Source organism: Notechis scutatus, chromosome 1 (genome assembly GCF_049901735.1).
Source record: "Notechis scutatus isolate UNSWTSFEM ecotype Mainland chromosome 1, rNotScu1.2, whole genome shotgun sequence".
Lineage (NCBI taxonomy): Eukaryota > Metazoa > Chordata > Lepidosauria > Squamata > Elapidae > Notechis > Notechis scutatus.
The window spans coordinates 292,300,703-292,444,881 of record NC_142009.1 but is presented as its reverse complement, the minus strand read 5'-3'; the positions used below and the strand labels follow the sequence as shown (position 1 = coordinate 292,444,881).

The 144,179-nt window shown below is 39.4% G+C and overlaps 3 protein-coding genes across 12 annotated transcripts; 1 reads left to right on the top strand and 2 right to left on the bottom strand.

Moving 5' to 3' along the window:
• Positions 1 to 30,148: 30,148 nt before the first annotated feature.
• On the bottom strand, positions 30,149 to 55,905 carry LRRC74A (leucine rich repeat containing 74A). Its single transcript, XM_087962839.1, has 14 exons — positions 55,866 to 55,905; positions 53,519 to 53,569; positions 52,796 to 52,971; positions 51,995 to 52,102; positions 49,738 to 49,834; positions 48,882 to 48,931; positions 45,555 to 45,636; positions 45,221 to 45,306; positions 43,280 to 43,474; positions 41,378 to 41,473; positions 34,805 to 34,948; positions 32,356 to 32,463; positions 30,546 to 30,631; positions 30,149 to 30,245 (listed from the first exon to the last, which is right to left on the bottom strand). Exons 1-14 carry the CDS (start codon positions 55,903 to 55,905, stop codon positions 30,149 to 30,151), a joined length of 1,416 nt encoding a protein of 471 aa, XP_087818965.1.
• A 1,241-nt stretch (positions 55,906 to 57,146) lies between these two features.
• ANGEL1 (angel homolog 1) lies at positions 57,147 to 72,375 on the top strand. Of its 6 annotated transcripts, none has more exons than XM_087951895.1 (10): positions 57,147 to 57,252; positions 60,871 to 61,488; positions 62,995 to 63,215; positions 64,963 to 65,032; positions 65,393 to 65,826; positions 66,642 to 66,768; positions 67,211 to 67,321; positions 68,587 to 68,656; positions 69,963 to 70,126; positions 71,040 to 72,375. In XM_087951895.1, the coding sequence occupies exons 2-10, from the start codon at positions 61,098 to 61,100 to the stop codon at positions 71,198 to 71,200; spliced, it is 1,749 nt and encodes a 582-aa protein (XP_087808021.1). In that variant the 5' UTR covers positions 57,147 to 57,252; positions 60,871 to 61,097; the 3' UTR covers positions 71,201 to 72,375. The 6 variants fall into 6 exon arrangements, with proteins under 6 accessions (XP_087808021.1, XP_026520159.1, XP_026520161.1 ...); XM_026664374.2 differs by having other exon boundaries at positions 66,642 to 66,780; XM_026664376.2 differs by lacking the exon at positions 57,147 to 57,252 and adding an exon at positions 58,310 to 58,822.
• Positions 72,376 to 83,797: 11,422 nt separating this feature from the next.
• On the bottom strand, positions 83,798 to 98,450 carry VASH1 (vasohibin 1). 5 transcript variants are annotated; one of them, XM_087951899.1, is made up of 9 exons: positions 97,684 to 97,806; positions 97,032 to 97,385; positions 89,443 to 89,531; positions 88,612 to 88,668; positions 87,898 to 87,972; positions 85,907 to 86,288; positions 85,080 to 85,192; positions 84,670 to 84,792; positions 83,798 to 83,887 (listed from the first exon to the last, which is right to left on the bottom strand). In XM_087951899.1, the coding sequence occupies exons 2-9, from the start codon at positions 97,311 to 97,313 to the stop codon at positions 83,815 to 83,817; spliced, it is 1,194 nt and encodes a 397-aa protein (XP_087808025.1). In that variant the 5' UTR covers positions 97,314 to 97,385; positions 97,684 to 97,806; the 3' UTR covers positions 83,798 to 83,814. The 5 variants fall into 5 exon arrangements, with proteins under 5 accessions (XP_087808025.1, XP_087808026.1, XP_087808028.1 ...); XM_087951900.1 differs by lacking the exon at positions 84,670 to 84,792 and having other exon boundaries at positions 97,032 to 97,419; positions 97,684 to 98,450; XM_087951902.1 differs by lacking the exon at positions 84,670 to 84,792 and having other exon boundaries at positions 97,684 to 98,443.
• Between the last annotated feature and the right edge of the window lie 45,729 nt (positions 98,451 to 144,179).

Below are 144,179 nucleotides of genomic sequence, written 5' to 3'. Positions count from 1 at the left end.
CTACTTGCTTAAGCAAGAAGGATGTGGGAAAATACAAATTCCACTCTTCTCCAGCCAACTTACATGCCCTGTAACTAGACTTTAATTCCTAGGGAACTTTTGAATTAAACAAATAAAGGCAGCCAAATTCCGCTGAACATTAAAACAGCTGGTTTTAAATTACAGCTTTCATTTGTATATTTTTATGCTCCTCATCCTGACTTGATTATTCTATTTTTAGATTACAGGACAAATATTTATATATTTATCAAAAGCTTCTAAAATCTGCTCTTCACAGGCATATATATACTTTTGCTCAAAAACTCCCAAAGTCACTTATTAAAATGAACAATGGATTGTTCCTGATTTTAAAAACCTGGGAACAAAAGAGGGGGGGGGGGGAGGTTGGAAGGAAGGAAGCCTTCCTTTTTACAAAGCGGGGTGGTATTTTTTTATTATTTTGGTGTTACTTTTGGCAGCAAAGCAAACTTACGTGAATGGCACTGTGCTTGTTTTCATCTTCTCTAGGCTTCTACTAGTGACAAGGAGGATGCAGAGTCTGCTGAATCTAAATAGTTTCTAGTTCTCCATTTTGGATTTCACCAGCTTCCCAAGATACGTTTGTGCCACTTTATAAACTGGTTTTTAAACAATGTGTGTGTGTGTGTGTGTGTGTGTGTGTATACACACACACACAAATCCTAATCTAAGGATCTAAGGAAGAGAGGTCAACAAGGTAAATATATCTGAAAGTTAACCATTATCCCCTGTAATCTTGCATGGACTGCACTGCACTGAGAATATTGACTTCTTTCTACCACAGCTGATGGGAAGGGTTTTCGGTACCACCAGTTATTCAGTAATACAGAGGACACTGCCTCATAATCAGTCATGCTGTCCATCCATTTAGATCCTAGCTGTCTACTCTGCTTGAAAGCAGTTCTCCAAAATCTTATGCAAAGGTCTTTCCACATAACCCTTTACCTGCTTTTCTACAATTATCAACCAAATCTAGAATCTTCTGCTTGCAAAGTATGTACTCTGTCACAAAGCCATGTTTTTTGTGGTGTTTACTCTTGGTGTCAAAAGATTCAAACAATTAATCCACAGACCTTTGCTAAGATTGTAGAAAAAATATTTTCTCTTGCTCAGATATTTGTATATCACCATTGACATCCAGAATTAAATTGCAGCTTTTAATTTTATTGTATGGAAGTATTTTGAAATTAATTTTTTTTAAGTTGCTCAAAGTGTTTTTCAGAGTTTGGATCAGACTCAGAAAAGGCTATGTAGGAACAAAATAAAGTTTACCACAAATTAAAACCTTCTGTTTTAAAGCTAGAATTAGTCTGTAGTTATGTAGACTTTAGCTTCTAAAATTCTGCAGTCAGATGGCCATGCTGTATATTCTGAGACATCAACTCCATACAATTGAAGAGCAATCAGGCTAAGGAAAGGGGGCTTAACACCCACTGTTTTAAAACTAATTCTACAAATTGTTCTCTGTTAACTTCCAATGCTGATGAACTAGTCTGCTTTTTCAAAGTTCTCAGAGGTCATTTCCCCACAATTCTTTACAACTCATAACTCTGAGGCAAAGTAGTCATACTCACAACACACAATAACCCTGCTTGTTTTGTGTTGGTATCTTAGCAGCATGAGAAAATATCTCTGAGCAGGGACAGTACTGGAAAGGTAAAAGTTAAATTTCCCCCTATTGGCAATAATCCAAGAAATGGGAGCTTCCTTTGAAATTTCAAAGAGCAGCTTCCAGGAAGGGATTATAGAGATAAATCTGCTCTTCTTACTTAGGTGGATCTAAGGCTGTTGTTTTCATAATAAAATATGAAGATTTCCAACTATATTGAGGGCAAAGCCCAATCTGCATACATTCAACCTGATGGTCCAAAGTGGTGATTCTCAACTTCAGCAATTTTAAGATAGGTGGCCTTCAATTCCAAGAAATTTCTTCTGGTCTAAAGGGCAGCTATCCATTTGAATTTGAGTACAACTGCATGTGATCTGGAAACTCTACCCCTGCTCCCACCTCCATTTGTCCTAGATCATGCAATACATGCTAGAGCGGAGGTCTCCAAACTTGGCAACTTTAAGACTTGTGGACTTCAATTCTATGCTGACTGATGAATTCTGGGAGTTGAAGTCCACAAGTCTTAAAGTTGCCAAGTTTGGAGACCTCTGCTCTACAGACAGGCAAATGCAGTAAACTGTCCTTCAGACCTCCTACTTGAACGCTGAGTAAAATTTACAGTGCATCAAATCTACATTTGTACCATAGTATTGATGAGCATAGAAATATACATTTTTGGATCAATCAGAAATATCCATCAACAAAAAGGCACCGGCAGATGGATAATTTTGAACTACTGATGAATGTTCTATAATTTGGGCTTGCAAACTTACTTCAAGAAACAGTATCTACATTGATGCATCAGGCATAAAAGTCCTTTCCTACTATAGCAGACTGATTGAGTTTTGGCAAGATATATTAGTAGCAATATGCTTGCATTAAAACCAATATATAACTAATTGATGTGATTTTGCCTGGTTAATATATATGGACATTGTATTCATTCCTCCAGAAATAATTACCATTCAAATATGACGGATTTTCTTGATGGCCTACAGTTTTCATGATAGGGTGTGCTTGTAGTGCTGTTAGTACTGAAGAAAAATGCTGTTGAAATATTAATTATATATTTAATATCAGTTATATGTGTAATGTATAGAGCAACGAAACATTAATTATGCTGCAATTACCTCAGGGACTATCTTGCCTTAGATTTTCCATTTTTACATCCTGAGACAGGCCTCTGCCTTGCAGAGGAAATTCAATATATCATGAAATCACTTTCCTTGCCAGTTCTTCAGACTGTCTCTTTCTAAATTGAGAAAGGCACACCCAAGCCACATCAATCTGGGAGATTCAACAACCTCATGGTCACTTGACATATTAACCCAACCAGTTATGGTGCCAGAGTTTTCCAAGAAAAGCAATTGTATTGCTTTGTTCATTATCCCCTGAGGCTCCAAGTAATTTTCATGTGCCTAGCAAACAATAATAAGACTAATTAAAGACATTTAAATTCTTGCCCTAGAGCACACCCTCAAAGGATCTTTACTACCAAGGTTGTATGGCAAGTCAATGGCAAGGTTTCCCTGCAGATGCTGACGAAGGAAGGTCTATCCAATAGTAGAAAGCTTAATTTATTCCACTTAAAATGTCTCTCGCTGGATTAAGGTGAGGGTTAAGATACTAACAATTTGTTCTCATGCTCTAAAAAGTTAAGAAATTAAAAGTCAAAACCAAAATACTGAATACTTTGTCCAGTGTTAAATATTACAATTATTCATACACACACTTACATTTATGCACATACACTAGATTCCACATACTCATATATTCCCTTTGTCTTGCTGCTGGTAGGAGTAATGTGTCAATAAAAGTTAATATTTTTAGAAAGTGACTTTTAATTCTTTTGCTATATACATATCCAGTGGCTTTTTATATAAACATGGATATTGCTGTCCCAGAATGCTACTGCCACTGCGTGGTGGCGCAGTGGTTAAAATGTAGTACTTGGGAAGTTCAATTCCCACTGGCTCAAGGTTGACTCAGCCTTCCATCTGTCCGAAGTCGATTGTTGGGGGTGCTATGCTGATTCTGAAAACCGCTCAGAGAGAGCTGTAAAGCACTGTTAAGCAGTATATAAGTCTAAGTGCTACTGCTACTTATTAGACTAATGCAGAAAGTGAAGATACAAAATAAAATATACCATACATTATACTACTGTAGACCTAACTACCGTACAATACCTTCTTGTCCAGAATCTTTTTTTATTTTATTTCCACAAATCTGGCAGGCTCCAAAAGATGAAATTTCAGTTTTGCTTAAACTCCCCCAGAAGATAATTGGGACAAAAATAAATCTTTCAAATATAAAATTTAGTGGTGATGCTAATTTATCCAATGCATAATAGAAAGGCAGTTTTATAGAGGCAAGTCACTATACTTCCAGGCAATGCTTTTGAAACTGAGCTGAGTTCAATATATCTAGACTGTGTTTCACATTTGATCTTGCTCTCATGGAACAGCAACTTCTGTATGTTCAGAGATCAATCTGAAATTGTAGATTAATAAAATTCAAAGGAACTTCAAATATAATCTAGCCTCATATCAGCTGACACAGGAAATTAATTTCCACAGCATCTCTAAGAGGTTATCATTTAGCTCTGCTTACGGTCTTCTGAGGAAGGAGCATGCACCATCTTTAGTACCAGTCTGTCCTATTGCTGAACAGCTTGCACAGGGAGGAAATGCTTCCTAATGTTTATCTGAAAAGTTTATCTGCATTTGGAACAATATCGCTGGCTGACATTGACATTATCATGACATTAATTAGATAATGATGCTGCAGCATGCTGGAATAAAGAGAGGTGCCCTTTGTTGCTTCTACCCATATTATTGATGTGCTAATGCACTACTTCTCTAAATTATCCCTTCACTGATGATGGAATAAAATGCTAGCAGAAGTCATCCTTGAAAAAGATGTACTTTGGTTTAAAAGTGGTCAGCAACACTATGTGTGCACCCATATACAGTATACTCTAAATCACCTTTTAACCTTCTAACCTGTAACAATGCATTCACCTCGGGCCTAATTACGGTAGTTCAGCAAAGAGTAATGGAATAATTAAATCATGGCATTTATTGCCAAAAGATGTAGGTCACAGTCAGGTCCCCTAAAGTATTGTCTGCCATCTCTTGAGCTAGCAAAAAGGTATGCAGGCATAAAATGTAGTCTCCCATTGTTGGTGTCTATCATGCCTAATAATGAAGTAGCAAATGATGGTTTAATGTGGAATTTTAAAAAAAGCTGTGGTTGGAGTTCCCTCGCTTAGTTCCCCTTCCCCAAGGTCTTCCACCTCCTAATGGGAAGCAGCCACTCATTACCCCCTAACAGTACATGAGACTGGGGGATGGCTGCAGTTATGTGGCCATTTGTCAGGTTGCCTGGATAACAGGTTGAACGATAACACCTTATAACCTGTTGAAGAAAGGGGGCAAATCTATCAGCAATTGAATGGGGAGTGGGTGAGTTTGCAGCAGCCTAAACTAGCCAAAAGGAGGTGGAGAGATCATAACCTCTGACTGTACCATCAACCACATTGTTGATAAAGCATGGTAGATTGGCTTCGCAACAAGAATTGTGTTGGGGAAAAAAGGGAGATCACTACTATGAAACTGGAATAGCTAAGCTGTTCCAGCTGTGGATGGGTGATGGCGCAAAGGCAATATCATCAAGACATGTTATAATAAAATGGCAATTTTATTATATGTTCTTGCCCTGCCTAGAAGGCCATGAGAATGAGAATAGCCATCTCTATTAATAATATGGAGAGCTGCCCTATGCTGAGTCAGACCATCTGACTCTAAATTATTCCTGGAGAATGACAGCGAGCTCCCCAGGATTTCAGCCTTTTTGGTCTATATATGAGTACACATTCAGTAGGTAGTGGTGGATCAGACAGTAGCTACTGTCAATAAAGGAGATACAGGATTTTTAGTCTCACCCAGCAGCACTCTCCCTATACTCTAGTCCAGTCTATCCTGAAGGGGCAAAGTAGGAAAAAGATTAGGAAGCACTAATGAGTCCTTGGCCCACAAGCCTGGGACTCCAATTTTCCCTTCTCCCGCAAAAATGGCTCACACCTAAGCTTTCAATCTTAATGGGTATTGATCTGAGCTTTATCAACCCTGTTTAAAAAGACATTTAAAAGTATTTTTTTCAGAGCAGAATAATATTCTTACTTGTCTTTATTGACAGCACAAAGCCTCCCAGTGAGAAAACAGCTTTCCAATGTAATAAAAGAGGGACCAGGGAGGGTGCTCTAGTCTAATCCACGAGAGGCCACAAGCCCATCTAGCCTGGATCCCTTCAGACAGCATTTGCATTCTGAGCTACTGAAAGAAAGGTGGGTGGGAAGGGAAGGACATGTTCTTCAGCATCTGATAACTACTAGACAGTGAGACTAATATTTTCCAAAAGCCTCAAGGAAGGATTTAAAGAGCAAGTTGGAAGTAGTACAAGTATGTTCTACCCAATGGAAAAGAACAGTGAAGGTTCAAGTATCTGAGCTATGATTCTGTTTATGTCTGTCTCCAGCCCTCCCAGCAGGAAATTTGCTTCTCTAGACAGGGAAAACAGTGCAGCAGAAGCATTCGGAAGTGGGACACTGGATCTCTTTATGCTGCATCACCTGTAAAGTCATGGAATCAATTATTAACCAATTCATCATCCTCCACTTAGAAACAAACAACCTACTCACTAATAAACAATTAGGTTTTAGGAAAAAACTATCCTGTAATCTGCAACTCTTACACTGCAAAAACATATGGACTACACAACTCGATCAGGGCAAATCAATAGACGCAATCTACATAGACTTCTGTAAAGCCTTTGATTCAGTGGTACACGACAAACTACTCCTAAAACTAAAATCTTACAGTATCTCTGTATAACTGGATAGAAGCATTCCTGTCAAACAGACAACAAATGGTCAAAATTGGGAGCGTCCTATCAAATTCTGTACCTGTCAACAGTGGTGTCCCCCAAGGCAGTGTTCTATGACCAACTCTTTTCATACTCTACATAAATGACCTCTGTGATCATATCAAGAGCAACTGCGTTCTCTTCACTGATGATGTAAAGCTATTCAACACCACAGACAATACTACTATCCTTGAAAAAAGACCTTGACTATGTATCAGAATGGTCAAACAAATGGCAACTTCAAATCTCAACAAATAAATGCTCTGTCCTACATATTGGCAAAAAAATAATAATCAGAAAATAAAATACAGGCTGAATAGTCAAGACCTTGTTGATGATCCAAACTCTGTCAAGGATCTTGGAGTACTCATCTCAAATGACCTAAGTGCTAGAGCCCACTGTAACTACATAGCCAAAAAGGCGTTAAGAGTTGTTAACCTAATCTTACGTAGCTTTTTCTCTGGTAATATTACACTAATAACTAGAGCATACAAAACATTTACTAGACCAATACTCGAATACAGCTCATCAGTCTGGAACCCACAGTACGTATCTGATATTAACACAGTTGAGAAAGTCCAGAAATATTTCACAAGAAGAGTTCTCCACTCCTCTACTTGTTGCAGAATACCTTATGCCACCAGACTCGAAATTCTAGACCTAGAAAATCTAGAACTACACCACCTTCAGTCCAATCTAAGTATAGTATATAAAATCATACATTGCAATGTCCTACCTGTCAATGAATACTTCAGCTTCAACCGTAACAATACAAGAGCAAACAATAGATACAAACTCAAGGTTAATCGCACCAAACTTGATTGTAGGAAATACGACTTCAGCAACAGAGTGATCAATGTCTGGAATACTCTACCTGACTCTGTGGTTTTTTCCCCAAACCCCAAAAACTTCAACCTTAGACTGTCTACTATTGACCTCACCCCTTTCCTAAGTGGTCTGTAGGGGGCGTGCATAAGCGCACCAATGTGCCTACCGTCTCTGTTCTATTGTTTCTTTTATTTTTCTTATATGTATCCATGTATTCATAACTATGTTTTTACTTATACCTATTATCTTATAAGCAATTGACAAATAAAAATAAAATAAAAAATAAAAAATCTAGTCACTCCTTTGGGGATTAAGCAGAATGGGTATCATTGCTGGGTAAAAGAAAGAGACACTGAGTTCAGAGTTTTTCAGATCCTTGTTGGCTGACGAGGGAGGTGGGTCATGCTTCTTTTTTGGCCTACAAACTGCAAGTCTGGCTAGACTTCCAAAGGCTGAGATAAATGGTTTCTGATAGCAGAGTCATCTGAGCTGTATACCGTGCACATATAAATTCTTTATTTTTGGCAGCTGGGTTCTGCTTCTAGCTTAATGTCACAGCCACATTCCCAAGGATAGAGTGCTCTCTGGTGGCTATAGAAAGACCAATCAAATTTATATTTCACCTCCTGTTGAAAAAAAACTAAAGAAATATTTTTTTAAAATGGTGTCTATGATAAAGACACATGCATATATTGCTTAAAATCTGTGACTTTTTTTTTTTAAATAGATAATATCCTTCCTTATTCTTATAAAAATGTGTGTTCTGATAGTTTTCTGATTTGGTTGATTTAATTGTTTAAATCAACTAAGCCTATACTTCCGTTCAAACTCTTTTGAATGCAATAGAAGTTACTTCTGAGGTACTATAGGATCACACTGTAGTTAGAGTGCTACAACTATTCCAGTGAGAGTGTTCAGAAGCAGAATGGAATGAAGGGGAGCAAAGTCCTTGCATAGATTGGCTATAAAACCAGAAAGTGGTTGATCACCAAGAACAGGAAATGTCTCATTCAAACAATGAGATAACATGGTTGTATGTAAGTGTACAATAATTCACATGGAGAGGAAGACCGGCCTAAAAATAAGCATCTCTTCTTTTCTCTTTTTCAAATTCAGTTAGTGCCTTTAAAATAAATACTACATTCCATAAGACTTAATCACAAATACTTAACACAATCATATAACACATAACTGTGAAAGTTACACTGATGTGCCAATGGCATCCATAGGAGGAACACACTGCTTTTGTGCAAATGCTGAAATGAAATATATTGCAAAATTGTGCTGTAAACTGCCCCTGGGATGACCCAGGACAAGACACTAAGGTCACACAGCCAGCTGAGAATTCAAACTCCCCTTTAATGCTCCAAATTTCTCCTCAAACACTCCCATGTTCTTGGCAAGTCCTAGAGCAAAACCCGTGTGCATGCACACACACACATACACATACACACACACACACACACACACACACACACACACACGGCAGCCTCTGGCTACACACAGTCCAGCAAAACAAAGGAACAGGGAAAGGAGTCCACAAACCAAGGAACAAACAATGAATCCACAAACCAGGGAACAAACAATGAATCCACGATGTTAGGAAGAAAGCACTGAGTCCACAAGTAAGGAAAAAGCAAGTAGTCCTGCAAGTTCCAACTGTATGTACCCAGCACACCAAACTCTACCAATTCAATGTTTGTTCCTCCCCACGGCATCTCCTTAAATCTCAGTCCCCAGGTGTGCCTTGTGAACTTCCACTTCTTTCAGAGGGATGATGCTTTGCAATGGAAGGCCAGTGCACTCAGGCTGTTTGGAGTTGGCACACAGATTCGCCACCAGAACTCATTTCTAGGGCCAGAGCAATCCTTGATAGTCATTATGTTCACATAAACAGTCCCTGATCACTCAGCTAGGACTCAAATGCTTTCGAGACTGTCTCAGTTTTCCTCTTTGTTTCCTCTTCAAAGTAGACCCCGGCACTGAGACCATATGTGTTCTCCAGGCAGCCCAGCCATGCTCGCCCCTCAGTGTGAGCTATGATTCTCTTTCAAGAAGTGATATAGGACTTGGGATTTCTGGAGCTCAGATACAAGCTCAATGCCAGTATGACACCTTTCCAAGATTAAGTCCAGGAAGACAAAATCCTTGGAAAAAGAGGAACATCTGACCAGGAAATAGTGCCTCAATACCACTTGGATTTTTCTGGGTGGTCCCCGGGAGGGGTTTACTGCTGTTGCAAGAGCTGTTTTTCAAGACACAAAGATGTTGAAGGAGACTCCTAGCAACGGCCATGGTTCAGTAGTTTGGTGAAGGCTAACTAGGAGCAAATGCAACACCTATGAAATGCATTCATAGTCACTCAGGGTCATGATCCACTATTTAAGATTCCCTGTCCTAGTGAATATAAATCTATGTTCATAGGAAATGTAGTTATTTGTAGCTACTAAGTTTGCAATTTTTAAAGCTTGGGAAACCACAGTACATTTTTCGGTAAATCAGAAATATTTTACAATATGGGAAACTGATTTGGCTGATAGAAATAAGACACAAAGAGCTACAGTGTGACAAATACTACAACAAAGGATAAATTTAGTCAACTATAATATATAACTACCATGTATGAATAATTTTACCCTCATCTGCATATCTCTTGTTTGGAGCAGAAGTGTTGAATATAGATGTTTAGAATGTTTCTCTTCAAAGTAACGTACACAGAGAAAATCAATCTCTTGGTTTTGTTTTCAATTACCTTTTTCAAATGTGTATTAATGTTATTAATATTCGTGTGGGTTTCCGCAGACACTACCTTCAGAAAGTATTTTCCTTAACATACAAACATATGGGAAAGTCTTAGGACAGTAGCCAGAAGACAAATGAGTCATCCGTAAGAGAAGCTTTCTGATTTATTCACTATCAGAGATATTCATTAGAGCTTTGACCTTTTGTGCTGCCTTGTGAAGCACATTAGCATCAACAATACAGCCCAAATACAGAGCAGTGCTGGAAAATATTCACAGTTGTCCTTGCAAACATTCTTTCTCTTTTAGTCCTTCAGTCTCTAAGAGGTTATGCTGATGAACTCAAGGTGCAATGTTCTATTTCAACAATGCCAGGCATTTCTATCTTATTCGAATGTCATATCACCAATGCTGTGATTGTTACGGCAAAGAAATTGTCAGTTCACCTAGCACTGCAATATATCCCAAAAAGGCTGGTGTCAATATTATCTGACTGTTAATTTTTAAAAGACTATTAGTATAATAGTCTGTGCCTCGGGAGGCTTTAAGTTGTTCATCAGCTTGATTGGCTTTAATTCCCACCCCCGCCCCCATTTTTTTCTAATGGAGTAAGAAATTAAAACATTCTGGAACGCTTTTGTACAGGTCTAAAGAATGTTATAGGATTTGGAACTAGAGATGGGGGAGGACAATGTAATGCATAGATTTAGAATATGATTCCATAAAAGAGGGGACCTTTGTCTATTACAGCTACAATTCAGCAAGTCTGATGCCTTGGGGAGTTGTAAAATGGAGTGAAAATGTCATATCATTTCAGTGGGAAATGCCCTCATTACAGGCCGTGGAGCAGCTGAGCCTCCCACCCGGAGTCTATTGAAAAATAACCGCAATAACAATGAGCAGGGTCTTCAGTAAATCAAACGAATTGCTGGGGCTCCAAATTAGTTATGAAAAGGAGTGAAAATGCAAAAGAATGAATAATAAACTGAAATGAAATTTTAATGAAGACAATGAATGGAATAAATAAATGGGGGCGGGGGAAAAAACCACCCTAAAGTCTGGCTTGTCACCTTTATGGTTGAGGGGAGGGGGGGTTGTTTTTGCAGGAGAGGTTCCCCCTGTGTGACGCATGCAAGATGCCTCTGTGGGAAGACTGAAGGCTGCAAGAGGCCCAAGCTTTCTGAAGATCAATACTTTTAATTTCAAACACATCGCAATATATTTCACACATGTATTTACCCTGTGCATGACTGTAGAACAGTGTTGCTCAACTTTGGCAACTCTAAGATGCCTGGACTTCAACTCCTAGTTGGCTGGAGAATTCTGGGAGTGGATTGGGTAACACTGCTCCAGAGTAAAAACAGAAGTAATCTGCGATTGTATATATTTTCTCCTCTTGCCTTTCCTCTGGGAGGCAAGCAGCTGGGGAAAGAAGGGAGCTGGGAAAGTGCCCAGACAAAATAGGATCTATCTTATCCTTTCTCTGTTTGAAGCTGGTTTATTGTAAGACACAAGCAAAGAGCAATAAGGAAAAAGAATTGATATAGCTTGCATTAAAATAGCTGAAAACTGCCCTTTGCAAGGAATAACTCGAAAATGGAAAGTTATTGCGTCTATCTCAAACTAAGCAGAAAATGTAACAAATTAGAAGCACAATAGCACAGAACTTGAAGGAGTCTCCAGGATTATATAGTTTAAACTCCTACTGATGCAAGAAATCCACCTTTACAAAGATGGAAAAGATAGAAAACCTATTTTTGTTTTGGGAGCGCCTCCCGAAACAAAAATAGTATCCTACCTTGACTGTAGAAGAGGCCCTTTTATTATAAGGTTCTGTCTTGAGTATGTATCAGACTATGTATCAGAATGGTCAAACAAATGGCAACTTCAAATGTCAACAAATAAATGCTCTGTCTTACATATTGGCAAAAAAACCCAGAAAATAAAATACAAGCTGAATAGTCAAGACCTTGTTGGTGATCCAAGCTCTGTAAAGGACCTTGGAGTACTCATCTCTAATGACCTAAGTGCTAGAGCCCACTGTAACTACATAGCCAAAAAGGCATTAAGAGTTGTTAACCTAATCTTACATAGCTTTTTCTCTGGTAATATTATACTAATAACTAGAGCATACAAAACATTTGCTAGACCAATACTCGAATACAGCTCATCAGTCTGGAACCCACATTACGTATCTGATATTAACACAGTTGAGAAAGTCCAGAAATATTTCACAAGAAGAGTTCTCCACTCCTCTACTCATTACAGAATACCTTATGCCACCAGACTCGAAATTCTAGACCTAGAAAATCTAGAACTACACCGCCTTCGGTCCGATCTTAGTATATAAAATCATACATTGCAATGTCCCACCTGTCAATGAATACTTCAGCTTCAACCATAACAACACAAGAGCAAACAATAGATACAAACTCAAGGTTAATCGCACCAAACTTGATTGCAGGAAATACGACTTCAGCAACAGAGTGGTCAATGTCTGGAATACTCTACCTGACTCTGTGATTTCTTCCCCAAACCCCAAAAACTTTAATCTTAGACTGTCTACTATTGACCTCACCCCTTTCCTAAGAGGTCTGTATAAGAGGTCTGCATAAGCGCACCAACGTGCCTACCGTCCCTGTCCTATTGTTTCTTTTATCTTTCTTATATGTATCCATGTATTCATAATTATGTTTTTACTTATACCTATTATCTTGTAAGCAATTGACAAACCAAATAAATAAATCAAATAAATAAATAAATAAGTTTCTGGTCTCCTAATTTGTCCATTAAGAACTGGAATGTTGGAGAAGGTACATTATGCATGCTTCATGTGATTTATTTATTGTTTGTCAGCTTTGCTTTTGTTTGCAAACAACAAACCATCTTGTTTCAAATTGATCTCAAATATTCTGGGCCTATTCTCCAAAGCACCTGAAGGCAGGACAAGAAGCAATGGATAGAAACAAATCAAGGAGAGAGTCAATATTGAACTAAGGAGAAATTTCCTGACAGAACAATTAGTCAGTGGGATATCTTGCCTTCAGAAGTTGTGTGTTCTCCAACAGTGGAGGTTTTTAAGAAGAGATTGGACAACTATTTCTTTGAAATGGTATAGGATTTCCTGCTTGAACAAGGTCTTGGACTAGAAGACCTGCAAGGTCCTTTCCAACTCTGTTATTCTGTTGTGCCTATGGCTTTTTGATAGGTAGAGCAGCAGCTGTGGACCACGTACGTTGGTTGGCAAAAGGAGACTAAAGGAATAAAAGGAGGAGGGTTTAGTAGTATAATTTCCAGGATTAAAGCAATGGGTTAGCCAAGATGCTTTCAAATTAAACAAAATTAAGGGAGTGAGGCATTACTTTCATGTTTATTTTATCTTCTCTGAGCTTAGGCCAATGAAATGTTATGGGAGTCTTCTTAAGAATCTGCCGCATCCCACTGCATTTAAGTTTTAATCTCAGGAGACACAAGTAAGCCCTGCAGAATTCGCCAAGCAATATATTCTATTGAAGAAAGACAGCTGTAGTTTCTTGTTCAAAATTCTGAAAGATCTAAGATAGTATTTCTAGACGAGTAACAAGCTAGAAAAGGTACTCCCTTTCATATACAACTCTGTTGTCACTAGATCCACGTGAAGAGAAAGCACTAAAGACAGGATTTAATTTTGCATGTAAAAAGCTTTATATCCAATTCTTGGCATCTCTAGGGGAAGTTGGGAAAGACTCCTATCTGAAATCTTGGAAAGTTATGGTTAATCAGAACAACGATTAACAAGGAAAAGCCCCTGAATATAATTTCATTGGCATGCTTTTCTAACAGAATTTGTTGCTGTGCAACACGATCAGGGTTTGTTGGGAAAATATACTATCATAGGTTTTGCTCTGCAGCACTGTTCTGGCACCCTGGCAAAGAGAAACCATACGAGGCTTCCAAGTACTGTTATTAATAGAGTTTCAAAATCAATCTTTTTTTCTCTCCTCATCATCCACATGACACCAGCTCCCTTCTTCAGAAGGAATGCTTTGCAAACTATAAGATAAATGTGTACAATCACGTGTGTAGAAAGTTAGCACCCACCCCTCTCTTAGAAGAATGAAATATTCTAGGAAATATTAAAAAGGCAGAATATTATATTTCCCTGGATGAAGAAAAGGAGAAACATGTTTTAAAGACAAAGCAGCTTCCTGCAGCTCCCTGCCCCTCCCTTCAGCTCCAGGGTGATGGGATTAAGACGTGGCCCTCAGGAAATGATACCCATCTCACCACATGGCACCTGGGAAGCACTTAGGTGAAGCCATGTGGTCCAGACAAAGTCCACAAAGTTAGCTAAGACCCCCGCCCCTGGGAGTCTGACAGCCAATGGGATACATTTCTTACACAGGAACAGGAAACACTAAGGTGGGGCCCAACAGAGGGTGTAAAACCAAGAGATTCTCAGCATCCCTTCCCCTTTTCACCCAGGAGCTCCCAGGCATGTGATCCTGTCCACCATTAAGCCATCTTCCCAAACAGCCTCCATGTTTCCAGTGTCTTTTTCCCCACTTGGAACTGAACCCAGAAGGATAACTCCCTCCAACACGTGCATGCGGGCAAATGTATAGATTGTGTGGGAGGGGAGGTGAAGGAAGAGGGAAATGCCAGAGCTTTACTTGCTTCTCTTTTTGTAAATAGGATGGAAGGATTATTTCTTAACTACTCTGGAACTTCCAGGGGCAGAGTTCACAGAAATTGACCAATTTGAAATAGAAAGGATGAGCATTCATTGTTCAGCAATTACCAATTTGGAACACCCAAATAGCTTCTGAGGTAGTTTTGAGAGGTGTTGCACTCACTTCCACTAAATGTTGAAAGCCTTTGCTAAGCCACTGGCACTGGATCAGACTATGCGTAGGATACAAATGTTGGGGTTCTTATAGCACATAGCAACAAATCCTGCAATAGTCCAAAGCACTATTGAGTGGCACTCCTGGCAACCTGATTCAGATCAACACGCTTTGTTTCCAGTCCCCCAAGGGTGATTCTTGAAGTATCCTCAGTGGGGAGATCCCATTGGGATCTAGTACTGAATCTGCATATTTACTCAAGGCACCTTGAGTGCTACACTGCTTTCACCTCATAACAAATCCACAGGCCTTTGGAACAAACGTCACCATTGCATGAATACAGCATAAACATTCAGATTATATTATTCTAACTTACATTTTAAAGCTTCCAATTCTTTCAGCGGAGCTGCACAAATGTACCTTATGCAAAAAGCCCAAATACAATTTTGCTTTATATACTATAAAGGTTGCCAGAACACTGAAGCCACTTTTTCTATAGAAGAATCTATACATTGCTGCCTTTCTCTGGGTATACTCTATAGACCATGCCTTCAAAGATTATGTAATTTAGATAACCACTTTCAATTTTTTTATATAATATTATTATTGGTTCCAGAAAAAAAAATTCATCCATTTGACAGACAAACATAAAGGGGTGTAGGTTGTTGTTGTTGTTTTGCTTTATTTTAAAAATCCAGGAACTTTGCTTTTCATTTTAAAGTTAGAGTTGGTTGTCCCAAAGGTGCTTTTTCAAGAGACAACGGAACCTTCTTGTTTTTCTTTGAAGATGTTTTGCTTCTCATCCAAGAAGCTTCTTCAGGTCTTCACAGTGGAAAAAGCTTCTTGGTTGAGAAGCGAAACGTCTTCAAGGAAAAACAAAGGAAGACTAGTTGCCTTTTGAAAAAGCACTTTTGGGATAGCCATGATGACCTGGATGACTGAGAATCTCCACAGACATTTAGGGTTGGCTGCAAGAAAGGGCAAGCTCCAGCAGCGCTCTCCTTATTCTGACAAAAAATACTGGTAATATACCTATGGTATTCCACCTGCCTGTAGTAAAACTCAGTGAGGTTTTAAGCCAATAAGAGCAATGAGGTTCAGATGAAAGATTCTTTAAAGTCAGTTACTTTCCAGAGAAATTAAATAGGAGGGGGACATACACACACCTCTTTGTATTGGCAGCATCCTGACAAATGTCCCAGTATTATACTCCCTCAGATTGATGGATGACACAATACATCTCACATAGTTACGGAGAAAGCAACTACCTATCAGGTGATGAGAATGAAGATACAGGTTTCTTCCAAATGTCCCTGGGAATGGTAGTGAATTTAGATTGAAGAATTACAAAGATTGTAATAAAGCGTGCCTCTGGTAAACCTGGTATATCTATTAATTTATGTTTCTTGACTCATCTAGAATCCTGTCGGTTGGGCAAGATACAGTATTCTTGCAGAAATCTAGGAATTTTCAGTGAGGGTGTTTCATATAAAGTTTGCTTAGGACATTCAGATTGTCCTCTAATCGACAGTGTCAGTTCCCCCCTCCTTTTGGTAAAAAAAAACCCTATATTGATTGCACACTAGTCTTGAGATATATTTGTGTCAAAAAAAGCTGCAAAGTATAGGTGCCGCCTTTGTATATTAGCTTCCAACAATTCTGAGAGAATATAGGATAGTATCTCCCTGGAGCTTTCCCCTCATCTTAGGAAAAATAAACTTGGAATGGGGGACATTCCTGTAATACAGGTGAAACTTGAAAAATTAGAATATCATGCAAAAGTTCATTTATTTCAGTAATGCAACATAAAAGGTGAAACTAATATATGAGATAGACTCATTACATGTAAAGCAAGATAGCTCAAACTGTGATTTGTCATAATTGAGATGATTATGGCTTACAGCTCATGAAAACCCCAAATCCACAATCTCAGAAAATTAGAATATTACATGCAATCAATAAAACAAGGATTGTACATAGAACAATATCGGACCTCTAAAAAGTATTAGCATGCATATGTACTCAATACTTAGTTTGGGCCCCTTTTGCAGCAATTACTGCCTCAATGTGGCGTGGCATGGAAGCTATCAGCCTGTGGCAATGCTGCGGTGTTATGGAAGACCAGGATGCTTCAATAGCGGCCTTCAGCTCTTCTGCATTGTTCAGTCTCATGTCTCTCATCTTTCTCTTGGCAGTGCCCCATAGATTCTCTATGCGGTTCAGGTCAGGCGAGTTTGCTGGCCAATCAAACGCAGTAATCCCACAGTAATTGAACCAGGTTTTGGTGCTTTTGGCAGTGTGGGCAGCTGCCAAGTCCTGCTGGAAAATGAAGTCAACATCCTCATAAAGCTCGTCTGTGGAAGGAAGCATGAAGTGCTCCAAAATCTCCTGGTAAATGGCTGTGTTGACCCTGGACTTAATGAAGCACAGTGGACCAACCCCAGCAGATGACATGGCCCCCCAAATCAACACAGACTGTGGAAACTTCACACTGGACTTCAAGCATCTTTCAGTGCGTGCCTCTCCATTCTTCCTCCAGACTCTGGGTCCTTGGTTTCCGAATGCAAAAGCTGCTCTCATCAGAAAAGAGGACTTTGGACCACTGAGCAGCAGACCAGTTCTGTTTCTCTTTAGTCCAGGTAAGATGCTTCTGACATTGTTTGAAAAGAGGAATATGACATTTGAAGCCCATGTCCAGGATCCGTCTGTGTGTGGTGGCTCTTGATGCACTGACTCCAGCCTCAGTCCACTCCTTGTGAAAGTCCCCAACACTTTTGAATGGCCCTTTCCTGACAATCCTCTCCAGGCTGCAATCATTCCTGCTGCTTGTGCACCTTTTTCTTCCACACTTTTCCCTTCCACATAACTTTCTATTAATGTGTTTTGATACAGCACTTTGGGAACATCCAACTTCTTTTGCAATTACCTTTTGAGGCTTTCCCTCCTTATGGAGGGTGTCAAGGATGGTTTTCTGCACAACTGTCAGGTCAGCAGTCTTTCCCATGATTGTGATTCCTACTGAACCTGACTGAGAGACCATTTAAAGGCTCAGGAAGCCTTTGCAGGTGTTATGGCTTAATTAGCTGATTAGAGTGGGACACTTTGTGCCTAGAATATTGAACCTGTTCACAATATTCTAATTTTCTGAGATTGTGGATTTGGGGTTTTTATGAGCTGTAAGCCATAATCATCTCAATTATGACACATCACGGCTTGAACTATCTTGCTTTGCATGTAATGAGTGTATTTCATATATTAGTTTCACCTTTTAAGTTGCATTACTGAAATAAATGAACTTTTGCATGATATTCTAATTTTTTGAGTTTCACCTGTAGATCTTAGCCCAAGTTCTTCTAAGCCCAGGATCTTAATTCTAGAAGTTAATTATAAAAAGGGTTGATTCTGATGTGAGCTAAGAATGATTAGCAGGTGAAAAGACTGCTGGTGTAGCAATTTCAATATTGAACTGCACAAACTAATTATTTGGCTCATTAAAATGCAGGTTTTTTTTGTTATTGTAACAGGCCCTGGAACAAATTCCTGGACCTTACCCAAAATCAGATTTCATTTCTTGGCATCAGTGACCACTGAAAGTCATTACAATCATAGCACTAGACTGTGATACTGATGACTTATTTGTAAGTAGCTGGCTTTCCTGTGACACATTTCCTCTGATAGCTTTTCAATCAGATTGCTTCATACTGCAGTATGAGATCCAAGCCCCATCTATTATTTGACATTACTCAGCCTTGTGATAAGATTAGCTCGTCACATTCCAGTGACTGAATTAATGACCATTTTCATATGGTGAACACATTGAAGGAATTCCCCCCCAATATTTCACAAAAAACATCAAACTCCAAGAATTACAGTAATGGATACAATGTTTGATCCTTCTACCTTTTTATCGGATGTTATTTCAAAGGATGGAGCAATAAACATGCAATAAACAGATGATGGATAAACTGAGTCTTGCTTTCCAGATGTAGACACAATTGCAAACACATGGCCGTCGTGCATTTGTACACAAACCAAACTAATTTCTTACACATATTGGATAGCCAAGAGTTCCTTGAAGCATTGGAGCTTTTTATCCTACCTCCCACCTCCCATCCCCCATTTTTTTCCCTCTGCCAAATCCATTTTGTAGGAATATGCCTACAGCTTTAATTTCAATAACTAGCTATAAAATACTTTTTATATAAATTTACATAGAACATTTTAAATTAATGGAAGATACAGCAACAAGCAAGGGAGATATTACGGTAAATAAGGAAATTGAGAGTGTGCTCATGTTCAGCCTATGCTTTGATAAAGTGTAAGTAAGATAAAGTGTAAGAAAGATAGGGATGCGGTGGCTCAGTGGCTAAGACTCTGAGCTTGTCGATCAAAAGGTCAGCAGTTCAGCGGCTCCAATCCCTAGCACTGCATAATGGAGTGAGCTCCCATTACTTGTCCCAGCTTTTTTCAACCTAGCAGTTTGAAAGCACGTAAAAAAATGAAAGTAGAAAAATAGGGACCACTTTGGTGGGAAGGTAACAGAGTTCCGTGCACCTTTGGCGTTTAGTCATGCCAGCCACATGACCATGGAGACGTCTTTGAACAGCGCTGGCTCTTTGGCTTTGAAACGGAGATAAGCAGTGCCCCCCTAGGGTCAGAAACGACTAGCACATATGTGCGATGGAAACCTTTACCTTTACTTTTAAGCTTAATGAAAGCCGAGGTTATAAAGTTAAGGTGGTACTTGCTTGCCTGTTTATAACTGACTAGAAGCAGAAGGGAAAGGCACCAGGACTATGCACAGATTTGATCTGGAGTTTAAAATTGATAGTGATTTGACTGAATCTCTGGAAAAATTAAATTACTGAAGTGGATGCCTGAATCAGTTTGCATAATTCAGTATTTCTGCGTAGGCCCCTAAATGGTCTTTTCCAAATTGATGAGGAAATCTAAGCTGAATCAACCTGAGTTTTCGAACTCATGTTCGAGTCCATCTTCAGGGAACTTCTTTTTAGCAGAGTGTGTGCTGTTTTCTGTGTGGTAGCTGCACACACACTCCGCTAGCCAGACACTTTTTCATAGACTAACAGAGTTGGAAGGGACCTTGGAGGTCATTTAGTCCAACCCCCTGCTCAAGCAGGAGAGTCTATTCCAATTATTAGCCTCTACCTAGGATTGAACACAGCCTCCTGACTGGGAGGCAAGAGCTCCGCCTCTAGGCCACCGGAGATGCTTCACACCCTGCTAGAGACAAATTCCCTGAAGATGGGCTCCAGCATGAGTCTGAAAGATCAGAAAACAAAACTTCTGGTCCCAGATTGGATCCTGCAACATCATGCTGAGACACATATATTCCCCTTCATTTGTAATAGAAAGACTACTATAACTTATCAAAAAAGAAAAAAGGTGCTTTTCATAAGTATTCAGAACAATTTCCAATTTGTTCTATTACTGTAGACCTCAGAATTCACATACATTTCTGAATCCCTACTCTGGCATGAAGATGTCCCGCCAACCTTTCTAGAAGACATAGCTTGCTGATGATGATCCATTGCCCCCAAAAGAGGCAGTTTTAACTTCCTATTTAACTGTTTTCTTTTAAAGTGGTGTTTTCCCCCCCCTACGGAGATTTGTCAATGGCTTCAGAGCAGGATGTGGCTGATGACACATCCAGGGCTGGGATCTGCTCCACCTGGACTCTTCAGATTGCTGCAGGTTACAGGGCATAGCCCGCCCAGGCTATTTGGCTTGGCCACTGTAGGAAACATTTGTGCATGCATCTGCCTGCAACTATTTCAGAAAACGCCAGTCAGGCATGTCATAAGCTTCCTGTATATGCAGATTCTGTATTCTTCTTAAAGGGTGCCAGACTTGTTTTAAACATGGGTTTACCATATGGAAGAGCCACTGAGAAAGTTCCCCCGCCCCCTCGCCGCCCAGCTTTAATCTCCATTTGGACCTAAATTCTGCTGCCTTTCATCTTCTTTCTTCATCTCTCACCCACTTCCTTCTGTTGCTTTGGCAAGGCAACTTGAAAACTGTTTCTTTGCTCTGCTCTATCTGTGAATATGCACACTTCAAATTTCTCTGAAAACACCAACTGTGGGTGAAGGGGCAAGAGACAGATGTTGCCCTCTGAGAAGTTTTTCTTCTTCCATCTGTGCAACTGGAGACTACACAAGTCCCATTCCTGTTTATGAGAATGAACCAGAAAGCCACCTGACTCCTAATGGGGCCAGGAAGGGAGGGAGGACTTCTTCCCCACAGCCCCATGTTGTAGTCATCTATATTGTTTTGTTTACAGTTCATCAACTCTTTTCCACTTCACCAAAGCAGATAACAGATAACAGATAATAAAGAGTTGGAAGGGACCTTGTAAGTCATCTAGTCCAACCCTCCGCCCAAGCGGGAGACCCTACCCCATTTCTGACAAATGGCAGTCCAATCTCTTCCTGAAAGTCTCAAGTGATGGCGCTCCCACAACCTCCAAGGGCAAGCTGTTCCATTGGTTGATTGTTCTCACTGTCAGAAAGTTTCTCCTTATTTCCAGGTTAAATCTCTCCTTGTTCAGTTTCCATCCATTATTCCTTGTCTGGCCTACAGGAGCTATAGAAAATAGCTTGACCCCTTCCTCCCTGTGGCAGCCCCTCAAATATTGAAAGACCGCTATCATGTCTCCCCTGGTCCTTCTCTTTACTAGACTAGCCAAGCCCAGTCCCTGTATCCGTTCTTCATATGTTTTAGTCTCCAATCCCCTAATCATCCTGGTTGCTCTTCTCTGCACTTTTTCTAGAGTCTCAACCTCTTTTTTATAGTGTGGTGACCCAAACTGGATGCAGTACTCTAGGTGTGGTCTTACTAAGGCTTTACAGAGTGGAGCAAGAGAGAACAAGAGATTCAAAACATCCATCATACATCTTGAAGAAAATGGTATATCTTAACTACAATCTCTACCTCATATTCTCCATAACATTTGTGTGTGTGTGTGTGTGTGTGTGTGTTTAGAGTGCCTTCAGGTCACTGTTGACTTCTGGCAACTGGCTGGACAAGTTCTTGACAGTTTTCTTAGCAACATTTTGGAAGTGATTTGCTGTTGCCTTCTTCCAAGGGCCGAGAGAGGGTGACGCCAGGATCTTTTATGCCTATGGCAAAAACTAAAATTGAGTCTCCAGTTTCTAACCTGGTACTTTGATTGCTACCCCAGCTTGGGTGGGTGATTGGCAGCTTCAAATCTGGAATGGAGTAAGTACACCTGCATAGGGCAGGAGGTTGGACTAACAGAGTTCTCCAACCTTGGCAACTTTAAGCCTTGTGGACTTCAACTCCCAGAATTCCTCAACCAGAAAAGCTGCCTGAGGAATTCTAGGAGTTGAAGTCCCGAAGTCTTAAAGTTGCTAAGATTGGAGACCCACTAGATTAGAAGACCTCCAAGGTCACTTCCAGCTCTATGATTCTACCATGATTCTACGTTTTTCAGAAGTTTAACTTTCTCTGTTATGAAAGCAATTGCAATTCAAATGACAAAATGTAGAGAGAGAAAGATGGACCAGCAAACTGAAATCAACTGTCCCTCAGTAAGGAGAAGTTGTTTCAGCAGATGTTTACAGTAAGTTATTTTTGGCCTTACTGATAAATCTCTTTCTAGGAAGGCCAAGTATGTAAGAAGAGAAACCAGGTTCCTCTCAATCCTGGGGCTGCATTGACATCTAGTGGTCATAGCACCAAACAGCTACTATTTTGAAAAATGCCAAATTTGTTTAACAAGACCCAAGGTACAAAGACTCCTCTGGATTTTAACAAAACAACAGCAACAATGTTCAATTATTGTTAAACATTGCAAATGCAGTATTCCCCCTGTTAAAATAGGTTACCTCTCCCATTAATGTGGGCTCCTCCTCCCTCTGGTAATGAGCGTAGTGTGAAAGTAAGATAAATTAACAAACTTGTGCTAAAATGGATTAGAACGTAGCACAAGAGGCCATTTAACTTCATAATTAACTGTTTTCTGTTTTTACCCTATAGAGATTTGTCAATGGCTTCAGAACAGGATGTGGCAGCTCTACATTACTAGTATAGAACCTCTCTGTGTAACATAGTTATTCCCACCATGAGATTATTTGGCTGACTTTTCAGTTCTTGAATATTCTACCAACGTGCCATGCATTTGTACAAAAGCTTAAATATACTGAGAGAGTTTGAATTCTCTTGCACTGGATCCACCTTTCTTACAACTGCTACATACTTTGTCCAGGGATTTGCTAAGTTATTGATACTATCTGTGGAAAGCCCCATTCCCCCAAAGAATGAAATATTTTGGAGGATCTTAAAGAAGCAGAATATTAGAATTCTTTTTTTTTATTGGCCAAGTGTGATTGGACACACAAGGAATTTGTCTTGGTGCAAATGTTCTCTTTATACATAAAAGAAAAGATACATTATAAAGGAGAAATGGAGAAACATGTTCTTAGAGGCAGAAAGCAGCCTTCAGTCTTTCTTAATAGCCCACAGCAGATGCCAGTTGGCTTCCTCTTTCAATTGAAGGAGGAAGCCAACTATCTAGATGACTCCATTCATAAGGAAAGCAAACACTGCCTGCCGAAGTTCATTCAAGACAGGATATTTGGCAACCCCTTACAGCAAAGTTTGACAGCTAACAAAGCCCAGTAACAAGCAACCCCTCACCCAAATCCAGCACAGGACATAAGCCATCAGCCACAGTGGGAATTGCCCAACACCCTCTTTAGAAACACAAAAAAAGCCCATATTGCACAAATCCCAAACTTCAAAAACACAGAACCATATAAGAACTCTTCCTCTCAGCTAGTTGTTCAGCTGGCCCAGAACTGCATGCTATATTTGTGTGTGGTTCTGTCCATCAATAAACTCTCTTTCCAATCAGCCTCCATGTTGTTTCCAGCATCTTTTGCCCAGCTTGGAACTGAACCAGATGGATTTTTCTTCCAACATACCTTTTGTTATCTCTTCCTAATAACAGTATGTTATGAGACCGAGTTCTGGTGATGACTTGCCTATTAGGAAACTGTGCTGTCCAGCCAGTATATGGGAATTGGATAGTTAGATAGCAATTGTGAAATGTCCCCTTAAGGGAATCATGGTAAATGTAGTTAAGGTATCCTGGGAAATGTAGTCCATGTCATGTGACCACATCTGTAATCCTGATTGGTCACTAAATTGACCCTCAGTGGGTTGGAGGAGGTTTCCTTACTCTTGGCTGAACTCACAGACTCGTAGTAACTGTTCTATTTCTACCGCTACGAGATGAGGGAAAAAGGATAGCAGATAACCATCTGTTTACCTACAAGACAGATATGCAAAGGATTGGTCATTAAGGAAGAACTTCATCACAAATGTGAGTTATGAGAATACCTGATGAATCAATAAAAGTACTTTGTTATGGACATTTTGTTGAGTTTATTTATCTGCATCTGTATAGAAGACAAATCTACCACTGTACAGAATACAGAACAGAAACAGATGAGCTTTATTTTTGGCTCCCTTTGAAACAAGAAATAACATGCTTCCATGTAATAGAAGGGAAACAACTTGGAAACACTTAGCAGTTCTGCATGGCCACCCCATGAAACCCAAACTCTATGTCAGAAATTCACCTGGGCTACACAGCAGAAAAGGAGAGATTTCCTGCAATGAAGCAGTGAAATGGAAGATTCTTCATCTGTCATGGAAAAATTAGGCCTGTTCTCCTTTACTAAGAATCTGCCACAAACTTAAAATAATTTTAAAAATGGTTTCATATCAGTTCATTTTCCCCCCATGGACTCTAATCAAAATAAATCATGGCTATGCAAATCATAATTAGTTTAGATTTCCTTGACTGCTTTTATTTCTCATCTGTTCAGCACTCTACTTCATATATTTATTCCAAAGTCTTCTCCATAGTGCAGCACTTTCTGAGCAAAGGCTCAGTGTTTTGTCAAGAATCATTCTGGTTTTGCAGCTTTTTAAAAAGTATTGTTTATAATCTGACTCAATTCAGTCCAGGGGTGGGATTCTACCAGTTTGCACCTATTCACTAGAACCGGTTGTTAACATTCTAAGCAGTTCGGAGAACCGGTTGTTAGAAGAAAATTACTGGTCTAGTCCTGTAAGGAAGGCAGGAAGGAAACATTCTGGTGTTGCTTACAGAAACTGCCTCTCCGTTAACCCTTATTACATTCTTAGCAGGACTAGATTTCCTGTCTCAGGAACTTCTCTGGAGTTTTTTCCCCCTCCTTTGCTGGTACTTTGCTTGTGTGGAATGACCATTCAAAGTTACAATGGCACTGAAAAAAGTGACTTATGACCATTTTTTACACTTACGACTGTTGCAGCATACCCATATGAGAGGCCAGACAAGGAGATATGTGCCTCAATGTGAGTGATATTGAGTTGGCCATGCCCATCCAATAACATGACCACGTCCACCCAGTCACATGACCAAGCCACGCCCATCAACTAAGCCACGCTCATAGAACCAGTTGTTAAAAAATTTGAATCCCACCCCTGATTCAATCCACACACTGACAGAGTCAAAACTTGCAGTGGCCAAATACAAATGTCTTTTGAGCTGTTGGTATATCCCAGTTGGAGTTTTGGCATAAAATAGAATTTAGGATTTGTGTGGTTGGTCATGCAGGGCTGTTATCTGTTTCCAAGATGTCCTTTCTATTATATGCAAAGGTGTCTTCTTGTTTTACAGGGAGCTGGATATAAAACTCATATTGCATGTATTTCATAGCATGCAAGTTATCACAAGGGCTAAATCTCATAACATAATTAGGAATGAATAATACAAGATAGCTCTAATATTTCATGGTATATAGTATTTCAGATCATTCCTACCGTCTCCTTCTGCAATAAAAGCTACATTATTTTGAATGGAATTTATTTCTAAGTATTCGTTCATAGGGATGCAACATTGAAACCTAGGCTCCCCATAATTTTCCTCCTGCAATATTTATTTTTATTTCCAATACCACCTGAATTTATTTCTGTGAAAACCTATTTTTCACCCACAGCCCTCATTCATATTGTTGGAGTTGGTGTGCCACAAAGGAGGTTCTCCTATTAAACTAGTGGCAAATTATAACATCACATTCCCAACAGATGAATCACATCATTTTTCATTGAAGGAAGACCATACGAAGCTGCCTTTATACTGACCGTTCCTCCTAAGATACACTTAGAACACTATACAGGTGTTTTGCTCGCAGAAATTCTTGGATCAACATTTTCCACAGTGCTTCTAATAGAGCCCACATCTGACCAGCGTGCTAAATTTCAAGCTGCTATGTGAAAGCTGGGATAGCCGTTCTGTTTTCCTTGTTATTATTTTGGCGTGTCTTCTGAAGTGAGACTTGATTCCTGGATCACCGCTCGCACAAATGGAGCTTCAGGTGTGCCCTCCCTCACTTGTGAAAGTGGTGCTGTGTGCGCACATCCACTGCTTGCATGGCCCTGTTCTGAATGGGCCACAGCTCGGTACTGGAACACACCCAGAGTTGGGGACTCTTATATTAGACTGCATCTGAAGATTTTAGATTGAGGAAGGCAGGTTGATTCCCAATATCATTGCAAATGCATTTAGTGACAATGATGGCCTCAGTGAATTTATTTTAAGGTTTATCAAAGCCATAAATCAAAAGTTTATTTTTTCTGTTTTACCAGAAAGTCCATAAGAGGTTTCTAGTCAGCAATAAACATATATATTAACCTTTCTCTGATGAAAGAAGTCAATTTATCCATCTCAGCAAAATCCATCTCATTTTCACCATACTGCTAAAAAGCTAGTCTTTAATACACTACCGCTCCCAATGGCCATTATCAAAATATACAGGAATGCTTCTGTAAATGATTTAACTTTTTCTGGTAAATATGCTATGTTTTAGCCATGTTTATAATCTTACTATTCAAAACTATCCCTGATAAAAAGCTCTTCTTTCTGTTTGAGGATCATAGCTTTATTTTCTTGAGATGATCCTTTCCCCCGGTTGGTTCTGAGTTGCTCCACAGTCTTTGCCTAATTATTTTTACATACAATGTAATTATTGACTGTCATATGACTTTCTACCTAGGAATTATTAGATTTACACTATTCTTGCATGCTACCTTGATGGAACAATAAAAATATTTAGATTAGACAAATTGTTAGATAACTGGGACTATGAATTCATCTACTTAGATGATTTCTGTATATTATAACATTTGGCAAGCTTCAGTATATTTTACCACTATATTTCATGGGTATTTTACAATAATAAAACATTCCTTGTCTCTCATTTGATCTTAACAATTTATATGCCTCACAATGTTTTTTTCAAAAGAGAGCCCAGCACTATACAAATGAAACAAACCTTACCTCAGTGTTTCACAGCAGGCTTTAAAAAAAAGTTTGGTGTTCTGATATATTAATTGTTGATTTAATCATATTTTCTTTCTGCCATTTTGCTCTTTGTAATCAGCTGTTCTGCCAATGGAATAACAATTTATTCTGTAACTATGGAAACTTAATATGTGACCATGTCAAAATATTTTCTGTTTCTACCTGTTGGAATTATTGTTGTTGAAATGCTATTTTTGCTGTGTATTTTCCTAAACATATTTTCCTATTATTGAAGATGTTCATTTTGTACTAAGTTGCTTGAAGAATCTTCATTCACCATACACCATGTCTTGATAGCTTACAGTATTAATGAAGAGAAGAAACAATGAAACTGAAAATAATAGCCTGAAGCATAAATTGTAATTAAATGCACATTAGCTTAGCATAACACAGAAATCCAGTAAATGTGTACTAAGAAAATTATGACTACCTAGTTTCATATCTGTACTCCTCCCTCCCTTCCATTATCCCTATTATATTCTTTCGACATTCTTCCAAGATTTAAGTTATTCTAAAGTTGGATCTCTACATGAAGGACATTTGGCTTCACAAAAATAGCTATTCAATCTATTATTAAAATTCCTGATTCACATAATCCAAGATATCTCCTTTCTGTTAGACTCCTGACAACACAGCATAGGGCTTTTTTTTTTTTTTTGCCAAAATTTCCTGCATTTTCCCTCATTTCCTCTTCAAGCATATTAGCCTTTTGCATTAATGAAGCACGAGAACAATGTGAGAATGTTGTGAGATCTTCTCTGAGCTGCTTTGTGAAATCGAACAAACTTCTCTCCCTCATCCCTATATGCCTCAGGAGGGCACTGCTTCAATGACAAGACAGATAATTTGCTGTACAGAATAAGAATTATTGAAGTAGTTGATCCTTATTATCAATGCACCAAAATACAACCTTAAAAATAAAGGAATTCAGTGTTCCCCTTTATCTGTCTCCTGTGCCTCTAGTGTTCTTCACCAATGTAGTGTGAGCCTGCCTGCCTGACTAATAATTTTTATTCCACCTCTCCCCCTTGTTTTTGCTTTGAAGCACGATGGTAACATAAAATATTAGACTGCTGTAGCATTTTTCTGTATGCAAGTATTTAGAAACTTAGGTACATTAGAAACAGTGCTTTTCTTGTTTCTTCCCATAAGTGAGGCATATCTGTCGCTTTGAGCAACAATTCCTCTCCAGGATTCCCAAAGTACTTCTTTCCCATCACTTGGAAATGTCACAGAGTTAACCTCTGGCTTGCAAGCCAAGCATATATCCTGCTCCTGAGACTTACAGACTCACCCTTGCTTTTAATATCCACTTTGGTGTTTCATTATTCAAGGTCAGAAACTCAGGAAGAGAGAGAGAGTTTCTGCCATTATTGCCAAATCCAAACAACCTGTATTTTTCACTAAGAAAAAAAAAATAGTATACAAAAACCTAGGTAAATGAAGGTACCACAATATTCCATCTTCCTGCATCCATTAAAACTACAGTGTGTTCTGACCAAGCTTTCTTGAGACTGTAACAATCACATGCTGTTCCCAAAAACCTTTTCTTTTATTTCAACGGCTGTGAATTATATACATTCACAGCCCGTAATGAGTACCAAATAGTTTAGGAATAGTCCAACAGAAGTCTGCCACAGTCTTTCAGGATAAGGCTGTAAGCACCCACCTTTATCTCCCTTGAAATGCTGCCAATGACTAAACTGCCAATTAGCCACACAAGGCCAAATGCAGCACAAAGTCAACATGGAGCTTCAGATTTTAAACTGACCAGAATGAACGAAGTTGCTTTCTGCAAAGGCTCATGTCCCTTTGCTCCTCCTTTATGTCTTATGGGAGAGGCCAATCATCTCCAAGCCTTACTCCCAAGTCACCCCTTTTGTCTTAACTGTTTTTGCCTTCTGGCAGCTCTGCACAAGCGTGCACTGAGAACAGGCTCCCTTCTGTTCTTCTGCCTCACTGATGTCAGATTCTGGAGGCTCCGGAGTCAGCACATAACTCTCAAATGGCCCTAGCCCCATCTCTGTGTTGGATGCAGATCCCTTGTCTGAGCCCTCCCCGGATTCCAGAACTGGCCCATGTTCCTCTCCACTGTTCAATTTTGCTGCCAGCTTTGTAGGCCGCAACACAGTGGAGTGCGGACCACAACACAGTGGAGTGCTGTGTGAGAAAGTATATGTGTTCACATTTGGAGGAATGTTTGTAATACTGATCCCTGTCTTTAACACCATCAACTTTATGACATAAAACATCCTTCCCCCAGCTTGGTACACAATATGGTCCTGGCAAGACCATGATATCTTGGCATTATGGGAATTGAAATCCAACACATGTTAATTTCACCACTCTGAGAAAGTCTCTTTCCAGTAAAGTTCACTACCCATTGACTTCATAGAGAGACATCCTTGTTATTTTCTTGGCAACAAAAGGGGGTGGTGGTGCCAAGGATGCTTCTACTTCTCAGTCGAGCCACATTGGTCTCCCATCCCATTATTGCAGCTCTGAGCCTGCTTCATATTCTGAAATTAGATGAGATCGACTGGCATCTCTAGATGAGTTGACCATCATTTTCTAAGACTTGACTATGGCCTGCTTACACCTTCTTGCCTTTTTGACTGCCCTTCACAAATACCATTCATGATTCATCATATCTTCCTTTTTGGGATGTAAAGAAATCAGCTTCTATTTCGATACATTTTATTGTCTAGGCTTAAGATCTGTGGATATTCAATTGCCTCTTCACCTCCAGAACTTATTACTCAGCTGAAAGCACATTTCTTAGCTTCCTACCAGCACTCATCTTTCAGGACCATTTATCAGCAGCATCATTGTCCTCCTCATCCTCATCTCCATCCTCATTTTCCTTGTGTTTCTTGACTGGCTCCTCAACTCTATAGTGACTAATTTGAAAATGAGGAAAAAAACAGTAAGGTTAATAATAAAGTAATTTTGCTGAACTTTTATCCCTTTTCTTTTACTTTTCCCAGTTCCTTAGGATGCTGAAAAGAACTCCCAGAAGGCTTGAAACTCCTAACTCACAATTATGGAGATCTATTGCCCTATATTCAGTTTTGGACACAAATGGTCAATAAGAACACTAACAATATTTCTATGTAAGCCTCTCTCTCTCCTTCCCTCCATCCCTCCTCTCTGTGTCTCTTTTTTAAAATAAAAAAAATACGTCTAATGTAAGCAGTCACCTGTAGTCCACGTAGCCTGTTCTGTTGGGGTCCAATTTGTGTACCAGGTCTACAACTTGCAGCCGTTTCAGGGGGATCTTTGATTGCTTGAGACACAAGAATATAATTATTGCATAAATCTTGGTTATCATTACAATGGGCAGCAGCCCTTAGATCAGAGGTCTCCAAACTTGGCAACTTTAAGACTTGTGGACTTCAACAAGTTTTTCGCGATGGTTCCCATCATAGCCAGATCTGATCCTTAAGTCTTAAAGTTGCCAGGTTTGGGGACCCCTGCCTTAGATGACTTTGAGTGGTCCACACACTGAAGCAGGATCAGATCTAGTTATGATGGGAACCATCGTGAAAAACTACAATTGTGGGCTAGGCTGGGAAAATACAAAATACAACCTGGAAAAAAGATAATGATCAACTGATTCAGTTTCACTGCTAAAATTAGCAAGCTGGGCAGCCATAGAAATTGAATGAGTGAATGCTTTTCTGTGTCATCAGCATAACATACTACATATTTTCTGTGTCATCAGCATCACATACTACATATTGTGAAGACAGTTTGTAAAATCTTAAATGTACCATACATGTAGGAAACTTCTTTTTCAGCTCACACCTTACCATGTGAAGTTGAAAATGTTTGTTTATTGCAGGTATTTTGCTTTGAGATTTTTTTGGGCAAATATCAATATTTACTGAGTTTCAGATTTATTTTGGCACACTGTAGTGAGCGAGGAAGGTGCTCTTGACAGAGATATGCAAGTTTTGTTGTCAAGGCAACAAGAAGTAAAATATTTGTTGAGCCCAGGATGTCCTAACAACATCTGGACTTGCAAGAGTTTGTTATAATAGCTAAACTCAATAAAAGTAGTTTTAGCCTTCTGGTGGAGTTGATTTCCTGGTCAAACAGGGGCTACTCAATTAATGAGAATCTTGGCATTCATAACCCCATCAAAGATGGGAAACACAAAGCAACTAAGTCCTATATTTCCTTGAGCACTTTTGGGGTCTCTCAAAATCTTTCAAATTCATGCCATCAACATCTCACCAGTGTTAAATAAAAATGATGTAATTTTCCTCTTTCTCTCTGGGAAAAAAGAACACAGCTATGATAGAACTAAAGCAAGAAGCTTTTCTCAATTATTTCCCTTTTTCTATTTTTTTTTTAAAAAACTTCCTCACTCCTCTAATGAAGAAAATGACCAACTATTCCAGCCCTCCCCATAGTCATGTCATCTGTGGCCTCTAGCTTTTGGCCAACAAAAAAATTGGACATAGGGAAGGGAGTACAGATTCCAATCACAAAACAATAAAATTGCCTTTTCTGATCCTCAGTATAATTTTAAGTCTGTTTGTTTATTTATTTAACTTGTATCTTGCCATCATCATCGCCAACATTATTATTATTATTATTATTATTATTATTATTATTATTATTATTATTATTATTATTAATAATAATAATAATAATAACAACAACCACAGGGTGGCAAACATATCCAATACTTCCCTTCTCTCATTTTCAACAACAACCCTGTGAGGTGGATTGGGCTGAGAGAGAGTGACTGGCCCAAAGTCACTCACCTGGCTTTCATGGATAAGGCAGGACTTGAACTCACAGTTTCCCACTTTCTAGCCTGATACCTTAACCAGTAGACCAAGCTGGCTCTCTGCTTCATGCTTTAAAAAAAAAAAATCTGTCTTGGTTTTCAGATGCAGATGAGTTGGGAGTTGGAGTGGTAAAAACCTGAATGCTCTGATGAATTTAAAATTCCCAAGGATCTTTTGGGGTAACCATAAAAGAATTTTGAAACATTACCAGCATCATGGCTTTCCGAAATTCTGCCACGGGAATTTTCATGTCACCATATTTATCCATGCTCCTAAAAAAGTCCCAAGGCTTTAGCTTGTTGGCATCTAAATAGATCTGGGGATAAAATAAAATAAAAAGAAGTGAATGGGACCGCAAGTTCAGTATTTTAAACCACTTCCCTCAGGGTGGCATCAAATGTCTCTGGGTAAATCTACCACAACATCTCCTTCTGTGGTTCTAACATGAAGGCTAAGTTTTCTGTTGCTGAAACTCAACCTGCATCCCCTGGATAAGGGCTCTTTGAAGCTGTTGTGAATTTTTCTGCTTTCTAACTGTTAATACTTAAGCAGTCTTTAAACCTTGTCCACTTTTCATTTCAGAAAATATAACATTACTTTGCCAAAAGTATAATTTCCTCTTTACAACTGAATCACTTCCCTTAAGCCAAAATCATGGTCTCCAAGCCTTCTCTTAGTTTTAGTGCTTCTTAGCTCTGATCCTGCCATTCTGGAACTGCCAGTTGCAGGCTCAAAAACCTCATTTCCCTGCTTAAGGAATGGTCCTCCTGAGGGACGCCTTCAAATGGCTATATCTCTTTTTGGTAGCACATTCATCAAATTTCTACTCTCATTGCAAATCCCTTTCTTTAGATCACAATGGGCAGTAAGGGACCAAGGATTACTGGACTGTTACTTCCACCGTCCATCAAAAGAAGCCATTTGGCTAGGATTAATGAGAACTGAAGCTCAGCCACAGGTGGAGAGTTGTGCAAGTAATCCTTGCTAAGTGACCACAATTTGTACAGCAGCTCAGTCATTTATCAAAGCTATTGCTAAACGTAATACCACAATTTTACAATCTTACTTTGCTTTACATACTTGTGAAAACTGTAAATTCAAAGACTGGTTCCAGTTTCTTTTTTTATCATCGTTATAACTACAATTGACTGTACGGGGCAGACACTAAATGAGGATTATCTGTATATCTATGTGCTATACAATCTATTATTTACAGTACAAAGTAGGTAACATGATGCTGTGTCATTGTGTCTTGGCAGTACAGCAATTTCCTCCTATACTATATACCTAGGTGCAAATGTAATTATTAGTTGATTGGAATAGTTATTTAAAGCGAAATAAGTTTAACAGTCATAGTGCTGGCACTTTTGGTACATATAAGACTAAGTGCTATTGCTATAAAGCTTTTTTCAAAGAATTCTATCTGGAGGGAGGGTCCTTGGTGTTCTCTGAGCTTGATAGTTTTCTTGCAGACATTTCATTACCCCAAACTACTGTAGTTAGCATCACCGATGCACTGATGATGTTACCTGGTTTGAGTAATGAAATGTCTGCAAGAAAACAACCAAGCTCAACCAACCAAGAAAACACCTCATTTCAACCCTGAGCTACAAATATTCTCCTTTATTGGTAATTCTATCTGGCCAACGCTGTTTCCTCTTTTACGTGTAGCTTTAAAATAGTAGGCAATTGGGGAGCACATCAGAAGGCAAATAACGAACGTAGTGTCACAACCTGTTGTGGTTAGCCGGCAGCAGATGCGGATGGCTGAGGAGAGCGAGGACTTAGATGAGGGACCAGGACCATTAGGGAGTGGACTGCTGCCTTCAGAGATTGTGGAGACCGGCAGCAGTGATGAGGAGGTTCCCAAGGAGCCTGTGCCAAGTGCGCGCAGGATTGCTTGCAGAAAAGAGCAACTACAACAGCACGGGAGATTCGAGAGTAAGGCTGCAAGGTAATGGCCCCTCCTTCAAGAAGATAAAAGCCAGCTGTGAAACGAACGTGCAGAAGGCAAACATGTTTTGAAACTCCAGCCTCATGGACATTCCAGTATCCTGAGTTTGTATTTGAAGATTCTTGTATTGCAAATTATTTCTTGTCTGTTCTTTTGGCAGTCTCGCACAGTTTGGTGAGAGTTTTTTCTGTGCTTATCACAGCTAATTATTTTGCAGAAGCATTAAAAGGTTTCTGTTCCCTTTGGATTGTGTTTCATTTGTTGGAAAAGGACGTAGTTCAGAACACAACATCATGACATAAGTTTTGTCTCTTTCATTTGCACATTGTGACATTCTACATTCTTGTGGAAAGAGCAGAGCCTGCATCATAACAGCAATGCTGTTATAGCAATAGCAATAGCACTTAGATTTATATACCGTGCTTTACAGCCCTCTATGAGCGGCTTACAGAGTCAGCATATTGCCCCCAACAATCTGGGTTCTCATTTTACCCACCTCAGAAGGATGGAAGGCTGAGTCAACCTTGAGCCTGGTGGGATTCAATTTGGCAAATTGCAGGTCTTCAGGAACCAGCAGACGTAGTTTGCAGCACTGCACTCTAACCACTGCGCCACCAAGGCTCTATAATGATCTAATATATTCTGGGTAGAAGCCTAAAATGCATCTCGGGCTTCTGAGGGAGGGACTGGCCATTACACTTACCTGAATCAGCTTCATAGCATCGACCTGACGCTCAGTCTTCTGCACAACGTGGCCTCCAATTCCTCCATAGACGATATCTAGTTCAGGCCGTACTTCACAGACATGATCTAACAGCCTGATGAATCCTTCATTTACAAGCACATTCTAAAATAGAGCCAAGCGCAGGATAACAGAGTTTGGGGTTAGAAATAAATGATTCTCCTCCCCAACTTTTAGGTCCATTTACTAAATTAGTTCCCATAAGGAATTAGCCCCTGAAACTATGAAACCATTTCAATGAGTCATCCTAGGTACAGTTGGATGGCTGTGTCACTGTGCTGTCCTCCAGTTTTTAAGTCAGAAAAAAATATATTCTGGCAACACACACACACACACACACACACACACACACACACTAAAATCTTGCTTAGGAATGAGGCCAGCAAATGGTGATATGCTTACAGTAGCAATTAAAGAAAAAAAAACTTTAAAAAAAGGAAGATTCCCCAGTTTCATTTCATTTTTCCCCACCAAGTTTTCATCCACTGTCAGGAAAAACAAGCAGCAACCACTTCCTTTAAGATGTGCCAGGACAGGGTCATAAAAGCATAAGCAGGAGCCTGCGGCTTTGGGGTTGCCACTTTGGAAGCTGCCCAAGTGACAGGTTGTATGTGTAGAAGGAGAGCTCTGAACACAAGTCTAGCACTCTTTTGAAAGAGCACTAAATTTATATCTTAAAATAGTCTGACTCTCCAGCCACAAATATGGAATAGAATAGAATAGAATGAGCTGGAAGGGACCTTGGAGGTCTTCTAGTCCAGCTCCCTAATCTGCTCGCAACAAAATACCCTATATCACCAGGTTTGAGATTTTGGGCATGGACAACCTTGAACTATGCCACCTACGGTTAGACTTAAGCATAGCACACAAAATTATCTGCTACAATGTCCTACCAGTCAATGAATACTTCAGCTTCAAGCACAACAATACAAGAGCACACAACAGATACAGACTCAATGTAAACCACTTCAAACTCAATTGCAGAAAGTACGACTTCAGCAACAGAGTGGTCAATGCCTGGAATGCACTACCTGACTCTGTTGTTACATCCTCTAACTCCTTTAACCTCAAACTATCCACTATTGACCTCACCCCATAAGAGGTCTGAAGGGATGTACATAAGTGCACCATTGTGCCTATCATCCCTGTCCTATTGTCCCCATTTATTCGTACCTATTTCCTGTCTTCTTACTCATGTTTATACTTATCCCTATTATCTTGTAAGCGATTGACAAATAAATAAATAAATAGATAAAATAAAACAAATAAAATAAACCTATACTATTTTAGATGAGTGACTGTCCAGACCAAGGGTGTCAAGTCAAGGCCCAGGCCAGTTTCAGCCAGGGGGTTGCTTACATCTGGCCTGTGGGGCCATCCTGGAAACAGCAAAGGACTGCCCCACAGTGCCTCTGTCAACAAAAACGGGCTCCCAATCTCTGTTTTTGGCTGGGATGGCCTCCTGCAACCCTCTGCCAGCAAAAACGGAGCTCAGGAGGGCTACCTCCCAACCTCCATTTTCACTGGCAGAGGCTTGCAAGGGGCTGTCCCAGCCAAAAACGAAGATTGGAAGCCTGTTTTCCCTGGCAGAGCGCTCAGGCCACCAAAGGTGGCCCTAAACCAAGTGACGTCAAGCTGGCCATGCCCCCAGAGGTGGTGTTCAGCAGGTTCTGACCAGTTCTGGAGAACCGGTAGCAGAAATTTTGAGTAGTTCGGAGAACTGGCAAATACCACCTCTGGCTAGAGATTTTACAGTATCCTTCCCCTGCCACGGCCACCAAGCCATGGCCACGGAACTGGTAGTAAAAAAAATTGAATCCCACCACTGCACGTCCCACCAGCCACACACCCCCAGCCTCTGAAGGTCCAACACAACCCTGATGCGGCCGTCAATGAAATTGAGTTTGACACACCTGGTCTAGACTCTTCTTTAAAACCTCCAGTGTTGGAGTGCCCATGATTTCTGGAGGAAAGCTGTTCCACTGGAGAGAGGGCGGGAGGAGAACAAAAGGCACTCTTGCCTCAACTTCTGTCCATGCCTCTGACCCCGATTGGCTTCTTTTTGAACATAGACTTAAATGCAAACTACTCAATGCAAGAAGCCTCGTGAATAAAATACCTGAATTTCTCATCCTCTTAAATATGGCTAACTTTGACATTATATTTGTCTGTGAAACATGGCTCAATGCATCTCTCCCCGACTCCATTACCACAGTAAGAGACTATCATGTTTACCGATCAGATCGTGAAAATCGTCGAGGAGGTGGTGTTGCTATATTCTACAAAAAATCCTTACATCTAAAAAATATCCAAGTTACCCAGGAGCTTGCCCTTCCTGAAACCATCATCTGTGAACTATCCTTAAATATCACAATTCGATTCTTACTATGTTACAGAGCACCTGATTATGACATCGAACATATAAACAAGCTAAATACACTACTAACATGGGCTACATCCTGCCCATACCCTTTTATCTTTCTTGGTGATTTCAATCTACCTCATATTGACTGGACCCTAAATAATTGTACAACTGAAATCATACACACTACCTTCTTCAATGCTATTACAAATCTAGGTCTTGAACAACTAGTAACCAACAACACTAGACTGAACAACTGCCTCGATCTCATCTTCTGCAATAGTTTGAATTTAATTTACCGAATACAAACCAAAGAACCCTTTTCCAGTAGTGATCACAATATGATTGACTTTTGCCTCAACATACGTCCACGCAAAAATCACCACAACGATGTCATCCCTAGTTGTAACTTCAAAAAAGGCAATTATGATCTTATAGATAACGATCTCTCATCCCTCGATTGGCAATCTCTATTCATTGGATGCAACACTGTTGAAGATCATTACAACATATTTTTACTTGAAGTCAAAAGAGTCATCAAACTATATGTTCCAACAACAACTCCAAAAACAAAACAAAAAAGCAGATTACCCATATCAATAAGGAAACTTCAATCCAAAAAGAGATCACTCTGGCGGAAAAACAAATCTAGTCACATTGCTAATTTCAAAAACCGATATAAAAATTTATGCCACCAGATAAAGACCGAATGCACCAATTACCACACTAAACAAGAGGAAAACCTTCTAAGCACCAATTCCACCCGTGCTTTTTACAATTTTGTAAACAACAAACTAAAAGACTCAAGGTCCATCCCTCCCTTGATAGGACCTGATGGTAAAGACTGCAGCGACGACACCATTAAAGCCAACATCTTTAACACATTCTTCGGCTCAGTGTTTGTAAACAGTAATGGATCATGCCCAATGTTTCCTAGCCGTACCACAGACAACAATAATGATCTAATACATATCGATTTTACAGTAGACAACGTTGAAAAAGCACTACGCAACCTAAAACCATCTCTATCTATTGGACCGGATGGAATATGTGCCTACTTCTTAAGAAAACTATCCGCTGCCATAGCCAAACCTCTAAGCATAATCTTTGAAAGATCTTTCAGAACCAGCTCCTTGCCCAACCTATGGTTACAAGCCACAGTCATTCCCATCTTCAAAAAGGGAGACCCAAGCCTAGTTGAAAATTACAGACCAATCTCCTTATGCTGCGTCACCTGTAAAGTCATGGAATCAATTATTAACCAATCCATCATCCTCCATTTAGAGACAAACAACCTACTCTCCAATAAACAATTTGGTTTCAGAAAAAAACTATCCTGTAATCTGCAACTCTTACACTGCAAAAACATATGGACTACTCAACTCGACCAGGGCAAAGCAATAGACGCAATCTACATAGACTTCTGCAAAGCCTTTGATTCAGTGGTACACGACAAACTACTCCTAAAAATAAAATCTTATGGTATCTCTGGACAACTGAATAACTGGATAGAAGCATTCCTGTCAAACAGACAACAAATGGTCAAAATTGGGAACGCCCTATCAAATCCAGTACCTGTCAATAGCGGTGTTCCCCAAGGCAGTGTTCTAGGACCAACTCTCTTCATAATCTACATAAACGACCTTTGTGATCATATCAAGAGCAATTGCGTTCTCTTCGCTGATGATGTAAAGCTGTTCAATACCTCAGACAATACTACTACCCTTCAAAAAGATCTAGACTATGTATCTGAATGGTCTAACATATGGCAACTCCAAATCTCAACAAATAAATGCTCTGTCTTACATATTGGTAAAAAAAATCAGAAAATAAAATACAAGCTGAATAGTCAAGATCTTGTTGATGACCCAAGCTCTGTAAAGGACCTGGGAATACTCACCTCTAATGATCTAAGTGCTAGAGCTCACTGCAACTACATAGCCAAAAAGGCATTAAGAGTTGTTAACCTAATCCTACGTTGCTTTTTCTCTGGTAATATCTCACTACTAACCAGAGCATACAAAACATTTGCTAGACCAATACTCGAATACAGTTCATCAGTCTGGAATCCTTATCACGTATGTGATATTAACACAATTGAGAAAGTCCAGAAGTATTTCACAAGAAGAGTTCTCCACTCTTCTACCCGTTATAGAATACCTTACGCCACCAGACTCGAAATTCTAAAACTAGAAAACCTCGAATTACGCCGTCTTCGGTCCAACTTAAGCATGGTATATAAAATCATACATTGCAATGTCCTACCTGTCAATGAATACTTCAGCTTTAACCATAACAACACAAGAGCACACAACAGATACAAACTCAAAGTAAACCGCACCAAACTTGATTGCAGGAAATACGACTTCAGCAATAGAGTGGTCAATGTCTGGAATACTCTACCCGACTCTGTAGTCTCTTCCCCAAACCCCAAAAACTTTAACCTTAGACTGTCTACTATTGACCTCACCCCTTTCCTAAGAGGTCTGTAGGGGGCGTGCATAAGCGCACCAACGTGCCTACCGTCCCTGTCCTATTGTTTCTCTTATTCTTTTATTTTTCTTATATGTACCCATTTCATATATTCACAACTATGTATACACTTGTACTTATTATCTTGTAAACAATTGACAAATCAAATAAATAAATAAATAAATAAATAGATTTTGGACACTATTAGGCAAAATGACACTGCCTGCATCCATTCATAATCAAAGCAATGAACAATAGGGATACCCAAATCCCTTTGTTGGCATATACCGATGAAAACCTACAATGCCCTCATGGCCACAAGAACCAGCAGCACAGATAGTAGAACTTGGATTGCTTCAGTGCAGAGTAGAACTACTTTCTCTTCAGAGAATACTGATTCTGTTTACTAAATAACAATATAAACACATCTAATGCTCTGTCAAAAAAGCATTCTATGCATGCACCTATGGAGCCTGGGTAAGATCTGACGAATATTTCAGAAAGAGGCAGTAGAAACCAGGGATCTGGCTAATCCTGCAGTCAAACCCAAAAATGGCACCAATGGTCACAGAAGAAGGAACATGTCCACAACAGAGGCCAATACAGATAGTAGAGATCCTATTACTAATCACATTGTTGGTCAGTTATCCATGAATCATCCTTGATCAAGTAGATGGCCATAAACTGTCAAAATAGGGCACATCCTTCTTTAAAAGCAGAAGTCAGTTTGGAGCTTAAAGATGAGATTAGGATAACATCAGAAGAACTGGGCTTATAAAAACAGATACCAGAATGCGTTCTTGGTATTGATGGGGAAACTTTAAGATGAATCTTCTGAATGAGCTCTAATTATGCTCTGCTTTTCAAACTATGCACTCAAAACTCAGAGTTCTGTAATTTGCACAAATCTACATATATACCATCAGTTGTCATAACTGATTCAGCCTCTTTTTCCTGTTTTGCACAAAGTATTTTGCTTTGCCAATCATGGGTAGCTTTACTGGATCTTTCATACAATGTGCTTGCTAGCATATTCTTTTGAACAAAATGACATGCATCTCCAAACAAATATGCCTGAGATCATTACTCTCAAAAGTAATGTTTTATGTCTCTATTTTTGAAGTTCACTTGGTATGCAGTGAATTGCTCTTTTACTATATAATCCATTTCAAGATGCTCTTCAATTTTCTTCATTTAATTCAGGAAGCTCAAAAACCATCAAGCTAATATTCCTCTGGTTATTCATACATGGGCTGTATTGGAAAAGGAGCTAAAATTATTAATGAAAGGCTTCAAGAAGATTTCAATATTATTAAATGTTAGGACTCTATTAGTATGAAGGTGCGATTTGATTGGCATGCATGATGCTTTCAACTATGTTCTTAATAATGGGGGGGGGGGGGAGAGGGAGAGAAAAAAGTTTTTGACAAGGTTTGTTGCCCTATGTGGGTTCCCCTAAAAACTAACAAGAAAGAGGAATCTAATGTGATGCTAATTCTGTGAAGTATCCTATCTAATGTTTAACTTGCACAGAGTATACAATATACTGTAACTATTTTATGCTATAAGTTATAATGCTGTAAATTTTTATTTCTCTTAGCAAACAAAGACCAGGGTATGTGGCAACCTTTCATTTTACCAACAATTGATTTTGTGCACATATATATTTCTTAACTTTCCCTCTCCTAATTTATTCTTACTGAGATGTTGATTTCTTCCATTCTGGATTTTGAATTCTTCCTGATTGACATGAGAAGAGCAATGGCGCCTTCTACTGTGAGGAGATTCTGGGACATCTGTGAGGAAAATAAACTATAATTTGGATCCTGAAATAATACACAAGAAATTATTTTGGTTTTAGAGCTTAAAAAAAAACACCTGCACCTAGATCTGGATACTTGATTCTGTTCTAATTTTAAATATAGATTTATTACATAATTTTATATAACACATGAACTCATGAGCAACATTCCTGACCTGTAAAATGGAAATATAACAGTGATCGGTAGCTTTTAAAGAAGTACAATGCATGGCTTGGTCATTGTCATGGATTGATGATCCAATGAGAGAAAAGGGTTCTTAGCAAGGATATCTGGGAGGCTAGAGAAGAAGGGACAGGGTACAGCTGCCTGGAAGAACTGATGATTTTGTTCAGCACAGTCAGATAATATCATTGTTCATTGTTTGTAACTCTGAACAGATTTTTACAATGCTGCATCAAAAAGCAGCAATGGTTTCTCTGCACTCATTTCCTTTTTGATAATTTTTTATTGGCATTAACCACTTCTTGATGATAATTTTGATTTAGGATAAGATATTGAAGCACTTTAGATTTTTTAATTAAATGTACTAAATTTATCTTATCATATGGCATCAGCTGGCCAAATTTAGCGGGGCTAGGAAGCTAACACAAGTCAAGGGGTTGTGGTAGTGCAAGCACTATAACAGGCATATGCATTATGCCATAGTTTATGCTTATTTATGGTGGGGGGAACGCATCCTATAGACCAAAGGAAAATGTTGATGATGGTAGATGGATGAAACGTTGTTTATTACATTTCTACTGCTTATATTGCTGTCATAAATCTCAAACAAGAAATAGACAAATACTCCAGACAGTCCCCATTTAGTGACCGCAACTGGGACCAGCAACTTGGTCACTAAGTGATACAGCTGCTAATTGGAAAATCATTGGACTGCTACTGTGCTTACAATTTTACCTCAGCTTTTCTCTCCGCCTGCCACTCCCCTGCCTTTTAAAATGTTCACCCTCACACTGGATAATAAGCAAGAAGGGTATTAATATTTGTATTTACTGTATATCCATAGGATAGGACGGGATTACAAGAGAGTAAACAGGCACAAAATGGGGAATACAAACTGAAAGGAATGCATGCATTCTTTTTTGATGTGCATTCTCCATTGTGTACTTGCTTACTCTCTTGTTATCCCTTCCTCTCCAATTTCTCTGCTCTGCAGGGGAGAAAATTGGTTCGGCACAGGAGAGGTTGCTTAAAGAGATCACTTGTTGGAGTGAAGCAAATAAAGAATAAAAACCAGGTCAGCATCAGACAATGCATTGTTAGCTGCAATGGAAAATATGTGACAGAAAGAGACACTGCAATGGTCATAAATGCCCATCATGGTCACAAAGTTATGTTGTCAGCAGCATCATAACTTTGAATGGTTGCTGCACAAGACAGTCAGTAAGCAAGATCTACCTATAGTCAGGGGTTTCTTTGTTTGAGTGATCAGTTGCAAACTAATCTCAGATAAAAGCTGTAAGAATGAACACTTTCAGCCCCTAGACTTATAAGCAACATGATATGAAATGCCCTGGTCACTCAAACATCTTCCTCTAACAGATCTTTCTTGCAGCTCTACATTTGTTATCCTCTTTGCTACTTCAGCTGATTTGAAGTCAATCTCTGCAACCTTGAAGTCTAGAAACAGGAAAACGTAAGAACAAAACATGGGAACTTTTCTCCAATTCTACAGTGAACTGCATAACTTTAACAGTGCTATAGACAGCTCACCCAGGGCCATAAAACTGGCAGTCCTAGAGGATGTGTGGTAGACCACCTCAGAATATGGCATCCTACCTTTAGGATTCTAAGGCTCCCGTTCATTTCTAATCCTTTGCTTAGCTTTATTGCCCCTTCGTTGCTGATATGGTTGTTGCTGATATCCAATTCAGCGAGCATTGTGTTGACTTTAAGAGCCTCTCCAAGGGCAAAGGCTCCTTCATTCCCAAAGCCATTCCAGGAAAGGTTCAGTATCTTCAATGTTCCATTAGCCTTCAGAAAAAAAAGAGAAGAAAGAACCAAATTTTATCTGTGACTATATATCTTTTAAAAATATTTTAATTTTCAGACTATTTTCAGTTCTGAAGACAGAAGTGAAATCAATTTTGATGAAGAGAACTCAGATCATTTTTTTTTATTTGATTTGTCAATCACTTACAAGATAATAGGTATAAGTATAAACACGAGTAAGAATACAGGAAACAGGTATGAAAAAATGGAGACAATAGGACAGGGATGGTAGGCACGATGATGCACTTATGCACACCCCTTACAGACCTCTTAGGAATGGGGTGAGGTCAATGGTGGATAGTTTAAGGTTAAAGGAGTGGGGGTTTGAGGATGTAACAACAGAGTCAGGTAGTGCATTCCAGGCATTGACCACTCTGTTGCTGAACTTGTACTTTCTGCAATCAAGTTTGGAGCAGTTTACATTGATCATGTTTTACATCAACACGTATATAATGTGAAGGCCTTACCTTTCCAACATTTTTTCTTACACACAGAGACCAACTAGATTACTTTGGGAATCACAGTTGGACTAAGAGGTGTAGAGTCTGCTGTTAGTATTCCAGCTGATATTGAGAAACTGCATAGTAACTGCAGTGGTTCAAGGCTGATCCTGCCTCTTAAATTTTCCACAATGCCACTAAGTTCTTGAGACAGTTTTTAATACACAGGTAGTGAAAATGTAGATTTAACAATAGTGGCTGATAAAGCCAGTGGTGCAACATGGAAAGCTGGAACTTTGAAGGCTCTGAAAGTTTGGAGAATTTTAGGAAGGTGACACTGGCCACATGGAAGTGCACCATGAAAGAGCCAAAGGCACTATTGGAAACAGATCACGATCCAGACGGGAACTTTGTTTTAATTCCTTACCTTCCCATTATTTATTTTTTACATCAAGGAATTCAAATAGGGCAGAGGATCTGGCAAGTCACAGAGTTGGTACATTGATGCCATTGGCACCATGCTGAAGACACCAGCATTTCTGGCCAGCATGAACATTGACTGGAAATTCTGGGGATGTAGTCCAGCACAGATGCAAATTGGGAAAGATTAGGAAAAGTTGTCCTATTACAGGTGTGCTTAAACCAGCTGTGTTTTCTGATTTACACACTCTGAAAGTATGTTGAGGTATGGAAATAAATGTAGAGTAAATATAAAGGGTGCTGCTTTATATTTTTAAAAATGTCAATTCTGAGTGAATAACTGTTTCACTGCTATCTTTCCAAAGCATCTCCTGCTTTGAATTATTTAAGATTCTTTGTAAATAAGGGTCTCTGCTTGCTGCTTTCTTGCCATAGGCTTTTATCTTTGTTGCTTTGGTATCATACTCAACCTTGGCTTGTTCAAGGCCTTCAACTTAAGACACCTGAAACCAGAGGTGGTATTCAGCAGGTTCTGACCAGTTCCGGAGAACTGGTAGCAGAAATTTTGAGTAGTTTGGAGAACCAGCAAATACCACCTCTGACTGGCCCCGCCCCCATCTATTCTCTGCCTCCTGAGTCCCAGCTGATCGGCTGGGTCTTCCTTGTTGCCCTGCACAGGAGAACAGAGCTGGAAAGCAGGTTAGTGGGGTGGGGAGAGAATGGAGATTTTGCAGTTTCCTTCCCCTGCCACGCCCACCAAGCCATGCCTGCCAAGCCGCATTACACTTACCAAGCCATGCCCACAGAACTGGTAGTAAAATCTTTTGAATCCCATCACTGCCTTAAACATTGTCCTGCAGATTCTCACCTTAAGACTATTACTCAGGGCCATAGCACCCTTCAGCCGCAGATGATTCCAGCTCAGATCCAGAATTTCCAGTGATTCATTGTTGGCTGAATAAAAGATGCACAAACACTTTATACAGCATATGCCATATGGGCATTTTTGCAAGAGTTATTTATTAAATGTATATGCTGCCCACGTCACTATCCAAAGCAACTGTGAGTTTTGTATTGTTTCTAGATGTCCACGGCTTGTGAAATATGAATACTACTCTGGAGTCCTTGGTGGTCTTGATAGCTGACTCAGTAACATTACTATTTGGCACATCTCCTCCCTCAAGTTGGGAAACAAAACTTACCTAGCACCTGTCCAAATAGCTCTCCACCTTTCTCAGCAAACTCATTGTAACTGAGGTCCAGCTCTATCACTCTGTAATTAGCCTGTAGAAAGATTGGTGCAGATACCTATAGACTCAGTTGTTGTCTTCTATTAAGCACTTGCCTTAAAACAAGGGTCCCCTTGCTTGCAAATGTTTGCTTGTGATATGTGACACTCTACTTTTCCAAAGTGTCAAAAATAATGTTTCCAAGGTTGTATATGCATTCATCTACCTTAAAACATATACATGAAATACCATGTTGACCTAATACCATCTCAGATATGCTAATTTTGTATTTCATCTGCATCTCTACTGGTGGAGGGCCAGCGTGTAGTTAGTTATCCAATCTTGAGGTAGCATTTTAGTGTCTTCAGAATAAAACCACTTTGGTTTATTCTTCAGGAGACCTGATTGATACGGAACTACACGCTGGGTTGTAGAATATGGTTCAAACAGGCAGTCAATTTCAGTGCATACCATCACCTTATTTCTGATAATGCCTTCCCTCAGAAAAGGTAAAGAGAAGTCAAAGATATTAAAGAATGATTAAAGAAGAAATTTTATTAAAGAGGCATGCGTTCTTCTATGGATATCTCAAAGAGGCCTGAAGAAAGTACAGTCCTACCCAAGAGGCCAAGTCTGATCACAATTTGAGAGAAAAAGATCTATTTATATGTTTTTTATGTTATAGTATTTATAAGCCTCTTCAGTCCCAAGACTCTGAATGTCATGTTTAAATGAAAATAAATATTAGCCAAGATTATAATAATAAAAAAGTGAATCTGAACAATATCCAAAATACAAAGTAATCACATAAAACCCCAGACTGTAGTTTACAATCATTCAGCTAGGACCAAAACCTTGATAAAATAAAAAGATTTAAATCTATTTCCAGAACTCAGCAGGGTGGGGGCTGTGTGTATGTCTGGAGGAGCAGTAATCCATAAAGGAATGACAGTTACCACAATAAAGAAGGCTTGCCATCTTACCCAACCCATAGGTATCTCAAAAAGGGAGGGAACTTCCCTGGACTGGAAGTGAATTGGACAGGCAGATTCAGTTCTACCAAGGATATTCCCTGGTGTACCCAGGTACTGCACTGTTTAGACAGGGGTGGGCTTCAAAAAATATAGCAACCAGTTCTCTGCCCGGTTGATGGGTGGACGTGGCCATGGTGGACGTGGCCTAGTCAGCCTCCTGCATCACCCTGGCCTGGGAGTGAAAATGGACCGTGGGGACCGTTTTCACCCTCCCTGGGCTCCAGAGGCTTTCCTTGAGTTTCCAGGAGGGCAAAAATGGCCTCCCTGGGCTCCAGAGGCCCTCTGAGATCGGAAACGAGCCTGTTTCTGGCCTTCTGGAACTTCTGAGAGGCCCTTTTTTTGCTCTCCCCAAGCTTCCGTGTAGGCCCTGCACTTACCTGGGATCCAAAATGGGCTGCATGGGGACTCCTGGAAGGGGAATGGCGAGGTGGGCAGGGCCAGTCAGGGGTGGGATTTGCCATTTCGCTGAACCAGCCATAAACTTAACAACCAGTTCGCTTGAACCGGGGACAACCGGTAGCAGCCCACTCCTGTGTTTAGAGCAGGGGTGTCCAACCTTTCACCTTCCCTGGGCCACATTAGAAGATGAAAATTTGGTTTGGGCCGCACATATAATAAATTATTATAAAATAATTATATTATAAAATTATATAATAAATTATAAATTATTTTTATTATTTATTATTAATTATTTATTAAAAATTATCTATTTTTTATTAATTTTCCGGCCAAATTTTGCGGGGTGGGGGGGGCGGCGGCGGTGGCGGGGTGGGAGGGCGGCGGCGGGGGCAGAAGCAGCAGCGGTGGCGGCGGCGGGGTGGGGGGGCGGCGGGGGCAGAAGCAGCAAAGGCGGCGCCCACCTTTTCTGTTGCTGCTTGGCATGGCGCTTGCCTCGCCCGCCTCGCGCCTGCCTCTCCTCCTCCTCCTCGCTGGCTCTTACCAGAAGGTTGGGGTGGGCACTGGGCCGCATTACGAGGCGACCTGGGCCGCATGCGGCCCGCGGGCCGCGGGTTGGACAAGCCTGGTTTAGAGCTTTAACATTAATAGCCAGCACTTTAAATTGTGCACAGAAATCTGGAATAATCAAAGCAGATTTTTGTCCTCTTTAATGCTTACTACGAGGTCTTTACTGCTAGACGTTATTCACTACAATGTTATTGTTTCAGAATTATGGGAGTCCTTCTTGTATCTCAAAAGTGTTTTTTCAAAAAGCAACTGAACTGTTTTTGGGGGGGAGATTGGGGGGGGAGGAGGAATGGAGGGATTGTACTTCTTGCAGTGAATCCTTCCATAGCCCCCCTCCCAAAAATCCAGTCAGAGCCTATCCTTTCATCCCCCACCACCCAGTCTCAATTTTCAGTACATATCCTCCATCCCCCCTTCACCCCCTGATCATCACAAATGATGAAGTTTCTTGGATAAGAAATGAAACATTTTATTATTATTCTGCAAGGAAAAAAACAGTCGTTGCCTTTTGAAAAAGCACTTATGAGACAACTATGAGCTAGCTCAGGAGTTTCCAACCTTGACAACTTTAAGATTTGTGGACTTCAACTCCCAGAATTCTAGGAGTTGAAGTCCACATGACTTAAAGTTGCCAAGGTTGGAGACCCCTGAGCTAGATGACTGAGAATCTCCACAGACAGTCCTTCCTGTACTGAATTAGCAATGGAGGGTGTTGCATCCAGGAGCTTGTTACACATGTAGACAGGAGATCAGAGACGATATTCAGCAGGTTCTGACCAGTTCTGGAGAACCGGTAGCAGAAATTTAAAGTAGTTCGGGATACCACCTCTGACTGGCCCTGACCCATCTATTTTCTGCCTCCTGAGTCCCACCTGATCAGCTGGGTCTTTGTTGCCTTGCACAGGAGAATGGAGCTGGAAAACAGGTTAGTGGGGTAGGGAGGGAATGGAGATTTTGCAGTATCCATCTTCTGGAGTAGGGTAGGAATAGAGATTTTATGCCATGCCCACCAAGCCACGCCCACCAAGCTGCACCACGCCCACCAAGCCACGCCATGCCCATAGAACTGGTAGTAAAAAAAATTAAATCCCACCACTGCAGGAGATATTTTCAAATATGGCCTTGTGCCATAACTGGGGATGACTGGAGTTGTAATTCACCACATCTAAAGCTTGAGAAGCTTACTTTAAAAGCTCCAGCTAGTTTGGGGGATTCTTTTTATTATTTTCCTATGTTTATATTTAAATGCTTCCAATTTTTATTTCAGATGCCCAGTTGTCCCTTTTAGCAAGATACTCACGATTAAGGATTCAGAAAAATAAGGTGCTGCCTCATCTCTAAAATCATTTCCTAAAGACAAAGAAAAAGTTGCTAAAAAGTTGGAGGGCTGTTTTATGTAAGACAGTTGCTTAGTTAGTTTCTCTCATTTGCAAAGCCTACTTGAACAATTCATACACAGTACACAGAGCTCATCTAATATGCTTATATGATGCAGGTAAATCTCAATTCATTTCATTTTTAGAAATGGTCTTATATCTTGGAAAAGAAGAACATTTGACTTCAAATGTTAAATTTCAAGAACGGGGTACTAACATTAGAAAGCAATTCGTTCTAACAGGGATTCAAACTGTTAGTCTGTAAAAATGAGAACTATCAAAGTAGTTAGTAGGCATACATCAACAAAACTTTTTAAAAGCTATATTACTTATAGAAATAAAAAGCTTAGTGAGTGACAACAATAACAAGAAAACAGGTTATCAATATTGGAGTTTTGAGATGCTACAAAATTTCAGGCAAGACTTTTTCATCCTCTTGATAACATACAAAGTGACTCATATTTGGATCTGTATGCCCGGGGTGGGAATTGTGATCCTAAACTACAGCTGGAGTCCAACTTGAATGCTCATAGAGGAGGTACATACTGGCACTTACCATGCAGCAACATATGAAGTATCACAAGTTTCTCACCTGTAATTTACAGGGCCCAAAGGTGTAGGTATAGGACAAACCATTATTCTGCATATCGTCCCATTCCTGCCAGCCCAAATCTTTGGATTTTTTCAATAGATTTTTCTAAGAGCAAATGCTGTATTCTGTAAAGCTGATACCTGAATATTGCTCTTTTGCATCATTCTGCCTTTCTTGAATAAACCTACCTGCAAGTCGAATGGACCGGATGTTAGAAACATTATGGTAAAACATCCTGCAGATAGCTTCAGCTCCACCTTTGTTGAGGTGATTATGGGAAATATTCTGAAAAGAAGAAGAAAAACTTATAGAGAAGAGTTGAAAGATGAAATTGATGCACTTTGCAGTATTTGAACTAGATATTTGTGAAATCCTAGAGAATGGCCCAGTCCATGTTATCTAAACCGGTCTGTCAGTCAGAAGGTAACTAGCATGATTTTATTCTTCTCCAAATGTTTTGATTTTCAAATGCCTCTGTTTATGTTTACACACAGTTTGATGTATCTGCATTTAGCCAAATGCCATGTCATTGCTGTTGAAAACTTTGAGTGAAGACTACCAAAAGACAAAGATTAAAAAAAAGAGAAACCAGCCACAAAAATGCACGTTCTCAAGTTTTCTCCATCAACATGACAATGAAAGTGTTGGAGGGACATCTTGATGTTCATGTATCGATGTACACCTGAAGAAGAATAAATGTCCTGTCTCATGCACAGAGGTGGATTTGTAGCTGTACAGATGCAGCTAGATAAATTCCGCAAAACATCCATAACAAAGTACATTTATTGGTACATCAAGTATCTTCATGACTCACATTTATGACGAAGTTCTTCTATAATGACCAATCCTTTGTATATCAGCCTTGCAGATAAAAGATGGTTATTTCCTAACCCATCATGTAGCAATAGAAAGAAAGCTGTTATCAGTCCATGAGTCCAGGCAAGAATGGAGGAAACGTCCCTCAACCCCTCGAGGGTCAATTTAGTGACCAATCAGGATTGCAGATGTGGCCACGTGACATGAACTACATTTCCCAGGATACCTTTAACTACATTTACCATGATGCATTCCCTTAAGGGGACAACTCATAATTCCTGAATAACTATCCAATTCCCATAGACTGGCTGGGACAGCACAATAAACCTTTCTGAAACCTGATCACCCAGGTTTCAACTAAAATGGCTTAAAACTCAGAGTTGATCAATTTCCATGTAGACTTAATAGTTAAGTTGATTGTACCCAAAAGTAGTCTAGGCCTGGCAATTAAATTTACATTTACTTTGTACTATTTAAAACTTTTATGTAATGATGTCCTACACAAATGGCATAACTGCTGCAAGTGATGTAACTTGCAATTTAATAGATAATCAGGGATAAAAAAGCCTTCCCCCAATTAGTCCATTACACTTATGATTCTTTGTACATTCACAAACACATAGACATACTTAATGTAAATAATATTTTCATTTGCAGATAGATATTCATATCTAGCAATGAATACTTTTTTCAGTTAATAGATAGTCGTTAATAGATAATAGAATCTTTAGTATATTTTAGAATGAAATACAGTTGTACAGGATTCCACTGTAACAGTTCCATTCCTACTGTTCGGTTAAACATTTACGTTTAATATATTTGGAAGTATTATACAAAATAAAAATAGGCAAACCAAAACACCGATTCCTGTACCTCACATAACTTTCTAAAAGATAATGTACAGTCTGTGCTAATGCCAATAGCCATTGAATGTATCTCTATTATTATTGTACTGAAGACCATTTTCTGGAGTCTACACCAAAGCAAGTGGAAGAAACCTGACCAATCTTATCAATGCAAAATTTGTCCTCCACCTACCTACCCAACCAAAAAGGCTTAAAACTATTCAGCAACCATTCTTTACCCTTCATTTTCTGCTGAATTCTAAAAAAAGCAAAGTGATGAATCTAAGAGACTAAGAAGACATTCTAGCAATGTTGTCAGTACAATCACTGGGCCTGTTTATTCACTCTTCTTCATATAAGGAGAGCAAATTGTAGACAATTTGAGAGGGGATTGATTACTAATTACAAAACATATACACAACTTTTATTGAAAAATAAGAATATAATAATCCTAATAGTGAACTTGTAAGTTCTACCACAAATATTTTTAGAATGAAATACACTTGTTCAGGATTTCATTAGTTCCTATTGTCCCATTAAACATTCAAGTTTAATAGCACTTTTTGCATTTTCATGAGGACAACACTCAGGCTTTGGGGACTGCATGGGACACTAGAATGTTCACCTTTGATAAAGATATAGAAGGGTCAAATAAGTAAAGGCTGTGAAGCTCATAGCACATACAGAAAAATCATGAAATAGCCTGGTATATTAGCCAAACATAATTCTACAGTGCAGTACAAGAGAGTTTCCTTTGTTAACCTATGACGGAAACGCAGAATACCATCTCTTGGATGTAGCAGTTCTCTCGCAACATCTGTACTAAGTATGTAGTTCCTTCAGCCAGAATCCAGTTATCCTCTAACTCCAGGTGAGTGATGGTTGTATTGGACTAGAGAATGAAGAATTCAAAAAGGGGGAAAATGAAGACATTTACTAACATTAATTTACAAATAATATAAATTATGGGTAGAAGTGCCCATAACAATTCAAGCTGCTATATTCTAGACCATAAGCAGCTTCTGGACAACTAGAAGGGCAGTCTCATAGATCACACTCAAGTTTTTAGCTAATAATGCTGTATATATAACACATTAAAACATTTCTTTAACTCTTTTTTTTTTTTCATTGTGTCTATGTAGCAGACACTAAGGCTAGTATGTCAAATGTTTCTTCCAGATTGACATCTCTATATCACCAGCTGGTGGTTTAATGGCTTCACATAAAGAGGCCTGGTATTCTAGTTGGTTGATGTTAAATTCAATTATACTGTAGTTAAAATGCTTAAAAAGTAAGAAGGAAGGAAGAAGGTTCATGGAAATTGCCAGTTTTAGTATGTATTTAAACTACTCTATCAGTGTTATAGGGTGACCCTTTAATCCAGGGGTCTTCAAACTTGACAGCTTTAAGACTTGAGGACTTCAACTCCCAAAATTCCTCCTCCAGTCATGTTAGCTCAGGAATTCTGGGAATTGGAGTCCACAAGTCTTAAACTTGCCAAGTTTGAAGACCCTTGCTTTAATCCTTCTTCTCCAAACTGGGAAAAGTGTGTTGAAGTGAAATAGCACCAGGTAAAAGTACTTACAACCAGAGCAATGGCAATGGCTTTGGTTCCCTTTGGTCCAAGACCATGATGGTTGAGATTCATAACAGGCTCTTCCATGTTCCGGGTGAAGTATGAGACAGGGATCACTCCCACCAGTTTGCATGCCTCTCTATACAGGTCTGCACCCTTTATAGTCGTAAATGCGCGCTCAGCATCTGCAAAGGATACAGTATACAGATGATAATGCCTACACTACTCTAGTTCGATACAGAGAAAACAAATTAAGCCTTGTCAAAGGCTTCACAGAACAATTATCAAAGAGAAATGAATTGGTGATCCTTGACATATCTGTGCATGCAAGTACATTAAAAACTCCTCCTCCTATTTTCCCCATATCACAACCATGTAAGGTGAGGAGAGCTGTCCCAAGGTCACCCAGCTGGCTTTCATGGCTAAGGTAGGACTGGAACTCACAGTCTTCAATTTTTTCTTGCCTGTTCTCTAATTATGTTAACAAAGTTTGGTGCTTAGACTCATTGTTCCAATCAATTTCGATTTTATTCATTTTGTTAGGTGTCTTCTAATGGGAGACTACACCCTCTATATCCTTTGGGCTGGGGAACTACAATGCAAATTATCTCTTTAAGTAAGCAATGGAAGCCCAATGCTAAGGTGACTATGTTAAAGTGAGCACTTTGGGGAACTTTCATAAAAATGGGAGGTGGGGAATGTTCGTATGAAAGACAGAAGAGAACTGTTCACCTTCAATCGAAAGGTCTGTGTCAGAATTGTCTTCCCTCTCTCTTCTGCTGCCTCAGAAGTGCTATTAGACCTACATTGTTCCAAATTAATTTCAGATTTCAAAATGGTAGAGTGAGAAGAGATAACCACAGATAGTAATTTGAACTGTTCACCTTCAATACTGCAGTGATAGTTCAAATTGATACCATTCCCTGTTTCTTCAATGCTAAGCCTCAGAAGCATTAGCGTTTCCCATTATCTCCTCTAATTAGGTGCTATTCTCACTGTCTACTGACCTTGTTAAGCCGGATTCCCTAACGGGTGTTAAGAAACTAACTAAAAGGAAGGTTCTTGGAGATATTGAATACAGTAAGTTTTCTAGTTAACACAGAAAAATCACATACGCTTGTTAATCAATGAATCTAGTTTATTCATGAACTATAGATAGCCTTCCACAACGGTTCATTAGTATTATCTTTCATCAAGTCTTTCACTCTTGCAAAGTTTGTTTGCCCAGTTGTTCACTACAATAAATCATGAAAAATCTGTTACAATGGATGTTGTCTATGGTCAGAGTCAGAAGAGATAACCACAGATAGTAATTTGAAGTTGTACACCCCCAACACCTGCAGTGATAGTTCAAAAGGATACCATTCCTAGTTTCAAAGGACACCATGCTAAGATTAGAAAAACTTATGTTTCCCCAGTTATTTGCTTCTATTATTCAAGTTATATTCCTCACTGTTATCCCTAACAGACCTTTTGCCTAAAATTATGCCATTCCCTTTTCTAGTATTCCTTTGCTGCCATTAACTGGAAGACCATAATAGTAAGCTCCTATAACAAATAGAAAACAACTAGTGTGCTGGGTTCTCCTTCAATGAAGTGAAATGGTTTGAATATCAGTGTGCGCAAAGACTGGAAACAAGATTTTACATGCCATTAGACACAATACCACTTCTCTCACTCCCAATTCATAGTTTATTGTACAACTAAGTAGAAGCAAAAAGCTTCTTTTAAGAAAGTCAAAACCATAAACCTATACAAGGGCCTCAAGTAATAATGTTATTAAATATGATATTTGTGTTCTGATTTTTCATTTATTTTTGAGGAATTGGGTATGCAGGAAATTTGTCTCTTCTTTCCACTCACTGGGTTACTGATTTGCACCTTTTGGGCCTTTCTAAATATTACTTAATATTCAAAACTGACATGAGATCCACAGCTCTAGATATATGTGGGGAAAAAAAGAAAGCTGGCCATAGCCATTGACAGAACTGTCTTGTTTCCCTGGATGAGTTCTCTGTGTTGAAGAGGAAACTATCCAAGAGCTCTTGCCATGGCATGATAATTTGTGAATAATAAGCATTATTAGTACTACTCAAACCATGGTCAAGATTTCAAATTGATACATAAAACCTCAACTTTCTTGATATCTAATGGTTATCCAGATTTTTGTGGTCAAGATCTGAAAGGCTTCAGATCAGGGGTCTCAAACTCACCTCATCAGGGCATCGTCACATGACATATCAGGACTCCCCCCCCCCTTCGCTAAACTGGGTGTGGGCATGAGCAGTGCATGACACATCCAGCCTGTAGGCTGGGAGTTTGATGGCCCTGCTTTAGGTCTTAGATAAACTTTGAAGATAGGCAATATTTGTTATACAGGCTGTGTCTTAAAGCCCCTGGATTCAGGACACACAGACCTTTTGTTAGTTCAGGAAGAAGCTAATGTTCTGCAGTCACAAACTACATTGTTCTTATAGGAGAGAAAATTGGCAGGGAAGGAAAGGATTAAGTAAATACTGTAAGGTTCACAAGAAGTTTACCATATATATTTTTGTTTTATCAATTAATTTTTAAAACAAATACTAATTATTGTGTAGCTGAATTCCAGCAGGGCAACCTGTAAGGAGCTCACACGCAGTGAGTAAGTCTCTGATATCCCATTCCTGCAACAACTATCATTCCATTTGTAATAATAGTATTGTTGTATTCTTTGGGGCCTGGGATAGGCTTTTTATTATCAACTGCTCAGTCAAGATGCAGTTGTTCACATTTTTTTACTATAGTAAATGTAAACTAAATAATCTAATTAGTTTTTTGCGTCTTGATGAAAATACCTAAATGCACTGGCAGCTTTCTTCATTTCTGCATTTCTACAGATCTGGCTACTGGCCCATTTTACATTCATACAAAGATATCAGCGTACATCCTTTTTGGATCTCTCTCTCTCTCTCACACACACACACACACACACACACAGTCAACATTGCACAATTGCAACATTTGCTAAAAGTTGAATGTTATTCTTTGGGTCATGTTTATTATTTTTTAAAATTGAGTATCACATTTACTACAATCTCACCTTCCTCTTCTTCCTCCTCCAAAAACTGTAAAAAGTCCATGTTGTTGCTGAGAGACTTAACTGTTGATTCTTCTTTACTGTACTTTTGTGATACTATTTCCTTTCCCTCAGGCTCTTCTAAAGCTTTACAGGACCAATCCAACAACTAGTATTACAAATCACAGAACTGTTCATGTCTTAAAATGTCAACTGGCAATGGAGAATCCCAAATTATATTATTTCTAATTATAATGATCACATTTCCATGACTATGATTGCCTGTATGTTATGCATGTTTATTGCCTCAAGTTTAGGTCACTTTAATTTCAAGTCTTCCATGACCTCACCTAGACATTGTGACCTAGGATATATCATATCTCTATAGCCACATAGCTGAGGCTTGGGTCAAGTCTTCTTCGCTGAGCTGGATCAAAATGGATCAGAATGCAGGTCAGAGATCTTGTTTCAGAAAGTGATGCCGTTGGTAATTTAAGGGGCAGTGATGGGAAGCCACATTAAGATTGTGTATATTAATTTTTTCCCCCTAACATTCATGAAAAACTCCCATGTTGTAGTTGTTGCACAAAATTCGCTTTGTAGATGTTGCTAGGATATTCTTTCAATAAACATGGCAAAATTACTAGCAGCATTAGGTTCAGATGACCTATTATCAAAATATGGGTCTGATGTAAGCTGAATCACTGGCGACAACTGATGCACAGGTATTCATACCCTATTTTCTTTGGTTATTTTCTACCCACAATAAATGACCTGAACTGCTTCCCCGCTCCCCCCATTTGACTTTTTAACAAGTGAAAGATTGAGGAAAAAAAATTTTTTTTTAACACGAGGCTTCAAATAGTTTGTAACCCTAGACCTGAATTATAGGCTACTGTAATTAGGTAACAGCAAAACAAATTTTTATACTAGCCAGAGGTCAGATGAACCAGTTTGATGCAGCGGTTAAGGCACCAGACTATAAAACAGACCACGAGTTCTAGTCCTGAGCAGTCACTCTCTGTCAGCCTAGGAAGGAGGCAATACCAAACCACTTCTGAAAATCTTTCCCAGAAAATTGCAGGGCAAGCAGTGGCCAGTAGTCAAAAAAATACTGAAAAGCACTAAAAAAAAGAGGTAGTATATATAAGAAAATAGCCCGTTTTCCATGCTAGACAGAGAACAGAATTAAGCTGTATGCTGCTTCTATTATCCCCTTACAATCATAGTTATTTAAAAAAAAATGGCTTATGTGAACTTTAAGCCTGGTGATCTCGATGAGTTGTTTGCCACATTATGTACTCGTGGTAGTTATTTTGAGTAACAGTAGAATATGAGCTGCCTAGGATTCAAACTGGCTGAGGATATTCTGGCATTTACTAATAAAGGCCATACTGGATATAACCAGCAGGTAAGAGTTTCCAGTTTTTCATCTAATTTGATCTTTGATTTACATTAAAAGCATATAAATCGACTCCACTAGAGCCAGTGACAGGGAGGAGTAATTACATCATGCAGACAATTCAACGAATAATTCTGGAAGAAGCAATCACAGGGCTAAATTTAGTGACACTATTCCCTATAGGTCAAGTGTATGTGTTTATGAATGTTTCTATGTAAAAATAAGACCAAAAGAGAACTGGACCAACACAAATGTCAGGTTTTTAAAAGCTTAAGACTAGGTAGTTTAGTGCTAACAAAAAAATACAGTTATTGTGACTGACAGCAGAGGGAAAAAAGTTAAATAGGTGACATTAATATATGTAACAGCAACTAGTAGGCAAACAAAAACATCTTTATTTTAAAACAATGAAATTCGGTGTTCAGGATATCCATGCAGTGCAGAATTTAAGAAATCTTCTCCGGTATTTACTTAAACTCCTATCAATGTATAAGAGATGATGAAATAATGGGTAACCCCCAATCTGAACTGCTACATAACTAACTGGACAGCCCAACTGAGAAGCAAAGTCTTCAGCCACCAGTGCTTAGTGGGATTAGCCTCTCAACCGCAGTTTTTTCCTTCTTCTTCTGCTATATGTAACAAATTAACAAGGGTGCCAGCTGCCGATGTACATACCCCCTTTAAAAAAAAGTATAAATTGCAAGTTGAATTGATCCCTTGATTCTATTTATTTTATTTTATTTATTTGATTTGCCAATTGTTTACAAGATAATAAGTATAAGTGTATACATAGTTGTGAATACATGAAATGGGTACATATAAGAAAAATAAAAGAATAAGAGAAACAATAGGACAGGGACGGTAGGCACGTTGGTGCGCTTATGCACGCCCCTGTCACTCTATTACAGTGAAGCAGATGGTTTGCTGTCAATCTCTTCCATTAAACTTAGGGAAGCCCACCCATCTCGGGTCCCCCCCCTCTTTCAATCAGCTCAAGGAGGGGAGGGGCGGCAGACGGAGTTGACGTTCCCCCCCCCTTCCTCCCCTCTGTCGCCCGCGGGACAGTCCTGCGAGGTAGAGTAAAACCCCGCAGCTCCCTTTAAATCCAGGGTCTCTCCGCTCTTCTGACAAAGAGCCCCCCACCCAAGCCCAGCCCGCGGGACTCCTGTACCCAGCAGGCGCCGAATATCTGGGACTCCCAAGCACCGCGTAGGAAAGGGGTGCGGTTTGGGGGTTTGGCTTTCCGCGTGGTGCTGCTCTTCGTTGCAAATCGGTGCGGAGCCGAAGGGAAAGGAGGCAGCGGGCGGGGGCTGCGCAAAACTTCCACTCCTCTCGGGCTCCGGGGAAGGGCCTTGGTCCCAGCACCAGCCTCCGGAGAGAAAGCTCGGAGCCAGCCAGCCCGCCCTGCCGCAGCCCTGCCGTCGACCTCCGGGGGCGAGGCGGAGCCAAGTCTTCCGCGTGGCTGGCTAGCGGCCGGGAAGGGAGGGGAAAGGAGGGGAGCGGGCTGGCGGGATGATCGGGACGGTCCTCTGTTACGTCCTGCTGCCCCTGTCGCGGCTCCTGCAGGCTTTCCAAGGTAACGGCCTCCCTTCCCCTCGCCTCTTCTCTCCGCTCGGGTGAAACAGGCTGACCGTCCGCTCCCCCTCTTAGGGCGGGATGATGGGACAGAGCGTCCAATCAGGCAAGGGCGGGGCTGCTTGGCTGCCGCCGCCGCGGTAGTCCCGGCAAGGCCGCTCGCTCGTCTGCCAGGCTCCTCCGGCCGAAGCTGGGCGGCTGGCCCAACGGCGACAGGGCGCCCGCCAAGGGTATCCCGCTTGAGCTGCTCGTCTCCGCCCAGCGCTGGGAGCCGGGCTTTTTCATTGGGCCTTCCTTCCCCCCTCCCGGTCCCGCCTTCCGGCGTGCTGGTGAAGTTTCTCCTCTCAGGGAGGATCAAAAGAGCGGCCGTGGTGCTGCCTGGAACTGAGATCCGCACTGAAACGGGTCCTGGAAATTATACTGTGGTTTAAAATCTGTAAGAAAAGGCTAATCATGGTCGGAGCAAGAGGAGGATGGGCGCGTGTGTGGGGGGTGGAAAAGGCAGTTGGGCATCGGAGGAACGGAAACAAGCTTCTTTGGCTTAATGCAGGGGTCTCCAACCTTGGCAACTTTAAGCCTGGAGGACTTCAACTCCCAGAATTCCCCAGCCAGCAAAGCTGGCTGGGGAATTCTGGGAGTTGAAGTCCTCCAGGCTTAAAGTTGCCAAGGTTGGAGACCCCTGGAATGGTTAACTTACATGAGGCTTTACTGGCATTAGTTTCTGGCAACCCTGTGAGGTAGGTCGGTTTTCTTTTCCCTGCTGCGCAATTAGAAGGGAGAGAATATAAACTATTCTCTCCCTTCCAATATTTAAATAAATATTTTAAACGTTTAAATAAAATATTTAAACAAGTATTCATTCAGTGAGGTATTTTTCCCCCTACCAAAATCCGTGATTTTGATTATCAAGAATGCCTTGGATTGCATGTGTCGCATTTCAATTTTCTGGATGGCCTAAATTAAAACAGTTTCTTTTTAGGTGGCCTCATTGCCGTGTTGTGAGGTGTAGAAAGGGCCCACTGGTTTTAAAATAACTTACTTTCTAAGAATCGGGATGGTTTGAGACTGCGCTATATCGTATTTCAGACCTTCAATCCTAGATAGTAGGGCTTAAAACTTTCTGTGTATAACTTTATTCTGTCTCTCTTTTTAATATGTTTACAAAGTAATTCAGCTAAATGATAAAATCTTCAATCCTAGATAGCAGGGCTTAAAACTTTCTGTGTATATCTTTATTCTGTCTCTCTTTAATATGCTTACAAAGTAAAATCTTAATTACATTGTAATTTGGGTCTTTGTTACTGATCCTGTCAACTAATTTTTTAAATTAATGTCAGTTAATTTGCTTTTATTTGAATCAAGAATGGAAAAGTTAGGTTTTTTAATAAGCACTTCTTGTTTGATGGCTGATTTCAAATTCAGCTAAATGATAAAATGTTAATGTTGCCAAGCCCAAATATTCAAAGTCCTATGTGAGACTTAGATACTGTAGTGCAAAATTGTTATAGATCCTGGCTCTCTACTTTGATTCCAAAAACAACAACATGTTCACCAACATATTTCTTTGTGCTTTCCAAACTTCTTGCCCTACTCAATCTTCATTTTTTGTGGATTCTGTTTTTTCATCTTTCTAGATGAGAAGGATAACACTACTCTCAAACATAACCGGTCTTTGTTAAAATGCCTCTGAACTCCATATAGATCCCAGATTATTATTTTTTTGGAAAATAATAAATAACAGTAATAAACATCATCTTTTATGAAATAAAATGATGAGTGCAATCCAGGGCTTTGCTTGCTTTCCCATAATGGGTATTTGGCCCTTACCACCGGTCAAGCACTTTGTGAATGTACCCACAATGGACTCTCAAAATTTGAATCTTGCTCACTGTCCCAGAGAAGTTGAAAATCCCTGATTTACAAAACAGTGATTTGCCATGTGCCAGCCTTTGTTGGTGTTTGTGAATTGTTAAAGGCATCATTGCAGTTAATTTTACTACACTTAAGCGAGTTGTTTCTAAAGGGAACATATGTTCATATATTTGACAGATGCTTTCTTTACCTGTCGAAAGAACGCGCTTCTGCCAAAGAGCACATCTATAGACGGCCTTTCTGCTCCAATCGGTGGGAAGCCAGACTTGGAGGAGAAGCAAGCCCTGCTGCAGCAGTGGCTGGAGAAGGGGGCTGGTGGGGTTTGCACTAATGAGAGGGCTTCAGAACTGGACCAAGTATCAGCCATTTCGGCTGTGGAGTGGCAAGAAGGCCCAAAGCTACTGATGACAAGCTTAAGCAACTTGATTGTCTCACCACAGTCTAATGGCCAAGAGGAGGAAAAGGAACAGCAGCAGGAGGAGGAGCTGCTGCAAGGGGTCCCCGTCGAGGGATCTTCTGAGCTACAGGAATTTGTAGAACCTACTCTGGCAAGCTCACCAACGGAGGAAAAAGAAGATGTGGAAGTCAATGCTCCATGGGCAGCAGTACGGACAGAGGGTGATCCTCCAGATGTGGATGCTTCTGTGTCGTCCACAGAAGTGTGGATTGAAGAGCCTGCTGTATTAGCCTGGAGTCCTGCCCAGGAGAATGATGTGATACCAGCCGAGGCAGTAATGTGGCCTTTTGCAGATGCAGGTCAATTTCAGCCACTCCCCCTAGAGATACCTTATCATGGTGAGTGCCAATGTATTTCATTGTGTGACTTTGACCTTACTGGATAAGAGCCAAGTTACTATGAAAAATGTGACTTGATGCTTTCTACAATGTGTGAATATTAGTTATGTTAAATATTGTGGAAACACCTCTCAGTCTCGCCTTTCTTTGAAATCCTTCAAGGTGTCTGCTGAATGTTCTAAATTCCTTTGATGGTTAGAGATATTACACAGTGAGTGGTAATGAGGACAAAATATGTAAAATAACTAGTACAAATATACGAATAATGCATACTAATTTAATCTACTGCTTTACTTATGTTCAAGAAGTATACCCGTTATAATGTATAGGCAGGCACTTTTCAAACACTTGCCTTCAGACAAGAGGTGGTATTCAGCAGGTTCTGACCAGTTCTGGAGAACCAGTAGTGGAAATGTTGAGTAGTTCGGAGAACCAGCAAATACCACCTCTGACTGGAGATTTTACAGTATCCTTCCCTTGCCACACCCACCAAGCCATGCCCACAGAACCGGTAGTAAAAAAAATTGAATCCCACCACTGCTTCAGACTGGAATGGCAAAAATAACATTTTTGGGAGAGTACAGTCACCCTTATAGAGTAAATTTCCAGAATCCATTTCAAGGCAACTTTGGTATTTCTGAATATATTGCCCAAATGCTTGCTTCTGAATAGTTTTAATTTTGGAATAAAAGCTGGTAGTCGGTCACGCTAAAAATGTGGTTGTGAATTATAATGTATTTATTTGCAGAGTGCTGTTGTGTTAGTAAAGGGAAATTCTCTTGTCCTCTGGAAGAATCAGAATTTCTCAGTTGTACAGCAAAAATTTATTTAGGTTAAATAAAGAGGTAGCCTTAATGTTATGTTTAGTTTTGCTCTGCAGGTCAAATTAGGTGATGTTACTTCAGAATATTGTATGGCATTTAACTTTTAAAAAAAGCTTTTTAAATGAAATAATGATAAGAGATTGACACTGTTGTTTTGAAAAATGGAACTTTATACTTCTCCCCTCTAGTTGTCGGTGGGTCACAACACATGAGCTAGGACATCATGTGTAGCTTTCCAGATATATCATACAAATGCAATATGCAAGCTACTTATGGCTGGAACAAACAAAAAATATCACCATAAATACATTCAATGAAAATCCTAGCTGTAATTTTATTTATTTATGAATGTATTTTATCAATTTCATTCCCCTTCCCCGTCTGACAAGAACTCTGGATGGCTAACAAAATTGTTAGTCTTTCTCATGCATTCAGGTGATATTCTTACTCAAAACAAGTCGGAGGCACATGAGTTGCTCAAAATGAAAAGTCAAAGGATGCATTTATATTAAGCCAGCCTTTATGACTTAGTAATTTACTATATAGCAAAAGCTCAGATTCTAGTTAAAGTTAATCCTCCCTCAAATTGCTTTTTGCTCTCAAGGGCAACAGGGTTTCAACCACAAACTGACATTTCCAGCATAGATACAAACTATGCCTTGCACTTTTTGCTTTTGTACAGAGATTTTGTGGAGAGATTGGGAAGATCTCTCTGCCTGCAACCCAGAGCTGAACCCAGAGAGTGGGTCTCTGTTTGAATTCAGAGTAATGTCTTACAACATTCTGGCCCAGGACCTGATTGAGCAGTGCCCACATCTTTACATGCATTGCCATCCGGATACGCTAAACTGGAGCTATCGTCTTGCAAATCTCCTACAGGAGATCCAACACTGGGATCCTGATGTGAGTATAACTTGGTGGCTTTGCTGTATTTGAGTATACAGACAGTTCTCAGGTTATAACAACAATTGGAATCAGGATTGCTGTCACGAAGTGATGTGGTCATAAAGCATGATGTCACATGACTGCATTACTTAGCAATAACAATCCCAGGAGTACCAGTTGCTGTTGCAGTCCCAAGGCACACAGGTCATTAAGCAGGAGGCACAAGAGTCCCGGGTAAGGAGTACATGGGTGCCACAGCGTAGACCATAGGACACACAGCGCAGGCTGTGCACAAGTGCAAGAAGAGGGGATGGACAGTGTGGCCAAGTGTGAGGCAAGATGGCCAGGGGATGGATGGTGTGACAAGTTACGAGGGCAGGAAGGCTGGGATGGCATAGCAGGACACAGATGGAGGAAGGCATGGAGGGCATGGAGGATGCAGCAGGGCGCAAGCATAGGAATGCTGGTAGGACTTACCAGAGTGACTTCCAACCTTCCTTGCAGGCTTCCCCATTGACTTTACTTGTGGGAAGCTGGCAGAGATGGTCACAAATGGCAATCACATGATCGCAGGACACGGCAACTGTCATAAGTGCAAACTGTTTGCCAAATGCCCAAATTGCGATGATGTGACCATGGGGACACTATGATGGCTGGAACTTGGAGGACCACCCATTCAGCACTTCCTCAACTTTGAACGGTCAGAGAATGAGTGTCGGCATGTGAGTACTCTCTGCATTGACTTATATTGGTAGTAAGAGGAAGCAGAGGAAATGCAAGGCCCATTATGCCTTGCCTTACAAGAAAGCTTCAGATTACTCCTCACTCAAAGTCTGTGTTTCATGCCTATCTTTTCTGAATAATTAGGAGTCACTTTTTGAGGGGGAGAGAACTACTTAGCCTTTGAACTAATACCATTCTGTCAGCCTTATCAGGTAGATGGAAAGCACAACTAGATCAACTAATTCTACTATATTGTAAAGCTACAATAACAGAATCATAAAGTCTGAAAGTAAATTGCTCCCACTGTCATCTTTACAGCCTGATATCTTAGGGAGGGTCCCTTTTGCTCCATCCACTGGGCACCTTTGGACTGGGCTGTGCCTTATCTGACTGTTTCTTAGCCAGCACCTCTTCACCATACCACCCTTTGCCACGTACCATTACATATTCCTATCTGTTTAATCTCATGATTCTTTGACACTTTTCTCTTTCTCTCTCTGTTTTTCACTTGAATATACAATTGTGTACAATTTCAAAATCTGCTAGGCAGGTGGTCCTCCCTTAACCCCTTGTTTAGTTACCATTCAAATTTGTGACAGTGCTGAACGAGTGGTACTTATGACTGGTCCTTGAAGTTCTGGCCATCCCCACTATTGTGTGATTGCCATTTGTGACCTCCTTACTCGCTTCTGACATACAAATTGAGTGTGGGGGGAAGCTAATAGTAAGTTGCAAATGTTGACCACATGATGTCCTTACTTAAAGTCAGTGTGGGATTCGCTCAACAACAGCAACCAAAAGGATTTCCGCTACTAAGTGGTCCAGTCCAGTGGCATCTTGCTTTACAACCACAATGCTTTCCAGCAATTCCAGTCCTAATTCTCATAGTTAACCAAGGTCTGTCTATATTTTTCTTTCTATGGCAAATGTAATTAGTGAGGATAATAAATTTGGGAGAATTGAACTGTATGTAGTGTAAAATAATTAATTTGTTCTGCCTTAGAAAGCTATGGCATAACTTATTACAGTTATTTTCTTCTAGATTCTCTGTCTCCAAGAAGTTCAAGAGAATCATTATTGGGAGCAGTTGGAGCCAACACTGATGATGATGGGTAAAATTCCTTCTGATATTGAGCTCAGCTCAAAAATATGCTTCTTGATGCTCCAACCAGGATCAGTAAAAATGCCTCTTACTCAGTATTTCATAGCCATTGATGTTTTGGGATGATTGGCTTTACTTCGATAGCAGACATGGTTTGGGAAAGCTTGGAGCTTCATGGATGCCTTTAAAGCTCTAGTGCATATAATGTTTTGGGTGGGAGGGTGTACAGAGCTTTGGTTTTGCTTCTCCTTTCCCATGCATTGCTTTCTGAATTGAGTTGAGCCAAGATATGAGCAGTGGCTTTTTCATCTCAAAGATCAAACTAGACCTAAGAGGCATGTGTAACAAGAAGCTTTTGTCATTTGGCTAGGCTTTACCTGTGTCTACAAGCGGCGGACAGGAAGAAAAACAGATGGTTGTGCAATCTGTTACAAGCAGAATAAGTTCCAACTGATCAGTGCTAGCCCTGTTGAATACTTCCGGCCCGGTTTGGATATCCTCAGCAGGGACAATGTGGGCCTGGTGCTACTACTACAACCCTTATTAACAGAAAACCTGGGAGACAAGGCAATCAGCCCTTTGTGTGTGGCAAACACTCATGTATTGTACAGTCCCCGTCGGGGAGACATCAAACTGGCACAGATGGCTCTGTTCTTGGCAGAGATTGACAAGACCGCAAAACTGGCTGATGGCAGTTACTGCCCCATCATCTTATGTGGGGACCTGAACTCTGTGCCTGACTCCCCACTATATAAGTTCATCCGGAATGGCCAGTTGTACTATCATGGAATGCCAGCCTGGAAGGTAAGCGAAAGAAAGAGACTAGATAGTCTTGGTTTAGCTCTTAAATAGTTTTATGGTTTCCAGCACCTTCTGAGAATCTTGCTTGCTTTTCTCTGCATCACAGCACCTTTTCAGGCTTAGTTCATTTATTTAAACTGACCTGGTTACGATAGAGGCCGTCTGTAATCAAGTTGTGGCAGAAAGTGCTATTTTCAATTAATATTGGGATGCTGCTGTGGCAGAAATGGACTTTAAATCCTATGCAGCCTCCCTCCCGCTTTTTTCAGTCCTCTTATCCTACCAAGCTACAGCTGGGAAGTGTGGCAGAAGTGCAGTTCTTCTCTTCAGGGTAAAAGACACACACACACACACACACACACACACACTTCTTGCATCCTACTACACTACTACAGTAGCAGAAAACAGGAAGATTTGAACTTTCAGAACATCTTGCTCAGCTAGATTTCCAAAGTCTTTATTTAGTAGTCAGGAAAACTCTAAAGTTTGGGGTAGGGTGAGGAGTTTTTTCTCTGTAGTAGTTATTAATGTGCTTTTTAATGCAAATGCATCCCTAGTATTCTTCCATTTATATTCTAGATCGGTGTTTGGCAATTTTAAGGTGTGTGGATTTCAACCCCCCGAATTCCTAACTCAGCCTGGGAGTTAAAATCCAAACAATTATGGTTGACAAACACTATTTTAGATTATGGGTTCTGGGTTTCTGATTTTCACATGGTTGTTCTAGATTTTTGGAACTTTGGATTATTTTCCTCGAAATATTTGGTGGGTATTTGTGTTCTGTTCTTTTCTTCTTCTTTTTTCTTTGGCCTGCACAGGTGTCTGGACAGGAGGAATTCTGTCAGAACCCACACCAGCGGAAATTGCTGTTTCCTCTGTGGCCTGGCTGCCTGGGTATAACAGATGATTGCCAGTATATCACTCTTTGTCAAAGCAAGAAGTCAGGTGAATCTCATGGTAAAATTGAAAGTGTAGGTCTTGTGCTTTTCAGTATTGTATGTTCAGAAAGGGATGTCTTTTTTTCAGTGTGAGTCCTCAGAATGACAGCTTTTTAGTCTCTGGGGTTCCTCATTTTGTTTAAAGCATTATTTACCTACATACACACACTATTCAATGACAGTTGTAAATTCACTGAGTAAACAGGATCATTGTTGATGATGTGGGAACGAACAGTTAATGACTTTGCAGGATTGAAGAAAGGGTTCCATTTTTGTTTGTTTTATGAGTTCTTTCTTACTATTTGAAATTGTATCTGCATGGATGCATGGGGGCATTGCAGCTTCATTTGAACAACTATCAGCCGGAAATTAGATTACAAATGATGTTTGAACACACTGTAGCCATTCTAATCTTTTGGGGTGGGGCGGGGTCTGATTTTCATCTGTAGACAGACTTAAATACAGTCGTGACTTCCTGCTTCAGTTCCGTTACTGTGATGTTGCCTGTGAGCGACCTGCAGACTTGATCCTGTTGGAAGGTGTGACAGATGCTGTGCCAGGTATCCAAGATTCTTCCCTACTTTTATCTCTTTCGGCAATAATATACCTCATGGCGGAAAATTTTTAACGTTTAACAAGATGCTGCAGAAGTACTGCTTGTAAGTGGGGGTTAAAGTAGCCTTTAGCCCAAAGTAGTGGTGGAAGTATTGGACTTTATACTCCATGATTCCTGGGCATTATTGGCTCTGCATGGTGGATTTCCCCCAGTAGGGAAAGACATCCTGCATAGTCTTGCTTGATTTTCATAGTAATCAGAAGATGATCAATGAGTTCTGCAGACTGTGGGTAGCTTTGGAATAATTTATTGAAGTAATACATTGACCCTTCATGTTTTATGATTAAATCTGTGGTTATGTCCTATGAAGTTGAACCTGGGAAGAAATTACTGTATATAAAGGAATTAGAATGCTGTTCCCCAATGAGATAACTTTCTGAAAACTGAACACAACAGGATCAAATTTAATTTGAATGGAGAAACTGGCAGAGTTTAAAAATGTGCTAGATCTGGCCAGTGACTATGGGGAGAAAAAAAAAATTCCCATTGCATCCACATGGGAAAAAGAGTTGGGTATTGGATTGGAATGCTGCAACTCTTCCATTCTAAGCATTCTTGACCTCTTGACTTAGTGTGCGGCCTGATCTGTGGGTCTCAGTGCCCAGACACATACATGCAAGCAACACGTATGCATGCAACTTGATTTTGATTAATGCTTGGGGGCAAAGTGTAAGTGTGCACACATGCATCTTTCACAGATGCAAAATGCTATTTTGCTACACAGAAGAAAATGCAGGCACCTTCTGTGGCCATATCTAATGGTTGGGAAGAATTCCTGAAGCCATTACTGTTTGCTCCCAGTGTTTTCTTTCGGTTCTGAATCATATCTAGTACTTTAAAAATGCTGGTGTTATTTCCCTTTTGGGCCTTAATTTTTGTCTTCTGTTTCATGTCTGCACAAATGTTGTTAGAATGCAGCCATGGCAGAGTCAAAGTAGGCAAACCCATTTTTAACGTGATACATGTTGGTGCTTGGATTTATTCAGAAAGTTGCGGAAGTTTTTCCAGGCTGTTGTGCAAAAAAAGATGGTAGTTTGCATAGAATATTGAAACTAAGCTTTTGAGTTTTGGCACTTGATGTATTTTGCTATAGGATGTTGGCCACAGCTGGTTTTGTTATGTCTGTTGACAGAGTCAAATATTGGAAACTGGCTGGTGTGTTTGATCAAGTGTTTTGTTTTGTTTTGCTTTTGTTTTGCTGCATTGCAGACCGTCCTGCCTATTGGCCTAAAGACCTCATTGTGGAGAACAACTCTGATCCAGAACTGGTTTGTTCAAGGTAATCGGTATGCTGGGTTGGGATTTGGAGAGCTCCAGCACACGTGGAGCAAGCAAATTGGGGAAGTCTGCAATAAAAAAAGAAGTGAAAGAGTGCTTGTCAGAGTGAGGTTAAGGCAGACGTTTTGTCAACAGTCTGTGATTATATAACTAGAGGAAAGTGAAGCAAGAATCTCTTGATCACGTGATTCAGAGCAGAGTGAATATTGGAACTACAGGTAGTCCTCGACTTACGACTCCAATTGAGCCCAGAATTTATGTTGCTAAGTGAGAAATGTGTTAAGTGAGTTTTCCCCCATTTTCCCCACTTTCTTTGTTAAATGAATCACTGCAGTTGTTAAACTAGTAACCCAGGTATTAGGTGAATCTGGTTCTCCATTGACTTTGCTTCTCAGAAGGTCACCAAAGGTGACTATATGGCCCCGGCATGCTGCAACCCTTATAAATGTGAGTCAGTGGTCAGGCAACCAAATGTAAATCACCTGATTATGGGGATGATGCAAAGGTCGTAAGTGTGAAAAATGGCCATAAGACTTTTTTTAAGTGCTGCTGTAACTTTGGTCACAAAATGAACTGTTCTAAGTTGAGGACTACCTCTAAACGAGATTTTCTAGAATAAGGTACTGCTTCATGTTCCTTTTGAATGTGATCTTATTAATAAGGTTCCAGATATTTTTTTTAGTTTGACGATTGTTATAAATATTCTCAGATTCCCTTTTGACATTTGTTATTTTTGAACAGTTAGCAATATTTGGCATTATGGCTAAGCCTAAAGAAATGTGCCCTTCATCTTTAGAGCATTTTCCATCACAATCTAACCCTGGGGCAAAGTTCATAGAGTTGGTTTGGTTCAAAATGCCAGCCCTTTCCCAGTATGCCCTCCTGGCACAGTCTGCAACTTGCATTTGTGGATGGAAATGCTGCAATATATTATATTTGTCCTTTGCACGATTCCTTAGACTGTAAGTAGCCTAAAAACAACATGAGCATTCAACAACGGTTAAAAAAAAGCTACTGGAAACGGGGATGTTGCATGAATATCACTGGCATTTTCTTCTCAACAAAGCTTCAGATAATTGATTTTGTTGGGAGTGCAGACAGAGAGAAAAAAGGCCTCCTCTTTTTCATAAGCTGTGTCCCAGATAATCCTCAGTTCTTGGCATAAAACTTTTATTTGAGTAAATTTCTGAAGCATGGTACTAGTGAAAATGCTAGCTTAGTTTGCTTTTCTTGCTACCGGTTACGTTGTTAAATGTCCTCTGCTCCCTCTTCTATTTTTTGGGGTGGAATTTCTTTCCTGGGTACAGGTATCCAGGTAGTATTCACCACAATCTTAACCTGACCTCAGCTTACAACCATTTCCTGCCCGAGAGAGGTTGCCAAGAGATTACAACCATGCCAATGGGAGTGGGAGCCACTGTGGATTACATCTTCTACTCAGCAATGCCAATCAAGAATGATCAGGAAGAATGTGAGTAGGCCTCTTTCTTCAGCAAGCACATGTATTGTCTGATCATTTTTGTTAATTCAGTGGGACCTTGAACGTGTCAGTTTGCATTCACGTGTAGGCACACGTTCTGTAATTTCAGCTTGAAAACAATGGTTCTGATTGTGTATCTTTTTTGCTTTTATGGCTTTTCTTTAATGATTGTCAGACGTGTGCATGGGGAGGGGTTGTTCAAAATTATATGAGCCTCTATTTATGCAGTGGAGCTTTCTCCTTCTCTCTTGGGTTCTCTTTTCCCAAATCCATAAGACATGAAGAATTTACTGGTGCAAATTCTGTGAGATGAAGTGAGAGAACTTCACGAGGAAAAGGAAAATTGTCTAGCTCTCTGAACAGAAACTGATCTTCCTGCAGAAATGGATATTTGTTCCATGTCAAATACTAATTCCAGCCTTTCCTTAATTTATTTTGGGAAGAAATATCGATGATTATTTCTGAGCAAGGAGTTGCTCATTCTTCCATTCATTTGGGGTTTAACTTGACAAGTGAGTTGAAAACAGAGTTTAAATTTAGCAGCATGGAAGCCAAGAAATTGACACACACACACATATATAGAAGCATGACTGGAAATACATTTTTTTGTGTAATTTGTTTCACTGCTCACATTCTTCTGAATGCTGAAAAGGAATTATATGGACTTTTGAGAACTTGCCATTGACACATGATCATGTCACATTTTTAAAAATGTAGAAAAGGATATCAAGAAGCCTGGTGAATGCCTGGACTTTGAAATGTATCTATTGTAGTAAATATGTATTTCTTACATTGCTGTGACTGATTTGTATCTCCTCCTGCATTTTGCTTATCTTCTGATTGCTTCATTACAGCTTTACTTTGTGGGGCCCTGTTTATATTTCCCATTCTGTTTTGTGTTTAGATCGCAGGATGTACCAAGATGGAGCCCTAAAGCTGCTTGGCCGCCTCTCCCTCCTCTCTGAGGACATCCTTTGGTCAGCAAATGGCTTGCCAAATCCTTTCTGTTCATCTGATCATCTTTGTCTGCTGGCCAGTTTTGGGCTAGAGATTCCTGACTTCTAATCATGTGCCAGATCTTCAAGACTCTCTTAGAGTTGGCCTGAATGGGAAAATCATGCCACTGAAGTTTGCATCGGCGAGCGAAAAGAAAAAAAAGGATCTTCCCCACCCTCCCCCCTTCCCTATTTTTGAGATGTCCTTGTTCTTTTCTCCCTTTTTTCATGAGGAAATAATGATTTGGTTTACTCTAGAATTCTGCAGTCCTAGTCTGAGCTTCACTGCCACTTTATGTCTGCCTCTAGTCTGGCTCCTGTATCACCTGAAAGGGCATCCTGCCAATTGGCAGTCTTGTCTGTTTGGTCTTCCTCTGGTTTGAAACTGTGCTCACTCACTCATCCGTTAGCAGGGCGTGTCATGGAGGATCACAAAAATCTGAACGGAGTCTTCATGTAACGTGGGCTACACACGCACATACACACACACACACACACTTGCTTTGTGCTGCAGGCAGCAAGAGATCTCTATACTGTTTACTATTGCACTCAACTCAGAGTGACAGTAGTGTGATTTTAATTTTTTTGAAAGCTAATGAGCTATTGCTTCCAATGATCCTGTTTGCACAGGTAAATGCTTATTGGCATGTCCTTCTTGTCTGTTTGGTAATGGAATTAATTCACAGCTGGCATCCCCTGACTAACACAGTTACTTTTCCATAAAGATTTTCCTGGCAATTTAATTTGTTTGCACGTCAACAAAGCTTCTTGAAAACTACTCTTTAGATTAAAAATTTTATTCTCTGTTCTGAGAACATTGCATTTTATGATCAGGTTCTTCAAGAGGCTTTTTACACACCGATTCACAACTTTGGGATGCTTTTGGCTGTCTCTGGTGACAACTAGAGTTGCAAATAAGGACTGCCAAAACTAATAGAAAATGACAGATGCTTTAAAAAAAAATGGAAGCCACGTTGTTGGGAACTCAAAGTGGGCCTGACAGTTACTGCTCGTTGTTTTTTTTTAAAAAACACCACATATTGACAGATCGTTAAATGCATATGTGATTCAGAGTAATGGTTGGTCTGTAAATAACTCCCTTTCTCAATATATAGAAATTTTATTACAGTATGTGCAGGCTGTGCACCACATTGTATTGTAAAAAATGCATTGGGAGCTTTCAGTATTTTAAATGTTTTCTTAAATTTGAAAGAAAAATAAATACTTTTTTCTAATTTCAAAAAAGTTGTCAATTCAGTCGGTTGAATCTGGGAAAAGAGTGAACTGAAGCCCTTTTTGTGCGAGGCTTTGGTAACGGCCTCTTGTGGATGTTACACTTACATTACACTTAGAATGTGTGCAAAGATGCTCGACAAAGATGCTGGAAAAGATAACATGGGACCTCCCTCAGCAGCTTACCATAATATAATAATGCCTAAATTTCAGATTCTTTCTCTTAAGGAGCAGAAAGAAAGAAGGAAGGAAGGAAGGAAGGAAGGAAGGAAGGAAGGAAGGAAGGAAGGAAGGAAGGAAGGAAAGAGAGAGAGTTATCTTTTCAGTTGGAAAAAGTATTGTTCATTATAATTCTTACTAAGATTCTTAGCTGCCTTTTGTTGATTTTTCTGCTCTTCTATGGGTTGATTTGAAAATGTTTAGGTTAGAATTCCAGAGATCTGTAACAATTTGCATGTCGACTCAAGCTACAGGACGTAATGGTCAACCCTGTTATACAACTAGGTCCTTCAGGTACCGTGTTTTTCCACCACGCTATAATTAGGGGGTTTTGATGTTCTGCACAAACTCTTGACTGACTGGAATATAAGCATATAAATGTTCATGTTGGAACAGAGACAAATAGCTTATGAGCCACATGCAATTCCAAGATTGCATCAAAACTCTGGTTATTGAAATAGAGAAGGAACTTTTCTTAGTTTTAAGGGGAAAAATCAGGTTAAACTTACTTTAATAAAACTAACCACCTGCCAAATTTGATGGAAAATCCTAACTCCATTCCCTCTGCTCTCTGTGGCATATGCTTCCAGCCTTAGGTGTAGCTTTTTTCTGCAAAACGTTTTTGTAGTGATAATGTTTTTGTTCTAATACTTAAAGTCAGAGACTTAACTCTGCAACCTTGTATTTACTACTTGGGAATAAGCCCCATTGTACTCCAGATAACTTCTGAGTAAATGATTGTGTTCTTAAGGATCCAAATAAGAGAAATCTGCAGGATTGGAGGCTTTCATCAACATGATAAAAGTAGCAATGCGCTGCAACCGCTGCCCCTTTTTGAACATGCACATATCCCAACATACATATAAAACAGGAGAATTCTCCATGCTTAAGTATTGTCATTTAGAGCATGCTAGAAAAGTAATAGGACATATGCCAGCTCTTTACTGGAAATAATTCTGTCTTGGAATATTGTTAGCCTTTCAGTACAAAATAATCCTTGTAAAATTGACGGTTGCAATATGTATTGTCCTTGAATGGGCCATTCCTGGAAGTCTGATGTAACAATGTACCCAAAAACTACTTTTTATTTGGGGAGAAGTCTTACTCATTAATGAAAACATCAATAAACAAGATTTAAAAATATGCAGAAACAAACTTTAATTCTGAACAAGAATCGGGATAAGGAATACAAAATTGAAGGATAACAAGAAGTAAATCTATACAGGTTCAGTATCAGTGGTATAAACACAGAGCCAGGAGGTGGGAGTAGTTCACAAAAGATACACAAACATGACCATCCGTAAGGAAACAAAACTACTTTGCTGTCATGACAACAGACCTGAAAACAAAATAAACTGCTAAAATGTGATACATGCTGATTGTCTTAAAAGCAATGCCCTCATTTCCCTTGGAACCATCTGACAAAATTAGAGGATCTCTATACTACAAGTTTTGAGGCAGGTGCTTAGCATATCATGCCAAGAGAGTGGTTTGTAGATAACAAGACATCTGTTGCTGAGATCATGCTTCATTCAGATTTCCCTAAGGAGCCTAGCTAATCTCACTTTCTGGCCAATTAACTGGATAGGTCCAGCAGTCTGTGACAAAAGGACTGCACTGAAAATTTCTTGCACACATTTTAAGATAAAGTATATTTCTGCACAGAGCCCTAAAGCTAACTGTCAATTTGTTTTATGGCCAATATGTCCCTAAAATAAGGCAGGCATGAACTACGTTCTAGGGACCTCTTCAGTGACTAGAAGCTTCTTAGCAAGAAATCAGCAATGGCACACATAATCACATCTGTACATTTCTTTTGCACTCACCAGCTTCAGAACTGCAAAAACTGCTTTCAAGAGAGCAAGAACCAGGACTTTAAGCTGACATAGAATTAGTGGGTGATCACATTAGATTTTATCCTATCTATTGATTTGTGATACAAAAGAAACAGCCAGGCTAATTGGAGGCTGAAGAACAAAGACACTGATGCTTTGTACATTATCCAGTGTATAAACATTGAAAATGGGTATCACAACACAGAGACATATAACCAACCAGCCACAAGATTAGGAAGTGCAGAACTTCAGCTAAGGCTTTCAGCAAATATTGTTGCTATGTGATCATAAAACAGATCTAATACTGACAAGTATTGTGCAAACTAATTTAAATACTGTATGTTGGGCCTGGATAGCAGCAATTATGCATAAATTAAAAATATCAGTGCATATGAGAAGAGAACACTATAGTAACATCATTCTGCCGTAGCATTTCCCATAAACTGTTCTATATTTTGTTTAGTTCTGCCCTGCTACAGCAAACATGACCTCTTCCCTTCCGTTCAGGGGTTAGGGAGAAGTTTTCAATTCTTCTCAAGTCTCAGTCTCACCTCAGGATGGTTTTTTCTTCTTCTCCATAATATTGTACAGTTGCTTTCATCACTTCCACAACTGATGATTGCAAACACAGATAGTCTCCACAACTTACCACCATAATTGGGACCGGTACTTTCACTGCTAATTGCAATGGTCATTAAGTGAATTATGCCTGGTTTTATGTTCTCTTTTTTTTTTTTTGCTATGGTCATTAAGTGTATCACACAGTAATTTAAGTGAATCTGCCTTCCCACAATGACTACGTTTGTCAGAAGCTGGCTGGGAAGGTCACAAATGACGATCGTGTGATACTGCAACTGTATGTAAATATGTACAATGCCAGTTGCCGAGCACCAGAATTTTGATGACATGATCATGGAGCCCTATGATGGTCATGTAAGGATTGGTCGTAAGTCAGGTTTTTTCAGTGACATGGAAAGTCGCTAAGTGAATGGTTATAAGTTAAGGACTATGTGTAAGCACACAAATTCACACAGCTAAATAGAGTGTAACAGTGACAAACCCACAATTTTATACGATGAAGCCTTGGTGGGGATATGTCAAATATTTGATTCACCCTAGCACCAGCCTTCAAGCTGCATCTTCAGGCTGAAAGTGGTGGAGAGGAATACCGGTACACCTTGTTGCTGCGTACTGCCCAGGATAAGGCCCCTGGGCAACCTTAGTAAGCTCATTTATAAATGCAAAGCATTCTGTGTGCGTTCAGCACCACTCTAATCAGTATAAAGCAGCTACAACTCGGAATCTTTTAATCTTTACTACTTAGTGCTTTACGGGAAGCCACCTAGCATTAACAAAATGCAACTACCTATAAACCCCTTCATGATCATATTTTAACATGTTTAGTTGTACCTATTCAAGATACTTTGGTTGTAGCTTAGTTCTGCTGACTTGCATGGATGGATCATGAATGGAAGATATTTAGTCCATCACTGTTGCCAGTTTTGTGAAACGTATGTTATTTATCAGGCAAAAGGAACCCCCAACAGAAGACATACAGTAGAACTTTAGTCCGCCAGCTACTGTTGAACTATTTGAAAACATTAACACTATTTTAATAGGGCAAAGCCCTTCCATGATGGCATACAAGATACACATCTACTACACAAACATAATCAAATACCACTGATTACAGATTAAATCAGCGGGCCTCAAAAGTGAAAGCCAGCAAAATAAAATTATTTTCAGCACTATCTTGAATATATGAAATTAGAAGGCCTGAGGATTCTCTAATGGAAACTCATTGGAAAGGCCAACTCTTTCAAAGGCCCAGCCCTATGTAGATGTACTCAGAGTGTGATGAGTTGATATGCATGGAGGCAGGCTTTCAAGTAATTTGAGGCCAAGCCTTGTTTAAGGCTTTAATGGTTATATGCAGACCCAAAACTGGTCTCAGAAACATACTGACAAATGCACTGTTAACCATTCAACTCCCAGGACAACTGAATGGCCATAACCTGCATGTTTTCAATATGCAATGGCAGCCCCAGAGACGGGGAGAAGATGGCAAGAAGGTGAAAGCAGGGAGAATTCCTTTTTTGCATCTGTCATGCAAAGGAAAAAAATAGTTTATCCTACTAAAAGCAGCACTGTGGGAAACAGAACAGGAATGCAGGTCAATGTATGCAAGAAATTGTAAGAAAACGCCTAGACAATTACAGGATTATAAGTTTTATAAGGACTAGAAGGCTTACATCCCAGGATTCTGAGGGAGCTGGAAGATGTAATCTTGGAACTACAGAGCAAAATCTTTCACAGCTCCTGGAGCACAGGGAAACTACCCAGAGAACTGGAAAAAAGCTGATGTGATTCCAATCTATAAAAAGTGGGGGGAAAGTGGACCCAGGAAAGTACAGACCAATGAGCTTGACATCAATGCCTTGGGAAATCCTGGAAAAGATAATCAAGTAGCAGATTTGTGAACATCTAGAAATAAACAAGCCATTACCAGAAGCCAGCATAGGTTTGTTAAGTTTGCAAGACATACTTAGAAAGTTGGTCTTCTTTGATAAAGTAACTAAATTAGTGTATCGGGGAATGCTGTATAGTATACTTAGACCTCAGTAAAGCATTTGACACAGTAGACCATAACCTATTTCTTAGAATAGTTCTAAGACAGAAGACAGTACTACCCAGATGAATTCACAGTTGGCTGATCAACTGCCTTCCCACAATGCAACTACATCAGGGCTGTTGAACTCATGGTCCGTGGGCCGAATGCATCACGTACTGACCATGCCCACATCCAGTTTAGCAAAGGGGAAAAAAGTTGTGATACGTCATGTGATGACACCATGACAACACTAGTTTGACACTACATCTACATCAGGGGTGAAATTCAAAAATTTTCCCTACTGGCTCTATGGGCGTGGCTGTGGGCATGGTTTGGTATACTTGGTATAATAGTAATAGCAACCAGGGGCAATTTTTTACCAATTCAAATTATTTCTACCACCTCTCCCAAGGTGGGCCGAGGTGGTTGAATTTCACCCCTGATCTATATGGAGGGAAGCATGCTGTGCGGTGCCTCAAGGTTCTGTTTGGATTCAGTGATCTTCAACATTTTCATAAATGATCTAGATGAGGGGGTAGAGGGAGAATTCATCTAATTTGCAGATGATACCAAACTAGGATGAATTGCTAACACTTTAGCAATTGTCAGAAGGATCTTCGCAGACTTGAGCATTGGGCCTTATCCAACAAGATGTTGTTCAGTGGTGAGAAAAGTAAGGTCCTGCACCAAGGCAGGAAATATCAAACGCACAAGTACAGAATAGATAATACCTGGCTTTTCTATATCAGTAACCGTGAAAGGGATATACGTGTCCTAATGGATCATCACTTAAGTATGTGCCAGTAGTGTGCTGCAGCTGCCAAAAAAGCCAATGCAGTTCTAGGCTGCATTAACTTCAAGATCGCAACTCTAGGCTGCATTAGCATCAATATCACGAGACGTGAAAATACTGCTTGATATGCACTAGTGAGGCCACACTTGGAATACTGCATCCAGTTCTGGTCATCACGATACAATAACAATGTTGAGACCCTAGAAAGAGTGCAGACAAGAGCAGCTAAGATGAGAAGGGGTTTATAGGATAAATCGTATGAGGAACTGTTAAGGGGACTGTTAAGGATATGACTAGTTTAACCAAAATAAGAATTAGGGATGACATGATACCTGTCTTTGGGTACATGAGAGACTGCCACAGAGAGGTGGGGGTCAACTTATTCTCCAAAGCTTCAGAGGATAAGCAATGGGTGGAAGCTTGCTAAAAAGAGATCCAACTTGGAACTAAAGGGAAACTTCTGGACAGTGAGAACAGTTGGAGAATGAAACAGCTTGCTTCTCACAGTTATGGGTGCACCATCACTGTAACTTTTCAAGAAAGGATTGGAAACTACTTGTATGGCATGATATAAGGTTTCTTGGCATGGGCAGAAGGGTGGACTAGAAGATCTTCAAGAGTCCTTCCAGTCCTATGATTCTATAATTCTGAGTGTTTCTAATACATGAACTGTCAAGCTAAGACTCATTTCTTTCAGAAAGTGTCACAACTGGCATAGTACTTTCAGCTCACACAAATTATTCCCAGGCATAGAAGCCACATTAAGTTCCCCACTTAGCTACAATTCCCAAAGTGCTCATTTCGACCCGTTTGGAAAAGCAGCCTCATCTACCACTAAATATAATGATCTAGCCAGACTGGCCAGCTAGCTACTTTTCATCCCCAAGCAACCTCTAATATTGCCCTGTCCAGATTAAGTTTCATCTTCTGAACTCTCTCACCCATTCCAAAGGGTCTCCAGACATCTGTTCAAGTAGTCTAGTGTCTCTCTAGAGGAAAATAATAAGTGGGTCTTATAAACCTCAGCTCAAATACTGAATGACTCCTTGGTGAACTCATCTGTGAAAAGTTTACTTCCACCACTCCTCATCTAGTCTGTAGTAATACAAATAAGGTCAGCAAGCTCTTTTAGAATCTGACAGGAGATTTAAAAAAAAAAACCTTTCTTGTTCTGTGACTTAGCATTCACCAGAAGCTTCAAAGACTATAGGCCAGTACCCAGAATTACTGAGGCTGGGAATTACAAACCAGAAGGGAAAGCATTATTCAGTTAAATTTTTCACTGTCATAGCATCCTCAGAAAATAATGTTCCATTTTCTCATCTTTAAAACTTGTAATGCTCAAAACTGGATTTTCTGGATTAATCTAGATTTTCTGGACAGTGAACGGGCAGAAGTCAATACTAGATCCTGTGACACCAGACCCTAACTTACTAGATAGAGCTTTATCATGTCAAAAGATTCTACCAGTTCTTAAGTTCCTACCCTCTTCATTCTAAGAAACACCAGAAAGATAAATAATTCCCAACCACTAACAATGCGGATTGAGCTGGAGACTCAAAGCTTCTCAGCCTAAAGCACCTTGAGGCTCTTCTGTGTGCATGGATTGCTTTGATCTGAGCTCTTCCATTCTACTGTAGGCTTTGCAAATAAGGCATTACAAGTCAAACTAGCAGTTGTTCTAAAAGTTTGGCCTCAAGTTATAGAGTGGCCAGCTTCCCATGATGGAAATTTTCTCCCTCCTACTACTCAAGGGCCAGCTTCCCATTGGTGGGAATTCCTGCTGCTGCTTAAGGTTCTCCTTTCCTTGAAGCCATAGTGCTTTATTGCCTACATCCATTTTTCCTGCCTGCTCTGGTGGCTGCAGAGAAGCCTCTTGGCGTTTTTTCCTTCACCACAAAAATATTTGCATCAAGAATATTTGCAAAGCAGCATTGGAGAAAGCACAAGGGGTGAAGCCAATGTGCACATGGATACTTTTTTAAGGGAAGGAGATTGCACAAACTTGCTGAGCTCCTTATTTTATGTGTGAATTCTATTTCACTGAGAAATGTTTCCTGACCTTCATTCCATAATGTCCTTTGTTGTTGGCTGGGGAATTCTAAGAGTTAAAGTCCACACATTTTAAAGTGATCAAGGTTGAAAAACATTGCACTAAGTACATGCAATTAAGTTATCCATCAAAATGTGTAGTTCTGCTTTGAATCCCTCAAATTTCTCAGTTAAATTCTTCTCTCTCAGAGCCAAGTCAGGGACACATCCAGTCACAGACTGGTCAAAGAATGTAAGTTCAGTTATATGTTTTATTTATTTTCACCTTCCTATTATTGCTTACAACAGAAATATGTTGAATGCTTCAGAATGGAGCTTTTCTTCAGAGAGAACTAATGGCAGCTGTCACTTCATACAAGGCCTCAGCTAAAATGTTGAATGTCAAAGATTTCTTTCTTCCCATTTCATCTTGGAATTTGGCTCAGCTTTTTCAATAAATCGAGCTTAACATTGATCTCAGTCACCACCATATCAAGGCTTTCCCTGCTGTTGCCATTTATTTTTTAGAAGGCTTAACAGCAGCAAAATATATCCATAATGGTGATAAAATACAAAGTGAATGAATACAATTCTGATGAGTGAAACTTTTGAAAAAGGATGCTTAAGTATTTTGCACAGGCAACTGCTGATAGATTAATATACAATTTCATTAGAATCTCACTATATGTTACCTAAAAACTAGACTCAATGTTTTAAAAATAACACATTAAAATCTTAAAGATAAATATTGTCCAATTCCTATGTTTTCTCCCTTACTTTTATAAAAATGAAAGGATTCAGACAACAGTTTTCTAAATGCATCTCTGTGACATGCTAGTTCTGGGCAGGAATACTTGTATATATTCTGTAGTATTATGCCACATATAATAAGATTACTAAAGTGGCCCCATGAGAATTAATGTGATATGTAGAGAGTAAAGAATATGATTTTGACAGAGATATGCAAGCTCTGTTAACAAAGCAGCAGTGAAAAACATCTTAAGTCCATAAGAAACAAAAAATATTTGGAAGTGGCTGAAGCAGACACTTCACTAATTCACAGGAATGCAATGGGGGTGGGTGAGGAGCTACAGCACAATAAGACTTGTAAGATTCTGTAACTATAGCCACTCTCAAAAATGGTAGTTTTAGCCCTCCTGGCCTGATCTACATGGTGGGGTTAATAGGATACTTCCACCTAGTGTTAATTACAACAAATATATGGAAGCTGGCCTGCTCTAAATCAATGGTCTATAAACAGGGGTGTCAAACTCGTGTCGTCATGGTAGCGTCACGTGACCTATCGGGACTTTTCCTCCCTTCACTAAACCAGGTGTGGGCATGGCCAGCACGTGACACGTCTGGCCTGCAGGCTGCGAGCTTGACACCCCGGTCTATAACATCTTTATTTCCAAGAAGGCCACTGGATCCCACACAATAGGTTAAATGTTTTTCTGAAAATGTTCCCCTTTAACCAGGAAAAAAGTCAAGAGCAGGGGTGTTAAATTTAAGACCCACAGGTGCCAGCCTGGAAATAGCAAAGGACCAGCCCGCAGTGCCTCTGCTAGCAAAAATGGGGCATGGGGAGAGAGCAACTACAAAGCTGATCCGGCCCTCCAAGACATCCAGTTTGACACCCTTGGTCTAGAGTATAAAATATGAAACTATCTGCATGGGCTAGAGGAAATGACAGGGAATATCATCCCAGGCTCTTTTCTACTAAATAGGCATTTTATGGCTGGCCATATCCATATTGTAGCCATGTTATGAATATGTATATCCTACATTGGTAGTCATTCTATGAGATGACACATGGCATGATCTCAAAATTTTATATGTACCCAACAGTTAAAAAACAGCGTGGGAATATTTCATGTATGCTTCCTTGTCACTGCCTCTAAACTATCTAATGTATTGTAGATCCCGTTCCCGTTTTTGAGCCCATATCAACCCCCCCCCCACTTTCCCCCTTCTCAGTATATATAAAATGCAATATTATTCACCAGAAATGCTTTCTGCTTCTATAGGTAGAGGCATGCAAGGCACATCAGAATCTTAAGTGTTTATTTCATAGCAGGTCTATTCTGCTACAAAAACATAATGTTTTTAAAAACCCTGAAAGATAATAAATATTTGTGACAAAGATGGTAGAGAACAATAACAATAAAATCTATTTTTCTTGCAATTATAGGAAAGCTACATCCTAAATAGGAGTAGGTCAAGTGTTTTAAGACCTCTCTGGGTTTCTCTCCTTACACCATCATCACTTCTTTCCATGATTTGCATGTACTAACTGTACAGTGTATGAGATGCTTGGTTAATAAACTATGGTTAAATGAAGACTTAGCATCAGATTCTTTAGAGGTTTCTCAAATTACTATCGCCTAACGAGGCCTATCACATTCCTTTTCACCTAACTTATTAAATACTAAATGTCCAGGTTTTCCTGCTTTCTGGGTGTCCACACATCTTTTTAACAATGGCCACTACAGAGTTTTCTATTCATGCCTCTAAAGCCTACCAACCTATTTGCAGTTTGCCCATTCAGTGTCAAAGGGATATGAACTGAACTATGGAGCAGGTTCATGACTAAGTTTGGCTTCTGCCAATATTAGTAACCATATTTACTTAATAAAACATCCGAGAGAAAAAGATGCACCACTAAAGTAATGCAAATTCACCTTTAAAATATAGCCTCAAGAAAAGGCAATAAAATACTGGTTCCACAAAAAAACTCTGTTTCTTCTACCCATTTTGCACAAGTCAAGAAGGGAGGAGAAAGAATCAGAAAAGAGAATACAGAAAGAGACATCATATCCCAGGATCTGATCCCCGTGTTAATATCTAAATACACTGCTACTACTTGACACACTCTAGGAACCCTCAGTACACAATTTCATACAGCAGGAATGAATTCACATCTTGTCAGGGAGAAAGAGCAAGGGTCATGTTACTATAAATGAGTAAGACACTCTTTTCCAAGAAACAGGAGATGTGCTTTCCCAGCAGCGTTCTCTCAACAGACACCCTCCAGATGGCGAGACTGCAATTCCACACATAGAGAGAGTATCAGGTTGTTCTGCTGCCACCCGAAAGCTTCTTTTACTCTAACAACAGTCAAATCTAGAATAGCACCAGAAAGTGAGGAAAATGGAAACCTTGGTCTCCAATTAATCTCTAGAATGCATCACAATCGGGTACCGCCATGACAAGCCATTTAAGCTATGATAGCATTCATCTGAGGTCCATGCCCCAAAACACAGGCAGTTCCTAAACTGTCTTCTATTTACAAAACGTGTATCTTGAGGATCCAGCTAGCCAGTTTGCATTGAGAGTTGCATGATGTGCCTTTTCATCCTAGGCAATCCATTATTTGAAACAAAAACACTAGGATCACATTGATGATTTTAGAGCATATGCAACAACATGGTACGCTTTCCCCACTCCCCAAGTTATTAAAAATATTAAAATTCTCAGAAAATACAAATTAAGAAATTCTTCCATAGGAGTCAGTATTTTTGTTTATTTTTTTGCTCCTAGCCCCTGTCTATCTCCTGAGATCTCCTGCTAACCTGGTTCCTTCGAAAGCAGAGAGGAGACATATAGCTTACTATGGGGCTTTTTGAAGTCAAAAGCATTCTACTTCTGTGTGGGCTGAGAAACAGCAACGAAAGGGCTTTTACTGTTACTTTCCAAAATGTATCTTCTCTTGCCGCTATGTAGAACAATGAATAACTGGTGGAAGATCTTTTTTTTTGCTTGTTTTTTTAGTTGGTGTATTTAGTTTCTGATATAATGCAAAGACATGGCTGTCCTCTAATACACAGGCTATCACCCCGAGTAAATAAATACCTTGGAAAATATGCACTTTGTACCCTCCGCATCCCTTCCCACACTGCACATCTTATAGGTAGTGTTGGTTCAAATGCTTTCCACCAAATGGTCCACAAATGAGAAGTTCTTTATACTCTGATTTGGTAACCATTAAGGTCGGGCATGGCTTTGGGTTCTGTAGGTTTCTTATCTCCAGATGGTCTGCACAATGGAGAGAGAGAGAAAAAAAACAGCAAATGAACAAGTGAAAAGAGTCTGCACCTTCTAACAAGATTTTTTTTTTTAACTATTTTAATATCTTAAATTGTTACCATTATCTGTAAAGCTTAGCTAGGTAATCATCCCACATATTCTTCAAGGATACATTCTGGGCATACGTTCTCAAAGTCTTGACTTGGCAAATGCACCAGGCTAAGTTTTAATCAACATCAGTATCTCTTCTCCTTCTGTGAGTCATAAGTCAGGAAGAGGCTTGTCATCCTTTTCTTGCTTGAATGGGGGCATTTCCTTCTATTAATGAGCTTTCATTATGACAATGAGCTTACAGTACAAGAATGCAACGGGAGAAGGCAAATTTCTTGCAGATGGCATCCACTCTTTTTCTGTGAGGGAGTATTCACAGAAGGGAGGAGTGTGTGCAATGCTTTCCAAGGAAATCCATATCTATTCTAACTCGGATTTCTAACAGACACCCTTGTTGGGAATAACACCACTCAGCAAAGAATATAATTGCACGTAAGGTAGAGGTGAAGGTAAAGGTTTCCCTGTCCAGTCATTTCCGACTCTAGGGGGTGGTGCCCATCTCCATTTCTTAGCCGAGGAAGCCAGCATTGTCCGAAGACATTTTGGTGGTCATGTGGCCAGCATGACTATACACTGAGGATGATACCTTCCCACCAAAGTGGTGCCTATTAATCTACCCACATTTGCATGCTTTCTAGCTGCTAGGTGGGCAGGAGCTGAGGCAAGTAATGGCAGCTCACCCCATCATGCAGTGCTCAGGTCTCGAACCCAGACAGTCAGCTTTCCAGCTGACAAGCTCAGCGTCTTTAACTGCTGAGCCATTGTGTCCGCTAGAATTGCATGTAAATATGCAAAATATCGCTCTGTTGGAAAGAAGTTATAAATCAGTTAATGGTCATGCTGTAAAATCCACGAGACTGAGCATTCAATCAATCATTTAATTTCAAAATGTCACTGGGAGCAATAACCAAACAGGTTGCTTAAAAGCAGAGAGAAAAAACTGGTGCGAAGTGTATATATTGAGACAAGAAGAATTATGTAAAAGACGTTTCTACTCATGTAGGACAAAAAAGTTATGTGCACTTAAATTGTAGCAAAATCAAGGAAACCAAAAACTACGTAAAGGCAAAGCAAAGTATTGCAGGCTTACCGCCTTTCTGTCCGGCTATTGCGGCGATGTGGACTGGATTGGCTTCGTTGTGGCGATGGTACATCCTTTTTCCTATCCTTGGTGGGTGATGGTGGCCCAGTAGCTTTGCTGATCTAGGGAAAGAGAAACTTCATATCCTTAGGCTTTTCTCTTGATACAAAAACTAGGAAGGAGCTTGCCGTATTTTTAGCACTGTTTAGGTCTTTTGAATGTTCAAAACACTTCACCAAAATTTTGTGTATAAAAGCCCATCTAAATATATCTCCAGAAAGAGCAAATTGCTGCTAATTATCATGCTGATAGGAAGGGAAAATTTGCCAAATGAACACATCCAGGACTAAGCCTTAAGAAACATCTAACAACAATTATTCATTCCTTCCAGGAGTAAAAAAACGACATTATCTATAACACATTTCATCAACCGAGTAATATTTAACTAAGGCATGGGTGAGCAACCTGAACTATACATGAATTTCCCCACCCCCATATTTTGTAGATCCCAGAGCCTCTTCAACTGAGATTGCCAAAAATGGACGAAAAAGCATTAACCCAAACACCTTTCTATTCTATTCTGAAACAGGTCCTCTCTATTTCAAGATGGGAACTAGACAAAAATGACAGCAGGAGTCCAAAACAGGCTTAAGTGTTGTAAAATAAATAACATCCTCCAAGACTCGTGGGTGTACGACATTGTCCCACCTGTTCTAAACCATCAACCCAATCATTGTGGGTCCAAAATCATTCCCAGGCATTCACTTAAGGGCACTCACCCATACTTTACAAGGGTAGATTAAACAATCGGCTCCTCTTTTTCCCCTTCCCCTCACCTTTAGCCTCATGTCACGGGAATGTCTCTCAAGCTCCTTGCGGAAGTCCTCACGGCTCAGCTTCTCCACATCCAAGATGGAATGCTTCCATTCGATCTGCTCCACACTGTGTGGGTCATGGGACACACACTGGCCAAGCTTCACCTTTTTGAGGGTGTGCCAGCAGCACCGATATGCCTCTTCGTAGTCAAAAATAAGCTCACTCAGAGTGCGGAAGGTGGGAGCTTTGTACATGAGGTCCTCGCGTCGACTTATGCCTAGTGCCCCATAGCGGCCCCCAATGTTCACTCCCAGCACAATATGGTGGAAGTAGTTCCCTGAGAAGTAAGTTTTGAAACTGATGGGGAAGCGGTCCAGTGTTGGCATGTGGTTGGTGAGGTAACTATTGATGATGAAATAGTCAGGAAATAATAATAATGGAAAAATATAATAAAAAGGATAAATACATTGTGCTACATATTTTAACAGCTGCTAGGATTTCCTATGCACAATTCTGGAAGCAAGACATTGTATCACCAAAGGGTGTGGTTATAAAAAATTTTTTAGACTGTGCAGAGATGGACAGACTAACAATGAAATTAAGAGACAAAGAAGAGTCGATATATTATGTCTGGGATGCCTGGTATGAATGGTTTAAGAATAAAAAGAAATCAAAATGGCAATTAGGTATAGAATAAGAAACTATGTAAATACTTATATCTATATTAATCTCTTTCTATATTTATTTATATATTAAGTTGAAATTGTATAATGAAAGAAATGTGTATATAGAAAGATGATAAAGAAATGTAAAAGATGTCTTGACGTTGATATAATGATGTATAAGGTTTTATTTTATGTTTTTAAATTTTGAAAACTAAATAAAATTTACTAAATTTAAAAAAAAAAGAAATATTCAGGAAATAGGTGGTATAACAAAGGAAAGTAATAAACCATCATTCTATTTTTTTTAACATATTTTAGACTTAATTCTTATCTCTTATCAGGATAAACTAGTACAGGTAGTCCTTGACTTACAACCACAATTGAGCCCAACATTTCTGTTAAGTGAAACGTTTGTTAAGTGGGCTTTGCCCCATTTTACGACCTTCCTTGCCACAGTTGTTAAGTGAATTCCTGCAGTTGGTAAACTAGTAACCCGGCTGTTAAGTGAATCTGTTTTTCCTCATTGACTTGGCTTGTCAGAAGGTTGCAAAAGGGGATTGTGTGACCTTGAGACACGGCAACGGTCATAACTATGAACCAGCTGCCAAGCACCTGAACGTCGATCACACAGGCTCACGGTAGGCTGCAATGGTCACAACTGTGAAAAATGGTGATAAGTCATGTTTTTCAGTGACGTGATTTTGAGCGGTCCCTAAATGAACTCGAGGACAAACTTGTAACTTGAGGCCTACCTGTATAGCATAGATTTGGGGAGACACTTCTAAAACACCTGGAAGACTATGGTCTTTTTTCTGTGTGACAAACTACCAAACCTATTTCCTCTATAGATAAACCTCAGCTGAGTGTTCTCCAGAACCATCCATGCATTTGGTGCATCAGATTTCTTTATATTAGCCTTCAAATTTATGAGCCTGGGCAGATCATCTAGCATCATAAAGACAATTCAAAGGTTTATAATACAGTCCTCCTAACACTAATTCAAACATGCAGTGCAGTGAAAATCCTATTCCAACTGCACTCACAAGGTTACAACCAAAGCAAAGGAAAACCTATGATTAAAAGACATTCTGGGACATGAGACACAATTCTTTCAAAACAGGATGCGATTCCTAGACTATTAGTACAATAAAAAAGGAATCTGCCAGTCAACTAAAATATTCCTAATTAGAAAGTGAGGGTGTCCCTTTGTTTTTGCTATTATGCTTCTTGTCTAAAACAAGAAGAAAATTAAACAGTTTGCCTATCAGAGCATAAATACAGTAGGATTAAGATGTTATTTCTGGAAATCGTGTACAACCATTTAGTCTTCTAAAATAAAAGGATACATTCCTAGGATCACAGCCTCCAAACACTTGATTGGCAGGGCTTCCTTTGTCATTTCTTTGGCCAGATCCATCAACCTGTGAGACAAGACAAAGAACAAGCAAGAATATTAATATTTTAAAGGTTTTGTCAGATAATATATAAGTGGAGAACAGCCTGAAGGAAAAGGGAAATAACTGCTTGGTCATTCAAGAACAGAAAAGAAGTCATGATGGGTAGTTCCTCTTCACTTCATACTTTTTTTTACTACCAATACTGAATCCAACATTCAGTAAAAATTTGTCTTCCAAAACAGATTAAAGCTTTAGTGTATATTTAGAATAATTTGAGTATAATCATATAACTTTCTATGTTTAATCTCTATCATTAAATGTCTCAGGTTAAGAGGCCCAAGTCTGGCATGCAGCGGAGGCTTAAACTATATGAATGTCATTGCAATCAGGAATAATAAGCACCTCCACCCATATTTATCACATCAGCTAGACACCAATTATGGCTACGTTGCAAGAGTTCAGAAATACTGAACTCTACTGATGGAGATAGAAGGCCCAGGAATCAAGTGTAAGTTGCTTCTTTAGCAGATTCTATAGCATTTTTTGCTGTGGCTGTTTCATGGATCTGCAACTAGGAAAAACTGTGCTCTTTTAGGATAAGGGCAGGGGTAGGGGTAAGAAAAAGAACTAGTCTCAAAATAAGGCTGGAAAGACAATACTTACCCAGTCAAAGGCCTGCTTTTCTTGATTTCAAAGAACTGTGTCCCAGTGTGATTGTATCTGGGAATAAGAAGTTAAGGGGTCCTTGACTTGAAAGAGCTGCTGCAGGGTAGGGGGAAAGAGACAGCATAAGCCAATTATTAAAAATATTGACAGATGTGTGTTTGTGTGTGTGTTGTTTAGAGCAGAGGTCTCCAACCTTGGCAACTTTAAGGCTTGTGGACTTCAACTCCCAGAATTCTCCAGCCAGCATAGCTGGCTGGAGAATTCTGGGAGTTGAAGTCCACAAGCCTTAAAATTGCCAAGGTTGGAGACCTCTGGTTTAGAGGGACTACAGTGCGGGCAGCAGAAAAGTTTATTTTTCTTTCACCAATTATGACCCCCCAACAAAATCCACTCCAGGTTTCCACCCAAAATACAGCTAGCAGCCTCAGTGAGTCTAGCAGCAGCAATATGCCCTCAAAGCATTCCCCATTTGGAAAGGCATCAGGTGAAATGCCTTTTCAATGCTGTATTTCTGATGTAGCAAAGCAAACTATGAAACAGGTTAACTCTGGTTTTCTTACAACAATGATGACAGAATGCCTAGGGAATAAGCTAAAGGAAATGAATAAGACAGTAAAGCCACCGACTCTAACAAACATCCGCCTCCTGAAAAAGAGACAGAGAGAGAGGGAGGGAAGGGGAGGGAGGGAAGGGGAGGGAGAGAGAGAGAAGGTTCTTTTTCCAGTAGAGCTGAAATGTTAACAAGTTATTTCCTTTTGTGGTCAAGCAAGGAAGTTGCCTTGCTTCTCTTTTCATTTCTTGGGGATTCAGATACAGCTGAAAGGATACTGAAGTTCCCTGATATAGCGCTGTATAGTTTCCAAGCGCTCAGGGATGAGAGTGGTTGACTGTAGAGTAGGCACACTTGGTATGGGGATCTGTAGATAAGAAGGGAGGGAGAAAATGAGACTCAAGATCACCAAGTCAAAGATGAAATTCCATTTATATTCTAGTTGAAAGGAAGGAAATCTGTGGCACTCTAGAAGCAAATCAACTGCAACTTTCAGCATCTTTCATCATAACTGTACTGTTTGGAGCTACTGTCATTCATTAAGATTGCCACAAGACTGCCTGCCTCAGCCTATTATAGCTAGTCCTCCCTTTACCAATTGCCTTGGGCAGCAACTATTTGAAATTAAAATGGTTTAAAAAAATCAACTTTGTGTTTATGATCATCACAATGTCCCAGGGTCATTGGGATCACCATTCCTGTGTTTTACAACTGGAACACATTTATGGCCACAGCAGCATCCCTCAGTCAAGCTGCACACACACACAGCTTGTGACAAGCAGAGTTAATAGAGAATGTAGAAGTAAAACCATAAGCTATGGTCATTTGTGGTCACTAAGCAAGAATTACTTGTAGTAGATTAATGATAATAACCTAGTAATATCAAATGATAATAACCAGTTAGTAAGCAAAAAAATCTAATGATGATTTTTTCTATATACTCCTTTCTCTAAGCCAGAACAATGCATTTTAGAAGTGCTATAACTTCATTAATTCTAAGAGGCTTTGGAATTGTGGGGGTTGTAGTTAAACTCACCAGGACTAGTTGAACTAAGGATGACCAAGAGTGGGATTCTACCAGTTCGCACCTATTCGTTAGAACCGGTTGTTAACATTCTAAGCAGTTCGGAGAACTGGTTGTTAGAAGAAATTACTGGCCTAATCCTGTAAGGAAGGCAGGAAGGAAAAATTCTGGTGTTGCTTACAGAAACTGCCTCTCCGTTAACCCTTATTACATTCTTGGTAGGACTAAACTTTCTGTCTCAGGAACTTCTCTGGAGTTTTTTCCCCTCCTTTGCTGGTACTTTGCTTGTGTGGAGTGACCATTCAAAGTTACAATGGCACTGAAAAAAGTGACATGACCATTTTTCACACTTACAACTGTTGCAGCATCCCCACAGTCATGAGAGGCCAGGCAAGAAGATGCGTGCCTCAATGTGAGTGATATTGAGTTGGCCACGCCCAGCCAATAACATGACCACCAAGCCATGCCCACCTCCTAAGCCATGCCCACAGAACCGGTTGTTAAAAAATTTGAATCCCACCCCTGAGGATGATTGTGATATTTAAACAATATTCAAAGTGAGCGAGAATTTGGCATGGTTGATCTTTTCTGACAAACATCTAATGTAATGTGTATTGTTTCAGAAAACAAGAGGGAATGCTTTGAAATATCTGAACGTGGGATAGTGGCATTGAGATATGTATTTACAGTTCTAATAAGAAACAGTGAAGAGTCTTTCCCAACAGGGCCAGTCCCAGATATTTGATGTCTTAAGTTAATTTTCGTCCAACATCCCATAGCCAAGTTATTTTAGCATTTGAAGCAAAAATGCTTCAAATTCTAAAGCAGTTAGAATTTAGCAGTTAGCATTCTAAGCAGTTTGGAGAACCGGTTGTTAGAAGAAATTACTGGCCTAATCCTGTAAGGAAGGCAGGAAGGAAACATTCTGGTGTTGCTTACAGAAACTGCCTCTCCGTTAACCCTTATTATGTTAACCCTCTTGAGCACCTCCATCCTCTAAGCAGGAAAAATGTATGCTGCTGTCTTTTTTATATCACCCCAAATTGGCTGTCACCAGAGGTGGTGTTCAGCAGGTTCTGACCAGTTCTGGAGAACCGATAGCAGAATTTTTGAATAGTTCAGAATATCACCTCTGACTGGCCCCTCCCCCATCTATTCTCTGCCTCCCGAGTCCCAGCTGATTGGCTGGGTCTTCTTTTGTTGCCCTGCACAGGAGAACGGAGCTGGAAAGCAGGTTAGTGAGATGGGGAGGGAATGGGATTTTGCTGTAACCTTCCCCCAGGAGTATCCTTCCCCTGCCATGCCCACCAAGCCAGGCCCACAAAACTGGTAGTAAAAAAATTTCAATCCCACCACTGGCTGCCACTCAACTCTGCCTAAAGGTAGAACTGCCCATAATTCCCAGTTAGCAAAGTTCTTTGCTAAAGGTATTTAGAGACGCAGATCTTGGTTGCACTTAGACTAACCACTCTTTTTACTGCTCCTTTTTTAAATGGAAGAGAAATTGTCACTGCTTCTCCCCACCTTCTTTAGCATAGTAGGACATTTCATTTATGTTATTTATTTATTTTGTCAAGCATGCATTTGATAATATATATAAGTATAAACATGATTATTAATATATGAAATCCTACATAATATAATGGAAGCCACTTAAAATGTGCAGGTCCTATTACTATAATTAGCTTCTCATTTAAATAACTAAGAGTGATGATGAATTCACTATATTGTACACAGACCTGGGCCTTAAACCCAGACTAAGTTTCTATCATATCAAGAATTTCATTTCTGTCCCTCAAGAGACCGAGAGGATAGAGTGAAAGACTTAAAAGACTTGAAAGACTGTTCCTCTTAACTCCAAGCTAATTGAGATGCTGCAATAACACTTTCTTGTGACATTTCCCTGCTACAATATCTTCCATCAAAATGTATTAATATACAAATAGTAATTGTTAAATGGAAGCTTTTGGGGGGAAAGCTATTATTTTGTTTTAAAGACAGGGTGAACTACTAGAACATGTTGATTGTAACTACACAACATTGTTAACAATACAATAAAGATGTTCTGCACTCCACCAACTGCTGAACTCCTCCTATCTATGCCCCTTCCACATTGCCCTGAAAGCAAATTTTAAAATTATGAGATGCTACAGACAGATTGCCTATAGTCTATACATATGTACATTCCAAGCCTAATCAGTTGATATTTAAAGAAAGGAACGCAAACTTGCAAAGGATAAAGTGGTTACACTAGTCTTTTCAGGTATTATACTTGAATGACATTAAGTGTACATAAAGCCCATTTAGGAAAATGTAATTCTGTTGTATTAGCCTTCCTCAAAAGGCAATCTTGTGTGTGTGTGTGTTTTCTGTTCATGCTTAAACATGTGAAGATGTTATTGAGAAAAGCCTAACTCCTAGTGGTTGCATCTATGCAATTTTTTTGGTGACATTAGAGAAAACATTTATTTAATGCAACTGGAGTCATCTGTCCATAAAACTGGAAGCCCTGTTAAATCAGCCTCCCTGATAGAGAATTCTATTCAAATTCCAATGAATCTGAATCCATCCAACGTCCTTCCAGATCTTGGCATACAATCTGGAAAGTGTGGGAGCAAGGAATGTGTGACTGGGATAATAGGGCAGAACCAGCATATCTGGAAAGCTGAGGCCATGTAATGAATAGAAATCTGACCAATTGTTAAACTGTTTTGCATAAGAAGCCAAGAAATTGCTTTCTGCCACCTGTTGTAGTTCTCCCATCTATTACTCAACTGTTCTGGTTTTTGCTGGGGGGAGGGATCATAAAGGCATATTTTCAGACAAAGTATCAGTAACCATTTTTAAAATAATGCCAGTCCTTAGCTATGTGACACCTGGAAGCATAGTTATAAAGAAAATGATATTTCCATTTTCTGCCAGGGCATATCAGAAAGCAGCTACCAAAGACAACAGCAAGATTTACAACAGTTACGTACTTGAAAATGTCCAACAAAAAAAAAACAAAGTTTCCATGAAATAATTACAATTTAGAATATTTTTGCAGCCAAGATGGAAGGAGTAAACTGAAATTCTGTACAGCATTCAAGACACCCCAGAAGACATTCCCTATTTATAAGAACTTTTAGTTCCAGAAAATGAAATGAGATCAGTGCTGTAATCATTACCAGCTGGAAAGCTATTGGAATATCCTTAATTTCACATGCTAGAAAAATAATGCTGAGGATCATCCAAAACAGATTACAGATTTATGTGGAAAGGGAGATGACAGATGTTAAAGCTGGCTTTAGAAAAGGCCAAGGAACTCAAACCATTGCTGATACACACTGGATCATTGAGAAAGTCCAAGAATAACAAAATAAGCCAATATATGCTTCACTGATTATAAAAGATCTTTGATGTATGTCAATCATATCTTGTTCTGGAATCTCTTTAGGAAGATGCCTGGACATCTCACTGTGCTCATGCGAAACCAATTCAAGTAATCCTCAATTTACAACAGTTCATTTAGTGACCATTGGAAGCTACAACATCATTGAAAAAAGTCTTTTTCACACTTACAACTGTTGCAGTGTTCCCCATGGTCATGTGATCAAAATTTAGATGCTAGGCAACTGACTCATATTTATGATGATTACAATGCACTGGGGTCACCTGAACACCTTTTGCAACCTTCTGACAAGCAAAGTCAATGGCGAAGCCAGTGTCACTTAACAACCATGTTACTAACTTCACAACTGCAGCGATTCATTTAACAACCGTGGCAAGGAAAGTTGTAAAATGGGGGCAAAATTCACTTAACAACTGTCTTGCTTAGCAACAGAAATTTTTGGCTCAATTGTAGTTGTAAGTGGAGGACTATCTGTACAAAAGTTAGGAAGTCATAGTCTGGACAGAACATGGTGAAAAAGACTGGCTCTAGGTCAGCAAAAGCGTAAGACAAGGCTATATATTCTCCCATTATTTATTTACCCTATGTACAAAATATATAAGTGGGTGAAGAAATGTCAATAACTTACACTGTGCCTATGACAGTGACTCTGATGGCTAAAAATGCAAATAACCCCTGAGTTCTAGTCATGAAGGTCAAAGGTGGATGAATTCAGTGACAGCCACTATAGTGGTGCTGTTGAGATACCTAACGATACGGATTTTGACAGATTGTTCTGTGAAGTGAAGTCCATGCAGTTGTAACAGATGACACCAATCTGATGTCACCTAATTGATCAAGCTGTAACACTGCTGTAGTGCAAAGGCTTTCCTAAAGGCAGCATAGTGAATATACTGTTAATATTCAAACTCCCCCATTTATCTCTTACAATGCTGACAAAACGAGAGTTAGCAATCTACATGTGAGTTCCTGTCACTGAGTCACTAGGCTTGCCAGACACCCATATTTGACTCAGAGTTTTGGGCTGGAACTTATCCAGATGCAAAATGTCTGCAGAACAAAGGCTCCTTCCTAGGCGTTGGAAATGTGAAGGTCTCGTGTTCTGAGCATCCAGACAGCACAGCTAGTATTACATTTCAAGCCATCAAGGAAAGACAAAGCTTGGCAATAATGCACAGGAATAAAATAAACCAAATTCAGGAGCTTTCCTGACTCTGCAATATGGTCTTAAACAGCAGAAGATACAGACGGTATTTCAGTACTGCAATAAGTCTGAAATGCAGCTCTGTTCATTCCAACACACTCTCTTGATGTTTAAAAAGGACCTTTTTTTGCACTCACTGTAACCTTTCTGAAGATGCTCCATCTGTCCAAGATGAACAAGTGATAACACAGGGCAGGACTGGGGATGAGGAGCCATGTGCAGTATGTTCACCCTTTTTGCAGCAAGCAGCTCATTTGGGCACTGCTGCATGATAGGAAAATTGCTACCAAGTCAGTTACTATAGGCAGAGGTTGGCTCTGGCCAACCTCTTCTTCTGTTCTAGAAACCATGACTTTATTGGCTACGGAAACCTGCTTTAAGTTAATAATACCTAAGGTTTGTCACAAGTCTTTTGTCTTTGTTCAATGGTAATTCAGCTCACGGAGCCAAATAGTGGTGATAACAACAATGTAAAATTTATGTTGTCCCAACAATTTAGTGAAACTTGTTGGGCTGGCCAACTTAGCAATGGCACTACAGTCCTCATGTTCAGTCTTCTGAGGACCCAAAGTGCAAACTTTATTTTATAAAATAAAGTTTGAATCACATACTACAACAGTCTCCTCCTCCTGATAACTTGATCTTAACATGGATAAGTAGAGTCTGGGATTCCCAGAATTGTCAAGAAGCATAGTCAAAAGGCAAAGCTGAAAAGATTACACTATAATAATATTACACTATAATATTTAATGGAAATAATCAAAGTGTTCTTAACCTTTCCCACGGTTTGTTCTTCTTAGCTTTGGCAGTTGGTACAATCCCCACAACACAGTTATACAGGCTTTTAGTTTTTAGTTAGAAGAACTAAATAAGAACTAATGCTTATTTAGAATTCAGATAAAAACAATCAGTTCAAATTATAGAGTCAACTTCCAGAAGTAAAGCCTGCCCTTTTGTGTGCTCTGTATAATAAGTTTAGATCATCTCTTCCAGAGTGGACACTTTTCAAAAAAAACAGGAAACTGTCCAAAGAATTGCGATATCCTCATATTATTGACTCAAAATGTATCTGGCATGACCTCATAACATGTAAGTATCTCTCAAACACTGTAGGCTTAACGTGACAAAGAATACCATTAAAATACTGTACAACAGAGACCTATAATCAAAAATATAATGTTGTCCAATGTTAAAAGTACTTTTTTCTCCTAAGATGCTTTCCTCTGAGTTGTTTTGTTCTTAGCTTCAGATTCTTAAAGCTAGTTATACTGTTTCATACAACTCTTATGGGCCTAAATCTTAATACAGTTGGTGTTTAGATAGCTGTGAATGATCATGTGAACTCAACTCAGTTCTTTTCCCAGCACAAGTATAAAAAATGTTCAATATAGGACAGTGTCAATAAACTTAAATCAACTCAGCTCAGGTGGATCACTGCAAAAGCCAAGGTAGGCACACACCCATCAAAAAAGAAAGAATATCCAAATGAAATGTTTGCAGGAAGCAGAAGTGGGAAGAAACAATAATATGTACCTCAGGCATCATGACATACATCCTTGTGTCAGACATCATGACACAAGTGCTAAGTTGACTTTTGCATGATGTTGTCAAGATTTGGCACTATTTTATGTCATTGTGCTTGTTATAGCCACAGGCCTAAGTGTGTATCCTTGTAAAGTATAATTTATATGGATTACTTTGTATAATTTGTTTATATAATTACTTTGTAATTAAATGCACTGCAAGTGTACTGTATTCTGCTGAGCTATGTCTAAAAAAGTGGATTCCTTTAATAGATTTGCACAATCTGGCTATTCTTTGTTCAATCTATTAATGAATGAATCCAGCTCAAATACTAAACAGCAACCCATGTTGATCTTAGATAGTACTTGGGATGGGAAACCATCAGAAAATCCCAATAGGCTACTCAAAATCATCTTGGAAAAAGATCATGGTAAATGCTTTCATATTTATGCAAATAAATCTACTTGGATAAGTGCACTTAGCAAAAACTAAGCTTAGCTTAATGGCACCTTTATGAGTTAAACAGATAAATTAGATTATGTTTATGTGGAGATGGATCTCACCCACTTGGACCCTTAATCTGTGATTCCCATCCATTCACTGTCAGACTCAAATTAGAAAAACCCTGGCATTGATTTCCAGTTATTTCACCCTACTATTTCCCTTTGTTGACTGATGTCAAGGAAGCAGTTCCTTCCAACATTCTTTTTCGGAGTCCTCTCACCTTGGGTAGATCAGTGGCTCCCCGGATCCTCAGAGCTACTAATTCTCCTTCAGGGTGGATCTTGGCCACATGTTTCCACATTCTTTCCCAGGTGGCCTCATTGATGGGAAGCCCTCCACGGTTCACAAAGAAAGGGACTCCTCCGTCTCGGAGGTCTTCATCTCCATCTTCTTCTTGCTCTTCTTCTCGTTGGGCCACCCCTTCCCTGGCCTGGGACCTCCGCAGAACAGCAACACCGCCGCCACCGCCATCCACTTTGCAACCTGACATCACAGCATCCATCAAGTTGGATGTCCTGTTCTTCAGACCCCAAAACCTTTGGGCCCCTTCAGATTGTTTGAGACAGAAGAGCAGCTGCTGAAGACATAGTAGTTAGAGAGTGGAGGCCCTTTAAGACAGACAGACAAAAGGGTGGGGCTCATTCATAGAGAGGGGGAAGAAAGAAAGAAAAAAAGTGCAACAGCAACGCTGAGGTTTTGAAATTCTCCAGCCAGGAAGGAATAGGATGCTGTTTGCTTTGGGAACTTCTGAATTTCGGCTCAGAAAGAGACCCGCCTAGCTATCTCTCAAGGATGCCGAGATAAAAAACAACACCATCCGGAGAAAGGAAAGGAGGAAAAGGGGAGGATCTGGGAACACAGGACTCACTCACCTAGCTGGACATCATGAGCTGGTGGCCACCAGGTCGAGGAAAGCATCCCAAGAGCAAGAGGGAGATGCCAGAAGAGCCGGAGAAAAGGCGATCTCCCACACCCCCACCCACCCCCAGGCAGCGGAGAAGAGAGAGGCAGACAAAAGACGAAGCAGCAGGCTACACGCAGGCAGGGCGGGCGGGCGGGGAGGGTGGGCGCGAAGGAGGCGACCTTCCTCGCGTTGCTGGGCGGGGAGGGGGAGTCTCTTCATGCAGCCAAAGCCCGCCCGCTGCAAGGCAGGTGAACTCAGCACGGGTCACAATGCGCTGCCGCCGAGGAAGGGAGGGCGACGGAAGCCAGCCAGGGCTGTTGCTGCTGCCGCCGCCGCCGCCCTGGAAATACGGGGAAGCCCCACGGCCACGGGGTTCCTTTTTCCCAGGCAAGCCCAACAACTGCGCGGGCGAGCCGGAGGGACAAAGGTCGGCTGGCCCCGAGGGAGGAGGGGAGGGGTGTAAAAGCCGCTGCAGCTCCCCTTGCCGCGCCTGTGGGGGCAGCTGCTGGGCAGCTGCGGATGCCAGCGAGCAGAAAAGCCGCGGCAGCTGCGCCAGGCTCGCTGCCTTGGAATTCTCCAGGCGGCGCCTCAGGCCTGAGCTGAAGGAAGCGGGCTCGGCGCTACGGGGGCTGAAGCGCCCTGGGTCGCCTCGCTGGGTCTCCCCCCTCCCTGCCTTCCTCCTCCTCCTCCTCCTCCTCCCCCTTCCCTCCTCCCGGTGACAGGAATCGAACAGTCCCTGCGCATGCGTGTCTTCCTAGCCGAGGGATAGTTAAAGGGACAGAGACAGGGACGGAGAGGGCAGCTGGGTTGCTACCCGTTTGGTTAGGACCAGGAACGCGAGCCTGGATGGCTGAGAAGAAGAGGCTGAGCCGCGCTCGTTGCCATAGCGCCCTTGCAGGTCACTTATCCTCCCATGCGACCTTAAGGGATGGGTTTGCGGCGAATTGTGAGGTAGGACTGTAAGAAACACTTTTGGGATTTACAGCTCTAAAAATACTACTATGAAAACTAGTTAAAACTTGTGATTTTTTTTTTTTAAAAAAGGAAAACTAACAACCATCCAGGTCATGGTTGTCCCAAAGGTGCTTTTTCAAGAGGCAACTGGACTTTCTGGGGGTTTTTTTTTTCCTCTGAAGAAAGAGCTGAAGAAGCTTCTTGGATGAGAAGCGAAACGTCTTCAAAGAAAAACCAGAAAGTCCACTTGCCTCTTGAAAAACAACCCGCTAAAAATTAAGAGTATATAAAAGATACCAATGAAAATCAACGAAGAAGGAAGAATAAAATTCAAACACGTACGTTGAAATAAATCGATATAAAACAAAAACTTGGGTCTTACAGAACAAACTAAAAGTTGACTGCCTCATGGAGTAATATTAGACCATCCACTGTCAAAGGCCTAGTTTCTTTGTAGAAAGTCAACTCATGTTTTCCAACCTGATTCTTCAGTTAAGTGTACATTTTGATGGAATAAACAACTATATGTAGCCCATAGATAAGTTTTTCTTTGATCTCAAATTATTGGAATATAATATGCCACATTTAATCATATTTTAATCATAGCAAATCAAAGGCTTTCCCCACATCAAACAAAACAGCCATTTCCAAATGCAATTAATCTGACATTATCCTAAGTATATCAACTATAATAGAATAACAGAGTTGGAAAGGACCTTGGGGCCAATTCTGCATAGTTTATGTATTGTATTTGGCCAGTCTTATTAGGAAAGACCCACTGAAATCAAAGCAGTTATCTTAGTAATGATTAAAACTAAGCCTCATAGCTTTAAATAAGTTTATTCTCAGTCTGGATATGTTTACAGTAAGTGCAAAGGGAATCCTTTCCAGTTTTAATTGACTTTTAATTACAAAATAAAATCCTTTATTTGTGTTTGTGTGTATGATCTCCCTTCTTTTTCTGTCCCCCCCCTTTTTTAAAAACAAACTCTCATCTCTTAGGTTTAGAAAGCCAAAGAGATCCAGGGTCTACCTAGGATTGAACTCACAACCTCTTGATGGTGAGGTGAGAGCTCCACCCCAGGCCACCACATCACTCATATCACATAAGCAATGTTTTTGCTTATTCCTACTTTTGAACTCACTACTCCTATCACAAACCATTAATTAGCACATTTTAATGTATTCTGCCATACATTTCCACAGGTACATTAATTGCCAGACACTGCCAGTCAACATTAAACAAATCAAGAGTAACACCTCTTATATGTTTATCACTTTTTCAAAAGCATTAATGGATTTCAGAATTGTTTTCTTAACACTTATTATCTAAAGGGCTAGGCAGGAGGTTGTTGCTTATATAAGTCAACAGGATCCTCTTGCAGTAAGGTTCAAGTTACACATGCTTTTCATTGATATTAGATTTCTGAAAGTTAAATGTTCTTGAAAGCTGCACTCAAAGCTGAAGATCAGCAATGTTCCTTTCTAGAAATCATGACGTCATTGTGTACTTTATTTCCTAAGACACATGGAAAATTTGGCACAATTAATCATTGTAAACTATAATCTTGACAGATAATAGAGATCACAAAAGTCTTATCAAGCCAGGCTTGACAAAACATCATCCCTATCATAGCCGATCAAGGACGATTGGATGATATAATTGGTGTGCAATTATTAAAATAAAAGTGTAATATAGTGTTTATCATATTTTATATGGCTGTTCATCTCACACAAAGCAACTCTGGGTAGTGTACAACATTGCAACAAAGCACCACACCTATAAAGCAATCAGTATTAAAAAAAATAAGAATGTTAAAAAATAACTTATTATACAAATAAATATACAAACCCTAGGCAAAGAGAGAATAAGAATAGCCAGCTCAGCAATGGAGTCATCTAAGCCTATCTCCGATTCCTTGGAAGTTCTAAGCCTGGTGACACAACCAGGTCTTGAGGGACTTCATCATGTCAAAAGGGATGAAGCTAATCTAATTTCTTACAAAAGAATGTTCCATAAGGAGGTACCACGACACAGATGGCCTGTTGCCTGGCTCCCACTAAATAGCAATAGCAATAGCACTTAGCTTTATATACCGCTTTATAGTGCTTTACAGCCCTCTCTAAGCGATTTACAGAGTCAACATATTGCCCCCAACAATATGGGTCCTCATTTTACCCACCTCGGAAGGATGGAAGGCTGAGTCAACCTTGAGCCTGGTGGGATTTGAACTGCCAAATTGCAGCTGGCTGCAGAAGTAGCTTGCAGTACTGCACTCTAACCACTGCGCCACAGAGGCTTCAATGTACAGACCTAGCTGATGGGATCTGCAGCATGCCTTCTCCGGCAGATCTTCTGGGGTGGACTGATGTAATTGGGGAGAGGCAGTCCTCTGAAAGATGACACAATATTGTGCCATGAATGGCTCTAAAGGTTAAAACCAGCACATTCAATTGGACTTGGAAGCCAACTGGCAACCAACGCAGTTCACAGAACAGAGGTGCAGTATGCACTGTTCTAGGTGCACACATAACTGCCGGCACTGCTGCATTCTGAACCATCAGCATCAACAATATTGTTAATAGCGAGGCAGTTGAGAAAATGAATGATGAGATGTTCCAAGAAAGCTGAGCGATGATCATACATAACATTCCAGGCTCCACGTCCCCCTCATTCAGCAGTAGAATGAGACAAGATTTCCTTCAAAATACTTTTTATGGAAATGTTCTGTAACTTTTCAGTGTTACATTTTATTCTTGTGATTGTAGTTTTAAGGAGAAACTTCTCCGTTTCTCTTGCTCCACGTAGGGTCATTAGAAAAGGACCTTACTAAGTGCATATTTTATTCTTTCTTGTTTCTCTACACTTGAATTTCCATCCTTGCTTTTCTATTATTATTCTAATGCAACTTCAACTTTACTGGATCTTTTCCACCCCTGAAAATGTGTAATCTCAACCAAGATTGGCCTTTACCTAAACATTCAAAGCCATCACATTCATCCACCAATTATACTTCTCAAAAAATCCAAGCCCTTCACAGCAATACCTGAGACTGTCTGACTCTATCCCCATCCCTGGGCCTACCTTCTCTTGAGCATTTGCCAGCCCAGGAGTGGTCCGGATCTCTGGAAGCTCTCCTGAGCAACTTGAGTTATGCCACAACTTTCCCTGCTTAACCAGTGGTGGGATTCAGCCAGTTCGCACCAGTTCGGGAGAACCGGTTGTTAACTTTCTGAGCAGTTTGGTGAACTGGTTGTTGGAAGAAATCGTTAGGGCAGAGAACCAGTTGTAAAATTATTTGAATCCCACCACTGTGCTTAACCACAGTCAAACAAAGATTTTTTAAAAAATGTAATAAACGTTCCAGTTCTTGAGTCGGGGGGAATAGGGGGAAACAAATGGGTAAATGTCCAACCCTACCACAGAGGGAAGCTTTCAGATGCTAAAAGGATCCCACAGTGGACAAAACAGATTCAGAGGTGTCTCTTCCCAGGCTGAGACTGTTCCCACAACATCAGAACACCTGTTTGCTTACACATTTCTGATCAAGTCACTCCACTTCCCCATTATTGTTATTGAAATTGTAAGCTGCTCAGAATCTTTGGGAGACAAGCAGCCTCTACATTGTATAAATAAGAAAGATGCTATTGTTTCTATAATTTTCTCTCCTTTGTTTGTATGGTTCCATTGTTTCTATGGCCTGTCTATACAAAAATATATAAAACTTACATCAAAATACTGTGTCAGGGATAAAAATGTGGCAAGGAAAGAGAGAGAGATGCTGGGTTATACTTCCCCCAATCCCAATATAAAATAAAGCATAACATTGCCATTCATCCTATCTGCAAATGCTTATTTGCTTAACATACTTAAAAGACGTAAATTACAGGATCTGAGATATTTCCCTCTTCCTTCCTTGTTTTCATTCTATGTCATGTCTTCTGAGAGCAGTCAGGAAGGAGATTGTCTGATTACTGATCTTTATAAACCACCCCCAACTTCTTTTCCAGATGTGGAAAAATGGCAAATGCTTTCCATAAATAAGCAATAGTAGGCTGCGGTCTGAAAAAGACTTGGAAAAATGTTGTCTGTTCATGCATTTTTTTTTTCTTTAATTGTGTTTTGAACAAGCCATGACAAGTAAGACATATATTAAATCAAACAAAGATGGGTCTACAGTCAATGAGATCTGAACTTTTCAATAAATTTATTCTCTTACTTAAAGTTATTTGGTACTGTTTTCTTCTGGGACGTTTTTTCAAATTCCCAATGTAAAGTACAGTTTTGCACTTCCCAATGGTCCTCTATTTTGGTACTCACCAAAGCTGACAAAACTTAATTTTCTAGATCAGGGTGTCCAACCTTGGCAACTTTAAGACTTGTGGACTTCAACTCCCAGAATTCCTCAGCCAGCTTTGCTGGCTGAGGAATTCTGGGAGTTGAAGTCCACAAGTCTTAAAGTTGCCAAGGTTGGACACCTGTTCTAGATCAACCAAGGTTGGTAGAGTGCTATCACTGATATCTGGCAGGCTCTCTAAAGATCTGATGTGGGGGAAATAGATTTGTTGACTATTTATTGGAATGTTCAAATTATAGTGCCTGCACCATGTTCATCTTATGCATCCATAAATAAAAGTAATGGCAAAACACCAATTATATGTCAGTGGATTCCTTCCAAAGGAAATAAAATCTTGATAAAGGCTGTACCCTAAACTTCTCACTGCATATAGAACTTAAAGACCTGACTCTGCCAATTGGCTTGGGGCCCCAAAGGAATGATTTCACATTATGGGAGGTTGATAGATTAACAATAGATCTTGTTGAGGTAATTCCCCATCAGGAGAACGAGCGCATACAGGGAGACCTATTTGAGAGTAGTGTTTGAATAATACACACACAGTACACAGATACACTGTACAGTAAATGTAGGTTTTTACTTCCAGACAGTTTAAGCAAAGTTCAAGATAAGCAATCCAAAATCATTCACAGGTAAATCAGTCAGTTTTTCAATCCAGGGATAATCCAAAAATATCAAAGTCCAGTGTCAAAAAACAGTTCAGTAACAGACTTACATTAAATCCAGTAATATCAGTCAATTAGAAGAAATGGAGGAACGGCAATACTTTCCAACAGAAGGAAACAGAGATACACTCACACTCTCTTCTGAGACTCAGACTAAACAAACAAGGTTTCTGGCTCCATCTTATGGCCGTTTGAGAAACCACACCTAATTACAGTTTTGCATTTTCTTAAAGTTACAGTTTTAAAATGTTTGTCCTGGTTTATATATTTCTAACCCAAATACCTGTTAGGTGACTTATATTCCTAACAGATCTCACCCCCCACTTCTCATCATATACTCCTTCTCTCTCCATCTTTTTAGCTAAGTTTATTTTTATAGCATTGTATTTAACTTATTGGGTTTTATATAGCTCTACCTTTTAATATTGTTAAGCTGACCAGAGTTGCCACATGGTAAGATGGGTTTCTAATAAATTTTACAAGCAAATAAATAAAAATGAGATGATGTAACAGATTTATACCATGGATTCCATGTTGCAAGATTAAACAAATTAAAGTGTTTAGGATTTTTCAGGAAAAGCAAAAGAGATTTCCTTGCAATAGTACCAACTGCCTACTATTTGACCCCAGGATATGTTATGGTGATTAAGAATCATTCATAATGTGAAACTGAGGAAAATATTTCTGACCTAATATCCCAAAGATCAGTCATAGTTTTCCCTAAGCAGAGTCAGCTGCTACTCACATATTTTTCTTCTTGTTATTCCTTATGCACAAGCCACAAAAATTTCAGAGAAGAAATACTTCTCTTATTTAATCAATGGAATTTTCCTCCCAGCCTCAGTAAATTGAGAATAAAACTAAAGTGGCAATTCTTGTATTCAGAGTCAACAAATCAACATTTGATGGCTTTTCAGAAATGGAGCATAAAAATTGGGCATAACATATCTGATGTTAAAACTTAGCATCTAACCTTGTTGCAAACATGGTCTGTTAACTGCCCTATCTCCATGAGATGGCCTTCATGTAGTTTGCATCAGGGGTAGGATTCAAATTTTTTAACAAACGGTTCTGTGGGCGTGACTTGGTTGGTGGGCGTGGCTTGGTGGTCATATTATTGGCTGGGCATGACCAACTCAATATCACTCACATCAAGGCACACATCTCCTCGCCTGGCCTCTTATGACTGTGGGGATGCTGCAACAGTCGTAAGTGTGAAAAATGGTCATAAGTCACTTTTTTCAGTGCCTTTGTAACTTTGAATGGTCACTCCACACAAGCAAAGTACCAGCAAAGGAGGGGAAAAAAATTCCAGAGACATTCCTGAGACAGGAAGTCTAATCCTGCCAAGAATATAATTAGGGTTAAAGGAGAGGCAATTTCTGTAAGCAACACCAGAATGCTTCCTTCCTGCCCTCCTTACAGGATTAGGCCAGCAATTTCTTCTAACAACCGGTTCTCCAAACTGCTTAGAATGTTAACAACCAGTTCTAGAGAATAGGTGCGAACTGGTAGAATCCCACCCCTGGTTTGCATCCCATATTCTGTACCTGTTACTTTGAGCTGTCCATGGGTTAATATCAATTTTTCCCATGAGGAAAAGCATTATTTATTTCACAAGCAGGAACAACTTTACTAGGAGTACAATCTGATATCCTTTGCCAACCATTTTATCAGTAGTGCTATCGGTGAACTTTACAGGATAGGATTAACTTGGCATCTATTGACCACTTAGAGGTGATGGAGGGATGCCTCCCCTTTCTAGTCGCTGTACATTGTCCTGAGATTACTCTGCTTTGGGTAGAGGGACAGACTGCATCTCTATCAAACTGGGGTGCCTCCTGTGCATGGCAGGTCTCCAAGCAAATAAGTTGGCAATGAGCTCCGAAGATCAGCTGGGAGCAAACCGTTCTCTCCAACAACCAGCTGTTGGGTCCATCCACCTGCCCTGGCTGTAGTCTGTGCTTTATTTCCAGGTTTTGCAGATCAGCTGCTTCACGTGGCAAAGTGGATTGCCACGCGTCAGCTGTTTTACACACAGGTCTTGCAGCAGAAGGTAAGTTGCAAACACCGAATTGGTTGTTACACCGGTTGAATCCCACCCCTGGTTAAGTTTATTTATTTTTATTTTATTTTATTTGGTTTGTGAATGGCTTACAAGATAATAGGTATAAGTAAAAACATAGTTATGAATACATGGATACTTATAAGAAGAATAAAAGAAACAATAGGACAGGGATGTTAGGCCCGTTGGTGTGCTTATGCACACCCCCTACAGACCTCTTAGGAAAGGGGTGAGGTCAATAGTAGAAAGTCTAAGGTTAAAGTTTTTGGGGTTTGGGGAAGACACCACAGAGTCAGGTAGAGTATTCCAGACATTGACCACTCTGTTGCTGAAGTCATATTTCCTACATTCAAGTTTGGTGTGATTAACCTTGAGTTTGTATCTATTGTTTGCTCTTGTATTGTTATGGTTGAATGTCAAATACTTTTAGATAGTTTTCCATTTAGTTGGAAGATGTTGAACAATTCATTAATTCTGTGGACTAGAACAAACTTTAAGTTCATTACTTCTGAAGCACAAGTGGTTTAGGGAAGTAATGATGAAAATACTTTAAAAGAGTCTTCCTAATTCACTGATATTCATTTACAGTTGTCTTTAGAGCCCCCTACTGACGACTAGATAATATTGAAAAGGAGAAATGAGAAAGGGTTTGTTTGGATCAGTGTTTCTCAGTCTAAGAGCTTTTAAGATGTGTGGACTTCAACTCCCAGAGTTCCCCAGCCAACATACAGGCTCTGAGATTGAAAAAAACACTGGCATGGATTTTCCTCTTTAGGAAAAGGAACAATTGCTTGGGAGTGATGAGAATCAAAACACCAGGTTACAAAATATGCAGTCCTTTCTTCCACCAATATTATTCTCACAGAATAATATTAGATTATGGCAAAACAAAAAACAAAAAAACCCAAAACATCATTCAGATATAACATGAATCATATTGTGGTTTACTTGGCTTTGGTTTAACAGGTTGCACGAACACAGCCCCTTTGGTTTGGAAACTGTGGTTTGTATCTTAATGTTATATGTGAATCTAATAGGCTGTGGCCATTGAACAAACCACATTTGGCTTAGCCAAGAGGGCAATGCAGGTGCAGCAGGACTGGTATATTGCACTTTAATATAAGTGAAATCATACCCGTTATCATCTACAGATGGGATGCAGCTTCATAAACTAATTGAAGTAATGGACATTTAGCATGTCAAAAGGCCACCCCATAGGTAGCTACATGTCCATAATCTAAAATTATCCAGTTGCGACTCTGAGTGGTCCAACCAAAGTCATTTACTAAGCATCATAGCTAAACAAAATTTAAGACAGAGCTAGACACAAATAGACTTTAAAAGTTCCCTGTGTCAATTTATGAACAGAGAAATTTGGCAGAATTCCCCAGATATTTCCAGATTTGCTGAGGAAATAGAAATTCTCCAACAATTTCTTATGAACAGAACTCCTCCCCCAGAAGTAACATTAGTACTGAACCATTAATATAAAAATAAATAAACAAATCCCCAATAGGATAACTTTTTATTTAGGCTTTAGTGAATTACTTAATGATAATTAAGTTATCTGGGAAGATGCTTGTACAATGAAATACATATACCTTGGCTACCTTATAACTGAGTAAGTAGAAGAACCCTACATTCTGTCTTTGAGTATGCAAAATCCTGCTCAAAAGGAAAGTTTAAAACTAATATTCTCAACTAAGAAGTTGACAGCTGTGCAAAGGCAGGATTCCTGCCCCCCCAAATATGGCACTATTATTAGCACAGGTTTCTCTACACCCAACTAAAACAGAGCTTCATTTAAAAGGGAGCAGTGTTCAGTTCCAGTGAGGATTTATATTGGACTAGATATCCCTGAAGGGACAGGGATGGCTCTGTGGTGGAGATGGTAAATTCTGGCCAGTGCAGTCTTAAAGTGTGATATCTCCCACTTCTCTGTTCCTTGTGAGTAGGTTGCAGGAACTGAGATTTTTTCAGTCGGTTCATGAGTTGAGCAGGAGGGATTTCAACCAAGTGCACAGAAATAATACAGTCTATATGGACACTCGGTTCACACAAGCTTCACTTTTTTAAACACTTTTGGAGATAATTATTTTATAGCTAAAGAGATTTTCTAAGTGGCAGCAAATAGAATACTACAACATTCTTTCTGGATGAAAAAGGAAAAATGGTTTAGAGATCTAAAAACTTTTTGAAAATAAATTAACAAGGTATGAATGTAAGAAAGCTTAAAATGATTAAAGGGGATTGTTATTTTGAAATAAGACAGTAAGTGCCACCTATACAAAGAAGCTGAAGAAACAGTGGACCACCTGGTAAGCTGCTGCAAGAAGATCGCCCAGACTGACTATAAACAACGGCATGACAAAGTAGCAACAATGGTGCATTGGAAGATTTGCAAGAAATATCATTTGTCTGCAAGCAAGAACTGATGGGACCATAACATATAAAAAGTCATAGAAAATGAAGAAGTTAAATTGCTCTGGGACTTTAGAATTCAAACAGACAGGCACCTGTCACATAACACCCTGGACTTAACAATTGTAGAAAGAAAGATGAAAAATGTCGGGATAATGGACGTGACATTGCCTGGAGACAACAGAATAGAAGAGAAAAACTGGAGAAGATAACAAAATACAAAGACATAGAAATAGAACGACTGTGGCAAAGGCAAGCAAGGGTAGAACCAATAATAATAGATGCCTTGGGTGCAATCCCAAAACAACTAGAGCACCACTTGACAAATTAATTGGCATTGACAAATTTACTATCAGTCAATTGTAAAAGGTGACTTTACTAGGAACAGCTTCCATCCTGCGAAGATATCTCTAACGCCATTCAGATCTGCCTATCCCAGGTTCTTGGTAAGGACTCAATAGGTAGACAAAAATTCCAAATCCAGTCTGAACAACTGGCTGATTGTGTGATGAACAATAATAACAACAATGACAATAACAACAACAACAATAATGATAATAACAACTCTCTTAGGTCCTTGATTAGGACTTGAACTGTTAAGTTTATACCAGAACCAGACTGTGAATTGAATTGAAGATTAAATCAATAACAACAACAACAACAACATCAATAATAATAATGTGCTTTTGGGAAAAAAACAGTATTAAATGGACCTTTGTGGAAATACTGTTTGTTTATTATTAAAGAATGTGGACAATTGGTGAAATTTAAAAAAACCAAAGCTAACAGTAATATGACCTAGACATGCTGGTTCAGAAAAACTGGGAGTTGAACTCCACAAGTCATAAAGGGCCCATCCCTACTTCTGATCCTAGACTATGGTGCTGACTATAGTTATTGAAGTGCCAATTGAGACAAAAGTATTAAGGGACACTTTCACTTTTGGACTGCAATATTAGGATAGCAACCATGAGAAAAGTCTTTCCCTTTTTATTCAGAATAAGCTTTCAAATATTTAGGCTTTCAATCAATCTAAATTATTTTTTTTAGATTGATTAGATTTTTTAGGTCAGATTCTAAAAACTCTTTTATAAATTGTTTTCCTATTTTTAGCTTTCTCTGCGTACATGTTCTCCTGGATAAAACCATAGCCATAGCTGAGCATATTTAAATCAGCTAAAAACAATAACGAATAATTATAAAGTGGCTTCCTAGAAAAATATGCTGCTTTAAAATCTGCTCTGTATCTTGTAGGTGAAACAGGGTGTACATTTAAATAGCCCAGATAGAAAAATCTGAACCTTTGAGATACAATGATAAATGCAAAATCCTGTTCCATTCTCCGATAATAAAAACAACCGCATTCTTGTATACTTGGTTTCAGCATCAAGGGTACTACAATACACAATGCACCCCATTGCTTTTTTTTAAAAAAATTGTTATTCTTGCTGGAATCTTGCTGGAAACAACCAGCACACATGGGCATATTCCTTCATTTTATGTCTAAAGACACCCTGTGAGATACATTGTGCTAAGAAGTGTTTCTCCAAAATTATTTAGTGAGTGATGAAAATGAATGGAAAGTGAGTTCAGTTTTAGTCCAACCGCTTTCAGGTCCTCGATTTGATTCCTTGGTGCTCTAAAGACATGGGTCCTATTACAACACTTCTTTCCTTTTCAAAACAGTGAGAAGAAGATTCTAGACCAGAGGTCTCCAAACTTGGCAACTTTAAGACTTGTGGACTTCAATTCCCAGAATTCCTGAGCTAACATGACTGGAGGAGAAATTCTGGGAGTTGAAGTCCACAAGTCTTAAAGTTGCCAAGTTTGGAGACCTCTGTTCTAGACTACTCCTCCAAATTCAACCAGAGTTTAATGTGCATATATTTGACTGCTTTTTCTGCTTTGCTAACTGGTCCTCAAATTAAAGCAGTGTGTGTGGGTGTCAGTGGTGGGATTCAATTTTTTTTTACTACTGTTCTATGGGCGTGGCTTGGTGGGCATGGCAGGGGAAGGATACTGTAAAATCTCCAGTCAGAGGTGATATTTGCCGGTTCTCTGAACTACTCAAAATTTCCGCTACTGGTTCTCCAGAACTGGTCAGAACCTGCTGAATACCACCTCTGGTGTGTGTGTGTGTGTGTGTGTGTGTGTGTTAGAGAGGGGAGGGAGGAAGAGGGAGACTGACTAGATCTTGATGGAATATCAGCACAAAATATTCAGCATTTCTTCTCCATCCTATCTCTTTTTGTGTTGTGCAACTTATTGAAACAATGTAGTTTTTCTGGATATCAGGAGAGATGTCTAATCTCCTTTGGAGCGATCAACCATCTAAAAGTCCAATTACCATTGAAAGTTTAACAGGAAATTTATTTTTTGCATTCCCCCCGCCTCCCCCCCAGCCTATCTATACTATAAATAACATCATGCACAGACTGTAGTAAAGTGTTTCAATTTAATTAAATGGTGTTCCAATTTATAAAACAGCTTTCTGTTTCTTGCTTTGATGGGTCTATGAAGCTATTGGTGGCGCCAGAGTTCAACTTCTTCTGCAGTGTATTCGGTCATTGATTAGAACAGATTGAATAATATTAACTTGACCCATCATTTTAATGAATATGAGTGGAATTTATTCCCATCAATTATTTAATAAGTCTTATTTCATATTGGACAGTTCTAGGAGCCGGCTTGAACGATATTAATCTTGGACTTCATAACATTTTTACTTAAACAGTAATGTCAGCCATGGCGATACTTTGTACGTGTTACAGACCCCGAACAAAATAAAGAAGTTTGGTAGGACAAAATCTTCCTTCAAAGGCAAAAATCTGTCCGCATAAAGTTTGATTTTTACAAAAAATCTGAAGATAGATGAAGATAGTACAGTAAAGTCCTTGCTGCTGAATCCAGGGTCATGAAATATACCTTGCTTGAACAGAGATTGCTTTTGGGAATACAGCTTTTAAGTTTGTAATATTTCTGGATTCAGTATTGCCCTGGCTTGGCCAGCTCTTAAGACTGGGACTATTTTGCTCAGTTAGACTATCAGAGAGAGGTCAGAGCACAATATAAGGAACTTGAAGCAAATCTAGGTTCAATTCTCCATTCAGGCGTGTTGTTTCCTGATAATTTTAAGCCAGTCACTATTTATCATCATAACCTGTTTTACAAGTTGCTGTGAGGTTTAAATCTAGTTCTAGTCTCTACTTTGGGTTTCAGGAGCGCAGAAATGTAACTGTGATAAACAGCTTTTAAACTTTGTTTTTTGCTGCATCAATGTGATGTTTTCATAATCAACAGGATTGTGTTTTGTATTCTGCAATCTGTGCAAGTGTAACAAGTGACTTTTTATTATGAGCATGACAGCTGATTATTTTGGGATTAAACAGCCCTTTCTTTTCCCTTAAGTTTTTATTTATTTCCATTTCCCCATAATTGAATGGGAAATCTGAACCTAGCTTTATTGTGGAAGCTGCTTTAATGAAAGGTAGATGCCACCTTGAAGAAAATGTTCTAAGACTATTGCTGTATGTTTGGCCACCTATTTCTGTTCTTTTGGCATGGCACTACTTATAAGCCTCCTGTACTGGAACTTGCTCCTGTGGTGTTTTGTAAAACCCCATCAATAGTGATAGCATTACCTGAATGGCCCTAAAGATTAGAATGAATATCTGAAGACACTTTGTTAGGAATATAAGTCACCTAACAGCTATTTGGGCTGGAAATATATAAACCAGGATAGACATTTTAATACTGTCTCTTTAAGGAAGTGCAAAAATCTGTAATTGGGTGTGATTTCTCAAACTGCCATAAGATGGAGCCAGAAACCTGGGTTGTTTTGGTCTTAGTCTCAGAAGAGAGTGTGAGTGAGTCTCAGTCTCTGTTTCCTTCTGTTGGAGAGTTTTGCCATTCCTTCTAATTGACTGATATTCTTGGATTTGATGTAAGTCTTTTACTGAACTGTTTTTGACACTGGACTTTGTTATTGGATTATCCCTGGATTGAAAACTGACTGATTTACCTGTGAATGACTTTTGGACTGCTTATCTTGAATTTTGCTTAAACCTTTCTGGAAGTAAAAACCTACATTTACTGTACAGTGTATCTGTGTGCTGTGTATGTGTATTATTCGAACACTACTCTCAAATACGTCTCCCTGCATGCGCTCATTCTCCTAACGGGGAATTACCCCAACACTCTTCTTTTCTTGTTCATTTTACTGGTAAATGAATGGTAGTCTCCACTGAACTCTCTTTTCAGAGAAGGCAGAGGCCTTTTTCTCCTTGCTCCTTCTGCTTCTTCTTCTGAGACATCTGCAAAGTACACGTAGTCCTCAAAATACGACCACAATTGAGCCCAAAATTTATGTTGCTAAGTGAGAAATTTGTTAAGTGAGTTTTACCTCATTTTACAACTTTTCTTGCCCCCATTTGTTAAATGAACCACTGCAACTGTTAAATTACTAAAATGGTTGTTAAGCTAATCTGGTTTCCCCATTGACTTGGCCTGTCAGAAGGTCACAAAAGGGGATCATTTGACCCCAGGACACTGCAACCGTCATAAATGTGAGTCAATTGTCAAGCATCCGATTGTAAATCACATGACCATGAGGAATGCTTCAACGGTCATAAGTGTGAACAAGGGTCATAAGTCACTTTTTTCAATGCTGTTGTAACATCGAATGGTCACTAAACGAACTGTGGTAAGTTGAGGACTACCTGTAATCTCTCCTCAAGGCCTTAAAACTGACATGTGGCATTTTCTTCTGAGGAAAAATGGCAGGTAGATTTGCAGAAAAAGCTACGCCCAACATGACTGGGTGTAAATGTATTTGAAGAACTAGGGCTGGAAGATGAGGACTCTTAAGAGAATCAAAGATGAAGGCCTTTCATTGTAGTAGGAATGTTCTCTGGTGACTTTAGGGCCCAAGCAAGCAAAGGGAAAGGGAACAGCTGTCTGACACTGTGAACTGTTGGTGACAGGAGAAATTCAGCAGAGAAGAGTATCCTTCCATGTCCCCCTCCCCCAATACCTGCTCCAGAGTTAATGACACCTAACCTTGGTTAGTCCTGGAAGGACACTTTGGTTCAAAAAAGAAAGAGAGAGAGAGAGAGGAAGAGAGAGAGAGAGAGAAAAGGTACACAGTGATAAGACCATTTCCTTTCTCACAGCGTCTCCTTTAATGTCAGGCCTGAAATATGAAGTAATTAGGGGATATTAAAACAGTGCTGACAAACTAATTAACAAAAGACATTACGCCGGATGGGCTCAATTTATCCTTTTTAATGGTTCTTATAAATGGGTGCCGCCAATTAAAATTAATAAAGATTTACCAGCGATTGCCTGGCATGCACTGCAAAGGAGTCCACTGAAGGTCGCCTTAAAGTCAGCTTCCTCAGAGCTGCAAATTCAGCTCCGTCTCTCAGCCCAGCAGGATCTCTCTTGGCTATTTCTCTCCCTCCCCCCACTTTTCCAATGCTGTCTATTTCTGGGTTTTCTCTGGTTCTTGTCTGGGATGCTTTAGAAATCGATTCATCTCTGGGTTGACTTTTGAACCCTGCTTGTTCCTGGTTCCTTCTGTCCTTTTAGGAAGAACATAACTTTCCAAATCAAATACCAACCCAACAAGTTTTGCTGATAATTTGCTATTCTCTACTCCACACCACACACACACCCCCACAGCAACGTTTTATTGTAGCAACCAGGTATTTAAACATTACTTTAAAGTTTTGAATTATAAATAATTTTGGGGAAACTTTCTGAGCTGAAAGGTAGTCCGAAATATTTAAAGGATATTAAGTAAAATATTATTTAAAGTACTTCTATGAGTATTGATAGGTAAAGATTCTCTGAAGATAGTTTGGGCATTTTATTGACACTAATGCAATATGTAAATCCTTGACTGAATTGAGCGTCATAATTGAAGAAATATGTTGGTTTAAGTTTTAAAAGGATAACATTCCAGTGAGGTGAACAAAGGGTTCAATTAAGCTTTACTGTTATGTTTTGAAGTTTAATAACCTTTACAAAATCCTCAAAATGTTTCTGTGTAAATTTCCTCTAGAATGAAATCAACTTGTGGCATCCAGCAGGCTTATTCTCACATAAACATTTATTGTGGGCTCAAGTGGCAAAAGAAAGACTCAGACTTTCATCCTGCAGTTGATAAACAATGGCTAAAATGATGATGATGATGAAGAAGGAGGAGGAGGAGGAGGAGGAGGAGGAGGAGGAGGAGGAGGAGGAGGAGGAGGAGGAGGAGGAGGAGGAGGAGGAGGAGGAGGAGGAGAAGGAGAAGGAGAAACTTTTATGAATAATGTCCCTCTAAATAAAGTTGAGTGAGAGAGATTTTGGATCATAGAATCATAGAATTCAAGGATTGGAAAGGATTTTGAAGATTATCTAGTCCAGTTCCCTGCACAATGTATACAGTGCACCCACTACTACAATGTCACCAACAGATGCCATCCAGTTTCAGCTTAAATACTTCCAGCAAAGTACAGTCTACCATCTCCCAAATTTGAGCTGTTGAACAGTTTGTACAGTTTAAAAGGTTTTCCTGGTATTCAGTGGAAATCTACTTGCTTATAACATAAATGTCAATGATGTATATTTGTTGTGTATGATTGTAATGTTATAGTTGTTTAACTATATCCATCTGGTGGTAACATAATCCAGCCCAATTTTTGCCAACTTTTAGAATTAAATTTAATCAAAGGTTTTGTCAAATGCTTTCTGAAATCAAAATATACTATGCCCATCACATTCCTCCAGTCAACTAAACTGATCACCCTATTTAAAAAAATATCAGTTTGGTCTGGTATGACTTGATCCTGATAAACTCATGCTGGTTCCAGCCAAGCAATGCATTTTTGTAAATACTGCCAAGCCAACTGTTTAATAATATGTTCCAGAGTTTTGCTTGAATATCTATATTATAATGCTACTGTATATGTTTAATAAGTGCATGAAGCTGATAGAAAGAAGGGAAAGTCAAGGGGAATTGGTAGGATTGCTATAAGTTCAGAAGGCTAATAGAACTGCTACTTATTAATGAGCTGCAAAAGAGAACTTAATGCCATTTCTCAAAAATTAAATAGAGACTAGGGCTCCTTATCAGTTTATGTTGTACATCCAATGTAAAAATGTATATGTTAAAACTAAAAATCTTTTACTCTACATCTCACTTTTCATCCATTATGTCGTCCACTCTCATTTCATTTGGAAAATCAGTTATTCATGATTCATTTTTAGGGCAGAAAACTTACTGTTCTTTTAGACTAGACGGGACTATGAGTTACTATAGGTGATGCTTTTACTGTATGCTTAAACAGGTAAAAAGGTATGACAGTTTGAGGAAATAAGATTATAGCCACTATGCACAATTGTTCTTTCAGATTTAATTTTTTAAAAAGACTTGTCACTTAGGGAAACTCTTGAAGATAAACACATTAATGGAAGGAAGTTTTTAAAATAAACTTGAATAATTGTTAGGATCCCACAATGAATTAATATCCTTATTTTCTAACATTAGCAATTGTTGCAAATTGGATTATAAAGGATACCTCCAGCTGTGTCCTGGGGAAGGCCTTCCCATTCATAAAATGGCAGCCTTGCCATTGGGAACCACCCGTAAAACACTAATTTACCAGAATACTACCTGATACTTTCTCTAGGTTTCTAAGCCCAGATAGACACCCTCTAAAAACCATGTTTCTGGACTATCTAAATGATGCATTGTTGGAGGAACAAAAGGCAGCATAGTGCAAATGCACAAATACCAAATCCTGTTTCCCTATGCACTGATGCAAAACAAAGGAATATCTGAACATTAATTATGCATCACTGACTTCCTGGGACTTCTTTTTAATGGCCTGTCTATTCTGAACAAATTTCTTTGGGGACATTGTTCATACCTTGCTTTTACTGATCTGATGGCAGCAATATTATAAATATTATGGCATAGGTCTATATCAGGGGGTCCCCACCCACAATCTGTGGACTGGCACCAGGCCATAGCATTCCAGAAACCAGGCCATGCAAATAAGCAAAGCCCCATACGTGGGATGCAGGCAGCATGTGAAACCACGCCCCTTCCAGCCATGGAACTGGTCCCTGGTGCCCAAAAGGTTGTGGGCCGCTGTTCTATATCACCTTCTTTCCCAACCCATTTTATTTTCCTGTTATTTTAATACTGCTCTCCTTTTTGTTTGTTTCCCCCCCCTCTATTTATTCCTCTGTTTTAAGCTCCATTGTTACAGTGTTGCATCTTTCATATTTTTAAAACATGCAGATATTTAAAAAAATAAGATATAAGGTAAATAATCCTGTACTTTTTTCTTTTATATGAACAAATCAAATTCAAGTGCATCCTTTAAATGTGAGATCTCATTCATAATGGCTATATGAATTTTTAGAATTCTTCTAACAGCCTCTTAGATCATTGAAGTGCTGAAATATTTATGATAAAAAGTCCATAAATGTATGAGACCCTTAAATGTTTCAATTATATAAAACTAAGAACCATTCGTTCTGTGCCCATTCCTAGATAATAAATAAGATTAAGGAGCTCAAAAATTTTGTTTCCCATAATTTGAAAGGAAGCTTGAGGGCCTAATTGGAGACAATTTAGCTTATATTTCACTTTAGCTAGAATGCATTTCCAGTGCTAGCTTAAGGCTTTATATGAGAAGTAATCAGAATCCACAAAGAAGAGGACACATTGCATGTTTTCTTAACACTGAATAACCTTAACATTTATATCTGGGTGCATTCACACGTCACATTAATTTTCATCATGATTTGTTGAACCATCAGTCTGAAGATGAATAATGACTTGTTTTTCAGTTTCAAGGTTTATTCTCTCTTCTTTTTAAGCAGTCCTAGTTTGGCATATGACCTGTACACTCTTATGAACAAGTGAGTCTGTGGAAACCAGCATACCACAATCTGACTACATTCATTCCTGTTTGCTGTTGTGGTTGTTCACAGTTTCAACTGGTAAGTGATGTTAATTCACATTGTAATAAGCCCTGAAACACCCAACCATGTTTTTGCTTAGGTTATTGCAAAACCCAACTATCAACTGATGTGGGGCCAAGGTTCCTTGACAGAATGGGGAAAGAAGCCTCTCATCTTTAGATGCTATTACACATAACCCCACAATAAAAATTTAAACATGCAATAAATATTATCAGTGTATTGCAAATCATTAACATTCTTTCCAAGGGACTGCCCGTGGTGCTTTAATGGCCCTAGCCTAGGGACTTGGGGAAAAAACAATCCACTAGAAACATGAGTAGGTATCTGAATTGTTCCAATATTTATAGGCTGTCTTGATCAAACTCTGGCTTTGCTATCTTCCTTGCCCAATTTGGGTTTTTCTCTCTCTCTTGAATCCTTTCCACATATCGTATTAGTTGTGATAGATGATGATGAGGTATTTGACTCTTATAAAATGGAGAGACAGTCTCAGTGAACCAAATTCTAGGGCAGGGTATCAATAAGGTGGGTCCAAACAAGTCAAGATGATAGCCAGAACTGCAAATTAGAAGTCCTGTCCCTTTTTACAAGCAATGCACATGTAACAAACAAACAGGAAATTGAATTCTAATGACATGGTCGTGGCTATTATCTTAACTTTTTTGACACCCTCCCCTCAAGACTCCTGCAGTAAGGGTATCTTTGCTTAGGAGAATATACTCCCTGACAACGAATAAAGGATGGAAACTGAACAAGGAGAGATTTAACCTGGAAATAAGGAGAAACTTTCTGACAATGAGAACAATCAACCAATGGAACAGCCTGCCCTTGGAAGCTGTGGGAGCGCCATCACTTGAGACCTTCAAAAAGAGATTGGACTGCCATTTATCAGAAATGGTGTAGGGTCTCCTGCTTGGGCAGGGGGTTGGACTAGATGACCTACAAGGTCCCTTCCAACTCTGATTATCTGTTATCTGTTACCTTCCACGAGGATTGAAGAAATTTTAGGATCTCCAGATATTTCTGAACCAAAACTATTACCATCCCAACTATTAGCATCTCAAACTGGAAGCTATGTAGACCAAGGCTGCAGTGAATTGCAGTTCAACAACATTTGGAGAATCAAAATTAATTTAAAATGTGGTAGGAAGTTGTCATACCTTTCTATGGTCTTGTATGATTTATTTAAAATGCAGTAAATGGAATGCACTGGGCAGATTAATTGTTTTGCTTTAAATATTAAAAAATAGTAAAGTGATAAAAGTAATGGAATTGGAAAGGAAAGTAGTGAAAAGACATTGATAAATAGCCCAGAAAACAAAATGAAAATATTTAAAAACTATTGTCCCAATGTAATGCAGATATTAAAATGGGTTGTTGTTAAGATATTGGAGGAGGCTTTCAGCTGAGCAGGAAATGAGTTAATTCATCCCACAAGGTTGAAATCAATTCCCCATCTCCCCATGTATACTTTGCACATAGCCAAAGGGTACAGAAGCATCATTCTGCTCAATTTTCCCTTTCTTTCTCTTGCAAGTTTTGCAATGTACATTCATGTACAGCACGTTAATTGTCTTTTCCTCTAATCCCTGCATCATGATAAATCTCCAACTGCCCTATTATTTGGCTAATTGCTGTGGATTATATGGCAGTCAGGTCTCTTTGGCAAGCTGAGATAAATGGAGAACATTTCCCTTGTTTTGATTTCATTTGCTAATTGCCACGTGGTTAGGTTAATTCACTCCCTCTCCTTCTTCAATAGCAACCTCTTGATTTTCACAAGCTGGGAAAGGAGTAGAAAAACAGGGTCCTCACAAGGGGTTCATTTATTTCCTGCCTGAAACTTGGAGCTGGCAAAGAAGAGGTCCTGGAGTGCCTCTCCCAAGATACTGCTCCAATATTCTGATTATTAAGTTCATGGGAGAAATCCTGTTTAGACCATTTAATTTTACATTTAATACCCTTGAATCAGATTTATTCCTTATCCTGGCACCAGTTACTTTTTGGACACAGTAGCTCTTGATGAGACACATAAGATGTGGCCCTTGGCCTCCGCCCCTCCAAAAAAATATTAGTCTAATCAATATATCAGAGAAATGCCACATATATTATTTATGCAAATCCCAAAGTTGGGTTTATGGTTGTTAGCAATTCATGATTGACTCTGACTTGCATTTAATATTTATAATCACAAATGGGTCCATTAAAAATAGAAATTATATGGGGTTATTAACCCATGTAGCAGTTCTTATTTGATGTTATGAATGGAAAAACACCTGCTACGGTGATTTATATACCCATAATGTTTCCTGATAAAAGTAGTATTGTTACAATACAAAGTTAGATAGATACAGGGAATCGGGTTTCTAGTATCATGTGATGGTGGGGTTCTCCAGGATCTCAGTATTTCTGGTTTTAATATATGGAATAATTTCAACAATACTGTAATAAGCTACTGTGGTGAGATGGGCAGCAAACATATGTAATAATAATAATTGGATCATCCAGATCTGCCATCCATCTTCCGTGAGCCACGAATTACCTAAAATTGCCATTTGTGAGCTTCGTACTTCAGAAGTTGGCTTCTGGCAGCCAGAGCCAATGAAGAAGCCAGCAATAAAATCACTAATCACGGTCTCACTTAATAACCATATCAATTAGTGACAGTTGCCAGGTCCAATTGTGACTGTTAATCAAGGACTATCTTTACTATTATATTACATATGCAATACTCCTAACGTACTACACTTATACTATATATTACATGCTACGTTACTAGTACTCTACTTCTGCTCTGTTTTCTTTCTACATACTCTCATATAACTACTGCTTTCATTGCATCTCTCCCTTGTTTTAACTTTAACTTCCATTTTGTCCCTTTCCTAACTTTACCGTTCTCCTGAGGTAGGCTGGTGCTTTCTTCCTTTCCCCTGGAATCTGGTTCATCATTTGCTTTGTAAGGCATGTTGTCTTACCCTCCTACCATGTTGTATTTTATTAAATTCTCTGTTGTCTCATAATTGGCCAGTAGATGGCGGTCCTGAATCTTTTTGGCACTCTCAGCCTTCTTTATGTCCCTCTTCCTGCTTTGAAGAACTTTTATCTCTGTTTGAGAGGGAGGGACAGTGGGGGAAATAAAGGCACAACAGAATGCAATGAGACACATTTCCCCAGACTTTCAACAGCTTCTCCCAGGGATTCTCACTCAGCAGAGATTTCAACTCTGTGGCAGTTTTCTTTGGGCTGTCACTCTGTTCAACCACTCAGTGGTTCTCTCACAAGATATGAACTTTCCTGTGGTAGTGTTAGAAGAATTATCCATCTGGTTTAGTGCCAAGCCAGGATAAAGACACTGGAAACATGGAGGCTGATTGGAAAGAGGGTTTAACGGTGAAGCAGAACCACCAAGTATATGATTCTGGGCAGCTGACCACATGGAGTTGAGAATGAGGGTTATTTATACCTTCTCTTGGGCCTTGCCCTTGAGCTTCCTGTTCCTGTGCAAGAACATGTATTCTATTGGCTGTTGTAGGGGGTCATAGCTAACCTGTAGGTTGTCTGAGAAGTTTGGTAGAAGCCTGCAGGGTGATGCAGTGTCCCCAGGTGACTTTGCAATGTGGTGGCCTCTGCTGCTAGATAACCCTATTATGTCCTGGAGGGTCATATCTTAATCACATCACCCTGGAGCTGAAGGTGTTTTGTTTTATAGATAGGCTAGCTCAGTCCTTCTTAATGGGCACCAAATATTTGCTGGGGGAAGGGAGCTGGTTTCTGTCTTTAGAAATATGTTTCTCCTTTAGGGAAATATAATATTCTGCCTTCTTAAATATTTCTCAAGATATTTCATTCTTCTAGGTGAGGTGACTTCCCTTAATAGCTTCCGTTCCTTTTCTCCTTTGGATTCTCTTCTTTTTATCTGCTGTTGGCAAACCTAAAACACCAATGCACACATATCCATCATCCTACTCCAACTTTTCTCCACAACTGGAGTTTGAAAATACTGCTCTTTTGTAGGTACCTGATACATCCTTATACCTGAAATAGAGTAAAAGGGAATAGAGAGGAATAGCTCAGGTGTTTGTTAACCATCAAGCATTCTCTCCCTTCCACAAACTATTTAAACAAGGTCAATGAAACTCTCTTGTTGGAGTCCTTGCTTTTCTTTTTAATATAGAACAATGCAAATATAATCATAGCAGACAGCTGAGCCTATAGGATAAAAGTTAGTAGTCCTAGACTTCTCCTCTAAGAATCCTTCTGAATTTTCTGCTTTAGGGTACTAATTTGGTGGTTCCCACAGGTATCATCTATCTTTCAGATAGATCATGTATATGAGACACTGGGTTATCAACAATCTGTGCTGCATTTCCAGTAATCTACATTTTAAAAGTTGAAATAATTTCTATAGTGCCAACTTCTGGCACATATTGTATAGGCACTTGACTAAATGATGCAATCCATTTGTACTTCTTTGGCAGTTAGACCGATCTCACAAGAGTTAAACAAAAGCAAACATTATTTAAAATAAAAAGTAAACACCCTGTTTTTAATATTAAGTATTAAATTGCAAACACTCAGACTTGAAAGAGATAACTTGCAGAGCTGTTCAGATCATGGTACACAGCAGCCACAAATTTATTAAACAAGAAAAAATGTACAGAAAATATAGTGTTTGGAGCAGATCAGAAAATGACACAGGTCTGTTACAAATCTCCACTCTGAATCTCCATAGGGCTAGTACAGTATCTAGCTTTTAGGATGACTCTATGAAAACCACACTTGCTTAAACAGGTTAGGGATGGATTAGGCAGAGAGCAAAGCATATGGTTTATTTATCTGCATTTTAAAACCTAAATTTGATATAAACATCTGTTGATTTCAAAACCAATCACAATATTTTGAACAAATATTACATGCTTGTATTTCACATGGAGGTGTTCATGCATCTAAGGAAAATCTAAACTGTTTTTCTAAGCACTGTACTTATTGGTAACAACCTATCCCACAGGGTGACCTTTCAGATCTCTGATCTTTTAATTAGCAGGAATTGATAAGAGGAAGGTAACTACGAGAGATAGTATAAAGGCAATGACCCTGAACCTTACAGAGAGATGAGAAAACATAAGGGGCCTTGTTATCTGAGGTACTGGAAGTTGCAGTGCTAACACCTCAAAAGGATGCTAGTTTGAGGAAAGGACAGGTTTCTTCCACTGGTTCTATATATTTATTGGTGAAAGTCCCCAACACTTAATAATGATGTTATTGTTTTCTTGTATTTTTGCTAAACAGAATTGCAGGACCACATGCCATTCTGATTAGGTTGGCATTATTCAGTTTTCATCCCATACAATGGTCACAATGTGCCTGCTGCACAATTCAAGAAATTAGCAAGCATTAGCTTGGCTAGCCTTGGGGGCAATAGTTTGACAGAAGTTGGTTTATACATTGTTCATGCTAGTTTCAGCTTTAACTTGTATGTTTTATAAACCAAAGTTTACCGCTCATCTTCATGGAAGCTATTTTTATTCAATAAACTATGATGAAAAACTATAGCATTGTGAAATACACAAATCCAAACAGTAAGATAAACTGCCATGGGAAATTGCGGGTTCTCTTTTGCCAAATGCATTTCCACAAAGGCTTGATGGCGATCATTAAGAATTTTATAGTAACAGAATTCTTTACTGAAGTCATAGTTAATCCTGGACTTCTGTCTGTTTCCAATGTAATCATTATTTTACTCTCTTGTTATATGTTCACAATAACTATAGCATTTCACTTTAAAAAAAGACTTACAAGCGGTATCATTTCTACCTGCAGTTTAATCATAGCGATCATTTTAGCTTCATTTACCATTTATTTTCTGTTTGGACACCTAACTGCTAGATAGAGCAATTCAGGTGTTTCAGATTTTAGATGCTACAGTTTAGTCTTAACCTAAATGTTATGGCTAATCAGAAATTTCTTACATTTAAAAAGCATTTCCACCCCAGGATTGACACAAAATATAATTACTATATATATAAAATAACATAAACGCAATAGGGAATTCAGGGTCCAGCTACTCATTGTTCTGAGCGATAAATATTGGATCTGAATGTGATAAATGATGAGGAATGTGGAAGCTCAATGCAAATATTCCCCGGGGAGGCTAATTAATCCTTCGGTCCAGAATATATTCACAAGATCATTAAAAAATTCTGCCTAATGAAATTTAAAAATGTAACATGCAAATAAGCATTTCATTCTGCTAAAGGCAATGAAGGTTAAAGCTATTGATTATTTTTGTTCCTCTCCATGGAACACCATCTTCTTGGAATAGTAGACAGCATGTCCCAAGCCACATCCAAGGAGCAGAAGATTGCAAATATATTTAATCAGTCTGAAGATATTGATTTTGCTTATCAGGGATGAATAAAACAAGGCCAATGATATAGTTGGTCTGTATATTTCCTTCACCTTCCCAAAGCAGAATGAAGGGAAAAATCCCCTCACTTGAACTAAGAGCTCAGAGTCAGTTCTAAATATACTGTAGTAAAGTATTGGGATGAAGAATTCATCCCACCCTTCTTTAGAGAGAGAAGTGCAAATAAGCAAAATGTGTATATGTTTGCGTGGTCTAAGTCCACTCAGGTACTCCAGGAAGAATGGATTTCTGTTATGTGGTAAATTAGAATTTTCAGGATTTCTAGGATATTCGTATTGTATGGAAACAAAAATCCATAATATGGACCTATATTATTTTCTCTTTAACACTTCCTGGAATAATTTTAATCCCACTGGCTGTGGGTCCATTCCAACTCTGTGTATATACACTGAAGCCTCTGAAAGTTGGCAAAAAGTGTTTTCTTACTGCAGTAACATGGAATAGTAGAGCATTAAATTTCTATATATGAAGCAGGTTTATTATCAGTTGCAGAATCCTTAGTTCTTCATTCCCCCCAAAAGGAAATGGATAACTCTTCCTTCTGTTCTTCTTCCAATTCTTTCATCACCATCATCACTACCACCACCATTATCATGTTTTTTATCTGATAATAAACCCTATAGAACTTAAGGGATTACTTTTTAAGAATCATTTTACTAAACCTTTTTTTTAAAAAGAGAAAATAAACAAGTGTACACAAAGAAAAAGGAACTGCAAGAGGATTACTTTTGATTAGACTTGGGTAGGATTGAGTTCTTTAAGTCAGTATTTCTTAAACTTGGCAACTTCAAAATGTGTGGATTTCAACTCCCAGAATTTCCCAGCCATTTCCCAGCTAGGGAATTCTGGGAGTTGAAATCCACACATTTTAAAGATACCAAGATTGAGAAACACTGGTTTATGTTAAGAATTATGGCAACTAGAAGACTTTGTCTGCCTGTCTTTTATAACAAGGTTCCAAAGCTTGGTATTCTGGTCTGTTAGGGCCTTCATTATCAAAGCTAGTGCTGAGCTTATGGATGAAAATGTACCATAGAATTGCTAGTAAATGCAAATCTCAGATATAGAAGTTCAGAGTTCTAGAGCAGGGGTGTCCAACCTTGGCAACTTTAAGACTTGTGGACTTCAACTCCCAGAATTCCTCAGCCAACTTGGCTGAGGAATTCTGGGAGTTGAAGTCCACAAGTCTTAAAGTTGCCAAGGTTGGACACCCCTGTTCTAGACAGTTGCAAAAGGGAAAGGAGAGAAAATGGTACCATAAAGATTTCAGTACCAAGGACAGCACCCTGTAAGGCATGGGAAGGCACATTCACCTCCACAGGCAACACTGGAACAATTGGCAAAGTTACACTCAGGAGACTCCATTTAATACAGGGGTGGGATTCTACCAGTTCAGCCCGGTTCTACAGAACCGGTAGCTCTGAAGAGCAGCTGACACCAAACCAGTTCTCTCCGAAGATCTTCTTCGGTTGGGCCCACCTGCCCACTCAGGCTCTGTCTAGGCTGTCCTTTATTCTTACCTTAGTTGCTTTGCACGGCGCACCTGAATGCCGCGTGTGAGCAGGAGATGGTGATTGCTTGCAGGAGAAGATGTTTTGCAAGTACTGCGCACACGCATGCTCACTGAACCGGTTGTTATGTCAGTAGGATCCCACCCCTGATTTAATATTGACAGATTAGAACACTGGGCTGTATCTAACAAAATGAAATTCAATGTAGAGAAAAGTAAAGTCCTACACTTAGGCAAAAAAAAAAACCAAAAGTACACACAGAAACTGGGTGAAACCAGGCTCAATAGCAGTAACTGTGAGAGGGATCTTGGAGTCTTAGTGGACAACCAGCTAAATATGAGCCAGCAGTGTGCAGCAGCAGCCAAAAAAGCTAATGCAGTCCTAAGTTGCATTAACAGAGGGATACAATTGAGATCAAGTGAGGTACTAATACCACTCTTTAAAGCCTTAGTAAGACCACACCTAGAGTACTGCATCCAGTTTTGGTCACCACACTATAAAAAAGATGTTGAGACTCTAGAAAAAGTACAGAGAAGAGCAACCAGGATGATTAGGGGACAGGAGACTAAAACATATGAAGAATGGTTACAGGGACTGGGCTTGGCTAGTCTAGTGAAGAGAAGGACCAGGGGAGACATGATAGCAGTTTTCCAATATTTGAGGGGCTGCCACAGAAAGGAAGGGGTCAAGCTATTTTCTAAAATGCCTGTAGGCCAGATAAGGAATAATGGATGGAAACTGAACAAGGAGAGAATTAACCTGGAAATAAGGAGAAACTTTCTGACAGTGAGAACAATCAACCAATGGAACAGCTTGCCCTCGGAAGTTGTAGGAGCACCATCACTTGAGACTTTCAGGAAGAGATTGGACTGCCATTTGTCAGAAATGGTGTAGGGTCTCCCGCTTGGGCGGGGGGTTGGACAAGATGACCTACAAGGTCCCTTCCAACTCTGATTATCTGTTATCTGTTAATAGTTTAACTAATCTACATATCAAGATCTGGAGGAGTCAGTTTCAACGCATTGGAACTATTGCAGTATGTGGGAAAATAGTCTGAATACAGATTACTTGTAATTAATTAGAAATATCTCTCTTGATGCAATAATCTATATAAATACTGGAGACTTTTAAGAACAGATTGGACAACTGTTTGTCTGAAATGGTATAGGGTTTCCTGCTCAGCAGGGAGTTAGACTAGAAGACCTCCAAGGTCCCTTTCAACTTTGTTATTCCATTAATCTATTAAATATTTGCCTAACCTTATTGAAGAATATTGATTTCCAGTATTATCGGATAGGGAGAAAAACTTGTCAACTTCCTCAATTATGCACACTAACAATAATTTTATAGACTTTTTCACAATTCTCTTATGTTCTTCCCCAAGCTAACAAGTAGAATCCCATTACACTGCATTTTTATTTCCCTTGTCTGGATTTAGAATATCATTTTTGAGGTGTGGTGATCAGATCTATATATAATATTAAAAAAAATATTGTATCTTAGCATTAGAGAAAATTTTCTTTTAAACTAATCAAAGATTACATAACAGAAAATAGATTGTTAGGCTGATGTGAACTGGATAAAAGCAAAAACATATAGCACATATTCTATATGATTCCTATTTAAAATTAATCAAAACTCAAAATTTTCCAAAGATAATTTTCTATAATTAATTAAAACTCATGTAAAATTTATTAATATATAAACTATTGCTTATTACCTTGAACTTCCCTTTGGATAGACAGTTTGCAAATATCAAAGATACTTGCCAGGAAAAAAATTAACCATTATTATCATATTTTTCTTGTACAGTTTTTGGCATGATACTTAATGATCAGTAATTAAAGTGGAACAAGTAATATTCATATCACTTGAAACACCAGCATCCCAGCTTTTCAAATAGCATGAAGAATTATTTGTTTCTCCATTGAACTCAGAAACTATGATAAAAACATCATTTTAAATGGATTTGTATTTTATTCAGTGTAAGCTATTACAGTATATATTCAGCTGTGCAGTGCCTCAAAGCTACAATCATGCTGATTCCTATAGTATTTACCCTCCAATTTTGGAAGTATTAAGAAATAAAATGGATTTCCAAGAGAAACTGAACTTTCAGAGCAATTGACTCATTCGTTAAAATTCATTACAAAAAGCCATACAGTTGCTCTAGGCAAGATTATTTATCTTCTTGTAAACTTCTGATTGAGGTTGAGAATATTTAGAAATGTTATACTAAGCATATAGAGCAACAAGAGCTATTGTAATTTGTTTAGCAGTATTTGAGAAAGACTATTCAAATCAGGTCTTATAAAAGTTATAAGGTGTATCAGATATCAATTCTTAGTCTAAAAAAGAAGTTATTGGAACTGGCCCAAAGTTTACTAATAATGGAATCAATTCCAAAGCAAGCTACATATTATAAAAATTGAATTAAGACATCACTTCATTTTTTTTAAATCAAGCAACAGCTTTGCTTTATATGTAATTTTAATTGACACTCCAATCAACACTGAAGTACAGTACAGCTAATTATTTTCCACTTTTCTGTGATATTCGAACTTTAAAATAACTTCTGTTCTGGATTCTCACAAAAGGGTGTTTTACCTTTTTTCCCTGTTTTTAATTGTTATTGCATCTTAATGGTTTTTCACATTTTATTGTTGTCCAGCTGTGAGATGGCTATAACAAACAGAACATCCCTCTATTAATTGTGGAAGAAGATTGCATAGGGCAGTGTTGCATAGTTTTCTCTATAAGATAGAATCAGCTTTGATGGAATCTCAGTCTATTAATGTAGTTCTTAAAGCACCGATGTTGTTGATTTTTCTAGCATGGAACCCTGAAAAAATGTTGGGCTATTTACCTGGGCAGGAAAGAGATGCTGGGCTTGCTTGAGATCCACACTGTTTTTTCTGAATCATTTTTGGTATGCACAACTATTTAGCCAGTTTGCAGTCCTTGAACTTCCCTTTTGTATAGGCAGTTTGCAAAATATCAAAGATACCTGCCTGGAAAAAATTAACCATTACTATCATATTTTTCTTGTACATTTTTTGGCATGATACTTAATGATCAGTAATTAAAGTGGAACAAGTAATATTCATATCACTTGAAACACCAGCATCCCAGCTTTTCAAACAGCATGAAGAATTATTTATTTCTCCATTGGACTCAGAAGCTATGATAAAAATATCATTTTAAATGGATTTGTATTTTATTCAGTGTAAGCTATTACGGTATATATTCAGCTGTGCACACTGTTTCCTCTGAATCATTTTTGGTGTGCACAATTATTTAGCCAGTTTGCAGTCCAGTTTGTCATCTGGAACAGCTGTTCTGCTGGAAAAATAGGAAAGTGCAGCTCAGTAGTTTCCTCCCAGGGAGGCTTCTATTGTGACTGAGCATTTCCGCAGTCTTTGAATGCTCCATAGGTACATTCTCAAGAGTTAAGCAGGATATCAGCATCTAGACTGGGCTCTGAGCTGTCTATCCTGAGAATCCTATGTTAGCAAATTTCAGGGTTTCCCCCCCACTTTTGCCCTTGGAGGATTCTTGCAATGAATAAAGATAAATGGCTTATTGCTAACTTTTCTCTCATATTGGGCTCTCAGATCTTGGCCAGTAGAATCCATATGACCATTTTTTGGCAGCAGAGAAACTTGCTGGATTTTTCATCCCAACCAAAAATTTTGGATTTTTGCTGCTCAAATCTTGGTAGTCGTGCTATACAGAAGTTTAACCTGCTTTCAAATCTCTGGAATACCAGTTTATCCTATGGCTTGTGAAGGCACTATAGTTTTTCAGAAGGTTCAACTGGAGATACTGACGGGAGCCCATGAAAGTCATACTCCAATACCAGGGGAGCAATAGTAGTTCACCCTTGAGTTAAAGTTTCAAGCAAAGCTTGAACAAATAATCCAGGAATTTCAGGAAGAATCCATCTAATCTTCTGGCCACACGAGGGCACCAAATACCTACTTTTTCAGCTTTGATCAGGTGTACATTAAACTTCACTATAGATTCTCAGTAATGGCATTTAATGTTGAATTACTGCCATTCCTTTGTTCTACATTCACAATCATTATTAATACGCTCACCATGTCATCCATAACACCATTTACAATGGGAGAACATCTGATTTTCACTCTTCTGAATTTTGTATGCCATGGGATAACAGCTCTCTCTCTCTCTCTCTCTCTCTCTCTCTCTCTCTCTCTCTCTCTCTCTCTCTCCCTTGTCTAATACTGCAGAGTATTAGACAACATGAACAACAGCAGCAAGGCAGATAGTTCTCTGCAGTGCATTTGCTTATTGCAAAATATTTCAGATTAAAGAATGTTCAGTGATGCATCTACTTGGTTACTAATGCCTGGAGGCATATACAGTAGTTGATTACTAAGGCCTGGAGACTAAAACATATGAAGGGCAGTTGCAGGATTTGGTCTGGCTAGTCTAGAGAAAAGAAGGACAGGAGGGACATGATAGCAGTATTTGAGAAGTTGCCCCAAAGAAGATTGGGTCAACTTTCTTACAAAGCACCAGAAGGCAAGACAAGAAACAATGGATGGAAACTAATCAAGGCTAGACATAACCTGAAATGAAGAAGAAACTTCCTAACGGTGAGAACAATTAACCATTACAAAAGTTTGCCTTCAAAATTCTGGGTGCTCTATCACTGGAGGTTTTTAAGAAGAGGCTGGACAGCCACTTGTCAGAAATGGTATATAGGATCTCCTGCTTGAGCAGGAACTGGACTAGAAACCCCCCAAAGTCCTGGCCTGCCCTGCTGTATCCTATCCTATCCCATCCCATCCCATCCTATTCTAATGCAATTTTTATTGTTCTTAATTTTGCAATACCTGCTCCTAAATGATTATGTTTGACTTCAGGATGACAGGCCAAACTCCATTTTATTTCTCTAGTCATGTTCCTGTTGTTTAACTGAGTTTAAGGACTCTTTCAAACAGCCCCATTAATGTGCATTCCTGTTGGAAATGAATTGGGGGTCAAGCATGTAGGTATCAGTTGTGCTTTCCTTACTCCTGAGGCCTATTTTGCCTCAATAAGGAAGTTAAGTAGTGCTCTCCTTTGGTTTTGACTAGAGCAAGACAAGAAAAGTAAGTAGCAGAGTCTCCCATTTTCGCTCTCACAAAAATGTTTCCTGAAAATTGGGGGTGAGGCATCCACCAATTACTCTCTTTAATGTGGAATGGGCCTGGCAGGACTATATGAGATAGTTATCTTTTATGTAAAAGATAACTATCTCATATAAGTGCATTCAAGGGGGATTGGCCTATCTGCTGATACATAGGCTCCTTTTGAACATCGTGGGTAGGAGTAAAATAAAGGCAACATCATAAGGACATTTAAAATAACCGTCAATAGCAAAGGAATAAGCAAAGCCAGGAAATGCGCTACAGAAATACAGTTGGTAGAGCAGCCACAATGATCTTGGAAAATATATTTAAATGCTGTGATGTATCTTTGCCTACAAAATTCAGAATCATGCAAGTAATGGTATTGCCTGTGGCACTCTACGTAAGTAAAAGTTGGGCTTTGAAGAAGCAGGAGAGGAAGAGTTTTGAACTTTGGTGTTAGAGAAGATTCTTTAGAATGTGGACAACTAGACAAACAAAAAAAAATGCATCATTGACCAAATGAATGCAGAGTTCTCACTCGAACCACAAATGCCCAGGAACAAATTTTGGGAAGACATGGCTCTTTGAAGAAAACTCTAATGCTGCGAAAGGTGAAAGAATAGAGAATAGAGAAGAATAGAGAAGAAGATGGCCAGTAGGAAGGTGCACATAATGAACCGATCAATTAATCAACTAGACCTGTTCAAGTGTTATCTTCACATACAGATTTCAACATAATTAGGAATAGCGAGCAATTCCTCCCCTCTCTAAGCTATACTGTGATGTCATAAATACATCAATACACAATACATCAAATAAATATTGTGTTATATCCATCAGTGTATGAAAACCTCCATGTGTACCACTGAGGATGAAAGAAGGCAGAATACTGGACTTTAAGAATTCCAGAATTACAGCAATGTGTACAAGTTGTAGAAGGCAATCACTGGATAGGTTTTTCCTGTCCTGGGTATCACTGAACAAAATAATTTTCTTTCAAGTCAGGCTTAACTCTTGGTGACCTGATGGATAGGTCCATCAAGGTATTAGGTATTATTCTTGGCAATAATACAGAATTGTTTGCTATTGTGTTCTTCTGGATTCCACCCCCCCCCCGCCTATTATTTCCCAGTCCAACCTTTGGCCCTAGGATTTTCTGTTGGTCTCCCACCTAAGTATTAAGCAGATCTAAACATTATTATATTAGTCAAAGTGGTAGATGCTATCATCTTTCTAGATAGACATAGAAAATAATACTAGATCTCTGATTAATGAGAGTGAAGTCCTTGATATAGAAGCAAAGAATAGTAGAAGCAGCTACAAGTTGCACATCTTTTCATAAACTCTTAAATACTTGTTTTCCTGGGATGGAAAACATGTGAATTAGGCCCCAACTAAGAATTACCCAAGCAGGATGATTAACACCTGCGGTTCACTTCATATGTGTTGTTTTTAGTTTTGTGCTTTTTAGAATTTTAAATCTAAAATAATAATAATATTAATAGTTGTGTATGCTGTTTTTAATTTTATTATATGTTGCACATAATCACTTTTTTTGTGACATGGTAGTCATATAAATATGACAAATGAGTAAATATTGCCTGGTACAGCTCATTTGGCAGGGAGGGTGTTAGAGGTTTTATACAATGTCCTCAACAGGAAAGAAGTTAAGAGAAGAGAGTTAACTAAATTCAATATCCATTATTTTATGGAAAAATTAAATTAGATAATCTATATAAATTTGTATTTATATTTAAAATGTTGCTTATTTGTATTTTAGGAAAATATATGGTTTCTTATGTTCCCCTGACTGGACATATTTTTCTCCTTTTTGGTGATACAGAACTGATCGTGTTAAAATGCAATGCTGTTCTTTCAGGATTGCATTTAATGCCACTAAAAACTATTGATGTGGAAATTCTAATTCTGTACTTTCTCAACACTTACATGGTTTGATGGTAATTTTGATTGGGCATTTTAAAGCTTTGTTAGGTGTCTTTTACAAGAAGTAGGAAAGAGGCTGACCCTTCTTGGCCATCATGCAACGTAATTTCTTGCCTTAGCTTCAACCAGTATCTAATTTTGAAAATTTACTAGGTGGATTGATTGGGACTCCTCTCCTTTTGTTTCTCTCACTTTTTCTCTTCTCTCCCTTGAAGCAAGATTGGTTACAGACAGGCATGCTCAGAGAGCAACAATAAGTGAGAAGGATGATATGGTGGTGCAACATAAATGGTGACATTTATCCCAACTGCTTAAATAAAAGTAGCGAGAACATCATTCCTCCCATTAAACTTTCAACTTTGCTGCTTCTTCTGCAACTGTCCCTACATATAACAAATTGGTTGAGGTCATTGACCCAATGACTTGCATCGTGCCCTTTGCCCTTCACTTTTTAAAAATATTAGTCCTGATTTAATGACACGTCTTTCTTAGTAAAACTTATTTTAATCTATCCCATACTATTTTGGGGATAGAGAGAAGCAGGTAGAAAAGCACCATGCTTATGTATTCACTGGGATTATTTATAATTTAACTATAGAGCTGTATAATTTAACAATGCAACTCTATAATGTTTTATTCTCCTTAACTCTCAGAAAGCATATCTTGGGCCATATTGCATTTTGCATAAGCTTAACAATTCTCTAGATCTCATTTTCTCATGGTCCGTGACTCCTCATGAGTGACAATGGATTAATCATTTTTAATTGGTGAATTCAGTGCTAGAATTGCCATCTTGTGATCAGCATAGCAGGCATTGCTTTTTAAAATCTCTCGTGAAAGGTAGAAAGTCAGGATCAGAGGTGGTATTCAGCAGGTTCTGACAAGTTCTGAGAACCGGTAGTGGAAATTTTGAGTAGTACAGAGAACCAGCAAATACCACCTCTGACTGGAGATTTTACAGTATCCTTCCCCTGCCACGCCCACCAAGCCACGCCCACAGAACCGGTATTAAAAAAAAATTGAATCCCACCACTGGTCAGGATAGCTGTGCTCAATCCTTTAGGCTCTTTCTCCTTGACTCCTCCATGGAACATATTTCTGCCCTTCCCTAGACAACGAAGGCCATTCATCAGATAAGGAAAACACAAAAACAATGGTTCTCCTCCTTCTGTGGCTGCCTCATTTCCCAGGTTAATAGATGGTCTGAAGGGCAGCATCCAATATGTTGTTTTCTAGATCAGAGTTCCCCAACCTTTCTCGCTTCGTGGATTTCCAGGGAGGGGGAGAGAGAAGGGATGGTTCTATGCTAGCCATTGGCAAGTGCACGTGCGACTCCGATTTTATGAGTGGTGGGCATGCACTGCTTTGCAAGTGGAGTGCATGCACACATACTTGCCCACTGCTCACACAAGTGGGGAAGCACATGCACACGTAAATTCTCACCCACCGCCCAGTTCAGAATGTCTCATAACGGCCCAGGGGTTGGAGACCCCTGTTCTAAATGGCACATATAGACTTAATTAGTTTGGAGGATTCAATTTGTTTTTACTGAATTAAATATTGCTACTGTTTCCCTTAATCTTGGGCCTTCCAGATTCCTTTGTCTATAATCTCCATCTCGTACCAGTCTAGTCATGCTAGGTGGGACTGAATGAAATTCAGCATAACTGCAGAGTTCCAGAATGTGGGCTTTTCTTCTTTCATTTCTATGTGATCCAAAGACAGGATGGATAATATTAACCTAACCATTTCACAGTTAAACCCTAGATTGCTTTGTGGAGTTTGGTGGGGGCGGCGAGGGGCGGGATGCCAGCAATAAGTGCCCTTCAGATGTGCATACAAAGCCTGCTCTGATTCCCTACAGACTAAATAGCTAAGTTTAGTCAACCTCAACCTTTTGCCCTGTAGATGTAATTCAACAGAGAATTTTTATCAATGAATCTTCAGTAGGATACAGTACATATTTTGAATGTTATCAGTGAGCAACAAGCACAATGACAAAAAACCCTACTAAGCTTTTTTTTTTTTTTTAATTAGGAAAAGAATGAAACGTGCATGGGACTTTCTGCATCAAGTGCCAAAGTAACTTGTCTGGCCTTAGGGAGAGGTTTGGAAGGCCAGAAAAAAAAGTGAAGTATTTAGTATAGTATTTAGTATAGCAATGTATGTATGTATGTATATATGTATATGTATATGTTTTCTTAAGTTTTCGCGGGTACTTACATGTATAGTATTCAGCTTTGTTCGGGTATTTTCCCACGTCATTATAGTTGTGCTTTTAAAGTTGTAGCAACGTTTTGGCAGAATCTCATCTGCCATCATCAGGCTTCTGTATTGTGCTCGTCTGTGAGTCAGACTTTTACAGTTGTTTCAGTTTTAAATTTGGGGCTAGCCTACTGCTGTGCCAGAATGGCTTTTTCTTCATCCTGATTGGTTGGGAGTCTTGGTCTGTGTTTATTGGTCTTGGAGTTTGCTGTGTTCTGCTTGATTGGTGTTTCTAATATCTTCTGTCTGTTTTGTGGTTCTTTTTGTATCTTGATTGGCTGGCAACATTGTGTTCCTGTATTGGAGGCTTTTAGTGCAGCTTGGCTCCGAGTAAATGGATGTCTATCATTTGTTAGGAAGCTAGGTTTCATCTGGGTGCCTGGTTGGGGTGTGTTTGAGCTGGAGGTATCAGGGGGGAATCTGTTTGTGCCTGTTGGTTCTTCTCTTTTGATTGAGTTCTTGTGTTCTTCAAAGCCTCCTCCCATATATAAAAGGCACTACAGACAAAATCAGCAAGATCCTCCAAAAACACAACATTAAAACAGCATTCTGCACAAACAGAAAAATATCCACCATCCTAAGAAACCCTAAAGACAAAATCGAGTTAGAAAGCCAAGGAGTATACGAAATCCCTTGCACCGCCTGTCCCATCACATACATTGGACAAACTAACAGAAGAATAAGTGCACGCATTGAAGAACATAAGAACTCAATCAAAAAAGAAGAACCGACCTCTTCCCTGGTCCAACACCTCAAAGCCACAGGACATGAGATTGACTTTAAAAATACCAGAACTATCGCCAAAACCGAACACTTCAACAACAGAATAATCAGAGAAGCCATAGAGATAGAAAAACACCCACACAGCATGAATAAAAGAGATGACACCTCCCGCTTACCAGCCATTTGGAAACCCGCCCTCATGAACAGACGAGTACCTAACATGATGAATGACACCAGACCCACACCCACGAGGGCTACACAAGATTCCACCACCACACTTCCACGTAAAAAGCAGACTCACACCCACACAGAAGATGAGACACGACCACAGACCAGAAGCCGCACTGCAGCTGCATCACTACCCATTTCAAACCCCTCTGAGCCATACATGAAGCGAACTGACCCCCACCATGAAGATGCAGCACGACCACGAACTCGAAGCCAAACAGCAAGATCACAGCTCACCAGCTCAAATCCCCCAGTAACTAAGACCAACCTGAGCACAACCAAGCCCCCACCTGAACAGAACACACCTCCAGCCAATCAGAACATGGCCAACCCCCAACCAATCAGAACACAGCCAAACCCCAACCAATGAGAACACACCCCACCCAATCAGAACACAGCCAAGCCCCACCCAATCAAGTCACACCCCACTAGCAGTTAAAAGGAAGAAGCAGCTGCAAGCTCACATCACTCTGAGAAGCACAGAGCTGAAGACAGAAGCCTGAAGATGATGAATGAGACTTCATTGAAACGTTGCCTAGATACTTCCAATCTTACGGGAGAAACCGAATAACAAAGATATATATATATATATATATATATATATATATATATATATATATATATATCCATATATATATATATATATATACATATACATACATACATACATACTGAGGTTCTTGTGGGTATATGTATGTGGATCTTTCGTTATTCGGGTTTTCTCCCGCGTAAGATTGGAAGTATCTAGGCAACGTTTCGATGAAGTCTCATTCATCATCTTCAGGCATGTGTCTTCAGCTCTTCATACTTCCAATCTTCATACTTCCAGTCTTCATACTTCCAATCTATAGGGACCACTTTGGTGGGAAGGTAACAGCGTTCTGTGCACCTTTGGTGTTTAGTCATGCTGACCACATGACCACAGAGATGTCTTCGGACAGTTGCTGACTCTTTGTCTTTAAAACGGAGTTGAGCACCACCCGTCTAGAGCTGGAAATGACTAGCACGAATGTGCCAGGGGAACCTTTACCATTACTATTTAGTATAGAACATTTTCCCCCATCCCCGGGTCTCCATATTTCCCAACGAAAAAGATGAACCCTTTTTATAATCTTTCCCATCTCTGATTTGGGATATTATGCCCCTCAACTTGAAGTACAATGTGGGATCAGCAGTAGAAGTGAAAGCTCCATTCCATTTTCAGTTACATATACAGCCTTAGTCATGCCCACTGGAATTCTGGCATAATCATCCAGTTCTAGGGCCCAGGCCTGAACTGAAACATGTTCAGAGGAGGGCTAACAAAAGGGTCAGGGAACCAAGAAACTAAGCCCTATGGAGTGAATTTGAAGTGACTAGGAGTACCGTATTTGCCGGCGTATAAGACGACTTTTTGCCCTGAAAAGATGCCTCCAATTGGGGGTCGTCTTATATGCCGGGTCGTCTTATACGCCGGCAAATAGTAATTGGGAAGCACTGCGGCTGCCCGCCGCTGCGGCTCTTCCTTTTTGCCTTTCCTTCCCGAGGCAACGCGGGACTGGAGCCGCGCGGAGCCGCACCAGCGGTAACAACTCCTGACAGCCCCAGCCGGATACCTCAGCGGAGCCCGGGCGGTGCGAGCCTCGTTTCCTTGGGAGCTGGGAGAAGGCTGGCTGCTCCTTTCAGCTTCACGGGATTCGTTTCCACGGTAGACAAAAGTGCCTCAAAAAAAAAAAAAGTGCAAAAGTGGAAGGCGTGCGGAAGAGGGGGGCGAGTATATAACAAACTATATTTTGAGTGGAAATGTTGGGGGTCGTCTTATACGCCGGGTCGTCTTATACGCCGGCATATACGGTATTAAGTCTTGAAAGGAGAATATTGAACAAGCATTTAAAAGCACTTTTAAAATACCTAACAGGTTGTTACACAGAAAAAAAAGTTGAGATTTGTTCTCTAACCTCTCAGACATCCATATGAGATTTAGTAGATTTAAATTACAAGAAGGCAAATTCTGGTTGAACGATGGAAAAAAAACTTCCTGACAATAACAGTTGTTCTTATCAAAGTAGGATATCTCAGCTCTCTTTCACAGGATGGGTTCAAGCAGAATTTGGACAGTTGGGGGGACTTTACTCAACAGAGACTGAACTCATTGGCTTGAGTGTTTTTTTTCCCCACCTATGATTTTATATTGCAGGCAGTACTCAAAATTTGTGAATGCCACAAGCTCCTCTCATATGAACAGGGAGGCCATAAATTGCTGTGTGAGTAGAAGCAGGGGTTGGATTCTACCAGTTCGCACCTATTCACTAGAACCGGTTGTTAATATTCTAAGCAGTTCAGAGAACTGGTTGTTAGAAGAAATTACTGGCCTAATCCTGTAAGGAAGGCAAGAAGGAAACATTCTGGTGTTGCTTATAGAAAATGCTTCTCTGTTAACCCTTATTACATTCTTGGCAGGACTAGACTTCCTGTCTTAGGAACTTCTCTGGAGTTTTTTTCCCCTCCTTTGCTGGTACTTTGTTTGTGTAGAGTGACCATTCAAAGTTACAATGGCACTGAAAAAAGTGACTTACAATCATTTTTCACATTTACGACTGTTGCAGCATGCCCACAGTCATGAGAGGCCAGGCGAGGAGATGAGTGCCTCGATGTGAGTGATATTGAGTTGGCCATGCCCAGCCAATAACATGACCACCAAGCCATGCCCACCAACTAAGCCACACCCACAGAACCGGTTATTAAAAAATTTGAATCCTACCCCTGAGTAGAAGTGATGCTTGGTGATGGGTCTACTCCTGCTGATGTGTATTTTGGCCAGTTTTCTTTCTTGTTAAATTCAATGTGATTTCACTGTATATTGAAAGAGACTGAATAACTCCAAGTGATTTTTTTCTCCTTAAACATTACATTTTTCTTCCATCATGACACTTGCCTGAAACAAATTAATGTAGCTTTTGTTAAATATTAAACGGATGGCCTTCTAGTGACCTATGCCAGAAATGTCAAATTTGCTTTCCACTTTTCCTTTTAATCAGTGGCCCATAACAAATGAAAAAAAAAAAGTTCATGTTGGTTGCTCAAAATGACATTTGAAGAATTGGAATTCAATAGAAATCTTTAAGCTTTGGTTGACCTCTGATGAAAAAGGGCAAGGGTCAGCTTTGGAATGTTACCCCCTGCCCTCTTATAATGAATGAGGGCATCATATTTTGACATTGCTGGTCAGTGAGAGTACAACTCTATTGTGCCACTTGGGATAAATTATGATAGTAGGGCAGAAAGGCAGGAATGACCTGCCCAAGTCCATGGGAATGGTCAGTTTCAAAGCTAAACTTGGAAGAAGTTTCCTGAGAGATCATCGGTGATTTTGAATTTACATTCCATCTTCTACGTCCAATCCTTTTCCTACTGAAATGGTTTCCATTCTTCAGTCCCAAGATTGTGTTAAGTTAGCTCTGCCATGAATTTCATAACAGATGATGGGAGTTTTATTCTAATAGCATTTGGGAACTCAGGATTGGAAAGCAAAAAAGAAAACATATTCACCCCATCATAACAGAATAGAATAACAACGTTGGGAGGGACCTTGGAGGTCTTCTAGTCCAATCCCCTGCACAAGCAGGAGACCCCATACCATTCTAGACAAATGGATCTTCTTAAAAATCTCCAGTGATATAGTAGCCACAACTTCTCAAGGCAAACCATTCTACTGGTTAATTTTTCTCACTGTCAGGAAATTTCTCCTAAGTTCTAGGTTGCTTCTCTCCTTGCTTAGTTTCCATCCCTTGCCTCCTTGTGTTCTTACTCTGTCCACTATGGAATTTTCTTATTGAACATACACACATCCAACTTATATACAATTTTCAGCCACCAAAAGTCACCCATCCCTACATTACATCAAGCTAGTAAACTGGGTTAAAAATTAACCTAAGCAGTCTAAGTTCCTGAGAGCCATTCTCTTTTTTATAACGGCCAATGGTAACTCTGTTCAACTATTTGTTACTTTCTTCCTAAAAGAACAGATTTAGAATAACCAAATGCAAGATAAAATTACAAGCATTGGAATATGAACTGACAAATATGATTTTGAAAATGGACTACCTCACCTAGGACTTCAACTTTAATGTATTCCTTTACTGGTATTTTTGGCGTGTTTTTTTGATAGATGCAAAACTAGATTATGCTTCAGAATAAGAAACCGAAGATACTTTTCAAAATAAGATGTGGTAAGAGCAACTGGAAATGAATGCTCATAATGGTTGAAATCGGTGTTTTACAAACTTGGCAACTTTAAGACATGAGGACTTCAACTCCCAGAATTTCTCAGCCAGCATCTTACACTTCTTAAAATTGCCAAGTTTGGTTTAAATATTTTGAATGTCATCAAGCAGGTACTGTGATTCTGTACTTGCTTTGTGATTCTGTCCTTTATTTCTATGATGTCCTCTGGAATTTGAACTTCTCTGTGTTTTGGTTTAACAAAGCATGAATCATTTTTCTTTAGTTTTTATCATGACACCATTTTAAGAGCCTTCTCCCACATTCATTAGTATTGCCAGTTAACTTAATTATCTGCTTGGAAATTTTCTGATTCCAAACCTGTTGGAGATAAATTTGCTTCCAAAAAAGTAATATTGCAATTTTGGATGCTGTGTATTCAAAGACAGTTTTGAAATATTTGGCTAATACTCACTGAATATTGATACGTTGGCTCTGGTGGTTGACTTTATATTGGTCAGCTATTCCTTTTTTGACAGTATTGGATAAGTAATCTATAATAATAATTCAAATTTAATAGAATTGTTAATTGACATGCAGTACTAAATTGTATTTGACAGAATGTGATAGATGGTATATAATGTTACAAAGTATCTGACTATTTGATGATGTATAAGCTTTGACAATTGCCATAATCCAACTCACGAAAGTATGCCATAAAACATCCACAGCTGAAATGAGAAGGGAAAGTGTCAATTGTGAAAATATTGAATTCAAATTTGAGATGTGAAGTTTTGAACTCCAGATATGAATATAGAAAATTATAAAACTATGTACAGAAACTGGGAATAAATTCAGAAGTCCTGCGTAGTAATCTACGTGATTATGTGAATACTTTTAGAAGTTTATATAAAAGAAAATGAACAAAGTGGATTACAAGAGAATGGATAGGATACTCGTGCATTCTTCCTTTTTCTGAGTTCAGACCCTTATGATTAAAAAAGTTAATCTTTCCACTGGAGGATCCTTTGGAATCTTGAAAGGTATAGAACAAGAATAACAACATTTGGGTAGAGCTTTTAAAATAGAAGCGTTCTATACACCAGGCAAGAATGAAATTAAAGCACCTTATGTGGATCCAAGCCAGGGACAAAATGAATTTTTGGTAAGAACAACCTTCAAGAAGTGTGAATGAAAATAGTTAAGTAAAAGATTTTTTCAAAGGTGAAGGGAAAGCACAGTTGCTCAAGGATAGTGATTTTCCATCATAGTATGCTATACACTGGTCAGACGTTTGTGACATCTGGGTTAAGTATTAGGGCAGAGATGGGCAATATATAAACTTAGAAGTTTTAACCCTCATCCCTGAGTTATCAGTTCACTTTAGTTCACTCCAGGTTCCTTGCCTATATGCTGCTACTGGTAGAAAAGCACAAAAGTCTCTGAAAGTGGAAAAAAGAAATATTAGAAAGCAAATGCATGCCCCCACCAATTTTTGGTATTGGTTCAACCCATTGATTCAGGTCCTCAGAGAAGTAGATGGTGCTCACCCCCTCATAGAAGATGGATTTCTAGGGTGTGAAAAAAAATAAAAGAATGGTTATATACAATATGACGAATATGCTGCTGATGTTGGCTTATTTAATAGGCTACCATAAGTGATGGCTTAGTGTGATATATGAACAGGTCAGTTTTGAACGGCAGGTTTTCCAACATCCATTAGATCAAAAGTAAACCACTTTTTTCTGCCTGGGACCATACTTGGTCTGTAAAAGATATGCCCAATGATGCCAGGGCATCATCAGTATATAGCTTGATTGGAAATATGATCCTGAAATGTTGGGTTTTGGTCGGAATGTGTCACGCTATGCCTGTTTACCAGGGATTCATGAGTTCATAATTCATAATACAGCATCATACTCTTAAGTTCTCTCAGCTTAACTCCTCATTATACTATGTAAGGAATATTAATGGGATAGTAACAATAAGAGGTATGGTAATAAATAAATCCCTTGGGCTGGGATATTACTGCCTTATGTAGTGAAGAGTAGTGTAATAAAAATTAAACAAATACATAGAACATCTACACATTATACTTAACTTACTCTTTATGAACACACGGGTAGCTTTGTTTGTTTCTATTGATTGTGACTTGCTACCGTAATGGTCTGATGACTGGTGCAGCATAGGCTAACTAAATAAGCATATAGTCATGGAATCTTAATCACGATTACATTATTATCTTGACTTGGACTCTTATTCAACCATTATGGGTCACAACATTCTCTTCCAGGCATTAGATCCTGTCTTCCTAGTGGATTTGTTTAGCTTCCACTGGAATGAATTTTACGAATCACTTGAGAAACTAACACCATCTCCTTCTGCAGCTATTTGTTATCAGCTCCTTTGCCTTAACTACTTCCATTTGTAATTTAAACACCCTAATTTAATAGGTTTGTCTCATTATTTTGATTAATCATATTAACTCATACTAATTAAGAGATGGATTTAGGTAATGACAGAGGTTAATGGGATCAATTTTCACTTTCCCCAGTTTTTTGGGGCACGGGGTAGAGGAACACGAAGGGAAAAGCGAGAGAATGGAAAAATGAAGAGAGTAGGTAAAAATCAAAGTAAGCAATCAGAAATTCTCTGTTAATTGAATGTCTGATTTTATTAATGATGAAATTTATAAAGGACTTTGAGAAAAGAAAAGAATTTAGCCAGTTCAGCAGTTAAGTGTGAAAATTAACTAACTCAGAGATAAAAGTTAAAGTATCCATTTCCCCACTTTTTCTCTTAAAAGAAAACTTACTGTGCTGCCCATTGTATGTCTATTCAGAAAGAAGTCCTATTGTATCCAATGATGCATGCTTTTCAGGGGGTAAGGATTTCAGACCAATTTGACATTTTGCTACATAATTCTTTGGCTGCCTTGAGTTGCACACCTTATTTCGTAAAGGAATGTTACATCTTTTAATGCTCATGAAACCTTAAGAATTGAGAAGGAAATACATGAATGAGTTTATATACAATAGGAATGGTTTCTATTTCAATAGAATTCTTACTGAATCTTTGATAAAAGGGTATGGAATAATTATATAAATTCTTTAAAACCAGCCATTGTATTTCTGTTTCCTGGGATATGTAAAGAAAGGTCCATCAAATGCAAGTTATTTGGAAAACCATTCTTGAAGAACAACAGTATAACTTGTTTTATATAACTGTTTATTTTTTCATATTAGATGACTAACAGTAACCCAAGATAGGGAGAAGGTGGCTGCACGAGTAAGAAAATGCTCTTCTCAAGTGTCTTGCTCCGTTATTTTGAATAGAATCATATGGAAGATAGAGGTTCACTGCCTACTTTGTGATACAAGTTGATATGAGATTAAATGAGTGGAAGCATCATATACTCAGACCTTGTACTTCTCTTCATATAATATGTTGGGGAGGGGGAGGGAATGACCAACAGTCAAGAGAATCGTATTGATATTGCTTCATAACATATTTACATTTCCTAAAGGCAACAGTTTGATAGCAATAGCAGTAGGACTTAGACTTTTGGTATATACCGCTTTACAGTGCTTTATAGCAGGGGTCTCCAACCTTGGCAAGTTTAAGCCTGGCGGACTTCAACTCCCAGAATTCCCCAGCCAGCAAAGCTGGCTGGGGAATTCTGGGAGTTGAAGTCCGCCAGGCTTAAAGTTGCCAAGGTTGGAGACCCCTGCTTTATAGCTCTCTCTAACTGGTTTACAGAATCAGCATATTGCCTCCAACTTTTTGGCTCCTCATTTTATCCACCTCAGAAGGATGGAAGACTGAGTCACCCTTGAGCCTGGTGAGATTTGAACAGCCAAATTGTCAGTTTGCTGGTAGTCAGCAGAAGTAGCATGCAGTGCTGCACTCTAACCACTGCGTCACCGCAGCTCACCATTACAAATAGGGTATTGTGGCCTTTTCCATCATAATAAGCTCAACATGTGATGAGACTGCTATTCCCAGAGTTCCTACTTAGTGACAGACTGAAAATACAGACTAAGCATCAGATGGAAAACCCACTGAATGTAACACTTACATTAAACTAGGTAGTATGGGAATTGTAACTAAATATTTAAGGAGGGCACCAGGTTGGGAAAAGCCACTGCTTTAAATATGACTTCACGTAGACCTTCTATTTGTTCCAGCAACAAACCTACACAACAAATGCATACACACACAATCACACAGACACACACATACATATTCATAGCAGTAGCCCACAGCATTCATTTCCTCAAAAACAGTGTACATTCATTTTCATAACTTTCTTTTTCATTACAATATTAATGGGACTAGCAGTGACAAAGGACAAGGGAAGCATTTTTAATGTTTATCTGACAGTTGCAAATTTCACTTGAGGTTGTTTACTGGGATCTGATTGTTGGCAAAGAGAAGTAGGAGAGGCAGCAAGATGAATGGAATCACAGGTATACGAGATGTATTTATGGACTTTCTGAATACCATCTAAGAGTAATAAAAAAGGGGGTATCCACTTTTTCTCTTACCCCTCCCCTAGATAGTCTTCAGAAGTTTTAACC

Excerpts from the sequence above, each read along its gene's own strand:
- LRRC74A (XM_087962839.1), bottom strand. The coding sequence starts at position 55,905 with ATGGACTTTTTACAGTTTTTGGAGGAGGAAGAAGAGGAAG. Across the intron at positions 52,972-53,518 it reads CACAGACCTTTCGATTGAAG|ATGCTGAGCGCGCATTTACG; the intron begins GTGAACAGTTCT and ends TATCCTTTGCAG. Across the intron at positions 43,475-45,220 it reads CCCTGAGTAATAGTCTTAAG|GCTAATGGAACATTGAAGAT; the intron begins GTGAGAATCTGC and ends TTTTTTCTGAAG.
- VASH1 (XM_087951898.1), bottom strand. The coding sequence starts at position 97,313 with ATGGATGCTGTGATGTCAGGTTGCAAAGTGGATGGCGGTGGCGGCGGT. Across the intron at positions 88,669-89,442 it reads CGCTATATCAGGGAACTTCA|ATACAATCACACTGGGACAC; the intron begins GTATCCTTTCAG and ends TCTTATTCCCAG. Across the intron at positions 84,793-85,079 it reads AATAGCCGGACAGAAAGGCG|AGCGATATTTTGCATATTTA; the intron begins GTAAGCCTGCAA and ends TCTTTCCAACAG.
- ANGEL1 (XM_026664375.2), top strand. The coding sequence starts at position 58,759 with ATGATCGGGACGGTCCTCTGTTACGTCCTGCTGCCCCTGTCGCGGCTC. Across the intron at positions 67,322-68,586 it reads TGTGACAGATGCTGTGCCAG|ACCGTCCTGCCTATTGGCCT; the intron begins GTATCCAAGATT and ends GCTGCATTGCAG. Across the intron at positions 68,657-69,962 it reads CCAGAACTGGTTTGTTCAAG|GTATCCAGGTAGTATTCACC; the intron begins GTAATCGGTATG and ends TCCTGGGTACAG.